Source organism: Cyprinodon tularosa, unplaced genomic scaffold, assembly GCF_016077235.1.
Source record: "Cyprinodon tularosa strain WSP-4 unplaced genomic scaffold, ASM1607723v1 ctg316, whole genome shotgun sequence".
Taxonomy (NCBI): domain Eukaryota; kingdom Metazoa; phylum Chordata; class Actinopteri; order Cyprinodontiformes; family Cyprinodontidae; genus Cyprinodon; species Cyprinodon tularosa.
The window spans coordinates 682,921-827,099 of NW_024039026.1; the positions used below are offsets into that span (position 1 = coordinate 682,921).

At 38.4% G+C, this 144,179-nt stretch overlaps 1 protein-coding gene across 10 annotated transcripts; it reads right to left on the reverse strand.

Moving 5' to 3' along the window:
• Window positions 1–8,882: 8,882 nt before the first annotated feature.
• Window positions 8,883–120,476, reverse strand: myt1lb (myelin transcription factor 1-like, b). Of its 10 annotated transcripts, none has more exons than XM_038292728.1 (21): window positions 120,370–120,476; window positions 115,381–115,414; window positions 70,456–70,895; window positions 59,241–60,398; window positions 48,767–48,901; window positions 43,794–43,884; window positions 40,018–40,125; window positions 39,036–39,262; window positions 36,079–36,359; window positions 28,582–28,812; window positions 25,664–25,746; window positions 23,706–23,768; window positions 23,013–23,081; window positions 20,165–20,227; window positions 20,009–20,092; window positions 17,285–17,506; window positions 15,835–15,929; window positions 13,651–13,754; window positions 13,421–13,564; window positions 12,520–12,582; window positions 8,883–11,524 (listed from the first exon to the last, which is right to left on the reverse strand). In XM_038292728.1, exons 1-21 carry the CDS (start codon window positions 120,413–120,415, stop codon window positions 11,384–11,386), a joined length of 3,882 nt encoding a protein of 1,293 aa, XP_038148656.1. In that variant the 5' UTR covers window positions 120,416–120,476; the 3' UTR covers window positions 8,883–11,383. The 10 variants fall into 10 exon arrangements, with proteins under 10 accessions (XP_038148656.1, XP_038148659.1, XP_038148655.1 ...); XM_038292731.1 differs by having other exon boundaries at window positions 13,517–13,564; window positions 25,625–25,746; XM_038292727.1 differs by having other exon boundaries at window positions 25,625–25,746.
• Window positions 120,477–144,179: the final 23,703 nt, after the last annotated feature.

Sequence of the window (144,179 nt, forward strand, 5' to 3'; positions counted from 1 at the left end):
CCTGGTCAGGCAGGCCAACAATGCTAATGACCCCCCTTTCAGAGACATAGACCAGTTGCAGGCTATCAAATAACCCAAACGACTCACCATTGCTAAGGGGCCTGTTCTTTGTTCCATTTGCAAGTTTTCTAAGCCAAAACGAGGCTTTGTTTTCTGACCATACTATAAATCTTCGAACTCAACGCTAATTCTGACATTTTGAATAGAAAAGGCTTCCTGAATGGGAAGCGAAACGTCTTAAATGTCAGGTTTCTGTTATGTTTTTCTTTTCTTTTCATTATTCAGTCTTGCTTTACTCCTTGTTTTATAGTCCTAGTAAATTAACATTTTGGTATTTCCAGTCTTCCAGGTTTCTCTTTTGTTGCTCTCTGCTGCCCTCTTATGTTCTCCTTCTTCCCTAGCTCTTTCCCTCTTTTTCTGTGCACACCTGCTCCCAGTTTCCTCATTAGCCCCCTCTTTGTCTCAGTCTCCTTTAAAAGCCCTCTCTCTTTAGTTCCCCTTTGCTGGGTCCTCGTCAAACACAGTCAAACTTGCTCCAACTCCTTCTCTCTGTACCTACCTCCTTATGATTGTGATTCCCCTGATGTCTCCATGGTTTCTGGTACGTTTAGACTTGTTTTCATGTTTTTGATTTTTGGACTCCTGGTTTCATGTTTGTTTGGACTTTGTTTTCTTTTGGATTTTTTGATAACCTGCCTTTGTTTTCAGTATCCCTTTTTAATTAAATCAATGAAATTCACCTCTGCCTTCCTGCCTCTGCTTTGGGTCAACACTCAATAACCAAATCCTGACATTAAATCTTGAAAACAAAGCCCAATCAATGTTTTTTTTATTTTATTTTTTTTACATTTTTGAAATCGGTGATTAGACCGATGTCATGTTAATGCCTTAAAAACCTGTTTGTTAGATCTCTAATTTAAATAGTCAGCGACTTCGAAAGGCATTTTTATTATGCTGGACTTTATTAAGAGGCATCAGAGTAAACGGGGCTGCATAAAGATGCTCTTCACACTATTTAGGTTTTCATTTTTTAAGCGGCATGCTTCTTTATTTTGTTTGTTCTCATTGTATTGAGGTGTGATAAGATTTATTCATATTTCAAGATTCATGAATACTTTACAAAGCAACTAAATAAATTGCGAGGATCATTTCAACTATTTGATATTTGAGCTTTTGGTTTTATATTATACTTCTGTTTAAATACATTTAAATATCTTTTTTAGAATCCTTAAGGGCAGTTAAAAGTAAATTAACAATTATATTTGATTTATCCTATAAATCAAAACTGATCATGGTTTGATACAAAAAAAAAAAGCATTTAACTTCCTCTTTATCATTTTACTAAAGGGTTTTATGATTTCAACCTTTGGGTTTGCTGCCATCTGCTGGATGACAGGAAAATGACACCAATAAGGGAAAAGAAAATTAGGTTTGACTTCAAATAAAACATCTAGGTTTTGAAATATTTCAAAAACACTCATATAATCACAAAAGACAATAAATAACTTGGTGCTCAGGATAAATAAGAATGAGACGTCTGCACTGCTCTTCATTCTGAAAAACATTTAGTTACCAAACTAGATTTGCTGTAAGTTGTGGCTTTTTTTTGCCAAGTTTTTAAATCATCTCGTTAAATAAAAACTTGGATCTTGTACTCTTTCTTCTGCTGTTTCTGCTTCTTACTGTGCGATTTTGTACGTTAAAGGCAGTTGTTGGCAAGCCCTTCTATGATTGTCAGTTTTTCCCATAGCCAGCAGCACTTTTCCATTTGCTATTGTTAGTTTCTCTTTAACGACTGACTACTGGCACTGCACTGATTAGCAAAGGTTTTGTTATAGCTCTTTAGGACCGCAGCATAAACTCTGAAACAAGCTGTATGACTTATTTGATGCCAATTAAATAATAATAAAAAGCAAAGTGCTATTTAAGCAGCAGGAGGTCAACTTTCAAGCCTAATATTCGACAGAGCAGCCAAAGCAAAGTCACTTATTCCCTACATCTGTGTTTCGTCTCTATTTGCTATTAGAGGCGACATTTATTATTTTAGCTAATTGGATATATAACACCAATTACATCACTACAGTAGTTCAAACCATTCTGCTACCTCCTCAAAGGGGCTAGCACCTCTGGGGCTTATTTAAGGAAAAAAAGAAAAACAAAAAGTAAGACAACAATAAAAATGTAATTCAACCAACTCCAAATGTTGCCTTTGATGGACTGGAGACCTGTTCACTGCACACTGCTTCCCACTCAATGAGAGCTGAAGATTGGCAAGATTAGCTGGCTGGATTGCATTGAGCATAATGTTTTTCCTTTGCCTGAAAGAACTCATTCTCAGTCTCATTCACTGGAAAAACGATCTAGAAATAAGTAAAAATTTCTCAAATAAAGTGTATTTACCCTTAATTTGAGTAGGTAAATGAGAAGATTTGGCAATGGAATTAGTATTTTTATTCTTAAAATAAGATAATTAGATAATATGCATTTTAAATAAGACAATGTGATTATGTTTTCTTATTTTAACTGTAAATTGTCTTGTTCCATTGGCAAAATGTCTCCTTTACCTCCTCAATCCAAGAACAAATGCACTTATTTTAAGAAAAAATTACTTATCTAGATTTTGTTTTTTTTTTCAGTATTCAACTTACCTGTTGATAATCCAATGTAAGACGAGATTTTTTATTCGATTTCTAGCAGAGGCTTCCAAACTTTATGGCTTCAGATCTTACAAAATAGCCCCAGAATGGTCTCATCACCCAATCTATTGGTAATATTACTAAAATTTCTAAAAACAACTCCTAACCATAGGTTTAGTAGTAATAAAGGCATAGTCAACAATCAATGTATTTAGTTTGTCTGTTTGTTATAAGGTTTAATGTCTTAATTTTTTATTTTATTATAGAATTATACAACCCCATTCTAGTTTATCCATGACTCCAGTAGGGTGAGAAGCCCAGCTTTGAGTTTTAATCATTTATAGTATGAATTTAGCATTTAACATCAGACATTCTTTTGTTTATAATATCATATTTAAGGGAGTGGGTGGAAGTGTAAGCGAGTAGATATTCCTGCTTCTTATCCTTAAATTTCAATAAATCTCTTTCTGTTGGCAAACATTTTCTTAAAGGATACCTTAGTGTGATTTTTTTAAAGATGTGAAAATGACCCCAAATAGTGCTACAGCTCGGTAGCCACAGCATCATTCTGCCACCACCATGTTAAATCCCACCACCAAAGACTATGACTGCAGTCTAAAAAATATTCTAACTTTGACCTGCAAGAGAAAAAAAAATATAATCCTATTAGTTTATGCTTTCTAGATTCTAACAGCTTTTATTAAAAAAAAAAAAAAAATGTGAAAAGGAAGCAACGTTAGCGTAGCTGCCTTCAGTAATGATTAAAAGTACAGGTTGTGCAATGGTGCCATCTAGAGGTAAATACACAGATTGCAGCCAAACTGTATTTCTTTGACTGAAGCATTAGATTTATCTAAGAAAAATTACACAGATTGAAGTGATTTAATATTAATAAATTTGTAAAAAGGATGATCTGTCTATAAAGGGACAAAAACAATATAATGACTGTTTGATCCTCATACTAGTTGCTGCTGTCTTTTTTTTATTTTTATATATAAACAGGTATCGCTGCGATCTGATGAAAGCAGTCAGTTACATATAGTACTTTATTTTTTGGTTTAATGTCACTTAGCATCCTCTAGCCTAACTTGCTACTATTTGTCCACTTTGATTCATAAAAGTTCTTCAACTTTATTAGATAGTTAAGGTATTTTTTTTCTCCATGACCCTCCTTATGTGATTCTTTCAGTGATTTGAAGTATGCTTAGACTTTTCTGAGATCTGAGAATTTAAATCCCTCAAAAACAAAGAGAAAATAAGAATTGATTTGATTTGCTGTTTAATTTTAGTAACTGGACAATAGGCATGTCCATCTGAGGAACTTTATTCCAGATCATCTAGCAACCACCAGCACTGTGGGTATGATGGTATGGTATGTTGTCCTTTAGGGTGCCAGTGAAAGCTTTTAGGTGCCCTCAATTGGATTTGGAGAAATTTTCAGTTCATATACAGGTAAAAGCCAGTAAATTAGAATATTTTGAAAAACTTGATTTATTTCAATAGTTGCATTCAAAAGGTGTAACTTGTACATTATATTTTTTCATTGCACACAGACTGATGCATTCAAATGTTTATGTCATTTAATTTTGATGATTTGAAGTGGCAACAAATGAAAATCCAAAATTCTGTGTGTCACAAAATTAGAATATTGTGTAAGGGTTAAATTTTGAAGACACCTGGTGCCACAAACTAATCAGCTGATTAACTCAAAACACCTGCAAAGGGCTTTAAATGGTCTCTCAGTCCAGTTCTGAAGCCTACACAAACATGGGGAAGACTTCAGATTTGACAGCTGTCCAAAAGGCGACCATCGACACATTGCACAAGGAGGGAAAGACACAAAAGGTTATTGCTGAAGAGGCTGGCTGTTCTCAGGGTTCTGTGTCCAAACACATTAATAGAGAGGCAAAGGGAAGGAAAAACTGGTCAGAAAAAGTGTACAAGCAATAGGGATCACCGCGCCCTAGTCAAGATTGTGAAAAAAAACCCATTCAAAAATGTGGGGGAGATTCACAAGGAGTGGACAGCTGCTGGATTCAGTGCTTCAAGATCCACCACCAAGAGATGCTTGAAAGACATGGGTTTCAACTTCCGCATACCTCGTGTCAAGCCGCTGTTGACCAAGAAACAGCGCGAAAAGCGTCTCACCTGGGCTAAGGAAAAAAAGAGCTGGACTGCTGCTGAGTGGTCCAAAGTCATGTTTTCTGACGAAAGCAAATTTTGCATTTCCTTTGGAAATCGAGGTCCCAGAGTCTGGAGGAAGACAGGAGAGGCACAGGATCCACGTTGCCTGAAGTCTAGTGTAAAGTTTCCACCATCAGTGATGGTTTGGGGTGCCATGTCATCTGCTGGTGTCGGTCCACTCTGTTTCCTGAGATCCAGGGTCAACGCAGCCGTCTACCAGCAAGTTTTAGAGCACTTCATGCTTCCTGCTGCTGACCTGCTCTATGGAGATGGAGATTTCAGGTTCCAACAGGACTTGGCGCCTGCACACAGCGCAAAATCTAACCGTGCCTGGTTTACGGACCATGGTATTTCTGTTCTAAATTGGCCATGCCAAGACTCCATGCCACACCGCATTAATGCAGTAATTGAGGCAAAAGGAGCTCCAACCAAGTATTGAGTATTGTACATGCTCATATTTTTCATTTTCATACTTTTCAGTTGGCCAACATTTCTAAAAAAATCCCTTTTTTGTATTAGCCTTAAGTAATATTCTAATTTTGTGACACACGGAATTTTGGATTTTCATTTGTTGCCACTTCAAATCATCAAAATTAAATGAAATGGACATTTAAATGCAGCAGTCTGTGTGCAATGAATAAATATAATGTACAAGTTACACCTTTTGAAAGCAATTACTGAAATAAATCAAGTTTTTCAAAATATTCTAATTTACTGGCTTTTACCTGTATGTCCATGGAATATATTTTCTCTAATAAAATCATTTCAGTTAATTTAGAAATGGCCAATTCACAAGACATGTCATATCAAGGCACTTTACAATTCAACCAGATCATACCATCAGATTGATTCAAAGTTAAACCAGCCAATTGAATCGACTCATTGACTTAAAGGCAATACCTCACACCAAGCATGCTTTTTTAGCGACAGTGGAGAGGAAAAGTTCCTTTTAACAGAAAGTAACCTTCAGCAGAACCAGGCTCGGTGTGAGCCGCCATCTGCTGAGGCCAACTGGGGTTCAAGGAGACAGAAGCAGAGAAACAAACAGCAACTGTAAAAGGCGGCCCCGTCCAGGAAACACACAGCCAGGCAGACGAGCTCCGAGCCAGCTCCCATGTCTGAGGATGAAGAGAGCACATCCAGTTAGTCACAGTCAGAGAAACAGAACTACACTGGAAAAACAAGCCAAGGTCCAACATCTATAAACAAAGGTGTTGATGGGAGCAGCCCAGCTAATATACGGAGAGATAGAGCATCAGGGTGCATACACATAGCCTATTTTTAACACTCCCAAGGATGGAGATCCAGCCACTAAGGAAAAGATCAGATGAAGCTGCTATGAGAAAAAGCAGAGAGAGCATACAGGTGCTGGTCATAAAATTAGAATATCATGAAAAAGTAGATTGATTTCAGTAATTCCATTTAAAAAGTGAAACTTGTATATTATATTCATACATTACATACAAACTCATATATTTCAGATGTTTATTTTGTTTAATTTTGATGATTACAAATGACAACAAATGAAAATCTCAAATTCATCATATCAGAAAATTAGAATATTACTGAAGACCAATAAAAACAAAGGATTTATAGAAATGTTGGCCAACTGAAAAGTATGAACATGAAAAGTATGAGCATGTACAGCACTCAGTATTTAGTTGGGCCTCCTTTGGCCTGTATTACTGCAGCAATGCGGCGTGGCATGGAGTCGATCAGTCTGTGGCACTGCTCAGGTGTTATGATAGCCCAGGTTGCTCTAATAGTGGCTTTTAGCTCTTCTGAATTGTTGGGTCTGGTGTATTGCATCTTCTTCTTCACAATACCCCATAGATTTTCTATGGGGTTAAGGTCAGGAGAGTTTGCTGGCCAATTAAGAACAGGGATACCATGGTCCTTCAACCAGGTACTGGTAGCTTTGGCACTGTGTGCAGGTGCCAAGTCCTGTTGGAAAAGGAAATCTGCATCTCCAAAAAGTTGGTCAGCTGCAGGAAGCATGAAGTGCTCTAAAACTTCCTGGTATGTGGCTGCGTTGACCCTGGACCTCAGAAAACACAATGGACCAACACCAGCAGATGACATGGCACCCCAAACCATCACTGACTGGGGAAACTTTACACTGGACTTCAAGCAACGTGGATGAAGTGCCTCTCTTCTTTTCCTCCAGACTCTGGGACCTTGATTTCCAAAGGAAATGCAAAATTTACTTTCATCAGAGAACATGACTTTGGACCACTCACCAGCAGTCCAGTCCTGTTTCTCTTTAGACGCTTCTGACGCTGTCTGTGGTTCAAGAGTGGCTTGACACAAGGAATGCGACAGCAGAAACCCATGTCTTTCATACGTCTGTGTGTGGTGGTTCTTGAAGCACTCACTCCAGCTGCAGTCCACTCTTTGTGAATCTCCCCCACATTTTTGAGGGGGTTTTGTTTCACAATCCTCTCCAGGGTGCGGTTATCTCTCTTGCTTGTACACTTTTTTCGACCACATCTTTTCCTTCCCTTCGCCTCTCTATTAATGTGCTTGGACACTGAGCTCTGTGAACAGCCAGCCTCTTTAGCGATGACCTTTTGTGTCTTGCCCTCCTTGTGCAAGGTGTCGATGGTCGTCTTTTGGACAACTGTCCAGTCAGCAGTCTTCCCCATGATTGTGTAGCCTATAGAACTAGACTGAAAGACCATTTAAAGGCTTTTGCAGGTGGTTTGAGTTAATTAGCTGATTAGAGTGTGGCACCAGGGGCCATCAATTTTGAACCTTTTCACAATATTCTAATTTTCTGATATGATGAAATTGAGATTTTCATTTGTTGTCATTTGTAATCATCAAAATTAAACAAAATAAACATCTGAAATATATGAGTTTGTATGTAATGTATGAATATAATATACAAGTTTCACTTTTTAAATGGAATTACTGAAATCAATCTACTTTTTCATGATATTCTAATTTTATGACCAGCACCTGTAACGTTAGAGATTGAACTAATGGATTCTGCAGAGTGGGAGAATAGAGATAGAGTGATGAAAAGGGGATCCCTATGTCCTCCAGCAGTCTAAGCCTATAGCAGCATAACTATAGAGATAGCTCAGAATAACCTGAGCCACTCTAACTATAAGCTTAATCAAAAAGGAAAGTTTTAAGCCTAGCCTTAAAAGTAGACAGGGTGTCTGCCTCACAGACTAAAACCGATAGTTGGTTCCACAGGAGAGGAGCCTGATAACTAAAAGATCTGCCTCCCATTCTATTTTTAGAAATTCTAGGAACCACTAGTAAACCTGCAGATTGAGAGCGAAGTGCTCTGTTAGGAACATAAGGAACAATCAGATCTCTGATATAAGATGGAGCTTGGCCATTTAAGGCTTTATATGTGAGGAGGATTTTAAATTCTATTCATGATTTAATAGGAAGCATTGTTTTCACTGTTCCATTGTATATATGTAAAGCACAGATATTTTTTATTCACCTCTCCTGACTGATACTCTCATATAAAAAATAATACTGATCGTAAGTAACCTGTTGGCCGCTGGCCTCAGCTAAAAGTTAGCAAACCTCTACCAGAACAGCTGAGTTTTAGGTCCGGTTCAATCATTGCTCTGTAACGTAAGCAACTGTAATCATGCTGGGGATAATGCAGTAAGGCACAAGAACAAAGGAATAAAACTGTTTTTTTTCTGTTTAAACCCACGAAGAAACATTACACTTTAGCAAATTACCAGAACTATCATATAGCCTACTACAAAAAAAATAAAATAAATAAAAAACATGTTAAACCCAGAGCAAAAAAATTACTTCACTGCAACACATTTCAAAACCTTTGAATTTTGAAATCTTTGCCAGTTTCTCCAGCGCAACGTTCCCTGCTTCCATCAGCCTGATGGATTCATTCCCTTTGGGTTTTACACCATAAACCTTCCTCTCCCCCAGATAGGGCTTCAAATGTTAGCAAATAAAGGCAGTTAATGATCTAAATATAGATATAAGCTGTTGACCAAAGATATAATTAACTTAAAATGATATATTCTTTAAATTTTATTTACATAATAACAGGACAAAAGAAGCCAGTTTTCGGGCCTCCGGCAACACATTTTTTTATTCTGAGTAAGATGTGTCAACATCCAGCATGACAAAAATTGTACAAAGTTCACAATTTATAAATGAAATATCACAGCAACTTGTGATCTCACACATTTATAGCAAAATTAAAATGTCAACAAATCCATGCTGTGTAGTACAAAAATAAATCAAACTTCAGTTCCACAGAGAGAGCACAATAGTTTATACAAAATCCTGTCTTTGTTAATGGCAGCTGAAATCAACCTCGAAATGATTCGGCTCGTAATGAACTCTAAAGAATTCACAATAACTGATATGAAAATTCAGCATTCTAAATATGTGACAAACCTCTTGTGTACCAACATCGGATGAGCAGCTGGTTTGTGCTTTAGTCCCTTTGTCCATTTTTCACTGTTAATGAGAATTAATTTAAAAACTGGTACTAGCTATAGCTCTACTGAAGCGTTACTATATTGGCAAAAAGCTGCAGACAAGATGCTGTGTAGAAAAAGGCATATGCAGTCATGGATGATGGGTAGAAGAGTCCTGAACGAGGACTCGTAAAGTACAATAAATGAGATTCAGTCAGGTGAACCACGAGCACCTTTTTGCATTAGCTCTCGAAAAGGCAAATTCTGAACATGATCTCTAACAACTACGGTGACAAAATGAAGGGCTGCGTACTCTTACTCTGTGAAGGTCTCCAAGCTTTTACCTCCTCTGTTTATTTTTTTTTTTGTGTTTCTTTTACAAACCTTGAACTGATTGACTATTTAATCCTCTGTACAGTGATTAGACATAAAGTGCTGCTGGGGGGGGGATAACTTCATCTTCCTAGAATGTAGTAAAAAAAAAAAATGAAAGAACTGTAATGTTTTTACACTTGATAACAGCCTAAAATATAACTGCTAAGGTTATAATCATCCTTTCAATTGATTTCAGAGTTCCTGTTCCTCCTCTTTTTTTTTGCTCTCAGTGGGATGAAATCCACATCTGCAGTGGCTCCAAGCGCTTGGTTGCTCCCATCGTGTGCCGAAGAGGTCACCTGGGAAAAAAAATTGCACGCCGCCATACGTAAGGATAATATCTTCAAGGAGAAGTGCAAATAGTCTACTGGCACATAAGTGGGGACAGCGACCCTGTAAGTCCCGCTCTCTATAAATACTCTCTACAAAACCTTTTCTCTTCCAGGCTCTCGAATAACTGCGTTTAGTTTCTGTAAGAACATCAAAACATGGAAACGAAGGTGTCCCTGTGCAAAGTCGTACAGAAAAAAAAAAAAAAGTCCAACTCATATATTTTTTGCTCCTAAAACTCAATGTCCAGGTTTCCTCCTCTTTTAAAAAAAGTAATTTTGTATTAAAAGATTTGTATAAAAATCAATATTTTACATAGGCTATATTAAAAAGATTCATGTTACCCGGCTATGCTTATAAACAAGATTGCATATACCCAACCTTTTTTTTTTTTTTCCTTTTGCAGATTGCATCGTGTATACCTCTCTTTAAACAAATGATTTTGTTTTTATATTGCTGAGATATTCCATGATCCTAGCAACATATCACTGATCCGATTTGATTCTTAAAAAAGGCTAAAATCTTGCCTCTAAAGGTCATTGTCTTTACACATATTTCTATCTCAAATTTAGAAATGAGCATGAGAACATGCAAACTGGCTCTGCTAGATACAGTGATGAGGGGGAGGGGATTTCCACCATCCGGTTTCCGTGTAATGATGTTTACAATAGAACTTCATACATTCATACAGACATCAGGTAATTCTCTTCCCCAGAATTCATTTACAGCACTGATTAAAAATGGCCCCACCTACAGCGACACATCTTTACTCTTCGTCATAACAAAGCACAAATGATTCTCAAGCATTTTTCCTTTTTTTTCCTCTTTTTTTTTTTTTTTTAGAAAATAAAGCAATTCGCAAACCAGTTCTTGCTTTTTGACAATCTACACACAGGAAGAAGAAGATAAAGAAGGGAAAATCTCAGTTCATCAAGTCCAGAATCATCCATCAGGAAACAAAAAGACTTCTTCCTTGATTGTAGTTTTTTTCCCCCTTGTTTTTTCACCGTCTGCTCTTTTATTCATCTGAAACTCTTTGCTTTGTCGATCGATAAAAAGAACCTCTGTTTTAGCTTACTGTTCAGAAATATACACTAAAATGTGCATACATGAGCAGCTAGAAACATTGCATGACACTATGTCAGCTCATATGAAAACGTACAAAATGTAAATGTCTTCAAAAACTATTTTGCAATTTACTCCTTTATGTTCTTCCTCAAAAACAAGCCCCCAAAAACAAAAAAAAGAGAGAAAGAAAGCATCTTGAGGTCTTTTTAAGCATAATACCTCTTTTTTTCTCCAAAGAACAGAATTCAGAATATATATAACACTATATCAAATTACTGCACTGAACCGAGGAGGTCAAACCGTCACTGCCTATGTCTCTTCCTGTCGGGTGGGCGGGGGGACAACGTCTCCCTTTTTACTGAGATGCTACACTTGAATCCCTTGAACTGCTTGCTTGATGTTTTCCAGCAGAGCTTTGTTTTCCGCGCTCTGGTACTGCTCTTGGTTTGTGTAGATATCGGTCAGAGTCGTGACGTAGGCGTCAAAGTTCTGGTCACTCAATGACTCCTGCAGGAGCAAACCAAACACCTGTTAGTGATTCATCTGCTCAGTCCTAAAGGTCTATATCAAACACATGGTCATGGTTAGAAATCAACCATACCTCCTTAAGTCCTAAGGATTTATAAATCTAAACCTGCAATAAATAACATAACTCTACAACTGTTTAAATCTAAATAACTAATCTTTCACTGTGTGGGCTACAATAATTGAATAATAATAATTGAAATGCTTTAAAGTCGTAGGAGAACAGTCATTCTAACCGTTGCAGTTCGGAGTTCTCCCGAGTGGTGCCCGACTTTACACGAGTGAATAAAGTGAATGTGAAGTCACAGACGTCGTGAACTCTGGGACGAAACTCAGTGGTAAAGGAAATGATTCTTATTCCTTATTTCAACTGTTGCGTATATTAGCTGCGACATATGAATCAAAATGCAATAACCGAAAAAATTTGATTGACAGGTGACCGTTGATATATGACTGGTCGAATTTAGGTGTTCAAGCTGACGTATAACTAACTGGCCTGCATAAGATAACGAAAAAACCCCCCCACAGATTTTAAGACGGGATTTTTTTTTTTTGCAGTGCTTATTTTTGAAAAAAATTGACGGGGCTAAATATTTTTCATTTAGCTTTTCAAAGCTTCCTGGATGGGAAGCAAAACATCTTCAAACTTGGAAACAAAGTCCAGTGGATTATTTTTATTTGCTTTGTTTTTGGAATAACTATGATGGGTGACTGGGAACCTTCACCAGCATACTTTTCATAGTTGTCCTACAAATGAGAATCTGAGAAGTGTGGACCACAATTTTATTCTGTAGGGAGTTAAGCTCTAATTCATCACTTAAAATCCCAAGAAAAAACAATCTGTGGTTTTCATCTCTACATTGTGACAATGTTTAAGGATTACCTCCGTTTTCTAAGCAGTCTATGCTTGGTTACCACATTCAGATTAGAGGCATACAAGAAAAATGTGTCTAAAATATCCTAAGTGAGAGACATACCTGCTGGTGCATCTGTAAGCAGCTGTTAGTCCTTAGAGGAAGCTCTTTTTCTGCCAGGGGTTTCTGCAGACGGTCAGGAAAAACAGATTCTTTAAGCAGGACAGGTTTAAGCAAGATGCTATATATAAAATCAGACACTAGATGGCAGTATCTATTAAACACCCAAAAGATATAGATAAAAAAAAATGTAACTTGAACACATATAAAGTTGCACAGCATCAAGAAAAATCCCTATGGTGATGTAACAGGGATTATAGATTGTATTTTCCTTTACATCTTTCATTTGCACAACTCATGGGATCTAAAAGCAACATATGATAAGAAAAACGGTCCTTATATTTCAAAAGATGTTTGATTCTTTGCTTTGTCAGAGATAGATCTATTACGCAAGAGATGATGAGAAAAAGAATGGCAGTGTAAGGGACAAAGCGGGACGAAATTGTCTGTGATTACTTTAAAAACTCGACAACAAAACGAGCAACATGAAAATGATGGGAAGAGAACAGAGTGAGGTGTCTAAAGCACAAAGTAATGTTGGGTTTTTATCCATAAAAAAAAGAAAAAAAAAACAAAAAAAACAACAACCTTCTGTCAGATAAAATGACGGCAGATGTAGGTTTAGAGAATCCAATCATTTGAACAACACTCCTTTAATCATAGCTCCCCTTTAAAGGTAAACAAAACCTCAACATATTGTTGTTTTTTTATGTTGAATTTCAGCTCTCACAGTTGCTGCAAATCCACCCTCATTTCACAACTCCCCCTCAGCCTTTGGAAAGACAAGCGATGCTCCACATTTTACAGTAAGCATGCACAGAAAGCCGTATCTAATTATACACAGATAAAAGCTGTTTAACTGTTTTGTGACCTTCTGGCTCGCCCGTTTCCTGGTGGCCCTTACCATATGAGGGAGCTGGACATTAGCTAAACTGTTAATCAGTGAGTGGCTGAGGTTGGCCAGCTCATGCAGCAGAGATTCATTTTGCTGTTCAATCACCTTGTTTTCCTCCTCTATGGACTTCAAGTTGGTCTCCATTGTGGTGATCTACAGACAGGAAGGGAGGGGGTTCAAAGAGCGTTACAGGTCTCCTCATGCTAATTCAGAATTAAAGGAAAACGTAAAGGATTTACCTGTGTTCTGAGTTTGATCATATCTGCCTCCACTTGTGAATTCGATTCACTTAAATCTTTGATTTCATCATCCAGCTGCTTGATCTCCTCGTCATGCTCCAGCCCTGTAAATAGTCGGCGGCGTTAACAACTCTGCTAACTCACCAATGTGAAGTTAGGAAGATGAGACAGAGGCATTTCTTGGAAGAAAAAAGTTTCAAATTTATTTAACATCCTCAGACGGAGAGATAGGGCTCTGACTGAGGCCTCCTCAGCACATACATTTATACCTACAATTTCCCAACACACACTCAATTCAATTCAATTCAGTTTATTTATATAGCGCCAAAATTCACAACACATGTCATCTCAAGGCACTTTACAGTTCAACCAGATCATACAGTCAAATTGATACAAAGTTTTCTATCTAAGGAAAACCAGTTGATTGCATTGACTCAAATACAATCCCTCACACTAAGCATGCTTGTAGCGACAGTGGAGAGGAAAAACTCCCTTTTAACAGGAAGAAACCTCCAGCAGAACCAGGCTCAGTGTGAGCGGCCATCTGCCACTCCCCCCAGGGGAACCAACCCACCTGTTAGGTTTATTCAACGATGATTATAAAATTTATGTATGTGTGCTTATGAAACATTTGAGCAAGGGGATGCTTCACTCTGTCTTGTGATTTAGTCAGGAGACCACCCTGCCTTGTGATTCAGCCGTGGAGCATCCTGTCTTATGACCTGATCAACTGTCCTGTCAGAACAATACTCTGTTTGTAACCATGTGTCATGTTCTGTTAATAAAGCGCTCTGCAGAGGAGGTCCGGTAGAGACAGAGTGTTTGAGTCTTGGGTGCAACTGTCTCTCCTCCTGCAGGAAGCTGTTTGAAAATCCCTTACTGTGTATTTCAGTTCTTCTTTTACAAACCTACATTTTTTAACCCAACACCACCCCCTGCATAAAGAACTTTCTCACAGCTAAACATTGAGGCCCCGTCCACACGAAGTCAAAACGAACACGAAACGCTAATATTTTCCAGAACGTTTGTCGTAAAGACGGAGACGTAAAATAAATGTGATCGACCACACGAATGCATGAAAACGCTGCAAAATGTATGCCAGGCCTGTAAGTGGCGCTGTGGTGCCAAAGCAAAAATAGGCGAAAACAGGCAACGAAATGTTGGGCATGCGCAGTAATATTTATACAACAACCAAACCGGAAAACCGGAAAATGGCCCTGCGGGTCCATTTTCGTGGTTCAGTCAAATTGAAGTGATGAATTATGTCGTCTATATTGCTCTGTTCTTCCTGGAGACATTCCAGAAGAAGAAGAATCTGTTGTAAGCCCGACAGCAGGGTGAGTAGTATGAGCAGCAACCATTCAACACAGTACGGCGCCATTGTTGTTGTGATACTGTGTCGCGCATGCGTGTTTAGAGGCGACGCTATGACGCATGCGTGTAAAAAAAAAAAAGCGGTTAGAGCTTAAAGATGGAAACGCGAAAACGCCGTTTCAAAATCTTCCCACTCTGAAGGCTTAATAAAAAAAAGATCGTTTACAGACCCCGAGACGCCGGTTTCGTATGGATTAGAGGCTGGTTTGGTGAAAAATTTGTGGGTTTAGGCCAGGGTTTGACTTCGTGTGGACGGGGCCTAAATCAAAACAACTTGAGTTCATCAGGGCTATTCTCCGTTAGGTTAATATATATTTCACTGGCCAGATGTATCTTCTCAAAACAGCAGCCCTCCCCTTCATGCCATGAACGAGGCCGTATAACTTAGTCTTATCTCTCATGACCTTCATTTGGAGCCTGTGGGGCTAAGAAAAAACATACCTCAACATTTTTTACTCCACACCAATCAGATCAACAGACTTGTTGTCAGACTTTAAATGTCTAAAAAAATGGAATACATGTTCATTTGCAAGAAGAAAAGCCTGCAAAAGCCCTTTGGAGAGGATCACAACTCAACAAATCAGATGATAACCTTTAAGCATCTCTAAAATAGCTCAATTTCTTCCAGATTGTGTCCCTATAGATTGGAGTAATTCATATCATTATTACCCATGAATGGCAGCTCAATTCCTGCCACACTCACACATTAATATTCTGATTGGTGGTTTATTATCTGTAACTGGAACTCTGCTCGGCAAACCATCCCACATTCCTTGTCCCTGATTGGCTGCATTGTGTCGCTGAGCTTACCGTTGCTGGCACGCTGGTGCTTTATTGTTAGCATTTCCACTCCCGAGAGCCTGGCTTTCCTCATGGCGGAGGTGGCACGCGGACAACCCGACAGACTGCAGGCAGCAACCACAAGCAAGCTTTCCGTCAGTATATTGGTTTAGGGCTTCCATATTGCTGTTACAGACTGCCTGTGGTTTATTTGGCATGAGCTTAAACAGACATTCTTTACTGGTGTCAGACTAGGAAAACCAGTAGGTTGTTAAACAGAAGAGTTTTGTTCATAGGTTAAAAAAACAAAAAACAAAAAAAAAACATCAGACATCAATATTTTTTTTTTAAAATAATGCTAGCTGTTTTATTCCTCTGGACAAGTATTTGTTAGTGATTGTCTTACAGTAGGTCTCACCAGATTCTGTAGATTTTACTTCTGTGCAAAGTTGCATTTTTTATTAAGTTATTGATATTTGAGCCAATATATATGTACTTTTTTGTGAAAAGCTTGTTAGTTGAAAGTAGCATGATTTTCTCTAAAGTTTCTTGTTATTTGGATTGTGGACATTGGAAAACTCTTTGGACCAGCAGTCGTGGACTCTTCACCCTGGACTTAAGGCAACTGGAATTCTGTGTCTTTCTGAGACCTTGGTATCAGAATCAAATAAAAATATTACTTTTATCTGAAATGAGGACCAGTGAGCAATAGGCCAGGTTCTGGATAAAGAGTTGCTTGATATGAGGAGCATAACATATTTCGTCCATGTGTTGGATTTGTCTGTGCATAACATTGACATTGCAAAAAAATTTTGTTTATACCGTATTTATCAATATGAAGATTTTTGCACTGATTTGGCTCCTCAAATTTCCATCTGATGCAAACTCAAGTACTTCTACTTCCTTTTTTAAATGCAACATTTTCTAAGGAAGACTTCAAATGAATCAGGTAAACTTTTGTCATTTTAAAACACAATTTAAATCTTATTTATACAGAGAAAAAGCATCTTAAAACTATGCACCTGAGATGATTACAGGAAGCTATGGTTCAGAAGTCCAGGGAAACAAAAAATCATAACGTTTCACATGTCTGTTAAATTACTAGGATGTTATTTGCATACAAACAACAAATTCAAATTTTCCCATTCTCCAGCCTTTTCTTGTTTCCTTGAGCTCCTTTTCCGAACATACGGCTTTACGATCAACCGGAAGCATTTCCGTGCAGATATATCACGATATATTATAGCTGGCTATATAATGTAACTGCCGCAGTTTTTCTAACTATAAAACTAAAAACAAAAAAATTAAGCATTTTAAATGCCACGATACTCACATTTAATGAATTTGAATGCCAATAAAGGCCTTAATTAAAAAAACAATAATTTTATGACTTTTAATTATTTTTAATGACCTGTGGAAACCCTGATATTAATTACATGTAATAGACAGCAGGAAGTGCTCTTTCCATCCCTGGACTCACCTTCTGTGTGTCAGGAAGCTGCCGCTAACATGCCCCGAACCGTCGCAGCCTGGGGTTGGACAGGACATGCCCTCTGTCTTTCCAGACTTCCATGTAAACTGAATTCCATTCAGGTAGCCATCTTTTTGCCTCTTGGCTGCTATGGGGCATCCTGAAGCACTTCTGTGGGATGCGTATTTTCCCGTCACATGTCCCTGACCGTCACAGCCTGGGACCGGACACCTGGGAGGGGATGGAGGCAGACTGAGTAATCACCAATTTTATCGTGTAATAAAAAAAAGACCTTCTGTTCCAAACCACTGGCTCCTTAAAACTGCAGATATATGATCTGAAGTAAAAGGGCAAAACTTAAGTTTAGATGTTTTTAACTGGCAGGCTTATGCAGAATGATAGAAGCATCTAGTTTGTTCTAGACAGATAAAATAAAGCTTTGTCGACAAGTGTAAACTTCCTGGTCTGAATTTACCTTTGAGTTGATATAGTTTTAAGATTTACTGAAAAGGTGGAACATTTAACTTTACTTAAAGAGAAGTTTGTTAATATTAGCATGTTTGTTTTCATAAAGCCTCCAGACTTTAAGAATTTACCCAATTATACATGACTTTCTACAGGGAAAGATTAACAGGCCTCTTTAGGTGAATCTTTACCGTAAGCAGGGATTATATCTCTACTATTAGCTCTTCTCAATCAATTTTTGGATCAATTAGTAATTTTAAATGTTTAAATAAATAAATACCAAGCTTTTCAATCCCCTTCCCATCTTTAATTATCATCTTCCCAATCAAAGACAATACTTTCAAGTTTGTTCAGATCTTTAGATTCAGGATTTAAAGACTTGTGGTCAGAAGATTTATCCTGATTTAATCAGTTTATAGCTGTTACAGGTGTAACACCGAGGCTATTCAGACAACACACAGTTACAGAACACCATACAGGTCTAATTGGTTATGAATCAAAAGTTTAAGCAAATCATCAAACCAACAACGTCATCTTGTTACCTAAAAGTTAAACACAGGATTTTACGGAAGCCGAGAGCGGTCGTTACCCTTCAATACTTTTTCCCGGCGGTTTTCCCGAGAAAACCAGTAATTTTCTCATTATGTTAAGATAACGAAAGCCGTTTTATTGTGATAACGAGATGATTGGTGTTTGTTAAAACTGGTTACATCCTTCAATACCACAACAACGGGCGAGGATTTATAAATATAAGTCATGTCAGCCTATGTGTAATTCTATAAATAATCACGTGTTTAACTTATAGGTAATGAGACAACGTTGTTGGTTTGATGATTTGCTTTCATTTCTGATTTATAAGCAATTAGACCATAGCGCCGGGTGTTGTCTGTACAGCCTGTAGCTGTTACACTTGTAACAGGCATAAGATTCATTAACCCCCAAAATGAGTCCAGATCAAGAATTTTCATTAAAAAGCAGATTTGTTTCTACCGTATTCCATGCAATCCAATCTTCCACCACAACCTAACAATGTGTGAAAAGAAAAAGGAAACAAAATAATTGATTATTTGTGCACACGTGGTATCGTGACTGCACAACTACAGGCACCGCAGGCATGGATGGACTGGGAATCCAGGAGTGTTGGCCAGCCTCATTGATTACTCATACAGGTTAATCATCTCGTTATCTCGAGAAATCAATAACTGTTTTCTCGAGATAACAATTAACGGTTTAACCGTGATAACGTGATATTTATGTCATTATCTCCAGAAGGCAAAGGGGAAAATAAAAGTCAAGTACGACCGCTCTCAGCTTCTGTACGTATTGTCTGTCCAGTTAGCACATTCATGGTTTAAAAGTTGTCACACTTATCTAGACTAAAGTTGGGTTGAACTTGGTCTTAAAATACACATTTCTTGCCTAAATTTTCAGCTTAATGCGGCCTATACTGAATTCAGGCCAGAGATTGATAGATTTTGTATGAATTTCATATTTTAGTAAGTACCCTGATTGATGGTTTTAACTACAGAATGTAGTCTACTCCCCATTTGCTTTTATTGCAATTGATTTTTCAGCTTTTTATCTCAGAAAACCTTTATAGTATTAGAAAATATATTTGCAGGAGTTGTTTGTTTCAGATTGCATTTGTTTTATTTCCAAATACTTATCTTTATATGAAAACTGTGCCATAAGAGGGGCTGGTATGACAGGCCTGAATTCAACAGAATGACAAGCTGGAGAATGAATAAAGTGTGTTGTTTGTGCTCTGCGCCACCTGAGAAATCAATGCAGCTGCAGGGCTGAGGCCACAGAAACCCATTGTGGGATTTAGGCAGAGTCAATCAATCTCTCTCTGCTTCTATCGCTACTTCTCCGCTCGCTCGTCTCTTTACCTACGTGAGAGGTCTTCAGGAGTTCACCTGAGACCGCAGAACAACCTCCATCTAAACTCTTCGCACTTCTGAAGTTCCTCCTACACCTTGATAGTAGAGCCAAAACTTTACACTCTTGGCACATTTGTCTTGTCTGAACTAATACTGATTTATTCCTGCTTACAGGGATGTGTGCGGTCGAACAGGAGGGTAAGCAGCGGCTGCACAAGATGTGGTGGAACTGATTAGGAAACACATAAAATCAGTTTTGAAGCAGGAAATGAAAAGTCATATGTCACAGGCAGTGACCAGTGAGCAGAGTTGGTGGCAGGAGGAAGTTCTAGCCTCAGGGTTTTACGATCAGACAAAAGACTGATGATCTGTGCCTGTGCTCTACCTGATGGGCTCCTGGTCCTCCTTATTCTCTTTACTGTGGATGATCTTTATCCCACTTTTCCTGGCCCGCGGACACCCTGAAAGACTGCAGACAAATAACAGAGTTACATGGCTGAAATAGGTTTGCTGAGATGTATGTTGTGTCTCTGAGATGTACCTTCTGTGGGAAGCGTAGTTACCAGTGATATGTCCCGAACCATCACACCCTGGTGTCGGACACCTGGGGCACAAAACATATAAAGGGCTCAGGGCCTAACACACATATACAGGTGCTGGTCATAAAATTAGAATATCATGAAAAAGTAGATTGATTTCAGTAATTCCATTTAAAAAGTGAAACTTGTATATTATATTCATACATTACATACAAACTCATATATTTCAGATGTTTATTTTGTTTAATTTTGATGATTACAAATGACAACAAATGAAAATCTCAAATTCATCATATCAGAAAATTAGAATATTGTGAAAAGGTTCAAAATTGATGGCCCCTGGTGCCACACTCTAATCAGCTAATTAACTCAAACCACCTGCAAAAGCCTTTAAATGGTCTTTCAGTCTAGTTCTATAGGCTACACAATCATGGGGAAGACTGCTGACTTGACAGTTGTCCAAAAGACGACCATCGACACCTTGCACAAGGAGGGCAAGACACAAAAGGTCATCGCTAAAGAGGCTGGCTGTTCACAGAGCTCAGTGTCCAAGCACATTAATAGAGAGGCGAAGGGAAGGAAAAGATGTGGTCGAAAAAAGTGTACAAGCAAGAGAGATAACCGCACCCTGGAGAGGATTGTGAAACAAAACCCATTCAAAAATGTGGGGGAGATTCACAAAGAGTGGACTGCAGCTGGAGTGAGTGCTTCAAGAACCACCACACACAGACGTATGAAAGACATGGGTTTCTGCTGTCGCATTCCTTGTGTCAAGCCACTCTTGAACCACAGACAGCGTCAGAAGCGTCTTGCCTGGGCTAAAGAGAAACAGGACCAAAGTCATGTTCTCTGATGAAAGTAAATTTTGCATTTCCTTTGGAAATCAAGGTCCCAGAGTCTGGAGGAAAAGAAGAGAGGCACTTCATCCACGTTGCTTGAAGTCCAGTGTAAAGTTTCCACAGTCAGTGATGGTTTGGGGTGCCATGTCATCTGCTGGTGTTGGTCCATTGTGTTTTCTGAGGTCCAGGGTCAACGCAGCCACATACCAGGAAGTTTTAGAGCACTTCATGCTTCCTGCAGCTGACCAACTTTTTGGAGATGCAGATTTCATTTTCCAACAGGACTTGGCACCTGCACACAGTGCCAAAGCTACCAGTACCTGGTTGAAGGACCATGGTATCCCTGTTCTTAATTGGCCAGCAAACTCTCCTGACCTTAACCCCATAGAAAATCTATGGGGTATTGTGAAGAAGAAGATGCAATACACCAGACCCAACAATTCAGAAGAGCTAAAAGCCACTATTAGAGCAACCTGGGCTATCATAACACCTGAGCAGTGCCACAGACTGATCGACTCCATGCCACGCCGCATTGCTGCAGTAATACAGGCCAAAGGAGGCCCAACTAAATACTGAGTGCTGTACATGCTCATACTTTTCATGTTCATACTTTTCAGTTGGCCAACATTTCTATAAATCCTTTGTTTTTATTGGTCTTCAGTAATATTCTAATTTTCTGATATGATGAATTTGAGATTTTCATTTGTTGTCATTTGTAATCATCAAAATTAAACAAAATAAACATCTGAAATATATGAGTTTGTATGTAATGTATGAATATAATATACAAGTTTCACTTTTTAAATGGAATTACTGAAATCAATCTACTTTTTCATGATATTCTAATTTTATGACCAGCACCTGTATGTGCTGACTTTTGTGTAAAACAAATCTTGTATAAATCCCTTGCAGATTTATGTTTAGATTTATTTTTAAATCTAGAACCTGTTTTGGAGTAGCCTGACCAGAACCAAGACTTGAAGATCGATAAGAAGAATCCAAGAGGGAGATAAAGATTAGGACAACGGCCCTGTGGCCCGAGCATCACAGATCTTCTGTCAACAATGAGCATGAGGTTTATTTACCAAATATTTTGTGTTTTTTTTTTTTTTCCCATGCAAACCTAAAAATCCAAAATCTTAAATTTCAGTCTGTCTTTATACTGGGGATGGTAGGAAAAATTTTGTATATTGGCATGGATAACAGATACAGTTATACATATGCCTGTTCATATATTTATGGAAGCAGTTTTATTGCAGATTTTTTAAATGTAAGCAAAGGAAACTTTTTTTAAAAATCTGCTTTATAATATAATATTACTCAAGTTGTGTCGTAACAATTTAAATAACATGCAGTTTACCAAACCTTTCTAGCTATTAAGTTACTCTGATTTTGGCAAGTTAAGAGCAGTAAAAGTTTTTTTTGTTGGTGAGTATTTTTATGTAACATTATATCTTTATCACAGAAAAAAGATTAAACATTACAAACAGAGAATAATAAAAAAAATATACATATATGTATTTATTTTTTATCATTCTCTCTATATTTTTTCTTTATTCTCTCTCTCTCTTTATATATATATATATTTTTAATTATTATTCTCTCTATATATTTTTTGAATCTCTATCTATCTATCTATCTATCTATCTATCTATCTATCTATCTATCTATCTATCTATCTATCTATCTATCTATCTATCTATCTATCTATCTATCTATCTATCTATCTATCTATCTATCTATCTATCTATCTATCTATCTATCTATCTATCTATCTATCTATCTATCTAGTCTATCTATCTATCTAGTCTATTTCTATAATTATCCAGACCTGGAAAATACTTCATATATATCATATTATAGTGAGAGATTTTGCATTACAAACAGAGAATACTGTTAAAAAAAAGATAATCTAATTCTGAAGTACCATTTTGTTGAATTAGAACAGGGATACAGTCTTGGAAAGTCAAACAGCACACATCTCTACAGAGTTAGTCATCTAAAACCTTACTTGAGTTCTTGTGCATTGTTTGCCAGCATGCTTCGAATGCTTTTATCAGCCAAAGGACAACCTGAGAGACTGAAAACATACACAAGCACAATGTCAGATTACTTTGAATGAACAATAACAGTTAACATCTCAAACCAGAACACATGCATGAGTCAAATATCAACCAGGAAGTGTAAAAAAAAAAGGCATGATGCAAGTGCAAGGAGTTGATTAAAGAAAAAAGACAAACTTTTAGCCTCTGAAGGTAAAGAAATTGAAGCTTTTTTCAAATGGGACAGAATGTTAAACTCATAAGAACTTTGCTGGAATTGAGCGGTTGGGCAAGTCGGAAGATCCATGCAGACTCATCTGCTCTGCAGCACTCAGCACTTCTGCTCGAAGCTTTTGAATGGTAAATTGCACAGTCTGCACTGGACTGTGAGAAGGTGCCTGGATGACTAAATTACATCAGCTTAGAAGGCTTTAAAGGTGGCCCACTGAGATTTTTTTATTACCCAGAGCCTTTCCCCAAAATAAGTATCTGTCGATATTTAATTATATTTTTTTATGTCTTGCTTCTGCATGTCATTATTCAACGAGCTAACAGAGGCAAGGGAAACCCTGCCTACATGTGGTTGACAGCATAGTCCAGGTAAGCTGAAAACAATAAGGAAACATAGACTTAGACTCCACCAGGAGAAAAGGAAGTCACACCTTCGATGTGAGGCGAAATTGCTCGTCAAGTGACCACTTCCATCACACCCCGGTGTGGGACATCTGCCACCGGAAAAATAGACAGATTTATAAGCCCAGAGGGAAGGAAAGGAAAATGTGATCATCACAGGAAGAAAGGGGGATTTAAAAAAAAATAGTTTTCATTGTTTCCAGTTTAGCTTCACTGTCTGTGAATAACCTGGTGGTGCCTGAGAAAGGCTTCTGTTCATGTGGAACGATACTGACAGCTTGAAATGTTTCATGGAGATAGCCACTGAATGAAAGTCATATAGAAACCCGGCAGCACAATGTGGGGAGGAGGAAAGCAGAAGAGTTGGATAACCGAACAGAAAGATGCAAGGGTGCATGTCAATAACTTGCATTATTTCACAAGACCTAATCTATTTCTCTAATTTATTAAAACATTAAACTTGTGTAGAAATATTACAAATAAATTCAGCTATTTCTATAATTTACTTTTGCTAATACTTATATATATTAAGTAGTGTTGCATCGATACCGCTGGTATTGGGTGGGGCCCCCATCCAGAACTAAAATGGTGGAATCGTATCGGCGAGTACCAACAAACAGGGCACCAATACCATTTTGAGAGCCAAAAGTTTATTCAACTATTGTCACCCATTCCAGGTAGGCAATAAACGTTGTACTGGATTCACTTTGTATTAGTCTTTTTCCTGCTTCACAAAGGTAGGCAGCAGCTTGACAAAGCCATGATGGCAATAATTTTACATCCAAGCAGTATGCAGTTTTTCATATAAACACACACATCAATTTCAAACAGATGCCATCGGTATGGTATCGGTATCGGCCAATACTGCACAGCCAGGATCGGGTATCGTATCGGGGCCAAAAAATGGCAGCGGCTCAACACTAATAATAAGACAAATTAATAAAGTATTTTCTTACTAAAATGGCAGCCTGTTGAAAAATCCTAGATTAAAAACTAGATTATTGGCACACTATATTTGGTCAGAACTTCATTTGTAGGACTTATGACATAAATGTGGGGAGAGAATCACCCTAAGGTGTTCAAGAAGACAGGTTTGCGATCTAGCAGCATTTAGATCTCGTTGAAACGAGTTTCTCACATTCCTATCATTCCCTATCTCCAGTGTGCCCCAGGTTATCTGTGGCGCTCTATAATCTGGAAAACTTTTGGTGATTATGGGTAGGTGTCAAGTCCTGTTGGAAAACAAAATCTGCTACCCTATAAAGCTTGTAACCAGAGACATGCTTAAAGAAAGATTTCATGCTAGACAGCTTTGGATGTCAGAGATGTCATGTCTTCCACCCTACCATTGAACGCAGAGGCTTCACACTGAACCACAACCTAGATTCTGTGCCTCTCTGTTCTTCCAACAGACTCTGGAAGTTTGGTTTAGCTTGATTAAAATCATTCAAAATGCATTTTTCAACTCATAACAGGACTTTGGGTCCAGTGATCTTTTCTTCTCTTCAGCCCATTCAAGTCACATTGTCTAGGAGAGGATTAGGAGTGGATTTACAGAAAAAAATGGTATAAGTTCAGGTACTTTTCTACCTTTTTTCACACTTTATCTTTTCACTTAGTGCCATTTATCATACATAGATACCACACAGTGTAAATGGCCTTCTAATTAGGCGTTCACCTTTTATGACTTCTTTTGGCTGTGATGATTTGTAGGCCATAACATTTACCTTGGCTTTAAGCCATTAACAGATATAAAAAAGCATTATGTTGAAGGCCTATATAATGAATCTGTGGAAGTTTTTCACTTTACACTAAATGAATGAAAGATACACTCTTCTTAATGATGTTTTGAGTTATTGAAATGCACCTGGAAAATGAAGGGTATAAAACAGAACATGACTGGGACAAAGCAAGTGGGTTCAGGAGGAAAGAGAAGGAGGCTCCTTACGTTATCAGGTCCTTCTTACTCTCTTTGCACTGCGCATACTTGGGCTTGGGGCTTGGCATGTTTACATCAGTGGTGTAGGAGCGATCCTCCAGCAGGTCATGGAAGGGGTCCAGATCATCGGGCTGAGGAGAAGATGGAGACACAAATTATTTTCACTCATAATCATCTCAGGACCTTTGCCTTTATGCTTCCATGTGCCCCATCTAAAAGTGAAAGCTCATATTCTGGAGTGAATCTATTACTGTCAGCTTCCTTCTTCTTTGTCTACTTTGCACACATATATGATGTGCATATCCAGGCTAGCTCGTCTTCTCAATTTGAATGCAAATTGGTGAACCAGTGTGAATATTGAGCCAGTCATTCAACAGCCAAGAGGAAATAATGCCAAACAAATGGTGTGAGTGGCCTCGCTTGCAGTCATTCCTAGGTGTGCAGCACTTGTCTGTAGGTATGGAGTATTCTGGGAGTTGCCTCCTGTAAGGAATAAATCTATCACTAGATGGCACTGTGGTGTGGTACCAGACCGGTGCTGAATATGCAGTGTGAGGCTAAGCTTTTGTCTGCAGTGCATGCAACTAAGGCACAATGCACGTTGATGCAAATACCATTTTCCTTTCTTCTATATTTTACAGTGTGTATACAGTAATGGCCATTAAAAGAGAAGTCCAGATAAAGACCAGATTGGCTAACTGTCAAACCAGTTTCTCCAATTAACGGTGCAGTAGAAAGGAGACTGACACATACATGCAGGAACAGGATGCAGCAAGGAAAAAGTAGGGTACATGGATGGGACTCACAAACTGACTCTGACACCCTCCCAAAGAGACGAGGGTGCAGCAGACACGCTCTTATGAATATTCACACACAGCAAAGCAGGCCTGTGCACCCACACAAGCACACGCATCGGCGCTCCGACAGGCGCACCCAGCAGTGGTGCATTGATTTCCAGCAGTTCTTTGATGAGATGAGCTATTCCGACTCCCTCCCAAGGTGCTACTTTGCATAATTCATTTTGGAGAGGAAAGAAATGTAAAAACAGAAAGCCAGCATGCGGGGAGAGCGGAACAAACAGGGCAAGTGACTCCTTTGCAAGGCAAGGCTAATATTAGTTAACAGGCAGATTCATTAGGTTCATCTAAAAATTTCTAATAAAAAAACCTTTCTCTAACTTTCTACTGAGCTGTGAGGAAAAGTAAGGTCGACCCAAATGTAAGAATCCAAGAGCACACTGCAAATGTTTGACTTGGAGACTGTGTTTAATCAATGGCTGCAGGGAGATTCTTCCAGTCTGTGAAAAGGCAACTGCTGCTATATAATTATCATCAGGGACAAAACTGTGTGCTGTTTGTGCTCTCTTCTATTCTTCCCTCCACTGCTTGTTTTTGTTTGTGTCTCCCCACTCTGTCGCTAAGATTTCTGAGAAGACAGTTTGTCTGTGATGGAGACTCATAAGACAAACAGGAGGGCGGCCTATTAAACCCAACCTCATACAGCACGCAGAGCAAAAAAGTTAACTTTTCAGCCCTTATTTTACTTCCAATGAGCCAAACTTTCTACCTAACCTTTAAAAAACATTTTCTAAGAACATGATCCATTTATGTACACGTCTCCATTTCTATGAGACACACCTGTTAGTTACTCTGACACGGACTGTGTGAAAACAACCTAATCCATTTATGCATGCAGATGTGCTACCGATGTTCATCAGCATCACAGGCAGGACAGAATATGTGACACTGAGACTGTGACATGGTATTTGGTGCTAAACTGACTGATCTAAGCAGATATCCGTCGGTTTTTTATAAACAATTTCTTAAGTCTGGGGAAAGTGGTCTAAGAAAAATATTCCACTAAGTTGAAACTATGTGGATGAAAATACAGGAAAGGACAAACTAGGTGTAACTAATGTCAAATAAGAATAGGAAACTGAGTCTACTGTTCATACAAACAACACAGATTCAACATCAAGGAGTTAAAAAAGTTGTTTGTTCTCAATTTGAACATTTGAGATAAGGTCAGAATCCTGGTTCATCATCCAGAATCAGGTTTCTGATGGAGGAAGTGTGATGATTTGGGGGATATTTTTGTGGTCAGCTTTGGGCCATTTAGTACCAACTGAGCATTGGTAAAGTCCCAATGTCTACCTGTGATAGTTGCTGAATATGACCAACCATTTTACATTGTTTGACAGCTACTTCATTCACAAAGCTCAAATCAGCCCAAACTGGTTACTTTACTAGTCTGTTCTTATGTGGTCTCCACAGAAACTAAATCTCTGACCAATAACGGAGGAGGGTTCAAATCTTGTCCTTGAAACATGCTTCCATACAGTTAAAAAGCTCTGGAGGACTTGGATTAGGAACCCTTGCAACAGAGCTTATTTTGGATGGGATTAAATGAGAGACTGACATCATGGAGATGTAGGTGAGCGATGCTATCATGCAAATATAGACAACAATCTCTATCAAGGGAGTTCAGCTGGAAAAAGAGGGTTCAACATGGTTTTAGCTAATGTGGCTGGTTTATTCTGGTAAATAATAATTCTTACGATCTGATGCATTGGTTAATGCATATCCAAATTTATATATTTTATCTTTGGACATAGGTCTATATTTTTATAGATTCACAAAAATAAGAAAGATGCGGTCTTTGTACAAGGGTATAAAAAGTTAAACCTTTCCTTAATTGGCTCTTGTCTAGACTGTTGTAGACTGTTGTTGTGTACGAAAGTCTCTTTGTGTCTTAATGGTCAGAGTTACGGCAAAACATTCCTCTGAAAACAACAAGCATCAACCTGAAGAGAGAGAACATATCTTTTTTGAAAGCATGTAATTTAAAATTTAAGGTATTATCAAGGCTATTTAAAAATACTCCATGAAGTTTGCAATGACGGGCTCACAAACCTACAATGTTGCCTTAAGGTTCCACATCCACCCTTTCAAATTCTCCCTGTTTACCTCTTTCTCGTCCTCGTCTATGTGTTTGATCTTGGTGTAGTCTACAGGAAGGTCCCAGCAGTCTGCAGCATCCCCCATGCCGTAGCAGCGGGAGCCCAGCAGGGCAGCTTGCCTCTGGGGGGACATGGGCTCTAGCGGGGTGAGTACCGAGTCCCCCGCGCCACCGCCGCACAGACTCTTGCCCATACTCAGGTCCAACGTACCATTCTCATCAACATCTAGACCGGGGCTCTGCAAGGCGTTTATGGGGGTGAGATTTTTTTTTTTTTCAATGTGTTTGTGTGTGCAGGTAAAGGGAGAAGATGTAGAGGTGGGTTAAATGGTTAGGGGAAATGATAGGGAGATACATATAACAAAAGAAAGCAGGGATGAAGAGAAGAGGATAAAAGACAGAGAGAGGTTCTGATTAATTAGCAATCAAACATGTTAATCTTTGATGGGCTAAGCAGTGGATTATATTTACCCTATAAATATAGATCTTATCATTACTAAGTTATTAAGGAATATAAACCGGTATAAGAACAAGTGCAGTTTAAAAAACAATTTTTTATTACCCCAAGAAAGAAAAAAATATTCTTGCAGAGAGGAGTAGCAATGTTTACCCCTCAGAAGGTCAAAAGAGGAGGAGGTTCATCAGCTCTCAAGGACAAATGCATCCGTGTGAAGCCCTCCTCCATGCCTCTCTCTGTCTTTTTCTTTCCTTCCATGCCTCAGTGCTATGCACTTTGCAGTCTGAACCGTGTGCGTGTGTTGGCCATGTGTGAACCTAATGTGACTGGACATCACAGGGGGCGCAGGGGACGAAGGTTACGGGTTGCAAGCAGCAGCATCACTCCGCAGCAAACCCAGAAATAGAGGCAGAACTCTGAGGTGTTCTAAATAAAGTTAGGTTGTCACTTTTCTTTTACATATTAGGTTTCCTTGCTAAACTGCTTATTTTTATCTGCTTAAAAAACACTTAAGTTCCGGTTTTCCCCTTTAAAATTATGATTTTTATTTTTTCAAAGTTTTACTGGTTACAGTAGTTATGAGCCACTGGTATCTTATCTGCAGCAGGTAAAAATCAGAAGAAGGAGGCTTATTTCACGGATTATGTTTTATTTGACGTCAAGCGGCTCACTGACCTGAGGAACGCATGGCACAAGGGTGCATTATGGGGAAAAGGCAAGTAGAAAGAGGCAGTGTTATGCTTTTAGAATATAGATATTACTCTGATATCTTTAGATATTACTATCTGGTAGACTGTGTGCAACCAGTCATTGTATCAAGAACGACCAATACATTATTGTCCACCAATGATTGGTGATTATTTACATAAATGAAATAATAAGTACATATGTGTGTGAAAAAATAAACAAAAAGAATATTTAATGCACGGAAATATTAAGTAAACATTTTAAAATTCCAAAGAAAGCAGACAATAATTTGGAATTGATGAAATATTACTCTCAATAATAAATGGGGCCTTTTGTTGCCTTGATGCAAAACTAACGTTTACATCATCGCCAGAAATCCACTCAATAAATGGAGAATTGATTAAAACAATAAAGAAACGAATAAATAAATAAAGCCGATAAAGCTAAGGTAAATCAATTCATTCATTTATTCCATAGGTTTAATTTCACAAAGGTAAAAAAAAATAGTTATTTTCTTTTTTATGAGTGGATAGAGTCATAACTGCTGACTAAAACGATGGTACAAGTCTGGTGGACTTCTGCTGTCCTGCCAGAATATTTTGGCAGCAAAAATGCATAAAGGTAATGGAAGCAACATAAAAAAATGTTGAACAACTAGCCACAACTTTTTGTTGGGTTAATCAATAGCCACGCTGTCAATATTTCCCTCAGCTCTGACAAACTATTAATTTAACAATGCAGTAAACTGCCAAAAAGATACTGACTGCTCAGAACTACCTCATACAATCCTACTTTATTAAACAAACTGTCGGAATAGGCTTCGATGGGATTTTTGTTTATGCATTGTTGGATGCTTCTGTGCCTTCTTTGCCTTTAACCCTTTTTGCTTATCTTCTGTCTCCTCCTTGTTTTCTTCACTCCAATTTTTCCAGTCTTATGAGGAGGAAAGCCCGTTTTAATACTGACTCCAGTTGACAGAGTCCCTAAGGGTGGATTCTCCTCATGTCTGAAGCCAAACTCTGTGTGATACACTCTGACTCAAACACACGGGGTGATAGATTTGCATCTGGACATGAATACTGCAACAACTGTAGCAGCATAAATAGGGGAACACAGACAATTTTTATTTCTCACTGCTAAATAAGATCACTAAAAGGTGAATAATTTAAATTGGGATGCAAAACACAAAATACTGATCATCAAAGATAAAAAAAAAAGTACTAGATTGCTTGTGAAAAAAAAAAATAGAATTAGTGATTTAGTTGCAAGATGTCTACAAAGACTAAGTATGTAATAGACAACGGGTGCAAAAGTGGCCAAATTTAAATGAGGAACTTTGGGTGCCTGCTACTGGCAGTTTTTGGGGAGGAGAGTGGCTATAAGAAAAGAAGCAATTCTAAACAATAAAATTGGAGTTAATAATGATCAGAATTATTAGAAAAAATAAACAATACTTACATTATTAACAAAAAACAAACATTTAGGGTGCACTTTATATCTCAAAGCTCTAAAAACAAATTCAAAACACTCTTCACCAATTTTGTATTGCAAACAAAGGTATCCTGTAATCATTTAATGTAATATAACTGGCCTTTGTTCTGATAGGGAGGCGACTTATGTAATTTTTTTTTGGGATAAATTCCTTTGCAGGAAGGAGGTTTTGCAGGAAGGTGCATTTTAGTAATCAGAATATGATCTGCATATTTATAAAAATACATGCTAAATAGCTTGGGCCTGCTGCTCAACCTATTTTAGAAATTCATGCAAGTCATTTGATTTGCACCTGTGAAGTAGATCAACTTTTTGCAGCTCATCGCGTTTGGCTATTTTGTATACATTCAAACCCTTAAAAGATGAAGCCCAAAGATTGCCTTATACCAAATCTGTGCTCCTGTTTGTAAAACCTGTTCGGTAATGACACCCAAGTAATAATATTAAAGAGGAGGAAGCAGAGGAGAAGCAGAAAATGAAGATAAAAAAATAGGAAGAAATTTAGTTGAATAAAGGTCACGTTGCTGCAGAGATCCTCGCTGGTTGAGGCTTGTTCTTATGGATGTCTGCAGCAGATCAGCCTCCTCTTGTTAGCTGTTTTACTGTATATCACTGTCAGATTAACACGACCCACCCTTTCATATCCAATTACCAAAGATGATGTGTAAGGACACCCTCCATCCCCCACTCTCATTAAAGGCTGCTTTTCTCTAATCTTGCCCTGTGGTAACCCATGACCTTTGCTGCTGCTGGTAAAACCTGGGCTGAATGGAGTCTGCAGGAGGTTTCCCACTCTGACAAATCTAGCTCAACTCAATCACTCAGAAGTGATCATTGTTGCAGTTTCCCAGCATGATCAAACACTAGGATTCTTACACTTCATGGCCACTTTGAGGATGTGATGCATGAGTTTATGTACATAAGTCAAAAAACATAACTTTTTTTAAACCAAAAAGGTCAATAAAAATTGTCAGCTAATTGAGGTCTTGTGCCAAGCGTTTGATTGCAAGCATAGATGGGTCCATCCATACAAATAAAAAAAATATGGCAGATTCTGCAAAGAACTGATTTACCAAACAGAAAAATTATTTTAAATGCATGCCCATTTTAGCCCGCTGACGAAGAGAAACAATCAAATATCCATCTTTCTGTATGCTCAACATTATCAAATCTAGAAAAGACAAAATGTTGTTGTATTTAACAGCTTTTTGCACATCTTTTCAAGATGTAAACCATGAATATAAAAACTAGAGGCAATTTGTCTGTTTGATATCGGATTCAGAGACCTTGAGTGATATGGACTATAAATAGGCTGGCAATGAAGAAGAGTATATGTTTGCTTTGTCAGAAAAGTCAAATTTTTTTGCTAAATAAATGAAATGAGGTGTGTCTGGATTCATATGGTGCCAAATTCTGCCACATTGTTTGTTGAAAATAGCCAAAAGACAACTTCTTACTTCAACTACCCCCACCTTTTCTCAGGACCTGTTGCCCTGCATCTTTCAGATGTTTCTTTTTCTCAGCTCACCTGATTCAACCAATGCTTCATTAACAAGCATTTGCTGAACCCGATGGCCTGCTGAAGGCGTAATTCAGTCAGGTATGTTGGAGCGGCGAAACTTCTAGAATAAGCAGGTCAATAAGAAGACCCAGGATTGCTCATAGGAGTCGTGAACGTCAAAGGTTTTGGTTGAAACAAAAATCCTGTGTAAAATACTACATTTTATTCCTTCAGCAACAAAACCAATGAAGTGATTGTGAGAGAAATAGGTGGATGGACTGTGTGTAAAAAAATAAAAAGGCACGAGGTGGGAAATCGTGTGTGCATGTGAGGCTTCGTTCGACTCAGCAAAAAAGCAGCGTGGGCCAAGAGGTGAAGTGTTGAGATGAAAGGGGAGGAAGGAAAACAGAATCCTCTTAAGTCCCTTATTCTGTCCTGAGAGTTTCCTGCTCATCTTTTTCCCAGAGCGAGGGGAGGTGGTGGGGGTGGGTGAGGGCTCAAAATGAAATGAGTTAAAACTAAAAAAAGGTCCTTACTGCTGTGGGGGCTGGTCCCACAAAGTTTATTTTGTCCCAATTTCCCCTGAAAATAAGCTGCTTTTGCCCCATTTCCCCTTTACTCCTCTCCTAGTTGATTTTACTCAGTCTTCTTCTCCTTTGCGTTGACATTTAAAAATCTCCACCTCAAACCCTCTTTCTTTTTTTTTTTCTTAACTCCCTCACTCTGATTTTCCAGCAGTCCTCTCTGTCAACATAAGCCAATGTGCACCTCTGCTGTGCGCTCCCTCTCTGGCCTCCATTTTCCAGCTTAGCATCTGGGCACAGATAATACAGGAGCACTGTCACCTTATCTCCTCAGAAGTGACACGCCGGACTCACGCTGTGTCAAACGGCGCTTCGTCCCGGCTCCTATCTGATTCCCAGACGGAAAATAAAAAAGTGGCTTGCTGAGCTCTGAGTGTCAGACACAGCTCCGGGTCGTTCACAAGTCTTGTGCACGTTGGTGTACTTATATGCAGCTCAAATCTCCTTATCTTTGTCAGCTTTCTCTGCCAGCATTAGTATAATGAAGGAAGGAAAGGGATAATCTGGGCATATATTGTTCTGCGCCTGCAGCACAATGCCAACGAATAACAGAGGGACTATTCACTGCATCTTTTTAAGACTCTTAGAAGTCATGTGAAGTTGCGGAGATAAATCAGGAAATGCTCAAATCCAGAAAAACATCTCCTGCTTTAGCCAAATGTTTAGCTGTAGAAGTCAGTCAAATGATTAAGCTTATTATTAAAGTTCAATAAACAAACCTTTCTATATTTCCAAAAGCATGATGGATTTATCTGACTTAAGTTGAAACTGAAATCATGATGTCTTTATAGGCTCATGTCAAGTAAGTTTCATGGTGATCACAAACAATTATGATTGCACTAAGAAATTGTATGATGGTAGACCACCCTACTGTATTAAATGATTGCACTGTATTAAATGTCATGAAAACCCTGGCGCTGAGACTACAAGAGAGAGCAAGACTTTCAGAGATAACAGGAAGACTGAATGGCGTAAAGTTAAGTTGTTTTTTATTCTTTTATGCTTTGAAGCTTTATTACTCTTGTATTATGCAGGATTTGAAATGCTTGTAGCCTATTGAAAATCCTAGAAGGAAGGTCTATACTGCCTGTGATAAGCCATGGGCTCATTAGCGGATACGCCTGTTGGGATTTGGGAACACATTTAGTTTGCCTTTTTAGCATTTTTTGTTTTTTCAGTCTTCCACCAGATGATGTTTGTCAGATCATGGGCTGGCTAAACAATAAGTCCCATCAGCAGCGGGATATAAGTGGAGCTGGCTGCCAGCACCCTAACACCTAAGTACTGACCCCAGTTATAACGCAAGCCTTCCAAGCTTTGGCCCACTTCATCTATTTCTTGGTGTGAAGGAATCTTGCTTCTTTGTTTGCTCCCAAGAAAACTGATGTGCTCTTTGGTTCATCTTTAACTCAAAACTCTTGGAATGCAAGAAATCCTCTGCAGATAGAAACTCTGTTATTAAGACTCTGGCTGGCAGCTCAACTCCTTCTTGTTTCTCTCTAGACCAACTTGCATGATCAAACTCCTTCTAGCTCTACAGATTTTATGATGGCTGAAGAGGGGAGAACCCATTTCTTTGGCCCTTTCAAACAGGGTGCACCACTCTGCTCTGAAATGTATTGAAGTCAACCATCTGCGAATACTTTGGCTACTGTAACAATAAGGCTGGCAACAGTTTAGAGGATGAAGGTTTCCCTATATGTGTTCGGACAGTAGCAGCTAGGTGAGGCCAATATGATACGACCCAGCGCTATTTGCTAAATTAAAGGTAAAGTTTATGCCCTTTTGAAATGAACAAGCTACCTTAAGCATCCATCCTGTTACTGAGGCTGAAAGCTTCGTGATTTGTGCTTGCAACATTTTAGTCAGTCTGACAGTCTGTCTATCCATCCATCTCCCTGCTTGTTCTGGTTTCAATCAAGCAAAAAAAAAATAACAAAGAAAAACCAAAAAAAAATGGAGATTATTGACATGGCTAAAACTGGGTTAAGAACTGTCCAACTTATTGTAAAAATTCTAGAAAGGTTGTGGGAAACCATCCGCTTAGTGAAAGAAATGTGATTTTTTATGATCATGATTGCAGATCATTCAAATTAGGAAAAACAATTTATAAAAAGGGGTACTTAGAACTTAGAGTAATATTCAATAGTAGAAGTAAGATCATCATACACAGAAAAGAGCTGTGTAGCCTTAAATATACCACTAATTGGTCAGGCTAATTGGAAAGAGAAGCTTTAATTTGCTGGGGAGCATAAAATTAGACTCTGGAGAATTCAAAGACAGTCATAAGGTCTTCTGAGTTTAGATTTCCCCCCATTTCAGAGCACATTAGGGTGCAAAGAGAAATGAATGAAGTGATGCAATCATTTGGCCTAATGCCTACAGTAAGAGCTTGCAGGAGCAGTGCTCTTATTTGGAGTCACTTCAATTTTTCAGGTCTAGGTTGATGTTATATGCCTATATAATGAGACCTAAATATACTGAATAAAGAAGTTATTTCATCTGTAAATATCCTATTTCCTGATTACTCTGGCAGGGAAAAAGATCACAAATTTGTATTCGTATGGCTCAGATCTAGCAGGAGGGCTTTACATTGATTTTTCACTGCAGTCAAAACCACAACCCTGGTGAGAATCTTTGTAATGTGAGGTGAAGACGTTGGGGTGCAACCTTAATCTCATAGTCCTTTCTACATGGCTGTGACATTATCATTTCAAAACATTGCCACAGCAAATGCATTTTTTTCAGTGTGATTGATCAGATTTAATCCCCCATCCGCTCCCACCTGTGAGCACAAGTCCTGCGGTTTTCCACCCAGTCCATGAGGCATCTCCCGGCAACGTGTGGAAAGATTGAGGATAGCAGTCGCTGCCATGTGGGCGGCCTCCATGTCATGGCTGTAGTCAAAGCTGCTTTTGCTGCATGTGCTGCTGGCGCTACTGCCCCCACCTCCTCCTCCTGTGCCCCCTCCTCCACCACCACAGCTCAGGCTGCTGTTGCTGCTGCTGGGGGCATAGGTGCTGGTGGTGCTGCTGGCTGAGCTGGAGTTCTTGCAGTATCGTTTGGCTGCAAGGACAAAATTAAACAACAGCTTGTTTTTTTTTGTGTTAATTCTATAATATTTGACTGATTAGAAATATGTAAAACACTTATAAACACAACTTGTAGACTCCACAAAAGACACAAACAATATGAATAAAGCTTTACATTAGAAGACATTGAAAAATTAAAAAGTTAACGATAATGAATCATCTTTGGGTTGCATTAGCCAGTCCTCCTAGCCAACATTTAGGTGTGAGTTGGAAATAAGACTCTGCAGGAATGGATCAAATTGACCATAGTATATGATAGGATTAAAATAGGGCTTGGTAATTTATTGCATCCATCCATCCACTTTCTATCACTCTTGTTTCAAGTGGGGTCGCGAAGGGTGCTGGTGCCTATCTTCAGCTATCTACGGGCGAGAGGCTTGGCACACCCTGGACAGGTTGCCAGTCCATCGCAGGGCAACACAAAGACAAACAGGACAGACAACCATTCACCCACACAGTAACACCTAACCAGAATTAAGAGAAGCCAATTAACCTAACAATTATGTTTTTGGACTGTGGGAGGAAGCCGGAGTACCCGGAGAGAACGCCACATGCTCAGGGAATACATGCAGACCTTATGCAGAAAGACCCTGGGCCAAGAACCGAACCCGGAAAACTTCTTGCTACAAGGCCGGAGTGTTACCCACTGAGCCACTGAACAGACGTGCATTTGCAATATAATCACAATTCAACAAAATGATATTTTTAAATTGCAGAATCACTAGATTTTGGTCACGTGACATTTAACAAGAGTACGAAATTGACTATCTCAATAAAACACAAGCCTGTTTTGCATTGCACAGTTTCTCAAAACGGGGTTGCAGGCTTGATACTGCCACTCTCAAGTCATGCTCAATGTTCAGCTGAGATGGGAGTGGGAGAAATAACGTTGTTAGAGAGAGACAAAAAGTGAGTAAAAACACCCAAATAATATAGAGCTACTTTTTTCTGTCCATTAATGTTTATTATTATTATTATTATTATTGTTTTATTAATGTTTAATTTATTACAATACTAACCCTCCTCCTTTACCCGGTTTGTGACCGGCAAAATGAACCATAAAGAGACACTATGGCGGAGTTACAATTTTTTTTTAACTTTTTTAAACGTTTTCTTTTTTTCCCTTGTGGTCCACCAAGGAGCCTACAAATCACGGTACAACATTAACATGCTGCTGTGTGAATCAAACGCTGTTATTTATTTAAGATAAAATATTTCAAATTCAGTTATTTATGATCAACCTGCGCCGTCAATCCCGGCGCATGTGCGCTTTATTTGCAGTCTGGACGCTGAGGGTAAACATGCTGTGTCTCTGACTGCAGCGCTGAGAGGGACTCCTGCGATAGCGGGGGAGAACGGGGTGGGGATGGGGGAGGCGCCCCACGGCCGCACCTGCCGCTGGAGGACAAGAAAAGGAATGATACGTGCTTTCACGTAAGAGTCTCCAAAAGTCGCTAGATTTGTCGCTAGTCGCTTTTTTGAAAAAGAGTCGCTGGAGGGGTCTGAAATATAGCGACAAAGTCACTGAGTTGGCAACACACAACATTATTACAAATAATATGCCGACGTCACGTCAATCATTATTTTGGCACTTCAGTTCCAGGTGAAATGTTTCTCATATCTAATGTTCTTTTAATTAGACTGCATGTAGGCTAGTAATGATTACTTTGTGGGTTTGATTGGTCTAAAAAGCAGCAACATACAGCTATAAGGACAGTTTGCTCTCACACGTTCTACATTTCACACAACACACACACACCGGAACTTGGCGCGCCCCACCTGTCACGTCTCAATTCCCCACCAGTGGGTCGCGCCACACACTTTGAGAACCGCAGGTTTAGAGGAACAATAAATTCCAATCATGATATTGGTTGAAATAATCAAAATAATAATTTTGGCTAAATTATTCAGCCCTAGTTAAAACAAGGATGCCCAAGGCTAAGGTCAGTTTAGCTTCCATCTAGCGTTTAGCAGAATCCATATTATGCCCACAAACACATGTTGGCTATAATGCATGTCACATTTTAAGGGGCCTTTTTGTCCAATCCTGGATTATTCTCATAGAAATGTTACATAGACTAAAAATGTATAAATTTTTACATAACTCAACTTTGTTCATGTTACCCACGATACTATGTTATGAGAAGAAACATAATGTAATCTGTCATATTTGAGAATAGAGCTCAATGTCATCTGCATAGGGATGAAAGTGAAATGATATTAATCAAATAAAGCATGTATAGGGAAAGTAGAATCAGACATAGTCAATAAAGGCTAAATATAAGGCTGCACTTAAAAAAATGAAATTGTCTAGAGAGCTGTTCTAAACAAAATTTAGTTTTGTTTACACTTTTATATACAAAATGAAAAAATGCCGACTGTGGTTGACAGCTCTAACAGTTCAAACCAAATTCTGTGAGCTAGATATGAATAGAACTATTTCTCAATCACTAATAAAGTATTAAAATAAGTATTTGTTGTAATCCTGCATCTTTCAGTTTAAGTGATCTTTAAGTTTAAAGATTGTGGGAGCTATTCTTCTGCACAGCAGTAGAAACGAGGAACTGATCTTAAAAACAGTCTCAAACTAAATTGCAATGACATGTCATAAGAATGTCTTTAAAAGTCTTATGTTGCTTTAAAATAGTACCATCATATCCTTCGGGGGATGTATCCCTGTGCCCGTGAACTTTGGGTGCAATGGCCCGCTTCCCATACACTTGGTGGTTGTTGCTGCCATCAAAAGCGCTGTAGTCGAAGCTGGTCTTGGAGTACTTCTCCAGTTCCTTGGCCAGGTTGGAGCGGGGCGTGCTGGTGGAGACATTGTTCTTGTAACCATACTGTGGATAGTCCAGTTGTTTGACAAAGCACATAGGCCTGGAAAATAAATGACGAGGGGGTGGAAGTTGGACCGAGGCACTGAACATTGCCCAGGGGGGAGGAGAAGAAACCTGGTTTTTGGTCAAAAAAAATGTGTGGAATGGAGGGTAGAAGGGAACGAGCAGATTCTTGTGGGGGGGGGGGAGTCCATGGAGGGTGAATGAAAATGACTGAAGATGTGGGGCTGTTCTGCTTTTTTTTAAGAAAAAGAAACAGCTTGGAGTTCCTTTTTTGATTAAATGGAATAAAACAGGAAAAATTTGAATATCCTCTGTTTTTCTTTTTATATGAGTCATCATTTGATGTGCATTTAGAGCTTCAATTTAAGCTTTGCGAGAAAACTGTGCCTGATATTCTGTTTGATATGAATGCAAAAATTCAGAATTACACATGACTTTTCATCAAAGCCATTTCATGTCTATCAAAGACACTCATTCAAAAACGCAAGGCCTCAAAAATGATAAATGACACCTATTTTGTTCAAATCTAAAGCGATTTGCCTTGAAGAAGCAGAGGAATGAATGTGCAATCTCTTGGATGAATTCTCAGGGGACGGCAGAACTTAAACATAAAACAAAAAAGGGGAGACATCAGGTCTCAATTACAGAATGTAGAAGAAAAAAAAGAAGTAAATCCCACATGAAATGACTGTTTCACTGGGTTTACATCAGTGCATCCCGTCACAACAAATTTCACAGCTTCATGAAATTTTTAAATTGGAAAAGAGGAGGAAAGAGCTGAGTGAATACTACCTTAAGACTCTGTCAGAGGCTTGGTTGGACTTGGGACCATTGCAGCTCTGATGCTTCTCTTGAGCTTTTGCGAGCTTCTCAGCTGCAGCAATCGGACATCCAGACAGACTGAAATTTAAAAATAAAAAGAATGCTTGAATTTTGGTCGAAAACAATCAAGTTTTACATTAATTGAAAATAATGTAAAATGTTCAGCTTGTTAGCAGTGCTTGTCATCCAGTCTGTCGAGCTGAAAACAGCGGCTGACTGGACATCTGCCTGTCAGCCGCTTTGAATCCCGACTGAAAGCACCTGACTACAGTTCAGAAAGTCTGTGCTTAAAATATGCAGAAATAAAAAATGCAAACTCATTAATTTTCATCACTTTTAACACTTTGGATAACGACACAGTTGGAAACAGCTTGCATGTTTCTGGTTGAACAGCTTAAAATAATTCTCCAAAAGCGTATTCCCATATGGACAAATCTTGCATTTTTTATGTATATTCTACAGCTTGGTGCCTTCAAACAACAGCTAGCTGACATGACACCCACATGTATGAAATATACTGTAAAAACTACACAAAAAAAGAAAAAGATAAATATTCTCCTAATAAAATTAAGCATTTAAACTATTGTGAACATTTATGCTGGCAAGAAAAATTATAAAAATACCGTCTGCAAGTAAGTATATCAAAAAATAAATAACACTTCTCCTATTTGCAGCTTTAGTAACAGGTGGGTAGACATCCAAAGTTTCATCATTCATAACAAATACATTTATGGACATATTACAGTCAAAATTACAAAAAATAACTTAAAACACAGACAAAATTTATAAGAAAAGTTTAAATGATAAATATGCAGTTTTCCAGGTTTGAATATGTTCATGCAATTATACTTCAGATTTTCTGCTGTTTTTAAATCAGTATGTGTTTGTCTGGTCAGTAAAGGTGCTAAATGTAATTCTAAATAATTGAGAGAGGCACTTTCACAAGGCAGGACTCTACTAACAGCTGCGCCGCAGGAGAACACAGGACTTTGAACAGCTTTTTTCTTTTCACTTTTAAAAAAAGTATAGTTTTTTTGTTTTGTTTTTTACTTGTACAAGAGTTGAATAATTATAATTATAATTTTTTTTATCAAAACCTTCCTTCGTAAATCTTGAACACTGAAAGGAAACTGAAAATAATATTTTTATACTGTATCATTATAATTAATACCTTTAATTTTTTATTGTTCAGTATTATTAAAAAATGTTTTTTTTTATCAGGTTTGATGTGATGAATGTATTTATCCCTGTGTATAGAGCTAAGGTTTATAATTTTACACATACTCATTTCTAAAGCATGAATCCTAACCTTTGACTGACATATAGCAAAATAAACCCAAATCGTTTTTTCCTTTTTTTTTTAAATTGAATAAAGATAAAGCAATACATCATCTGTTTTTTGTTTTTTTGGTCTGGTTTGGATAAGAACGTCAAGTTGCAGTTTCTTAATCATATCAATACAGTACTGTAGTCAAAAGACGCCAGATTTAAGATGATCTTAAACTGTACTGCCTAAGTATTTATTCCACAGGTACTCAATTACAATGTGTTACATAAGACAGAATCTTATGTAAAAGATCAACAGGAATAACCACAAATGTGCCTAGAGGAACTTAGATAATATATTGCTTTGATTTTTTTTTTAATACAAAGAAAAGTCTAAAAGATTTGCAGTGCACTCATGTTTACCCCCCCCCCCCCCCCCCCCCCCCCCACACACACACACACACAAAAAGAAGTTTACAGAATCCCCTTTCCCTGCAATTATGGCTGCAAGTCTTTTGGAATATATTAGTGTCAGCTTTAGGCTCTGATTTCTTAATTGGATATAGGTCTGAACTCTGACTCTGCCTTTGTTTTGCTGTTAGGCTGCTAGAAAGTGAACTTACCTACCCTGGCCTTTTGAGGCATCATTTCCCTGTTTTTATTTGTATCATTTTCACATCAACTCTGACAAGCTTCCACATTAAGAAAATCACTCCTATGACTAGCCTGGCCAGCCCGTCCGATAAGGCTCACTACTCTACGGTCTAAAACAGACCAGTGTTCTGTCAGATCACCATACCCGTCAGACCAGCATACCCATAGTCAATACGCATGTGCAAGATGTCAGACTTGCATACGTGTATCCTAGTCTGACAATATAAGTGTCAGATCAGCATACCCCGTTTATCCCTTTAGTTTATCCTTTTAGTTTTGTACGAAAAATAAACTTTAAACTACCTCAAGGGGCATGTATCCCTTTAGTCATGTACAAAAAAAAACAAAACTATTAAATTACTTACTTTTTGGTGTTTTTTGAAGCTGACCTTAAACTGTTTTTTTGTACATGACTAAAAGGATACACAGCCATTGAGGTAGTTTAAAGTGTATTTTTTCGTACAAAACTAAAGGAATAAATGGGGTATGCTGATCTGACACTTATACAGTAGTGTCAGACTAGCATACGGGTAGGCAAATCCGACGTCTTGCACATACGTATTGACTATGGGTATACTGGTCTGACAGAAAACCGGACCAATCACAACATGGGAGTCATTCCTATAATGCAACAGTGCCTTTCTGTAACCTTAACAGCTACAACGGAGCTATTTTTTTTTTATTGATGCCCTTTATTATGTCCCAAAGCAGCTGTTTAATACCCAAACATTTCAAGCTGTGAGAGCTTTTCTTTTTTTTTTTTTAAATAGATGTTTTTGCATCATATTAGTAGTTATTAGATTGGCTCTAAAATGTTTCCACTGACCGTCCTATGTTTAATATGACGTATGCATGCCGTAAATGAGTCTGGCTGCCCAGGCTGCCCTATAACATAATAATTCTGCCACCCCCAGGTTAAAAAGTTTGGCCAAAAATCTAGATGGTTTGCGCCAATTGCGCAATTGCGATTTAAAATTAAGGATACAAAATCCCCTGCTAACCAACTGCAAGAAACCTTTATTTTGCTGGCTTTAAGTTATATTATTCTCCAACAAGTCTGTCAGCTGTATCGTGTGAAAAAAACTATTTCTGACAATGGCCCAGAGCCACTTGTCTTTGCGAGCACCTGCCATAATGAGCATGAGCCCTGATGAGATTGTGGAAAAAGTGTGAAGTAGTGCGTGGAGGTTTATAACAGCTCTTCCAAGCAGAAGTGAAAGTTTATTGCGCCTGGCGGTTCGGTGCTTCAGTTTGTCACTGAGCTCAGCATGGATTCACTGGTTCTTGGTCCTCCCAGGTCTGCACCGCTACTGTCACCCCGGCTGAGTGGCAGCAAGGTGCTAATGGCTGCCGCTATAACCGAATCCCCGAGCATCTGCTGCGGGTGACACTTTTTTTCCCCTTTCTTTTTTTTACTGTCACCTCAACCCGGTCTGACAGCAGCTATTTCAGCTCCTATCTCTGAACCTGCACCTGATAGATGCCATTTTTTTTCTGCCTTGAGCTGATGAATGATTTATGCTGTGGGAAGTGTGACTCGCTGCATTCAAATCAGCCTCAGCTAAATTATATGATTGTGAAGCTGCTGAAGTGTTTTGATAATCTGTAATGTGCGCATACAAAAGAAAAATATTGAAAAAGGAAAGGGTTTACTCACAATCAACCCTGCAAAAAAAAAAAAAAAAGACGAGGAAAAAACATAAATAACTGAAGATGAAGAAAGAAACCCCAGAATGGACAAAAATGGAAAGATCAAAAATAATCCCACAGTAAAAAAAAAAATGAAAAGGGGACAAACATGAGCTTCACACGGGTTGAGCTCTTACCTTCTGTGAGAGTTTCTGTTGCTATTGACATGGCCGCGTCCCGTGCAGCCGGGCGTAGGACACTTAAGAACATTCTCATACATTGCCACAACTTCGCACAGACAGGAGACAGGAGTGAAAGACAGGGAAGGTTAGGAGCCCTTTACAGTCACCCATGAGCGCTATTAGTGTGTGAGGAACCTGGCATTATAAACATCATTAAGAAATGAACCCAAATGACCTCTTTTTCATTTTAATGAACACAAGTTTGAAAGGGCAGATGAGGTTTCACACCATATTGCTTCCACTTATCCGGCTCTTTCAAATTAGTATTCATGAAATGAGGGACGTTTATGAATAAAAAGATGTCATTTAGGTTGGACAGGACAAAGCCAGCGACAGACAGGAGTGGAGGGACATTTTTAGGCATGCAAACAACTTACAGTCATGCAAGACAGCAGCCTTTAAATCGATGTTGGACACTGGCAGATCAAGTACTTCTTCTTGTCAGTGTGCTTTCTTATCATTTGTGCATTGTTAGGGCAGAGGGTGCAGTCTTCAATACCGTTTACCATTGAGACAGCCCCTCAGCAACCGGCCAATTAGATTAATGATGTATGGATGTCTGCGAGGAGCCATCAGAGCGCAGCAGGCTTGGGGGAGAAGGAGGAGCCTGGTGGCATGTGGGGCCAAACCCATCGGCATCAGCTTCATCATTATCACCCCCTTAAACTTTAACCCCTCATCATCCTTCTTTCCCTACATACTAATTGGTGTTGGGCGCAGGTAATTGGTCAATGCATCCCACTCTCAGCACAGCACAAGATTATATATTATGCATATTCCCCGCTTGTGTTGGCCTTTTGTTCGGGGACAGTCAGGGTAGCAAAAGAAATAAAAACTCTGCTCTGCAGAGATGTTTTAATTTAATAGGCAAGGGATCTAAAGCTATCTTCACATTGTTCCTTATAAAATTGTTGGGCTCTGTTTGATGCATATTCAAAGGTTTCATCTGTAAAAAAAAAGCTGATTTTTATTAACGGTTTATCTATTCATTATTTTTTAGCTCTAGTAGTGTCTGCAACAAGATATCCTCTTTAGGAATGGCACATATTTCTCTCAAAGTGCAAAACAGGTTCTATAAGCTTATCATAAGCTGTTTAAGCTGATATTGAAAGGACTATTTAGATGTTTTTGTTAAGGCTGGACTTTGTTATGTAACCTAAATTTGAATCAAACCTGAAAAGGATACTGTAACTCTACAAAGAAAACAGAATATTCGATTCAAAGTTTGAGATTTCTGACATTATTATCCCTAATAAAAAAAAAACAACAGCAGTTTGTTTAATTTTGATGATTACAAATGACAACAAATGAAAATCTCAAATTCATCATATCAGAAAATTAGAATATTGTGAAAAGGTTCAAAATTGATGGCCCCTGGTGCCACACTCTAATCAGCTAATTAACTCAAACCACCTGCAAAAGCCTTTAAATGGTCTTTCAGTCTAGTTCTATAGGCTACACAATCATGGGGAAGACTGCTGACTTGACAGTTGTCCAAAAGACGACCATCGACACCTTGCACAAGGAGGGCAAGACACAAAAGGTCATCGCTAAAGAGGCTGGCTGTTCACAGAGCTCAGTGTCCAAGCACATTAATAGAGAGGCGAAGGGAAGGAAAAGATGTGGTCGAAAAAAGTGTACAAGCAAGAGAGATAACCGCACCCTGGAGAGGATTGTGAAACAAAACCCCTTCAAAAATGTGGGGGAGATTCACAAAGAGTGGACTGCAGCTGGAGTGAGTGCTTCAAGAACCACCACACACAGACGTATGAAAGACATGGGTTTCTGCTGTCGCATTCCTTGTGTCAAGCCACTCTTGAACCACAGACAGCGTCAGAAGCGTCTAAAGAGAAACAGGACTGGACTGCTGGTGAGTGGTCCAAAGTCATGTTCTCTGATGAAAGTAAATTTTGCATTTCCTTTGGAAATCAAGGTCCCAGAGTCTGGAGGAAAAGAAGAGAGGCACTTCATCCACGTTGCTTGAAGTCCAGTGTAAAGTTTCCACAGTCAGTGATGGTTTGGGGTGCCATGTCATCTGCTGGTGTTGGTCCATTGTGTTTTCTGAGGTCCAGGGTCAACGCAGCCACATACCAGGAAGTTTTAGAGCACTTCATGCTTCCTGCAGCTGACCAACTTTTTGGAGATGCAGATTTCATTTTCCAACAGGACTTGGCACCTGCACACAGTGCCAAAGCTACCAGTACCTGGTTGAAGGACCATGGTATCCCTGTTCTTAATTGGCCAGCAAACTCTCCTGACCTTAACCCCATAGAAAATCTATGGGGTATTGTGAAGAAGAAGATGCAATACACCAGACCCAACAATTCAGAAGAGCTAAAAGCCACTATTAGAGCAACCTGGGCTATCATAACACCTGAGCAGTGCCACAGACTGATCGACTCCATGCCACGCCGCATTGCTGCAGTAATACAGGCCAAAGGAGGCCCAACTAAATACTGAGTGCTGTACATGCTCATACTTTTCATGTTCATACTTTTCAGTTGGCCAACATTTCTATAAATCCTTTGTTTTTATTGGTCTTCAGTAATATTCTAATTTTCTGATATGATGAATTTGAGATTTTCATTTGTTGTCATTTGTAATCATCAAAATTAAACAAAATAAACATCTGAAATATATGAGTTTGTATGTAATGTATGAATATAATATACAAGTTTCACTTTTTAAATGGAATTACTGAAATCAATCTACTTTTTCATGATATTCTAATTTTATGACCAGTACCTGTAATTGCAAAATTTTAGAAACCCAGTATGATGTACTGTCACGTTTTTGGGAGCTAGATTCTTAACAAATTCACCTCCAACCCTCATTATCAGTTTTCGCCCGGTTATAATTTGCTCTATGTTTAATTTCAGGTAAACTTTAGTATCTGATGTTAAAAAAATAAAACAAATTGATGATATTTGTTTTTTATCTTCAGGTAATACAGAGTACATGTCAGATTAAATAATACTACTTCAGCGATAGTTTCAAGGTGTTACTTTATTGTATGTCTCGTACCATGTCTTTTGGTTGTGTTCTTTTTACATCTCATTGCAGGTGATGAAGCACAGTGAAAATGTCTTATCATTATCTCCTTTCTATCTCCTCTTTCTTTCATCTTTTTTTCTTCTTCTTCTGTTTCTCCTCTTCTGTTCTACCTACATTTCAGTGTCCATATAATCAGTAAAACTCCCTGCATAATTATAATAAAGCCATTTATATGCATGAAACAAGCGGAACACTATGGCAATAGCCCTACTGCTCCACTTGTGAAAGTAAAATCTGTTGGGCTCTTTTTGGCATCAAGACTATTACTCTTATTGCCACATTGCCAGACAGGACACTTTTAACGTTTAAAAAAAAAGAGAGGAAAATAAAACGAATTTATCAGTACATAATGGTATCAGAGCACAATAACATAACAAAAAATATATATAAATAATATATATATATATATATATATATATATATATATATATATATATATATATATATATATATATACTGTATATATATATATATATAGAGAGAGAGAGAGAGGGGGAAAAAGCAGAATAATGGATGAGGAAAAAAAAAATACAGTAGGATCTCATTTAAACACAATTTTTCAAAAGAACAGCCAAATTGAGCTACGTGGTTCTTCAATTACATAAAGTCACTGAATTAATAATACATAGTCCGTTCAGTGCAGCTAATGTGTTAATGTGAAAGAGTAAGAAAGATTAGACCCTGCAGGCGATCAGATGTGTGATGCATACTCCTGTTTACCTTTTACTGTCCTCTTGACGAGTGAAAATGCTAAGAAGTCTTGAATTATTTACTTGGAAGTATATTTTGCATTTGGTTGGAGGACGGACAGATAAAGACGCCGCTGTGTTGATAATCCTCTTTAGAGTGTTTTAGTAGAAGTCAGAATGACAGTAGTGGGAAGCAGTAAAATGAAGGGAATCACATTCTATCCATCTCCAGTTCTGTTAATTTATGACCTTCCCAATTTCATTTTGGGAGTTCCTGTTCCGGGACGCCTCCTCCAAGGGATTTACCACACTTCTTTGTGGCCCAGCTCTTTAATAGTATCTGCTTTTTTTAAGCTATTTTATTATTTTTGACTGAAGTCTGGGTCACAGAACATTCTAACTGCATTTTCCTTCTATCATTAATGAAAAATACACACGAGATGAGTTTGCGGAGGGTGAAAGAGACTGAATCAGCAGGCTGAATGCTCCAAAGGGAAAACTCATTTTTCATTCAAGGCTAATGTTTATTGCCACTTCTCTTGATCTGCGGCTTACAGATATGAGACGGCCGTCCTGTTCAACAGATTTGAATTGAGCAAGGAATACAAATAAATGAACAGGGATTCATGCCACGGATGACTGAAGCAAGCTCAGTGTTATCAAGGTCTGTGAGCATTTTCAAGTTTCCAGAAATTGAAAAATCACGACTCTATTAACAGTAAAAACAAAAAACAAAAAAAAAAGCTCTAGAATTAACGAAGACCAAGCAGTTTAACCTTTCTTTCCCCTTGGACATGCTTTGACATGGAGTGTGAAAACATGCAACCCAGCCGGGACAATGAAGGAAGAGGGAGTATCTTATTCTCTCCGTCGCTGTCAGTCAGTGTAGCCAAGTCAAGCAGGCCTTTGAATCTATGACTGACAGCTCGCAACCGTCCTGCCAATTACCAAGACCTCATTTCCCACCTCATCAACAACGTGCCGCCAGCAGACAATCAAAGAGAAAAACCACGGCCCCATGCAGAATGTCAGATGGTGGGTTCAACTGTAACCCAACTGACCTCTCAATATCAAACGGATACACAATACATAGCATCAGACAGAGAGACGAAACACGGGAAACATGCCGAACCAGGACAGAACTGTGAGGATGAGCACTGACTGCTGTGTGGCTGATTCACTCACTTTCCGGCGGCACCCTGTCTTTGTGCGGACAGCCTGACAGGCTGCGGTGGTGGGGGTACAGGCCTGTTACGTGACCCGTGCCGTCACAGCCCGGCGTCGGACACCGGCTCTCCTTCTTGTCTGCGCGGGAAACATCTGAGGACAGAAGGAAACGTTACAGTTACGGAAAATGGTGGAATGCTTCTTTCTTACCATCTAAGGGAAAGTTCGTGGGTTGAAAAATTATATTTGACAGAAACCAAAGCACTGGTACAAATCAGTTTATATCTGATCAAAAAACAACATTTTAGTGTTGGTCATTATGTCAACTGTATCGTAGTCAACTACGCCATCTATAATCTGATAGAAAAGAGGCCTACAGAGGAGAGAGAGGAGCTTTTAGAGTTTCTCTGAGACTCTGACCCACAGATCTCGATCTAAAAAAATGTTCTAAACTGCTGCAATTAGGAAAACAGTAAGACATTAAAAGCAAACCACCAGTCCGCCCCAATACTCTCTGCTTCCAAAGTTCCCCCCTGCTTTCAGGAATTGAGAGAATTTATTCTATTGTATTTATTTTACATTCTATCAATCATTTTTCTATGCCTTTGTGTTTTACCCATTTGTAATTTTTTTGTCTAATTTGTTGAAGGATCCAAGAGGGAAAATCTCTCTTCTTGATTTGTATCTTATTTGCTTTGCAAAACGACAATACATTGATTTGATTTCGATGGCTGGTGCAGAAAGTTTTAGGCACTGAGGTCAAAATTCAAAATACATTTGCATTCTTGTTGATTTTTCTTTCACTAATTCAGCATGATTTGAAAAAAAAAAAATTTGCTGTTTCTAATTCAGTAAATGATACTTATGGTTAATAAAATCTACAACCAGACCTAACACTGAAAATACACACAATACTGGGTTATTTGTCAGATTTGTAGCACATTTAGGCACAACCAGGGATGACGCCTTAAGAGTTAAATGCAATGGTGTAGCCAACTTGTGCTTCTAGTGCATTTAAGTTTATTTCTTAGGACTTTAAAAAAGTATTTTTTCTTTTGGTTCTGAAGATGTATTTTTTCCAAAGATGTAATTTCTGTTTGAGCATGAAGCTGCACACCCATTTTCACCCATTATTAGGGAAGATAAGTAAACTTTTCAAATCAATATCCTCTCTTTGTCCGCATTCAACAAATATCTGCTCATGCCTTATGTAGAGTCTTAAGAAAATAGACTATCTTAAGAGCTCTCTATTCAAGTTTGCCTCCCCATTAACTGGTGTCTTTTCTGAAATTTGTACTCCGCTTGGTACAATGCTAAGCAAAAAAAAACAATGCATTAATGAGATGTCTAGAGGTAACATTATGTTTTTTGCTGTTGCAATAAGTCTGTAAAATCTACAGAAATTTTAAAATAGCAAATACAATTAAATTAATCAGTGAAATCTGCATTCTGTTTAAGTTCTTGATGCAACAGATGGATTAATTAAGTTTTAACCACATATCTTTAAGAGCATTAATAAATGTTAACATGTGCTGCTGTTTTATTGTGACATTAACATATGGAAGGAGGCAGGGGCAGCGAGCAGAGAAGTGAAGCTAGCTGAACCCTATTTAAAATACTCTTTGTTAGAAAATAAACTCTACATTGATGACCCTAAAGTGAGGAGAATGGGAGGCAACAGGAAGAAACACTGTGCCAATTTTTTCTGTGAAGTTCTAACTAGTCGATGCCATTTTTTGCCCCAGATACCAATACCTGATACCTGGCTGAGTAGTATTGGCCAATACCGATACCATCTGTTTCAAATTGATGGGTGTGCGTATGTATAAAGAACTGCATACTACTTGGATGTAAAATAATTGCCATCATGGCTTTATCAAGCTGCTGATTACCTTTGTGAAGCAGGAAAAAGATTAATACAAGGGAATCCAGTAGAACTTTTTATTGCCTACCTGCAATGGGTGATAATAGCTGAATAAATGTTTGGCTCTCAAAATGGTATTGGTGCCCTATTTGTTGGTACTCGCCGATACCGATACCTCCATTTTAGTGCTGGATCGGGTCCCCACCCGATACTGGTATCGATGCAACGGTCATAGTCATTCCAAAACAATTTTGGAATGATCATACAAAAGCTTCCCGGATGGGAAGCGAAACATCTTCAAACTTGGAAACCAAGTCCAGTGGATTGTTTTTAGTTGTTTGGAAAAGTTCTAACATCTTTTTATTATGTGTAGCAAAAGAGGAGACGGACATGATGCAGGAGAGGAGGATAGAAGGTACAGAACTGGGTTTATTAAAGAAAACCTCCAAATTTTGGGAAAGAAAAGAGTAGAATGGTTGAATAAATAAGATTCAAATTCCAAATAAATCTACATCTTTTAGAACAAGTCTCTGACATCATTCTATATAAGATTAAAGAGAGACAGGTTTTTGTTTTTTTAATTTCAACTTTTTTATATATTCTTTGACCTGATTCCTTATTTTTATTTCTTTATGTTTACAAACTTTGATCTCTGTGTGGGAGTGGGGTAGAAATGGGCTAACACAAATGGTTTATTAATTGTTTTCCTGACAGGTTGTTTACATCAAATTAAGCTGTAAGGTTAAACTCAGCTGAAGCCATTTTTAAAATCTCGTCTCCACTCTTTCACCGAATTAGTGGCTTTCAGAACAAAGTTATTAATCAGTGCGTTTAGACTCAATGATTTGGTTTTTTTTTTGCTTTACTGCATTAAAGGACTAACAACATGGAAAACAAATCTCGAGACACTCTCAGCCACACAACAGATCAGATTGTCTTTCTCTCCCTGAGACCCGGATCTCATGTTTCCTTGAAACCAGAACATATATGGTTTCCACCAAAATGCAGTAAACTCTGCCGACAGACATTGTTTCCACCTCTAACATAAGTTGACTGTGAAACAAGGTCAAATATTTGTAATGAAATCCAGGGTTTGGATGAGTTGATAATCAGTTTGTAGTACAGCAACTTTAAGGGTAAATAACTTCATTTAAAATCTAACAGAACCAAAAAAAAAAAACAGTGTTGTTTTTGAACATAATCAGTTAAATTAAAAGCAAACTGTGTGACTCTTGGCCACTAAGGGCGCTAGACCTGTAACTGCCAATATTTTGCAACTACTGTACTATACATTGAAAATAATAGTCTAATATTAAAGCTGGAAAAATATAATCCGTTTTACAAACGCTTTCTTCTTTCAGCCTGCACAAACGAACAAACTCCTTTCTAATATCAGCTCTTGTTATTCTCGCTTTCCTGATTTCTCTTTTTAACCTCCTCAGAAAGTTTAAACTTTTACCTTGCCTCAGCCATGACCAGTAGTCGAGCAGGCGGAAAAAATAGTAGAGCAAAAGACTTAAAAGCATACTATGCAACATTTTTCAGTTAATTAATGTGTTCCATAACGTTTTGGATGATTAAATGAGTCATTTCAGGTCGAACAAAGGTTTTCTCTGCCACCCTGGTGTTCTGTAGGGGAAATACCGTACTTGCAATTGCAGGAGCCCTAGGCACGCACCCACAGGCTCAGAAGTCTCGTGCATCACGTGAGACGGTCTTGCTTTTCGGCGAGAACTGCTACACGCCCCAAGTGAAAGGCATGCTCGTTGCTAGCACAGTGGCGATATTTGTGCAGTTATCATGGTGGAACCAGCGAGAAAACAGCGAAAGTCCATGTCGGAGCTGGCAAGAAAGAGGAAAAGGGCTCTGGACAGCGAGAGGAGTCGTACACGGGTGAACATCGGGCAAGCTTTTTCTGCATGGCGAGAGCTAAAAGAAAAAGAAGGCTGCAAGGCAGACGCGGACCTCGCGTTTCTGCTGATGCGATTGTATGTAACATTGGAATGGTTTCTCTCTCTGTGTGTGCATGTTCATACTGTCTGCTAAGCTCAAAACAACCGTGCCTGGCTTGACGGAGAAACCAGGAGAACAGCTGAGCATATTTACGACAGTGCACTTTTACTTTCGCCCTCTGGGGGGAGCCTCGCTGGAAAATCAACACCGGTTGCATAGTATACCTTTAACTCCATGAAGATATAAGAGCCTAAAACTGTAAAGTGATACGTTCTTCCAGGTCACCTATTCACAATGTAAGTTCTCCCAACTTACATTGTGGGTATTTCAAGAGGGGAGTCCCGCTTGTAGCATTGATAGTGTCAATCACTGAATATTTGCCTGAGGATTCATTTAAAACAGCTGTTATGCGTCAACTCTTTAGGTCACAAAGTCCATAATTTGCCTTTAATATAACATTCAATGATAATTAGTATCCTTAGATGCAACCTTAGAAGATTTGACGTAGGAGGGAAAGGAAAAATACACAGTTAGACAATGTCTTGAACCTCTATCTCATATACAGTAGCAGCCATTTAAAATGGCCCTTCCAATTAAAAGCCAGCAAAATCCCCTCAAACTTCCAGGTGCTGGCCTTTTCCTGGGCGTGCATATTTTTTTACTCTGACTCCACCCTTTCACTGAATGACAGGGTCTGACCAGGACACTTCTCTTTAGATCTTAATGTCCACAAATAATGACAGAAAGAATATTTTAGTACAAAGATTGATGTTTAAAAAAAGGAATTTTAGGGGACCAGCCAGGGACCCATCAAGAAAAGTGGGCATATTTTGAATGACTACTACTGTACTTGTCCATGAACAGATATAAGCCCCTCTGTTTGGTTATAACTGTATTGTTACAATGAACTGAGTTAAGCAGTGAGGAGAGTTTGGAAACTCCAAAGCTGAGAGGTGGCATAGGGCACACGTAATCATACATTTACAAATGAGTCACCGAACGAAATTCCATGTCTCATTCATCAGAAAAGAAGCACCTCATTATCCTTTGGGGCCATCATCCATCTATGCCAAATTAGGCCCATGTGAAATTGGAATAAAAGTGCTATGTCATGTCTGGCTCTTTTGTCTGGCACCAGAACTATCAGGATGGGAAGTTTCCTGGTGAGAGGGAACTTGAGCTGCAAGTAAAAGGCAGCTTCTTTAGGTAATGGCTTCATTGTAAAATGTTCGCTGTTAATGTTTCACCGGCACGTTGGAAATAATTCCCCATTTCCATAGATATGAGTGCAAACAGACGCGATGCTCATGCATCCCGCCTGCATCCCTTCTATTGTGGAGAGCGGAGGCAGCCAAGTGGAAGGCATATTAGAAAGCATGGGATATTGATTGTGGCTGGGGACGGGCTACGCTTTGCATAGCAAATGGCTCCCATTACCATACCATCTCTAGATAATTAATGTGCAGTCAGTGGGCCTGTCGTTCGTTATCGGTCATTCTGATACTGTTCAATTTTCATTTCAACCTCACACTTCTTTTAGGGTGCCTCTTGTCTCCATAAGCCGAGCTCGGTCTTTATAAATCACGTACAGAACCCTGGTCAACGAGTGTCTGGTGCTATCTCGCCCGAGGAAAGATGCTATCAGTGTGCAACCATCTTGCATCCTCTCATTATTCCAACATCATCCAGACACAAAGGCCAGGGAAGGCTCTTGAAATTAGCATTTGTGTGGCATTTAAGTAGCAATATAAACCTGCTGTGAGTTGTGTGGCATTTGAGACATAATATCATCCCACTATGAACTGCATTGCTCTTTTTTGTTGCTTTCATCCGATATCATCCTTACAAGTGACAATAACTCATCCTACTAAGATCTATGCTTTGCTGCTGCAAATGAGAACATGAATAAAGAAATAATGAGCTGTATTTACAATACTTTTGTGCTTTAAAACTGTGGTGTTGGATTGCAGCGTCTAACAATAGCAGACACTTGTTTCATGGTTCTTTCTCCAAACTAGCTGCCTTAAATAGGGAGCAATCCCGGGCTGCATCACAAGGATGAAAATCATGGTCCTAACAGGCCGTGCAGATTCCCATTACTTACGCCTGACAAGCCTACCCTCTGATGTTTCGATACTAGGCTATTTTAACAACATAAGCTGCTGCTGCTCGTGCCACTCTGAGATCCAAATCTCTAAATTGGCAAGAAAAAAAAAAGAAAAAAGAACTTTTCCTGAGGTTGAACTAAGCTTCTCTAGAGGTTCCAGAATTTGTCTGGTCTATTGTGCAGAGGTGGTGGAATACAGGATGAAAGGCTGAAAAACATAAATTCTTATGGAGCCTGTGAGATGAGGTAAGCTCATGCACAGTTGTTTGGAAATGTGGTTTCAGTTTCACGGAAGAATAGATTGCAAACTTTGACCATTTAAAAACAAATTTAAAGAAAATCCTTCAAATCAGAGGTCACTGTCAGGTTTGGTTGAGGTTTTGAGGATCCAAATGCAGAGGCAGGGAGGTAGAGGTGAGTTCTTGCAGTTTTAATGGAGTGTTCACAGGTAACAGAGGCAGGAATCCAAAATTTCTACTTAAAAATGCAAGACAAACCAGAACCATGGACACATCAGGGAAGACAAGCATGAGGAGCCAGGGAACAATGGGGAAAGACAGGGGACCAGCACTGAGGAGCTTCACAGGGAGAGTATTTTATGGCTGACTGAACAAGGCAGGACTAACGAGCTGATTGGGACCAGGTGTGAACAATGGCTTCTAGAAAGGAGCTGGGGAAAACGGGAACACAAGAGGGCAACAAAGAAAAATCTAAGAGTTCAAATACATCCAGAAAAACTACAAAATAGGAACTAAATCAATAAAACTAGAAAACCAAGGAAAACATGAATCAACGTGAAACTGAAAACTCAAAGAAAACTTAACAGGACCGAGACAGTGACAGTCATGGATTAGAAGAACAGGGTCAAGATCCGGACCCACCTGCTGGCTAATCCGGACCCAACCTGATTCAAACATTTTATAAATTACTGCATGTTGTCAGACGACAGTGTCTAACTTCACTTGCGCCGATTTTCCTGTTAACATGGTAAAGCCGGAGCGCCTGGGAACAGGATATACTGATCCAGGCTCATGAATGAGCACCTTGATATGAGAGAATGGCTTTGTCACCAATGGAACCCAGGTTTAAACCTTGAAGGTCAGCCTAAAGCCAACTTCTCTCATTAAGCCATAAAAAATCCAAAAACAAATGGTCAGTTAAACTGTTTTATAAAATATGTGAATCACGAAATTGTCTATATACCAAACGGATTGTTCTTCTCCACTACAAAAAAAACACTTTAGGTTTTAAAATAGAAAAATGTAGTATTTTTTTTATATAATTTTTTTGTATTTAAAAAATCCACGTATATCACGGATGCATAAAAACATAATTTTTTTGTGTGTTAAATTTTGTCTAACGTAGCAATTTATAAATAAAAATATCTGGTTGTTGATTTTCTTTATTTGGACCCTGCTGATTCTTAATTGGTTGCCCCTGCTTGAGTATCTCCAGTACTGTATGCAAAAGGCAGGGTACAGCCTGGACAGGTTATCGGCCCATCAAAGGGTAACACATGCAAATATATACAAATGCACACCTAAGGGTAATTTGAGAGGCCAATTGACCTACTGGTCATGTTTAAGACTGTAGCAGGAAGCAGGAGTACCCAGGGGGAATTTATCGATGCATGGGGATAACATGTCAACACTGTGCAGAAAGACCCGAGGCAGGAACTCTAACTCTGAACCCTGTTGCCATGAAGCAACAATGCTATAAATGGCCGAATAGATGCAGTCCTGATGATGACATCAGAGCATACTGTATATTTAATCATTATTAGCTTTAGTAAAATTATACTCAAGTTCTGTGTGTGAAAACTTTTGAATAGTTTTTCCATGTTTAAAATATTATACATGTTAAAAGCATTGCTTATTAGACATGTTTTTTGTTTAGATATGCTGTAAGTTAGTTTCGGACATTAATTTGTTCGCCATCTCTAAGGAAAAACTTCTTGCAAATGGCTACGTTAGACTCTTACTAGACCAAAAGTCAGAACAAAGCTTCCATCCAAGCAAAAAAATGAACCTGAAGGATTTAACAGGACCAAGACCCTTTCTGAAGTTGCAGTTGTGATGAACTTTTGTATTACATGAAAAAATTAAGTCATGTAAACGTAGCATTGCAATTTGAAGTTCAGCAAATTTTTGAGTGAATTTCCTGAAAAGCTTTCTCTTATTTAATTTGAAAATTTCAATCCATAAAGCAACTTCGTGCAGATGACCAGATGTTTAAACCCGGGGCAAAGAAGACCTCCGTCCCTGTCCTATCTACATGGCATGTCAGAAAGCCGCCCAAAGCAGTTCTGACCTTTGTAGTACCGTATTTTCACGACCATAAGGCGCACCGTACTAAAAGGCACACTCTCAGTTATGTGTGCCATTTCTGTATTTAACACACACATAAGGCGCACCGGACTATAGGGCGCGTTTTTTATATACAGGTACATGTCCTCTACTACCTTTAAATACCTCTACTGCGTATTTAAAAATACAGCGGGGGCAAAACTGAGTATGACTGTGCTTTATTCATGTATTTATTACAAAGTATTAATCAAACCTGGCAGCTGGCCGTGAGACAGACACATCGCAGATGAAACAGCGCTGTGATCACTCCTAAATTAACTTAAAATCCTGAAACCTGCCGACGGAATATGTTCACTTTTATTACCGGTATCCTAGTGCCTGCCGTTTAAATTATTTAGATGAAAAACACCTGCCAGCCACCGCGTGAACCCGGAGGCTGCCCAGCCTAGAGGCTGCTGATGAAAGGATTTCTACTGTCGGTGCACCGCTGGTATGTGGGGGTCTGAGCGCCTCCGACAGAAATAGATAATCTGGATGAACTGACTGCAATTATTAAGTTTTCAGGTGGACTTTCTCACTTAAAAACATATTAAAACTACTTTATTCCCACTGATCACAGCAAATATAGCTGCAAGATTTAGATTATTTAGATGAAAAAACACCTGCCAGCCACCGCGGTGAAACCGGAGGAGACCCGCCCAGATGCTGCTGTTGAATTAAGTTTTCAGGTAGAAAAATACAGCGGGAGCAAAACTGAGTATGATTGTGCTTTATTCATGTATTTATTACAAAGTATTAATCAAACCCATCAAAGTCATCATCCTCTGTTTCTGAATAAAACAGCTGCGCTAAATCAGACATGCCAATTTCCCCTTCTTCGCTGTCAGAGTCACTTTCCGTGCAGCGCAGCTCCTCAGAAATAATGCCGGCTTTTGCAAAAGCTTGAACAACAGAGCCAGCAGACACGTTAGCCCAAGCATCTACAATCCATCCGCAAACGGTGGCGTAACTTGCCCGGCGCTGCCTTCCACTTATCCATAAACTGTGGTCTCCGTCGGTCATCCATCGCTCCCACGCCGCTCGCAGCCTTACTTTGAACGGCCGCTTCACACCGATGTCGAGCGGTTGAAGTTCCTTTGTCAGACCCCCGGGATAACGGCGAGCACAGCGTTCATTTGATTCACCTTTTTTTTCACATCGGCTGTGAGATGGGCACAGCCACGCTTTCATCATCTCCTCATCCATCCAGCCTTTTTCATTTGCGTTAATATCATATGTCATCAGAGCGCTGTGTCTGTCTCGCTGTCAGCTCCCAGATCAGCTTCTCTGATTGGTTGATGCGGCGCGTCCAGCAGCAAAACTTCAATTTTTCCATCTCGAGCAGCAGCAGCGCGTTGGCGGTGCGTCAGATGCTTAAACGCATCCCGACGTGCTGCACCTGCTGCTCAAAACGCGCTGCGGGACCTTTTGCTGCACCTATACGCGCGTCAACCATTGACTTTGCATCTAAACTCGCTGCTTCTGCTGCACCTGCTGGGTGCGGTTCACACCGATGTCGAGCGGTTGAACAGCGAGCACAGGGTTAATTTGTTTCCTCATGTTTTTCACATCAGCTGTGAGATGGGCACGCATGGAGCTACATATTAACAGCGATGGTGATGAGTGGAAAAAAAACACCTGGTCTCCTTACATTCAGCCACTCTTTCATCATCTCCTCAATGAGGTGGTCTCAAAAGTCGCAGTTACAACACACATAGGGCGCACCGCACCATAGGGCGCATAGGGCGCACATTTTGAGGGGAAAAAAAGACGTTTAAGTGCGCCTTATAGTCGTGAAAATACGGTAATTATTTTGCATAGCTAAATCTCAATTTCTTGAGATCAAAACTGATGGTTTGGATACAAATGATTAGTAAAATTAACACTTTTAGCAGATTTCAGTAAAAACTTGCTCTTTTTCCATAACTGGATTCTGATGTAAATGCTGGTAGAGAATTTTGGGAGTTCTTGGAAATACAATTTTACTTTGCAAATTCATTCATCACCTGGAACATCTTTATTTTTTATTGGCAACAAGTTAACAATTCCAGAATTTGATCATCCAAAACTTAAATATATCCAAAAGAGTAAGTGTTCAATATAACTGTTAAGAACTCTAAAGAGCGGTGCAGCTATGCTTTTGAATAAATCAACCTTTTTCATAAATCATAAGTGATCTGAATATGTCATGCAACTGCTTAAAATATGAACATTTCCACTTACCTTTATGGAAGAATGGCTTCTTCATGCCGTCAGGAAGCCGGGCTTTGCGCTCCACACTGTAACCGTGCCGTGGGCCGTGCTCTTCATGGGTGTACCTGACCCCGTCTCTTCTGGCTGCCTCAGCTGCCATTTTATCCCGCATCGCCTTGGCACGCTCCGACTCTAGTGCAATTGCTTTCTCCAGCAGGGACAGATTCCCCTTTGTCATGTCAAACACTTCCTCGGATCGGTCCGAGGTCACCGAGGCTGTGTCCTCATCAAAGTCCCGATGGTTGTTGGTGTGATATCGCTCGTCGTGTGCGCAGCTAGAGAAGGCCTTGGAGCGTGGGCTTAGCTGCTCCTCAAGCTTCATGAGATTGTCCATATCAGAATAGTTCCTATCAAGACTATGTCTGTCATTTTGGCTGCTGTGATAATCTCCATAGCTGTGATGCTGGGGCTGCTGATTGGGGTCCCCGCATGAATAATGATTTTGCTGTGATGGACCACTTCGTTCGTTAGGCTTTGTTTCACTTAGTTTCCGAGCCAAGTCAAAGCACTGGTTCCTTAGGCACTCCAGACTGCTTAAACACACTTCCTCATCACTGTTTTCCATTTGTCCATTACTGGAGGTCCTTAGGTGACCACCATTATGTGCATTTCCACCACTATGAGAACAGTTGTTTTCATCCCCATTACCAGATGTTCCGTTCTCAAACTCCTGTCCATCTAAGCTGTCAGACAGAACTGCGCCATGACCCTGTGCCAGCAGTTTCAGAGAGTCCACTGTTTCTCTAACCACATCACTGTCAACATCCAAACTCATATCTTCTCGTTGTGTATCATCCCCTTCCTCCTCTTCTTCTTCCTCCTCCTCCTCTTCCTCCTCCTCCTCATCTTCCTCTTCGTCATCCTCCTCCTCTTCTTCCTCTTCCTCCTCCTCCTCCTCCTCATCTTCGACACTGTGTGATGAGTTGCTGTTCATCTCGGACTCCGTCATGGCCCGATTGGCGGCATCTTCTGCGATCTTTCCCAAGTTAAGGAGGGACTTGGCCACAAGCTCATCATAGTTCTCGTACTCGTCGTTGTTGTTGTCATCCTTCTCTGCTGCATGACCAGATTTTCCAGCGCCGCCGCCATTGTCCTCGCCCCCCTCGCCAGTGCTCATCTGATCGTCTTCTGTTGGAAAGATAGAAGAAACGTCTTGTAATTCCATTTCCGTCATTCTATTTTACAGCTAAATCAGATTTCTGGGCTTGGACCATCTAAATTGGATAAGGAACTCTTTGCTTCCCCTTAATAATTTACTTTGAGAGCCTTAACAGCAGCTTGTGTTCTGAATTGTGAATCACCACAGGAAGTTAAATGCAGTGGCTCAGGAAAGTTCCAGACAAAGACGCTCTATGAATCATGTTTTCACAGCAAGCCCTCGATTCTTGCTGCAACATAGAGCTTTGCACTAATTTATCTAAATGTTAATTTTCAATGTGGCACTAGCTCTTTCAATCCTTTAGTTTGATCAATATTTTTCTACAGTTTTTAACGTTTTTAGAAAGCTACTTTGTAAACTACGGAAACTCATTCACTTATTTTAAATCCAGAACCTGTTTGAATTTTTTGTTTCTTAAAAACATAACACTGACCTATTAATAAAAAAAAGAAGAAGACTATGTGTCTATTGATTATATGGTATATATAAAGAGAGAATAATTACAAGAGGCTATAAAATAAAAATATGGAAGCTATTTACCTATTTACAGATTATACAGGAAAGTTAGGATATGGATTATATATACATATATACACATACATACATATATATATATATATATATATACATATATATATATATATATACACATACATACATATATATATATATACATATATACATACATATATATATACATATATATATATATGTATATATATATACATATATATATATATACACATACATACATATATATACATACATATATACATACATATATATATACATACATATATATATATACACATATATATATGTATATATATAGATATATATATATATATATATATATATGTGTATATATATATATGTATATATATATATGTATATATATATATATATATATATATATGTGTATATATATATGTATGTATATATATATGTATGTATATATGTATGTATATATATATGTATGTATGTGTATATATATATATATATGTATATATATATATATATATATATATATATATATATATATATATATATGTGTATATATATATGTATGTATATATATATATATATATATATATATATATATATATATATATATATATATACATATATATAGTGGAGGTATAATACAGGATAAATAATGATAGATCATAGCAGATAAAAGATTAACAGATTATATACAGCTAGAGTTGAGAAGAATGTGTAAGGGGTGTTGGATTCTGTGTGTTTTAAGGGTCTTAATGTATATTATTTTGTATATGTTTGTATATTATACTTCTTTTTTTCTCTGCTTGCCTTGTCTTCCTCATTTTGAAACACATGCGGCACATTGGGAAATGCCCAACTACACGCGTTAGTAGAAACAAAGCCTCAAAGAGTAAAAAAAAGAAAAAATCTAGAAAATTATGAATAAAATGTTCTTTAAATTGCTACATAAGAATAAATTGATGGATAAGAAAAAATGAATTCAGAGGTTTGAAGAATTATAGAAGTCTTTACTTGATGTCAAGATTGTCCTTAATATGAGCCAAGGACACGAGTCAGATAATTTAAAGTGTGTATGTTTTTAAAGATTTTAGTAGCATCATCTTTCTAACTGTAAAAAAAATTACTTAATGAGTGAATGTGGTTTTCCTATATTGGCTAATGCAGTGCCCTGATGTCCACAGACAGCTCTTGGTGTGTGAGAGGGCAGCGCAGACAACAGCTGAAATAGCATTCATCTGTTTAAAGTAAAAACAAAAGGGTAGCATCTCCTGTAAGTTTTGCGTGCAGAGGAATCACATTTACTTATGTTAGGAGCCAAATTATCAACAAGCCGTATGCAAAGAAAATGTCAATAGGCTACTTTGGTTTGGTTTTTGAGGCTGAGGAGAACTGAAAGTGGCTACATAGCTGACTTCACATATTAAAATGCCAATGTTCATGTCCATGTATTATCCCATTAGTAAAATTTACCTGAACTAAACTGAAGCTATTAAGTTCAGTAAAAAAAAAAAAAATGCTCTCACCAACCCCTTGTACTCCTGATGGAAAACCAGGATTCTTCAAAGTATGTTATTTTTTTAAACCAAGTTTACATTGTAATTCTGTAACAACCTACACCCACATGTCATTATTAAAGAAAATAATTGGTAAAAAATAACTTAAGCCAAATACACACTGTGTGTTTCAGCTTGATCGTGCATCGTGTGTTGTGTAGTGTACCGGGGGTAACGAGGGGCGATCAGCCTCTCGCCACCACTTCCTGATCAGGAATCGGGAGGTCAAGAGAAAAATCAAACATGTATGAAATGCAGTCGGCCGTCGTGGGAAAATGGCTCAGTCCAAAGTAGCGCCATCTCACTGCGGAGCTGAGTCCGACGTGGTTTTTAGACGTACAATGCGAGCAGGTAGATCCCATCAGTGCCACCCCCTTCTGCTAAATCAAGCATGGACGCCCTGGCAAAGTTAGAAACACTCCCAAAGGATGTGAAAATCAAAAATACTTTCAAACTACCAAGGAAAAAAGCATTTGCATAAATAATGGACATTTGTATATGGGAGCTAAGGGAGCTCCAAACCAGTAAATATATAGATTCTTTCTGACCTGCACTTTAGTCCAGACAGCTTTGAAAAACCATGTCTAATAACAAAGCGGCTTCACAAAGTCTTTAGTCTTTAAACATTGCAACTCCATCAGTGAAAGCAGCTAATGGACAGGCAATACTGATAAGTTACTGTTCAACCACAATAATAATGTGATATTGTGCTAGCTATATGCTTGTAACAGAAAAATACTGTATTATATTTAATTTTTCTGACTGCATGAAAAGTTTAAGCTACTTATATATGCTTGTTTATACTTCCAACAAGGTATGTGTTGGTGGAAGTTATCCCATGGTTTGCTACTGTAGCAGCCCAACATAGCTTATCTCATTGATTTCAAAGGCTGGGAGGTGTCACGGCAGCAGAAAATTAAGCATTTCTTTCTCCAATTTGAAAAAAAAACAAAACCAAGAAATAATTATATAATTATTTTCTTCGTCATCTTTACTGTAGAGAGGCTGCAGCCATGTCTCCAATTCCTAATTTTCCAGCCACTGTTGTTGAAATTTGCATTCGCCCAATCCCAAAATTTTTTCCGCCTAAAGCTTTTTTGCTGAACATACGGCTTTACGGTCAACCAGAAGCAGTTCCGCTCAAACACACGGAATCAGTTACCGTCTGATATAATATATCTGACGAAATTGTTTTTACTTTTATTTACCTTTTTTTTTATTTTAATAAAGCGTTTTAAATGCCACCGATAATCACATTTAATGAATTTTAACGCCAATTAAAGCCTTATTTTAAAAATAATAATTTAATGACTTTTCTTTAATGACTTTTAATGATTTTTATTGACCCGCAGACACCCTGCAAAAAAATTACAGCTAAATTCAAAATTTTACGCTGCATATGCAATGGTGTAGATGAATCTGGCTCATCTCATCAATATATCTCGCCCTCAAGAATCAAAACATTTGTTATAAAGCAGAGGCATTTGTGCTTTTAAACTCCAAAGTACAAAATCAAATGGGTGTAAATTTGTAAAAACCTGAGAAGGGTGCTCTTTGTAAATAAAATTATAAAATCAAGGTTTTCCCTTATTCAAATCTAACCGCCCCTTTCAAAGACTTGATGATCACAAGAGGCCTGATTTAAAAACGAGTTTGACATCACTGGTGCTGATGATCAAAAGCGTTACGTTATACTGTCAACATCTATATTTTTAAAAGATGATGGTTATTCATAAACTATTAGGGACTGGTTTTAAAGCATACAAAGCTTTGAAAGACTCTTTACAGTTAATAGTCATTCTAACATGTTTCCTGGCCGTTTCTCGTGTCATCGAGTTTTCAGAGTTCCATATTTAAGGTAATTTAAAAAAAATATGGATGAATGAAAATCCCCAAACTCTTATTCCCTTTTTCGATAACTATATAAAATCAATTCCAATCTTTTCCAGACTGTATACTGTAGGAGCCCTATTTAATGCGATATCCTATTGAACCTATATTAAACCTATATTTGGCTCAAAACATACATTTCAACTAATAATCTGACATTCAAGCACTAACATAACGGCCTCTTGTCCGCAGGTATTTATCTTTGTTTATAAAATTCTTCTTTTCATAAAATCATTGGTGTCTTTTGAATTCTTTTTATTGCCTAATTGATTCTGACAGGCTGCAAAGGTTACTGAACCTCTTCTGTCAGTAATTCCAAGCATTCACTCCTGGAGCACTTCCAGTGTCTGCCAGTGCCATCGAGAGCACATTGCTCATACTGGCGTCACATTCGCCTCTTACATTCTTGTGGAGAAATTGCACCCGGAGGCCCCTGCTAACATGCCGAGGCATAAGGAACAAAAGTTTGCTTCACCTTTGATGAGAAAAAACTCTTAAAAAACAACAAGAAACAATAAAGAGTAGATAGCAGTCAAGTAATGTAGTTTTTGACACAAAAATTACAATTTAACTACACTGACAAAATACAAAGATGGTGTAAATTTGTTTTTGTGGAAATGTTCCTTTTTCTACTTATGCTCTGCAGCTCGTTATACACATTTCCACACTCTAAAGTTTAATGAGTGTAACACAACGTTGCTGTCTGGCAGGTGAGGGCTTTAGAGCAGGAAGATGGAACGGTCACGAATGACCAAGCACATATTTTGACAGAAAAAGTCTTCTTACAGCAACCTCCAGCGCTAGAAGTTTAATTTTTGATGGTATGAAACATGGCACAGGAAAGCAATTTGAGGAGCAATCAAGGTCCCTAAAAGGGATACAGAAGCGAGACAGATTAGGGAAGAAACAGAGGGGCTGCACTACCCTGAACTGACTTCGGATTAGAGACAATGGATGGGCATGAAACTAAAAACAGAGAGAAGCTCCCGAATTTCACCTGGAGATTGGAATTTGCCTCCCAGCAATATAATGATGATGTATCCTTGAAGAGTCTTCATGCAGTATGTCCAAATGCTCCCATTTCAATGTGAAATGATTATAGAGGGGGAAAAAATCACTCCTACAGCAGCAATCTTGTATAGCACTTATAAAGGGTAGATGCAGACAACTTGCCTCAGATAAAAACAGAGACGGGTCAGAGATAGTGGCACAATCTCAGTGTTCTGAAAAAGAAAAATAATAAAAACCTCGGCCATGGGCTCTAATGATCAGGAGTCTGAAAAGCTGTTTTCACATGTCTGCAAGAAAATAGGAGCACAGTGGCGGCGGCAATGCCACATCAACACTTTGGGCGGATGGAGCTGCGCGCCAAACAGGGTTAACACACTTCTCTGTCTGAGCTTCACTCTTAATTGGACTTGAAGGCACTGTCAGGTCCAATCGTGATGCGTGGGTGCAAAGCCAAATCTGCTGGAGAGAAACCTGCCAGAACTGCTGTTTGGTGCATCACAAAGGGAAGGGAAGAAAACAAACAGATTGGGTAGGAGCTTTTAAAACCCTACTTCCGAAACTAGGTGGACTTTACAGGAGAAACCTAAACTTGGCTGAGCACAGCTATTATACATGCTATTATATAAGGAGACCTAAAGATTTCAATCTTTTTCTTTTAAAATTTGGTAACTTTACTTCGAATAGGTTAAAAAGCATCCATTGTTGCTGTTGGGATATTCAATCAGATTTAGTCATGAGCTCTGGTCTTCACTTTAAACTCAGAGATTCCTATTTTCACAAGTAAATATAAACAGTGTAATTGTATTTGCAATGTGAAGCTATTCAGTTCAGGTTGACTAATTCATGCATGCATTATTCAACACATCCCTAAATCTATGGTTGTCTTAATGTCAAACAGAGATGGGAAGTAACGAAGTACAAATACTTCGTTACTATACTCAAGCAGATTTTTCTGATATTTTTACTTTACTTTACTACTTATTTTTATGACGAATTTTTACTTCTACTCCTTACATTTTTACACAAATATCTGTACTTTCTACTCCTTACATTTAAAAAAAATTGTATTGTTACTTTAGTTTTGAATCATTTCAATGGAGTTACAGTTATTATTTTTCATGTCATCAATACCAAATTCAATCTAATTGGATGGGAGTCTACGTTGCATTTGACGCACCACTACAAGATGAATCGACAGATTCGGCGGTATTCATTCGCGGCAAATCATTGCAGCTTGGTGGCGGTGGTGTTAGCATAGTAGTATGGACGACGAGATGATTGAAAATGAACACAACGGAGATCTAGTCCTATTGGCAGACATCCATTTAAAATGTAGGCAACGGCATGAAAAAAGTGGTTTCTACTTTTACTTTTATACTTTAAGTAAATTTACAAGCCTGTACTTTGTTACTTTTACTTGAGTAAAGAAGTTTAATCAGTACTTCCACTTTTACCAGAGTATTTTTAACACAAGTATCTGTACTTTTTCTGTATGGAAAGTGAGTACTTTTGCCATCTCTGATGTCAAATAACTGAGATGAGATTTAACTTTTAGCTAAAGCACCAGGGCCCCATGGAAGGCCATATATGATGCCCTTAAGCCCCTTCAAAAAACAGCATAATTCACAAGTGAGCGTCTTCTAAACCCTTTAAAGTCTGGACCATGAAATAATTGACAGAAAATTATATTTTTCTATATAGAGTTGTCATTGAACTCTGAAAAATGAAAGCAAAAAAATATAGATTTTCTATAAATTAAATTAGATCATTTATTTGCATCAATTTTGATACATTAGGCATTTCTGTAGAATAGTACGTCATATACACATTCTGTTCACTAAATGTGTCTCATTGTGTGAGTCAGTGTTTTTAAGATCAGAAAGATCACACTGATGATGCAGATATCTCATGTATCAAATATGATACAATTGGTTTTAAAGGGTGAAATTTGTTGAGGGTTTTTGCTCTTCATTTAGATCACACTTTCATTTAGAGATTTGAAAATGGCCAAATCTAAAAGAAGCATCAAAAATATTGTTTATTTATTACATTTAAGTGAATGCAGACTCGTAAGGTTCATAGGTCAGTATTGCCAACCCTCTGTATGGGTATGTATCATAAAGTACTTTTTAAACTATTGCCTTTAGATTCATTTCTTATTTAAGGTTCCGATCAGATTAAAATGTCAACGTCTTCAGCAAGCTGCACTGTACAGCCATATTTTTTTAAAGGGCTTATACTGGGCACAAGAAAGGTGGGTACCCATTCACCATTGACTGGATGGGCTATAAAGCTATTTAAGAATCATTAAAGGCATAGCTAAGACAAATGTTTGGAGGCAGTTAGCGTTCAGGACAGAAAAACAAACAGATTAAGGCCAATAATCTGCAGAAGACACTTCTCTGATATGCCAGGCAGGAATTAGTGACAAGAATGAACTGATCTGCTGTTTTATTTGTATTCTTTAGATAAATGTAGTGTTTTATTTACCTAATACTGTGTAGGCCAGTTATCAGAAATTTAATTTAATTTTTAAACCTTAACAGCTCTTTCAGAGAATATGTAAAAAAGAAAGCTATGCTTAAATTCTACCCAACTATGAACTCATATAGCCATAACATTTACAATCAAGTTGCACAAGGGGTGTGACTTTATGATGGCTTATATTTCCATAAAATAGATTGATCTGAAGGGAACTTGCACTGATTAGGTTCTGCAAACAGCACAGGGGGATTGACCCGTTTCATCTGCTGAAATCTGGCACTATATAAACAAACTGAACTGAACTGATTCTAAATTCAATTACTTGGTTCCAGAGTAATGAGATCTAAGCCTTTCGTGAACATGGTGGCATCTCAGGCTATCTCCACTGCTGATCAGAGCTCGTAATTCAGATGAAAAGGAAACAGCTTATTTGAAGAAACCAGAAAAGGTGGTTACTTAATGCATTAATTATAGGATTTTTCTTTTTTACTGGACTTGCTAGATTAGATGTATTTTTTCTTACCCTTCTAGTTAGTGTGATGCAGGAGCATATGACCAAATATAATGCTACAACTTCTTGCTGCTGTTCCAACTGCCATTTTATCATTGGTACAGTCCACTGCCTTTAATTATCAAGACTCACTTATCTGTTAAATGTATTCAGCTTTGTTTAAAAGTTAGTAAAACACATGGTGTCAATGTGAAGTCATTTAAAACCACCCTGCAGAAGTTAGCTATCATCAACTGTATGGAAAATATAGATTTTCTGATAATCTCTATAAAAGGTTAAATCAGATAAAACACACACACAAAAAAAATGTGTTTTTCTTTTCTGGGAGATTACAGGTGCTGGTCATAAAATTAGAATATCATGAAAAAGTAGATTGATTTCAGTAATTCCATTTAAAAAGTGAAACTTGTATATTATATTCATACATTACATACAAACTCATATATTTCAGATGTTTATTTTGTTTAATTTTGATGATTACAAATGACAACAAATGAAAATCTCAAATTCATCATATCAGAAAATTAGAATATTGTGAAAAGGTTCAAAATTGATGGCCCCTGGTGCCACACTCTAATCAGCTAATTAACTCAAACCACCTGCAAAAGCCTTTAAATGGTCTTTCAGTCTAGTTCTATAGGCTACACAATCATGGGGAAGACTGCTGACTTGACAGTTGTCCAAAAGACGACCATCGACACCTTGCACAAGGAGGGCAAGACACAAAAGGTCATCGCTAAAGAGGCTGGCTGTTCACAGAGCTCAGTGTCCAAGCACATTAATAGAGAGGCGAAGGGAAGGAAAAGATGTGGTCGAAAAAAGTGTACAAGCAAGAGAGATAACCGCACCCTGGAGAGGATTGTGAAACAAAACCCCCTCAAAAATGTGGGGGAGATTCACAAAGAGTGGACTGCAGCTGGAGTGAGTGCTTCAAGAACCACCACACACAGACGTATGAAAGACATGGGTTTCTGCTGTCGCATTCCTTGTGTCAAGCCACTCTTGAACCACAGACAGCGTCAGAAGCGTCTTGCCTGGGCTAAAGAGAAACAGGACTGGACTGCTGGTGAGTGGTCCAAAGTCATGTTCTCTGATGAAAGTAAATTTTGCATTTCCTTTGGAAATCAAGGTCCCAGAGTCTGGAGGAAAAGAAGAGAGGCACTTCATCCACGTTGCTTGAAGTCCAGTGTAAAGTTTCCACAGTCAGTGATGGTTTGGGGGGCCATGTCATCTGCTGGTGTTGGTCCATTGTGTTTTCTGAGGTCCAGGGTCAACGCAGCCACATACCAGGAAGTTTTAGAGCACTTCATGCTTCCTGCAGCTGACCAACTTTTTGGAGATGCAGATTTCATTTTCCAACAGGACTTGGCACCTGCACACAGTGCCAAAGCTACCAGTACCTGGTTGAAGGACCATGGTATCCCTGTTCTTAATTGGCCAGCAAACTCTCCTGACCTTAACCCCATAGAAAATCTATGGGGTATTGTGAAGAAGAAGATGCAATACACCAGACCCAACAATTCAGAAGAGCTAAAAGCCACTATTAGAGCAACCTGGGCTATCATAACACCTGAGCAGTGCCACAGACTGATCGACTCCATGCCACGCCGCATTGCTGCAGTAATACAGGCCAAAGGAGGCCCAACTAAATACTGAGTGCTGTACATGCTCATACTTTTCATGTTCATACTTTTCAGTTGGCCAACATTTCTATAAATCCTTTGTTTTTATTGGTCTTCAGTAATATTCTAATTTTCTGATATGATGAATTTGAGATTTTCATTTGTTGTCATTTGTAATCATCAAAATTAAACAAAATAAACATCTGAAATATATGAGTTTGTATGTAATGTATGAATATAATATACAAGTTTCACTTTTTAAATGGAATTACTGAAATCAATCTACTTTTTCATGATATTCTAATTTTATGACCAGCACCTGTATATTCTCCTCTTTAAAAAAAAAAACTTATCTTAGTGTTTTTTTGAAACTATGCTGCAACAATGTCAGAAAATTTACCAAATCTGCTAAATGTATGAAATTAAAACAATGTGTCTTCACTGATCTCACCTTGGTGTTGATTCTGCTCTCCGTCGTCCTCTTCTCCTTCTTCATAGTCTACCTCCTCTATTGCTTCATCCTCCTCCTCTGCCTCCTCTACCCTCACTTCCTCGCTTTCCTCTTCTTCATCTTGCTCTACCTCTACCTCCTCTTCCTCCTCTCCCTCCCCTCTATCCTCATTCTCCCTGTCTTCATGCTCCATTTGTTCAACATTATAGTCCATGTAGCCCTCCACATCTTCCTCTTCCTCCTCCACTTCTCCCTCCTCCTCAACGGCCCCCTCCTCGTCTTCTTCCCTGTCATCCATCTCTTCTGTCCCGTCTGTCTCGTAGCATTCCTCCATGGTGGAGTTGTCCATGTCATCCAGGTAGGTGCTCCTCTTCGGAGAGGTTTCCAAAGTTTGTCTATCTAGACCCTTCCGCTTCTTGGCCAAAGGGCAGCCGTACACACTGGAGAGGAGAAACCAAAATACCTGTTAGTCAAGTTTTTATGAATTAAACCAACTCAAAATAGCGCAGAACTGTGAATTCAAACAAAAATTATACAATGTTTAGATAAAAAAAAAAAATCACATTTTGGCCCCTTTTTCGATACCCCTGAAAGAAATCAATTGAAGCATTGTTTATATTTTATGGGTGCAAATTACCAGCATTTTGCCTTCAGCTGTGGCAGGAAGAAAGCAACTGTTGTGCTGAAATAAATGTAAGGAAAAGAGTAACCGTCACCATGACCCTCTCCATTTAATATGACTGAGCTGCAGCTATTTTTGAATGAAATATGCAAGAAAAGAAAGGGCATACTGAAGAGCATTATCTCATTCAAATCAATTCACAAACACTTTATTATTCCCAAAGGGAAATGAAACATTGCAGTAAGTCAAACGTAATTTTTTAACCAGGTGTTGTTGATGCTGATAGCTGTAGGCAGGAAGGATCTGGAGAAAACTCTTACAGAAGACACTCTGTTTCTGATTCTTCTTTGTGAAATTATCTCCAATCCCCAGAGCCTGCTTTCTTTAATATCTTGTTAATCTTCTTTAAGTCATTAGATCTAATACTATTACCACAGCAGAGGACGGCAAAAGAGATCACACTCTCCACAACAGATTTATAGAAGATATGCAACATAATAGTGCCAATACTGAAGGACCTAAGCTTCGTTAGGAAGTAAAATCTGCTCTGTCCCTTCTTGCAGACAGCTTCTTAGTTGTGTCTCCAGTCCAGTTTGTTTTCCAGTTGAACACCAAGATATGTTTAATTCTCAACCCCCTCCACTTCTTTACTCAGCCTCTTGTCCATTTTAATGCAAACAATGCAGTAATCTGAGTATTTCTGAAGATGACACGACTCTGTCTAGTACTGGAAGCCAGAGGTGTACAGAGCAGGGGCTAAAAAGGAAAATATAAATTCTTCTTTCCAAATTCTCTAATGAAAAAAAAAACGTTTCCTTTCCAGTAATATTTATAAAATGCCAATAAATAGAAAAGAAAACCTTTTGTTTGTGTAGCTTCACAAAAATGTCAAAGGAGTTAAATGCATGCAGAACCACAGAAGGGAAGCAGAGCATGAAGTTGTTCTGAAGTTGTTCTGCCAAGATGGATATAAAGCATTAATTAGATGTGCTCATTAATAGGAATGCCTAAATGCAACAAAGCAAAAAAAAATAAAAAACAAAAAATTAGTTGGTCCGTCAGGCAAAACAAAATCAGGGTCCTTTTTCTGCTAACACCTGAAAACTAAACTTAAAACAGTAAAACACAACGGTTTGTAATTTACTGTAATTGAGAACAAACCTGTAGCCTAAATCATTAAGGCAGCTCAGGTTTTAATATATTATCCGGTTCTCTTCAGCACCTGGGGAAAGATCCTAATCTGGTAATCTGATAATCTGTCCATTTGCTCAGGCTATTGATCACAACAAGGATCTTATTTCATTAGATTCATCGAATCTAAGGGAGTCCTGCAGCATCCACGTGACTTAAGAAATCATCCACACAATCAGTATTTGTAGTGTTTTTTTTTTGTCTGTCATTTGAACCAAAAGGACTCTGTTCATCCAATATCGTCATCTTCTTTTCTCTGTTCAACATCTGGATTTCCTTTTTTTAATTTGGTACAATTGAAAGAAACTTTTTGAGAATGAAAGGCTCAAATATGTTGTTAAAAGATAAATATTTTGGATACATCTACAATGCCTACTTTACTCATATTCCAATCCAGTTCCATCCAGTAGCCGATCTATACTCAGTCAGTCAAGGCTAAATCTCTGCCAGTCTGGGGATTCCTTAATGGTCTTGACCTCCTGCACCACCCGCGACCAGGGGCCTCATTTCATTAATCTAAGCCTACATGGAAACTCATTCCCTGCCTGACAAGCTCTCCCCCCAGGGCAGTGAGAGGGTCTGTGGGACAGTGAGGGAGGGGGCTGAGGCTGTGCTGCGCCACAGTGATCAATAGTGCTTGTGACCAAACATCTCGAAAGCACATTAAAATGCCACTCATCCTGGCTCCTCTGTTCCAAGGCCCTCTCCAAATAAATCAAGGGCCAGTTCCAGCAGGCAGGCGGGCAGGCAGGAGAGGAGGGGTAGAAAGGGAGAGAAGTGGTGTGAAAGGGAGATAGACATGGGTTCTCTCCCCCTCCTTTTCTGCTTCATCACCTGGCCTTGCTTTTCTACCTGTTTTTTTTTTGGTTTTTTTGAACAATAAAACAGTCCAAAGGAAATGTTTCTTGTCAAGCTTTGAGCTGCAGTGTGGCCCGGTGCCTGACAGGTCTTAATGCAACTACATCTAAAAAAAAAAAACAGAAAAAAAGGACACGTTGCTGAGCTGAATAATTGCAGCGACATCAGCTAATGGACAGCAAATAATACAAGGAGGCATGCGTATTTTGAAAGGAGTCAAGTACGCCTTATTATTTTGGGTAAAAAGACCGGCCAATCACAGAAAGCGGACCACCTGAATGTGCGCAAAGAATTTTAATGACGCTCTGACAGCACAGTGTAGTGCAGAATATCTTCCTTAGATTAACTTTCTGAAAAGGTTGACATTGAAAGCAGTAACATTCCTTAGATGGTTATTAGATATTGTTTGCTTTATTTTTAGGGGATTGACTACAAAAAGAAATGCCCTTTATGCTTGAAGAAAATGTTTGAAGTTTGAAATTTGAAGTCCTTTTAGAATGTCATATAGCTTCTGTCTTAGCCAAGTGTTTCTCTGATCGGTTGACTTTTTTGTGATGTCTCCTCTCCTGGAAATAGATGTTGAGCTGAGTTTGGAAACTTGGATAAAAACTTTCACATCTGGAAAGCTTTCAGTTGGTTAAGTCAGAGAAAGTACAGATATGCTTCAAGATGTTTGCCAGTATTTTATATTTCCTGTTTGCATCGTATGCTACGTTTGATTCAACATTCACCTGGGCACTGTTTGGAAATATGCTGAGTCATTCTTTAAAGAGCTACCTACCCCAAAATCACAGTTTTTGTTAATAAACTGTATAAACTTATGTTTTATAATGGTATATATATACGCCAGGCATTACTTAGACAGTTTACTGCATTGGGGAGTGGCGCCGTAGTGGTTAGGGCATAGAGCTTGGAATCCTGAAGTTGTGAGTTTGAGGTATGACGCAGATATTTTTTGATTTACGGCCAATATTGAAGCGTGGCCTGCGCTATGTCATTCCACGCCACAACGCAAGAGGGACAATCTAAGGGTCCCAGCATTCTCGTGCACCTCGCTCTTCTAGCTGCTCCATCTTCACGAGTTGTTTTCCACAAGGGTGGTCATACAAACAAAACAAGATGTTAAGGTACGAAGCTGGAAATATGCATAGTGTAGATCAGATGTAGATTTCACCAATCAGAGGCCTCCTGTCTGCAGTCACCTACAATTCTGGAGACGTCCAGCAGAGTGTCTGCGGAAGGGGCAGAGGCACATTTGCATTCACTGCGACACACATGCAGACGACCCGGTTTCTGAGTATAAATCAGCCTTCACTCCTCACAGTGGTTTACATAGGAACTGTCAACACATTAAATGAGTTTCTTATAAGAATAGTAAATGTATTAGAATTGGCCTTAAATTAGAGTGCATGATTTGGCATTCATTTTGTGTCAATGGGTAACAAGACATGAAAGCTTGTAATCTTTGATTATTAAAATTGTTTGTTTCAGATATTTATTCATGATCCCCACACGAGCATGTGGGAGGAAGGAGCGGCAAGGCAGAGTCTCTGCCAGCACCTCCAACTAGTATGGCTCAGTCAGCGCTGCTGGCTTCCTCCACAGAATCATCCTCTCTTTCCCCCTTTTCCTCTGTCTCTGGTGAAGTTCGGTGGGAGAGATCCAACAGCTCTGCGCAAAACTATCATCGCTGGGATTTCTCTGCTCTCCATATTTGTTTCGCCGTGCCAGTGTGCGGCCGTCAATCAAAGCCCAGATCGCACCCAATCCATCTGCACGTTCAGCATTAGCTTGGGTTATGTCTTTTATAGAGAATTTTTCAAATAATATATGTTGGAAAAAATAAGGCTTTGGAGGGACGAAAGTTGTAACATCTAAGCTCTATAGGTGACTGTAAAGGTTTTGTAAAATGCCGTCATGATTGAGCTGATAATATAACACCAGGCTAAGAAAGAAATTCTGACTAACGAAAGTTCCAATTTGATTTTTAGAGCCATGAGACAACATTTTAGCAAACATTTATCGACAGATCATAGTCAGTTCCTCCAAAGCCTGTTTCCAACTTTGTTTGCAAAGGTTCTAGCACTAAGCTCACATGAAGGTGGTCCAGAAGTTAGGTACCATTTCTTGTATCACTTTTCAAGGTTAGATTACAGTCTGCATTATAACTCTAAAGAAAAGTAATCACTCTAATGTGTATTTGCTTTAAGTATTTTGCTGCTTTGCTGATACAGGATCACTCTTTTTCAAATCTATACCAAAAACATTTACAGAGACCACTTAAACAGAACTAGTGCAGAATCTTCGCATCTGTGGCACCAAAGCTATTTCAATTAAGCAGCTATAATTAATATAGTATATTGCAGCTATGACTCAAAAATTACAATACACAGTCTAATATAATACTTTAAAAACTCTATCTAATTGAAGTTTCACTATCCTTGCATATTGCTTAAGCCTAAACTAATGGAATGGTAAAACATATGTACTTATATAGCACTTTTTCAAGTCAGGAGACTTGACCAAATCGCTTTACACTACATCCAGTCATTCACCCATTTATGCACACACTGATGGTGGTAAGCTAAATTGTAGCCAGAGTTTCCGTGGGGCTTACTGACAGAAGCAAAGCTGCCATACACTGGCACCACCACACCGCCTAGCTGCAGGGCAAACTCCTGCATCCGATGCCACTCTTGTCCCATTGGGTATTTTATGGTGAACGATCTGGAGCACTAAGAGCATTGAAGTACACAGATTATCCTTATCCCTATAATGCCGAATGTATCATATTTGATACATACGGTTTCTGAAATGTTTTGCATCTGACACCTTTTGCATAATTTAATGGTAAAAACTTTGCACAAAATCCAATTGTACACAATCAGATATACCTGATAACAGCCAGGAGAAGACTACACAAAAAATAATCTTGACTTATCGCATAGTAATAAATTATTAATATCAAAAATTTATTTCTGTTTTTTCTTTTTACATGTTTTTCTAAAAGGCCAAATAAGGAATTCATACCAAAAAAAAAGTAATTTTCAGTTTATTTTATTCTTGGATCGGGCTTTAAAGGGTTATATACATATATATATATATATATATATATATATATATATATATATATATATATATATATATATATATATTTTGTTGACACTGGTAACAGTAACATAAACTGTCTTGAATGAGCTTCACTGGTTATCACTGGTTTAACATCCATGATTTCAGGTATTTATTAAAGTTAGAGTTATTTAAATCCACACAGGTTATACATGTTTGACGGGACATGATGTTTCACATAATTTACTAAGTTTAATATCAGGATTTCCTAACACTTTTTTCCTACGACAACATATAGAGCATGATATGAAACAATATGAAAGCATCTTTTCATCTATAAGTTTATGTGAAACCCACCATTGTTTAAACATATTTCCTTAAGACTTGAGATAATCTATCATGTTAAATCTATGATTTTGATCAGTCATTTTTGAGGAAAGTTGATTTAAAAATCACAACGTCAGTGCCCTATAAAAAAATGCTTCCAATGTAATGTAGATTGCTGCCTGGTTGGGAATAATGTATTAGATCTTTTTCATAGTTATACCATTATTTGGTTTGTATGCATCCATATATCTACCATGTCTTATACAGGCTATAACATTTTAAATCCTAATTGTCCTTTAGCTTTTCTATATGATAAAAAGGCGTTTGTCCTGCTTCTAGAGAGACCCATGATGACTAAACCTGCAGGAAGCCTCCGCAACTTCCCACGTTCTTCCAATTCTGCCACCGGGTGACCTTGTCGGCAACGTTCCTCATCACAGGCCTTGCATCCCACTCACTGCACTTAGCAATTAAAATTCTTTAGGTAATTAAGTTGCATTTTATTTGAAAAGAGGACTAATTCTGCAGTAAACTCGGAAGAAAAAGGACAGTGATGAGAAAATGTGGTACCATTCTAGGTTGCTTGCTTTGTCCCCCTCCTTGGCAGAATGACAGAAATCCTCTTAGAGGCGTATGCAGGATGGGAGGCAGCAATCAAGAGGAGAAAAGAGCTTCAGATCACAAAAAGACCACTTGATTTTTCTATAAAGAGGGCATCCTTAGCATTACAAGATGGAACAAATTCTATTACAGTGTGAACAAGAGGCCCCCTTAATGCAGAATAGCCCCTTCAGGAGGCATTGCACTGAACAGGCTCCTGTTCCTGGAGCATTAATGTGAGTCAGGGGAGAGGAGTGGCAGGAGACAGAGAGCTCCTGTTTGGCTAAGTTTGGTCGACAGTTGAGCGACTGCTGGAATGCGACAGCGTTCCACGGCGCCTTTATTAGCAGTCATATTAGCGGCTGTTCGCAGCGGGGGCAAAGGCTTTAGCCGGTCATTAGCATCACACAGTATTTGTCTCCCTGACGCTTGGATGAAGGTGCTGTTGCTGCTCCCCCCCCCCCCCCCCAGCCTCCTTTTACATTCATCTTCTCTTTCTGACATCTTCATATTCTCGCTCCTTTTCTTCCATGAATTTATGTCATGATTTTGGACATTTTTTGCATAAATTATTCTCTGCTTTACTAGCACAGCCTTCTCCCAGTTTTCTCCGACAGTGCTGCTGTCTTCGCTGCACTTATGCCTCCACAGAGCAGAATCAAGACGGAGGGAATGCACCACCTCCGACTATGCCTCCTATCCAGCAGGAGGATCTATAGACACGTGTGGCAGAGCCCCGTCTCCATGGTGATACCCTCCAGAAACCCACGAGGGATTCGCTATCCTCATAGCCAGCCAGCCAGCGAGGAAAAATGAGGGAGAACGGCAGGCGGGGAGAGAAAATATAGGGTAGGGGGGGAAATTGGAGGCTATAGGAGGCGAGACAGATGGGCGAATGTATGCTTTTTTGTGCATTTCCGCATGCAGACCTCTTTTATGTTGCGCAGAAACCCGAGAAATATAGGGCAGAGGAGGTATAAAGAACAGGAAGGTTTTGCATGTGAAAGAGCGGTGAGAATCATTTCTGAGCTGCCAGGCTTCTCCTGCTAGCAGAGGAGAACAAAAGGCGGTGTTTTGGTGCAGCAACCTCAGCAAGCACATGGCAGACGTCGCAATCTTGGGTTTTTTGCTGGCAACCCAGGTTCCAGTTTGCATACTGTACTTTCTGCTGTGGCCCATTCACAAGGAGGGGGGTGACTGATAGACTTTCCCCTACCTCATGAAGCATCATTTCAAAACAGCTACAATCTTGAACTAATGGCTCTCTGTATAATCCATAGGATGCTTATTTTTCTATCATATTAAAACAAATTGCATACCTCTACATCTTCACTATGAAATTAAGAAATTGCAACAGATCTTTCTCCATTTCATCTTTTTTTTCCGGGAAATGTATTGGGGAGGCTGGGATTGAACTTCCCATCTGCAGGGGATGACTTTTCCTTAATCCAGGATGCTGAAGCAGTTCTAAAATGTAAACAGATTTTCCATTGGTATTTTAAAAAAGCAGAAAAACTGCAATGCTATTTGATAAATGAAATGGGTAATAGTTGGCCTTATTCTTTATAATGCTTGATGGTTTACATGCACCTGTAAATGTACTGCAAGACATGAAATGGAAAATCTGATGGTAATTTTTTCCTGAGTGAATGTAATGTACCAAAACACTATCAGATTGTGCAAACAAAAATACAGTAAAAGTTAATACTAAGTGAAATGTAAGTCATTTTTTTGATTCATTAAGGTGCTTTAAAGTCAAAATAGGAACGAAAAAGCCTTGAGAAACATAAAAGCCACAGTAGAAAGCATAATGACAGTCATGTTTTTGGACGCTGGAGTACCTGGAGAGAACCCATGCATGCACAGGGAGAACATAAAAACTCCATAAAGAAAGACCCCAGGCTGGGAATCGAAGCCAGAATCTTCTTGCTGCAAGGCAACAGTGCGATCCAGTGCACCACTGAGCAGGCTCAACTGTTTAAGTAAGCCATTATTCAAGTAAAACCAGGAAAGAGGTGTCACTTTATGGGATTTTAGGTATATATTCAAGCAAATTTGCTCTTTTTTACTTTATTTTTCTAAGTTTTAGCATGGTGGATTTTGATCTTTTGGCAATGGTTAAGAAATTCAAATGGCCTAAAACTGGTACTGAAAGTTGAGCACTTCCCTTGAAGCCCGTTTTTTTCTACGAGGTTTTAATTATCACAAAGAGCTCCAACCTCTTACCCAAACATGGCCAATTCTGGCTCCAAAAATAGGATGATGGACAAATCCAAAATGGCATTCTCTGGAAAAACTATTTTATTCCTCATCTCAATCCATTTCTTTACATGATGTCTCTCTACATCTTCCTCTCAAAACTCCACGCAATGAAGAGCAACCTTAACAGTTGGCTCATGCATGTGTTTAGGAAATTATTCCATCATTTATCCTTAAACCCACACAAAGTGTTGGCTGTTCATTTCTGCCTTTTCCTAATTGCCAAACCAAGGGTTTTTTGTTGTGCTTTTTCTCTACGTGTGAGAGCAAACTAGATTCACTACTAATAGAAGAGATGAATCAGGGTTGGGCTAAAATTAATGTTGGACCAGTTGAGATTCAAAATGCTCCAGAGATTCTGATGTGTGAATTGCAGAGGGAAAGTCTGGCATTTGAAAGTTCTTTTTATTTAACATTAAGCTACACTTAATTATTTTGTAGATATTTATTCTTCTCTCTTTATTTCTTACATATCATCATAAACCATAATTTGCTTAAATATGTAAAGTTTAGTAGATATTCTTACAAGGGGGTTCTCCATAGAAACTTTTAGGGGCTGTCTGTCTTATACATGTGGCTATTTAAAACTCAAAGACTGCAGTCTGAATGATAAATTTCCTGTGTGATTACCATAATTAAAATCCAATATCAAACATGGTGATAATTGATTATTTGGAGTATTTTTGAAAATTGTATTTATTTCAGTCAATTATTGAAATGCAGTATAAATTATAAAACACAGATTTATATTTTCCAACGTCTAGTATTATAATATTTTCTACTTAATACTAATAAACAAAAATAATAACATTTAAGATTAAAAAACATTATATAAGGCCAATGAACTATAGTTTTCTACGGAGCAATGTGGGCTATTTTTTATTTCTGATTGAAGGTTGTTGTTTTTAATATTTGTTTTGCAGTCAGAAACTGTTTTAACCCTGCATATTCTAAATTAATTATGTTTTTGTATGAAATCCATACTCATTTATGTTTATTATATGCTCAACTTTTCCTTTTTTCCAGGGGATTTATGGCTGGCACAGGGCAAACCAGTAAAAAGAACTATGTTGTTTCTGTTTCTGACAATAGATGGGCTGCCCAGCCCCAGACCTAATTGAAAATTGGATTCAAAAACAAAAACTCTTTTCAGCAAACTTAATTTTCAGCAAAAAAAAAAAAAAATATTATTTTGTTTAAAATTTTAATACATGATGAACTAGTGAGTTGGTGACAATAAAGTTTAAAATATCCCTAAATGAATGTATAAACTATCAGTCTCTAAAATGTAAAAGTGCTGAAAAACGTGTTGTTTTGTGTCAAAGATGCACATAGTTTTCAGACAGTTGCATTATCATCTGTGAAAATATTAGAATTTATATCACACAAGCTATTTTGCATAAATCCCTTGAGGGAGTCCTGAGAAGGACAGCTCATCGAGCAGCTGATTCTAGACTGTAATGTGGCTATCTGTCATCCAGCAGCTAAAATCACTCCCGGATTAGCCAGGTAAGGAGTCTTTCCACCAGTGTAATGACTTCAATCAATCACTTCTACTCTGAGATGCATAAGGAGCGAGCTGCTAGGTAGCTGCTAGCCAATCAGCCATTTTCTGTAGAGGACTTCCCTCTCTTTTTTTTTTTTATCCGTCTGCTGAAACCAATGAGGAGGCTGTCACAGTAGTTGTTAGTTTGGATGAACTGATGGAGTGGTTTCTGTCTGTGATTAACCACCTAATTGAGGACATGTTAGCTGTGTATCTGTTTTGTTTATTGCTTACCTGCTGGGGACCACTAACACCCCCAGATTAATATTAAAAATAGATAAAAATTCTCATCATTAAGTACATCATTACTCAGAGCTATGCATTTTCCAGCTGCAAAAATAATTCCTGAAAAGGTAGTTTTACGTGATTTTAAGGGAAACTTGTGAGGCTTACTGTCACAAGTGAAGATGATCAAATACTATCTATACTATCTGCCACGTATACTATAAATCCTTAAAGGTATAGTGGAGGATGTTCTTTTCTGGATGGTTCATCATAATAAGTGGAGGTCCTAACTGTCAATCATCATCATTCTGGTGATATTTTTCACTTATCGGTAGTGAGACTGACATAGAGGGGAAAAATGCAAATCTTTTTTTGGAAAGTGAGCTTGTATGCGTGCATGACTAAAATTAGCTTGTGCACGCTCTCGCACGTGTTTAAAGGCATTCCCTCTCGGAGACGGATACAGAGTTGTGCACGTGCATTTTTTATTTTATTTTTTTAAGTAGAGAGAGCAGGTTTTTTTCAAAAATTTGCGAACATCTTCCACTATACCTTTCAGTAAATCTGTGTCTTTAGAACCAATAGTTCCAGCTACATCTAGAGATTTCTTCCTGGCCAAAACATCCAATATATTGTTCTCAATAAATAATCTATTAATGGTACATTATATCTTAATTAAACACATGCTAATTAATATTTTAATAGGGATTACTTTTATTTATATAGATTATATATTAATTTGTGTTATCCCTATTTCTAAAGCAGGTTTCTAAATGGATCTCTGATATAGTGACGTTCTATTCTCCATATACAAGGGTATACAGAGATGTACCAAAATGAAAATATAGAAAAGTAAAAGTGAAATATATTTATGTTACTTGCATTTGGAATTAGGATAAAAAAGTATATATTTTCTGGTTTACATGAAAACTTTTTGTTTATTTAAGATTATCATGCCTTTCACTGATTCTTGGGAATTTGGATAAAACAGGTTTTAATTTTGAAAATAAAAAGTTAGTTGGATTACAAAATCTGAAGGTATATTTTTATAGACCAAGGTCTTGGCTGTTCAGCAGTGTACAGGTGCAACCTCCTCATTTTGTATTTCTTTCATAAAATAGGCATTTTTCCAGTTATTACTTTGTTTTTGTCAACACCATCAGACACAATAAAAAGCTAATTATTTTTTATTTATTTGGTCTAATAAGTATTTAGAGTTTTTAAATCTTTATCTGGCATTGTTAGCACACATTTATGCTGTTAAATGTTGAATATTCATTTTTGTTAATTTTTTTTAACTGTTTTACTTGTAGTCCTTTAAAAGATCTAACATCAGGTAACGTTTACTTTAAGCCTTAATAGAAAAAGGCATGTTTTTTTATTTAACAAACATATTTTTGTATTAAAAAAGACTATTACTTTAATGAGAGAACAGCACTGAAGAAACATATTGCAAGCATATTCATTAAAAACAAATAAAAAGCCCTCTGACGGTGGTTACTTTAGAACTGACGGTGGTGACAGTGGCCTCATTTCAAGATACAATTCCAAACTGTATACAATTCAAGTCAATGGTTTCTTGCTTAATAACTTTATTTAACTATTTGGTCCAAAAAAATAACAATCATGAGCACTGTGACAAATATTTTTCAAGGAATTTAAGGTACAATTAAGAAATATCAATATTATTAAAAGTACCCCATCCCCATATCAAGAACAGATAACAACAACTGTGAGCAATATGGCAAACATTCAATAAGAAACATGTTCAATTAGCAACAGGCTATCATTAATAAAAGTACCCCTTAATAATATGTGAAAAATAAATCATTACCTGTAGCAATAAAATCATTAATCATCACTGACCTCCTATTAAACTGTCATGTAGTGCCCCCCACTCATAAAATAATATCATATTCTTCTGTAAACTATACTATACATTTTATATAGGATGTGAAGAACAGATAAATGAATAACTATGTTTTACAGTCCCTTTTCCATAAAATGAAATGTTTAAAAATACAGAAAGCATTCTGTGTAAATACCACAAAACACATCTGGCACAAAAATAATAATAATAATTTGTGAACTCCTGTGAGTATTCCCTGGCTGTTTTACATCACTTCACCCTCATGTATCTTTATCAGGAAGTATATGCTGTATATGTTTCTCCTCTATGAAGTCCATGACTTCAGCAGACAGGTTGTATATCTCCCTCGTCCTGCTTACACGACCTGGTGATGATGGTTCCATAAGTTTGACCAGAACATGGTCAAATGGAATGAAGCACATATCCTTTCCCCCTCTTTTTGGATAGAATTGTGTGTTGGGCCCATGAGGGTGGAAAAACTCTACTTTCACATCTTGATGATGGGCGTCCACAGTGACAGCCTTTGCTAACCACCAGTTCTGGTCATAAATGACAGCAAGCCAATCACCGCAATGAACTACATCATCAGATAGATCTGTCACAGTCCCATCAGGTCCCGGCTTGGTCAGTTGTTCTAGCTCCATTGGCTCTTGCTCACTTTCCTCCTGTTCCATTTCCTCCATCAACATTGCCAAAGGACCTTTCCTCTTTTGCGTTGGTATAGGACCATCATCTTCAACCTGTACCCCGGGTGTGTTGGCAGTCAACTGGAATATTGTTGGGCTGAAACACTTACACATCTGTGGCTCACTGCAGAAACAGGACAGTGATCTGCAATAGATCTCAGAGTCGTTTTGGTATGTCGGTGTGACCTGATGGAGTTTTCTTGTTGCAGGTACAGGTTTTAGTGGTTGAGAAAGGAGTGCATCATATGGATGCATATCAGCTTCAGTAATGACATAGAGCTTAGTGCTACAGAGGCTTTTGCCAACCATCTCATGGAAGATATTCCCATTCACAATGTCATTCCCGCGCAGTATAAGGTTGTCTGCTGTCCTTTTAACAGTTCCTCCAATGCCGTCAGGGGCTCCCTTCCCATGTGAGGTGGGGAAGAAGTTCCAGGTTGTTTTCTTGAAACCTAGAGTTGGAGGGACACTGCAGAGGAGAGAAAAGTTATTCTTGTTCTTGTATTGCTTGCTGGGGCCATCTGACCAAAAGTGAATAGTATCAACTTTTGGAAACTTTAAACGAATGTCAGTCAGGACTGGTTCCATGTGAGTCCAAATGGCAGACGCATCTTGTCGCTTGGATTCTGATACTGTGCAAAAGCCTGTCTTCTGTTCTTTTGTATAGTATATGCCAGTGTGCAGGTTGAGCTGTGGGAGGTTCTGACCAAAATGGCATGACTATACCTCAGAACTATACTTGCATTTCCACACTTCAGAAAAGTCCACATGCACAATTACTGTGCTAACATTGCACTTCTCAATCATGCTCCTGTACTCTCTGGTCTGGTTCTGAACTAAGCACACGTGTGTTGTTGTTTCTTTCTTCAGTTTGTCTTCATATTGTTGAAGAAGCTCTCCCAGCGTGCCACTGTGTGTTACAAGTCTTGTGTTGAAGTGGAGCCTATCTGCTGTTTGATCCTGAACTCGTTCCCATTGCTGCCATTCAACATTGGTCTGGTCTTGCTGTGGTGTGGGAAGTGTATGTTTGTGGAGACACCGGGTGCAGGAGCGCAGAAGACATGCCTCGCTTGTCTGTGAACAGCAGACAAGTTCAAAACTATCCTCCAGTTTGCCAGATTTGATGACGCCATTTTCTGTTAGGACTTCAAGCATCAGCTTAGCATTCTCATGGTACTGACATTGGCATGTCTTACGATCTGATGGTCTTGGTGCTGTGACATAGAATGGACGTAAGGTACAGAAGGTTGAATAACTGAGCTTCACTCTTGGTTCTTTCTTGGTGAACTCCTTGTGGAGGTTCAAAAGTGTATCAGTCAGAATCATTCTCTGATGCTTTATTTTCTTGCGTGTGATTGTGTCCTGTTTGTCAGTTGTCATTCGTGCTGCATTATGGTAGAAATTTTGAACCTTCTGAGTAATTGCTTGAATATATGTAGGTTTTTTGTCAGTAGGCCTCCTCTTCCGCAGTGTGTTATATGTTATGCCAAATTGCCTTGTCTGGTGAATTAGCCGATATTTTTTCAGAACCTTGCCTGACAGAGTCAGGTTCTTGTTCTTGTGAGCAGAATTGTTTTGTTTCAATTCATGAATAAGTGCGTTGTGGAATAGCAGAGTTTTCTTGATGGAGGGGTTTTTGAGTTGGCTTCCCCGCAGCAGCTGCTCTGTTTTATTTCTTGGTGAGTCTTGTGTTTTTTTATTCCAAGCTTGTTCTCGTAGCCAACGCTTTTTCATTTTGTTCCTCTCCTTTGTTACCTCTTTAAGTTTATTCCTCATAGCTTTCATCTCTCTCGAGTATCTTGCTCTTGTTTTCTTTCTTTCCCTTTCTCCTGCTACAGCCTGTCTACTCCGAGCTGGCTCGTGTATGGCCTGATCCACTGGACTGTCTGGGGAAGTTTCTGGGCGATCTGAGCCATTTCTCTTACGTTCTCTTGATACTTTTTGTTTACGTTTCCAAGCCTTTCTCTGACTTCTCTTTTCCCTTTCATTCAAATCATTGATATTTTTTATCTTCCCTTCCTTCACCCTCTTCTTCCATCTTTGCCTTTCTGTTCTGAGGTATTCCTCCTTTAACTCTTCATCACTATGTTTTTTCTCTCTACACTTCTTTTGATATTCCCTGTTTCTTTTCCTTCTTTCCTCCACAGATAGCTGCTTCCTAGCCATAACTTCCTAAAATACATAAAGTCAAAGTTGAGTGTAATGACTATGAAATTGGGGGGAATTACAGTAAATGTTAGATTTGGTTAAATGTTGCCCTGCCATAGGTTACAAGGAATATTGTATACTATGTGCTATGTAGGTAGGTAGTAGGTGCACTATGTACATCCCAAATGATGTAAACCAAATGAACATGGCATAATAGTGAATTGAGAGACAGGGAAGGCACACCCCATCCCCTAGGGTTATACAATATGGAAGAAATCTAGGCGGAATTACATAAATAAAAATATAAAAGAGGTTAATGAAATATTACAGATCAACAATTATTTTCTAGCCTCCGTTGAGAACCATTTTTTTATGGAAGAAATCTAGGCGGAATTACATAAATAAAAATATAAAAGAGGTTAATGAAACATTACAGATCAACAATTATTTTCTAGCCTCCGTTGAGAACCATTTTTAGTTTTTGTCACCACCGTCAGACTGTGCGTCACCACCGTCAGACAGAAAATCTGACGGTGGTGACGTCTGACGGTGGTGACAAAATCCTACTCTTTCACATGATATGCATGAGTTGTTCACATTAGCCATCTTGTTTCCCCTCTGTTGCTAGCTACTTTAGACCTCTTCTTAAAAAGTAAACATTTATGTCATAATCTAATCTAATATTTTTTATACAAAAGAGACGGTGTTGACATGTTATGGTTGTGACATTAGCAGTGTCCAAAAACATGAACAAGTTTAAGAGAAAATAGCAAACTTACAGGAGCTTGAGTGACCTTAAGGAATCCAGTAGAGCTGAAGATTTGAAAATGGGGTCCTCAGGAATGTAGTTGACCTTTTAGTTGCCTGATTTTATTGCTTTTTATAAATATCTGACGGTGGTGACAAATATGTGGGACACATTTTGAGCAATCACAAAATAATGGTTAATATGGTTCAAAACTCACTGTTTGTAGTTTTAAATACATATTAAAACGTACTCTTTCATTTGGTAAAGATATTATTCAATTCAATTATTACTTTTTGTTTTTTTAATCAAGTTGAAATGATTATCTCCTATCCAAGGACAACTGATTTTATAGGCAATGGGCTAGCATATAATCATTAAATTAACAATCAAATAAAAAAAACTTTAAAAGAACCTTACATTTGTGCAAAGGACCCCCTGATTATAACCTTGATTGTTTTTATTCATGAAAATGTTATTTCTTTCCAACAGAATTAGCACTTTTCTTAGTGGGACATGTTTTTGCCAAAGTTTCAAGAATTAGTGCTTTACATCCAACTGACATTTCTTTTTTTATTTCATCTACAACCTGAAAAAGGAAAGAATTGGGGAACACACAGCATATACTTAAAGCATGGTGGATTTGATCTCTCTTGTGATCTGTTCATAAAAACCATCATCACCAGTCTTGGTGTTTATGGTACTCTTCCGTTAAATAGAGAGCATTAAGATTCTGCCCTTTGTGAGCTGCATTGAGTCCCACTCTGTTTCATGTTTGCTAAGCCTCCTCTCTCCACCAGAAGAGGAGGGCTTTATGACACTGATGTAATTCTGTTGGCAGCTGCTGCAGAGAGGAAGGCATGTCGGGAGGAGGAGAAGGAAGAAGAAGCATACAGAAACTGGGTTGAAATTGGCTCAGAGGTTAAGGGTCAGGATGAGCCTGAGCCTGGGGTTGGCCCCTTAGCAGCTAACCCATCCAGAAAGCACCACCTCCCCTCTCTATTGCCAGAGTCCCCAAACCCCCCAGCACCCCGCGGCACGCTCCGCACTAACCACACATCATCTGCCATTCCCTTTGATGTCGCTCGGCTGGGAGGCAGTCATAAAAACAAAAAAGATGAAAAAATGAGCTTATTTGAGAGAAAAAAAACAAGGATAAACACCACCTGTTTATCTGATGTCAGGTAATGCCAGAAAGGCAGTTTGCAGCCTCGTCATAAGCACAGAAGGCAAATCAGGGGGAGAAATTACAAAGGAAAAAAAAAAAACAGAAATACCTGCACGCCACTGTAAATTTGGCAGCCGTTGTGCTGAAGGGCTTTCAAAGCCTGCTTTAAACCGTGTTAGAATATGTAGCAGAACAAATAAATAAATAAAGTTCTAGCAGGTGAAGAAAGAGACTCTGTGATGTAGAGTAGACAATATAATAGTGTTTTGGTGAACTGTTATTACAGCAGTGATTGTATTGGAGCAGACCAATCTTTGTCCAGCTCTGCCGTGCAGCTGAAGTGATAACAGCTGAATCAGAGCTAAACTGAAATGATCCCCAAGGCGCCACGCACAGTCTGAAGTGTATAAACTAATGACAGCGCTGACGGATCCAACCAGCTCAGTTCGTTTCACCCCCAGCCCACACACTCTCCGCTTTTTTTTTTTGGTGATATAAAGCTTTTCCATTAAATATGGAAATTTCTGTTTTAGTGACAGATATTTCACGGAGGGGGGCTGATGGCATGCACTGTGTTTTTTTGGAAAGTGGCAGATTTTGATTAATGCGACCTTATCTGGTGCTGCACATGGAGACGGAGGGCTTCCTGAGCTTGGTGGGGGTGGATGGCTGCCTGTTCTTTCTTTCAGCCGCCAAATTTTTCTCCTCGATTTGATATCAATCTTTCCTGCTTGTTTTTTTTCACTTTACTTTTGTTTTTCTTTTGTCATATCATCAGTCACATTTGTACAGCCATCAGGTGATACTACAGGACTAGTTTTTTCATATTATGTAATTCTTTTATCAGCCTGACCTTTCATTTTCTAGTTGCATCTCAGTTAATTAGAATATCATTACAAATGAATTTTGATCGCTAAAATATAATGTTACAGTCTTGAGGACTTGACATCTGTCCATTAAACAGTCACTGACACTGATCAAAAATAGGACAGGTCGTTAAAGATCACTGGTAAAGCAACCAAGCATTTTAACACCTCATTACCTTTAAGAAAACTGTGACTTAAACCTGTGACTTAATCTTAATAAGTTCTGCAAACTAGTGTTGCATCGATACCAGTATCGGGCGGGGCCCCGATCCAGCACTAAAATGGTGGTATCGGTATCGTCGAGTACCAACAAATAGAGCACTGATTCCATTTTGAGAGCCAAAAGTATATTTAATTATTATGACCCATTTCAGGTAGGCAATATAATGTTCTACTGGATTCACTTTGTATTAGTTTTTTTCCGGCTTCGCAAAGGTAGGCAGCAGCTTGACAAAGCTATCATGGCAATTATTGTACATCCAAGCAGTAGGCCTATGCAGTTCTTCATATATACACACACACATCAATTTCAAACAGATGGTATAGGTATCGACCAACACTGCACAGCCAGGTATCAGTTATTAGTATCAGGGACAAAAAAAAGGCAGTGGCACAACACTAGTGCAAACATCGACTGACTGATTGATAGGGATGGGAATTCGGAAACCGGTTCTTGTTCAGAACCGGTTCCGTGTGTTCCAAATCCATGGCACCGTTTGGCAGCTCACTTAACGATTCTCTTATCGCTTCCACGCAGCACCAGAGCCAAGCGCTGGTCAAGACGACTTATGTCGCGTTTTTTACTCAAGTTAAGCACACAGCATTTAGTAAGCAAGTCATACGTGACCAGGCGTAAGTCTAGAAAAGCAAACCAAAAAAAATTGTGTCCCATGGGGTTAAACGATTGAAAGTTTGGCTTCATTTTAACGAAGAGAAAGATGGCAACAAGGCGCATTGCAATCATTGCAGTTGCAATTACATCCGTAGGAGGAAATATATACAACATGCAGAAACACCTGCCCACACAACGTGGCATGCATTTAAACGAACGCCGCATTTTTTGATGCTTCCGAACAGAAGCTAAAGTTACGACAAGCATGGAAGGCAACTCTGCTGGTAAGTAGCTAGTTTAATATCACAGGCTGTAATTAATGTAAATCATATGCTATTTCTGGAAATAAACCAACCCTCTCTTTGAGGTTATTAAACGTGCTACGAAGTTGCTCCACAGTTCAGGGAGCGAGAGAAAAGTGGCACTCGTTTATTGAAATCAGTGGGAGATAAGTTTATTTCTCTAAATTGTACATTAATGCTTTTTCAATGAACGGATGCCTTCTCCATTAGATTTAGATGACTGTGACAAGACGGGTAGCCTGGCTGCCTCAGAGGTTGGCAGCTCCTGTTTACTGAATTCTGTTTTCGCCAAAGCAGGCAGAAATAGAATGTCCCAGGCGAAGGTAGATGAATGTATCCGTGTACTAACCAAGTTCATTGTTTCACAGAATCGATAAGAGAATCGATAAGGAATCAAATCGTTTCACAGAATCGATAAGTGAATCGGAATCGTAAAAATCGCATCAATTCCCAACCCTACTGATTGAATGACTTTATTGATCTCACAGTGGAGAAATTAACTTGTTACATCAGCTCAAATAGTCAAAGAGGAAGAAGAAGGCATCAAAGTAAGAAAAAGGTGTGTGGGATATAAACAGTATATACAGTGTGTCCACATATGACTATTTCTATAGTAGGATCATTATACAGGGTTGCACAGGATTATTGCATGGGGTGTTTACATGGGTAAGTCAGGGATAGTCAAAAGATCAGAGATTAATGAAGCACGTTTTATTCAAAAGTTAGGGGTAGATACTGTATACAAGCTGCAGACTGCAATTGCAGTTATTTTTCATATAAAACGGCACAAGCACAAACTCACCACCGCATGGAAAACGTCTTAATTCCTTGTGTTGAGCCACTCTTGAACTTGTGACAATGTCAGAATTTTCTTACCGGTGCAAACGAGAAAAATAACAAACTCTTCTTAGAAAAAGATGCATTTACATTTATTCTCTGAAGGTCTCAGAGTCTCCAAGAAGAGTAGAGAGTCAATGAATCCAAACTGCTTGAGGTCCAGTGTAAAGTTTCTAGTCAGGGGTTATTAAGGGAGATATAACAGCTGCTGGTACAAACCCGCATTCTGTATTTAAACACTTTATGCTTTCCTCTGCTGTATGGAGATAAAGATTTAATCTCCAGCTGTGCTTGGCACATAGTATCAGTGCTTGATTAGCTAGAAAACACACATGACCTTAACCTAAAGAGAACCTACAGAGGACTGTGAATCGGAAGAAGAGAGACACCAGACACAAACATGCAGATGGACTGAAGGTGATACTGAAAGCAACCTGGGCTTTAGTTAACACCTCTGCAGAGCCATACACTGAATGGCTCAGTTCCACTCTGCACTGAAGCAGTAAGTAATGCAAAAGAAGCACTGACAACATGATGACATTTCTGTTTCAAATATATCCTCCATCCTATATAATATAATAATTTCACCAGAAACTGACCATAAACCAATAAGATAAAAGCCATGCAGTACAGACCTAAAGTTTGGACACACATTCTCATTTAGTGTTTTCTTTATTTTCATGACTATGAACATTGAAGATTCACACTGAAGGCGTCAAAACTATGAATTAACACATGTGGAATCATATACTTAACAAAAAAAAGTGTGAAACAACTGAAATATGTCTTATAATCTAGGTTCTTCAAAGTAGCCACCTTTTGCTTTGATTACTGCCTCGCACACTTTTGGCATTCTCTCGATCAGCTGAAACTAAAATTAAAAGGTTCTCATATCACAGGTGTCCCCTGTCAGGTTTAATAAGTGGGATTTCTTGCCTTATAAATGGGGTTGGGACCATCAGTTGTGTTGTGCAGAAGTCAGGTGGATACACAGCTGATAGTCCTACTGAATAGACTGTTAGAATTTGGATTATGGCAAGAAAAAAGCAGCTAACTAAAGAAAAATGAGTGGCCATCATTACTTTAAGAAACAAAGGTCAGGTATAATTCTTCTATGTGACAAAAAATTTATTTTAAGTGGCATTTGAATTTGCACCTGTATGGGAGACTGCTTTGTTTCATCTATAGTTTCCAAACCCTCCTCCTCGTTTCCATCGCCTCTCCCTGCCAGAGACTGAGGTGCAGCAGTGCCGCTTCCCTCTGTCGCTCCATCACTTCCCTGGCCCACTTCCAATGCTTTTAGTGAGAGCTATCTGTCAAGTCATGAATAATACAGGCCCAAGGCTGGCGTTAGCTTGCTAGCTAGCAATGTGGAATCCAAATGAGGTCTACAGCAGGAAGAGAGCACTTGACTTTAGTTCGCTACCACGCTCTCCCTACCAAGACAGGCAATTACTCAGCCCACAGCCCCAGCTGCAGCCATGGCAATCATAAACGTAACCCCTCACATCCTCATCTGTACACATGCTCTAAAGCCGGGCATGCACATTTTGCATCTGTAAGCCCGCACTTCAATCTCTAGGTTCAAATAGTGGCACAATTGTATATGCAGAGGCACAAAACACAGTTCGCTCACTTTACATGACAGTAAATCTATATCTATTTTAAGGGTAAAGAAAAAAACGAGAACATATAGAAATTTTCCATAAAGTGCAGGGTGATAAACAAGCGGAGTGGCTTTGACATTGTTTTCATGGAGGACGGCGCGGAAACTGAAGGAACTGTGTGAATCTGTCACTCTGCTGTCGGAGCTTGAGCCACTGAGCTTCAAAAATCTATTAATCAACAGCAGAGTTCCTTCATCATGTCTTATCTGCTAATTAACAGAAGACACAGCGTCCACCTTTATCGTGCTCACTCTGCAGGGCTATCGCATGTATCAGGTATATGACACATGCATGGCCGCATAATTAGCTCTGCACCGAGGCATCTTTAGGTGACGGTGTTAACCCATCCATCACTGCTTCTAATCATCCACTGGAGAAGAAGTGTGGGATGTAATTACAGAGTGCTAGGCAACGACAGGCTTCACAGGTAAAAATAGTCATGCAGGATGAGAGACGTCGGTATGTGTTTGGCATGTGGGATGGGTGTGCGTGTGTGCATGTGTGGTATGCATGCTTGCGAGTATTGAGGTAATGAGATCTAGTTAGTGATGCTCCAGAGTGTCTTATTAACAAATAATAACAGCACTCCTTTGTTTTTTTATTTATTTCTCCTCCCATCTATTATTCACACCTCACAGATTTACTCATGATTCATTTATAAGAGCATCTTGTGCAACCTAGAAACTAAATGTCACCCGAAACATTCCCTGTTAGGTGTGTCTGAGAGCATGTACACTGTGTTACTCCATTCAAGATGTGGATAAAGACACAATTCTCCACTTGGTTGAAGGATGTGGGCTTACTCTTGCTGTCGCAATCGACAAGATTGTGGGGAAAGAAAAAACAATGGGATCCAGCTTCGCCTGCCTGTGCACCGACACAGACAGATACACACACAAGAGCGAGTGACAGAGTGCTATTGAACAGAATAAGTTGGATCTCGCCGGATCAGAAACGAGGGCTGTAGTGAGGCCATTCTGCCATTCAAGCCTCCTGTTGTGAAATCAGCATGAGACCCTGTGTACTTTAGTTGGATTTTCTTTCCGCTGAAATTGCCAGGTTGGAGAGCGGCACTCAGCTGGGAATGCTGCTCTACATGTGAAGTAGGTTGTGTGTCCGTGAACGACTTGCATGTCTACATTTGTGCCATCGTGTTAAGAGGCCTAAGCGTGGATGTGCTGCATGTGTAAGTGTGGATCTCTATCGGCTCTCTTTCTCCAGGTGAAGAGTCTATTCTGAGGGTGCCGCTCCAGTGGAGAGCTCTCCATGTCAGCCTGGTAGCACTTTACTCAGGAAGAGGTAGACCTAAAGTTCACCATCTGGCTTTGCTGTGAACACTCAGTGGACCATAACAGTACAGCCACAGGTGGTTTCACTGCGACATACTTTATGAATGTTTGACTGACTTTATATATTTGGATCTTAAATTAGAACAAAAATTCCCAAAAGAAGACATGGTGAGCACAAAATGCTGATAATATAGAAGCGGGGGTAACCAATTAAAAATCTTAATCGATTTAAAAAGAAGCGGCGCAAGTGAAGTCAGACACTATCGTTGGACAACATGCAGTAATTTATAAATGTTTTAAATCAGAAAAAAAAGAAAAACTCGTTCACTCTGTAAAATTTCAGATAAATCATAATACAGATGATAAAAATGAGAGATGCTCTAGTGCAGGATTTTCACTATCAGCTAGTAGAGCTGGTAGAGCTGGTAACTTTAGCACAGCAGCCACCACAGTGTTATTACTAGATTGTGATTATTTTATTATGTAAATAAGATGTTACTCTCAAAGTAAGATGGTCATGTCTAAAAACAAATCTGCTTTTATCGATATTCCTTACTGTAAAATATGTAAAAGAATATGTAGATTTTATTGTAAGCTTTCAAAAGCTCAAAATTTAAATACTAAATGCCACACATGTCAGGGTTTGGTTGAGGTTTTGAGGATCCAAATGCAGATGCGAGGAGGCAGAGGTGAGTTTTTGTAGTTAAATGGAGGAATCACAGGTAACAGAGGCAGGAATCCAAAGATCCAACTTAAAAATGCAAAAAAAAAAAACAGAACCATGGCTACATCATGGAAAACATGCATGAAGAGCCAGGGAAAGACGGGGAACCAGCACTGAGGAACTGCACAGGGAGAGTTTATATGGGACACTGAACAAAGACAGGACTAATGAGCTGATTAGGAGCAGGTGTGAACAGAGGATTCTGAAAAGGAGTTAGGGAAAAGGAGTCCAACGCATGAAGGCAACAGTGGGAAAGCAAGAAAAACCTGTGAACTCAAATATATCCAGAAACACAACAAAATAGGAATTAAGCCAATAAAACTAGAAAACATCAAGCAAAGTAAAACTGAATACTCAAAAGAGAACTTAACAGAACCAAGACCATGACAACACATTGATGCCATTTCTATATATACATATATATGCATCAGTCTTCATATTGATATGGAGTGTAAACCAAGCTGGTTAACAGTGATTCCAAAACTGTCTCTTTTTTGTGGCATTGGTACTGAATGATAATCTAGTATAGATCTGAGGACGTTTTGGACAGTTAAACATTTTAGCTATTATATATTCACGACGCTACGGAAGCCGGCAGACCAAACCAGCGCATTCAGCTCGGCAAAGAACTCATGCTCTTCCTTAACACTGAATTCCTCAGACATTTTTCTTTCGTTGTTTCTTTCTTTGCACAGGTAAACAGCACATTTCTTCTTCTACGCTTGCATTATTGGCAGAGCAGACGCTGAATGCGCACTTTCATCTGGTTTGGTCTGCCGGCTTCCGTAGCGTCGTGAACGCGCATGTGCGCGCTTTCAGGAAATCCTATACACTACTGTTTATGCTCTAAAAACATTCTAAATGACGTCGTTTAGAGTAAATTCTGGATGCTACCCACTCAGGACACTTGGAATACATTGGACGAGCAGTATGGAGGAATATTGACACCTTTTTTGTGGACTTTTATGGACCTTTCTGTCTCGGGCGCTATGGACCTCCATTATTTGAATGTCAGCAGACAGCAAGAAGCCTCCCAGATCTCCAGATGCATTTGAGATATCAAAAAAGTACTCCAGAGTGTTGTTCAGCATGGGGGTGAGTAGAAAATGAAGGCTAATCATGTTTTGGGTGTACTATTCCTTTAATAAAGTGGCCAATGAGTGTACAGTATTTTTTTATTTGAAGTTATCTCCTGCAGTTGATGTATGATTGAAGTCTTTTTAACAGCTTTTGGATCAAAAACAGATGGTGCTATAGGCTTAGACTGCTGGAGGACATAGGGACTCCTATTTCATCCTTCTGCTTCATTCTATCTCTATTCTCCCACTCTGCAGAATCTGTTAGTTCAATCTCAACATTATGCTCTCTCTGCTTTTTCTCATGGTACCTTCATCTGGTCTGTTCCTGTTTGGCTGTGACACCATCCAGGAGGGAAATATCAGCTGTGCTGCTTCCATCAACACCTTTGTTTATAGATGGTGGAGATCAGCCTGTTTTACCAGTGTAGTCCTGTTTCTCTGACTGTGGCTGGCTGGATGTGCTCTCTTCATCCTCTGACATGGGAGCTGGCTCTGAGTTTGTCTCCCTGGCTGTGTGTTTCCTGGACCGGGTCGCCTTTTACAGTTGCTTTTTGTAACTCTGCTTCTGTCTCCTTGAACCCCAGTCGGCCTCGGCAGATGGCCGCTCACACTGAGCCTGGTTCTGCTGGAGGTTTCTTCCTGTTAAAAGGAAGAAACCTCCTGTTTTTCCTCTCCACTGTCACTACAAGCATGCTTAGTGGGAGGGATTGCTGTTTTCCTTAGATAGAAAACTTTGAATCAATTTGACTTTATGATCTGGTTGGATTGCAAAGTGCCTTGAGATGACATGTGTTATAAATAAACTGAATTGAATTGAAAACTCACACAATGCCTATCAGTGTAGCCATTTCATTTATAGTTTTGATGTTTTTATTACCTTTTTTATGACAGAAACGAAAGTACCACCCTTTTTTTAAAGGTAAACTTTTTGACTAAAAGCAGACTGATGTGAGAGCAGTTTCTTTTCAGATGATGCCCACCGGTTATGTTTATCCCTACAATGATCTGTCACTCTTCTTGTCCATTTCCTGCTGCTGAACTCTTTGAGTCATTGTGCCACTCTGCTGGTTTCTAGCTGCTCGCATATCAGTCTGAGTGCTTTCAGAGCATGACAAAGTGGAGGGAGCAGAGAAGACGGTGTGTGTGCGTGGGGGCGTGTGTGTGCATGTGTGTGTGCAAAGGACTAAACAGCATCCCAGCTGCAGAAATGGCATTTAAGTGTCTCTCCCTTTGCACTCCAATACTACTGCAGACCCATTACCTCAGTGCATGGATCTATGTGCTTGTGCACAGCTACAAATATCTTCCAAAGCTATTCCTCCAATCATCTGGGTGCTCCTGCACGACTCACCAGTCTACCCTTCTGTTCTGATCTTTTTCTCATTCATCATGCTTCTTTTCCTGTCCTCCTGCCAGAGGTCTTTGCTAAGGTGTAATTTAGCCCCCGCTGTTCTCTAATTTCAGCCATAGTCAGGAGGGGCGTGGCTGGCCACCTGACACCAGGGATACAATCTGTCAATCATTACTAACAGCCAGGAAATTGCGTTCAAAGTGAGAGTAATTATCAAGCGTGCCCCCATGTGGGCCGAATTCAACACCTTCTCAGTTTGGCACACAGAGAGAAATACATTTTCAGTGGCAAGGCTAGGTGGAGGGTTTTATTGTTGCTAAGAACAAGGTGAGCTGCATCTTATCCTCAGCTTCTATCCTCATTCTTCGTTTATCATGATCAAATCCTTCTCTATTCTCTAATGCCTTTTTATCTTGGGTATTTCTGATGTTGTTACTCTCAAACAAAGGATAAACACATCTCTGTAGTCCAGTGAAAAAGTCTCTAATCATAAAGTAGACAGAGGTGCAAGAACACAGTTAAGAGAAATTGACAATAAAGGAAAGTTGTGTGAACAAATGAGGACGCTTTTTGAATTTCCATTGGTTAGGCCTGGAAAGGCAATATGGAGCAAATACTCCATAACTGCATTCCAGAATAATCTACTGTACTTCAAGTGGCTGTAAACTGCCTCTTCACCTCCTGCAGGCTTTAGAAAATGTACCAAGAGAAGATAAACTCTGACCAATTACAGGTCTGTCTTGTTTGATATACAGTTTTGGCTAACTGTTTGTTTGGCAAACAACTTTTATTCTTTCATAAATAACAGAACTGAAGTCATGGCAACAAGCTTTTCATACTCTCAACCAACAACTTTACAGCTGCAACAATAAAAGAGGCATCAAAAGTAATGTGTACAATTCCCCCCGTATCCATTCTACCACAGAATTCCCACATCTTAAGAAATTAAAAGGACTTTTCATTTCTATTTTTGCAGAGAAAACAAAAAAGAATTTGAAACTTATGAGCATCTCTGACACTGAGTTCAAATAATCGATTTATAATAAATATAATAATACATTTAATTATAATAAACAGAGAAAAGTGGAAAAGCAGGTTACAACAAGTTTGTCTTTTGCAAATTAAAATACTTGTAATTCATGTAATAAATTGCAGAACCCACCGATATAAAAGTGCTTATCTCCATGTTGCATTTTTTTAAATAAATACCTTCTCTATGTAAACGGTGGATTAAGTTATAAATAATAATAATTTATTACTATACTACCCCTCCACAGCTTCTCTCCCAATGAAGCCTGCTTTGAACGGGCAGCAGTAGGAAGGGCTGCTGAAGGGCACACCCCTGAAGGGCAACAACAGTTAAGCCAGACATACACTGTGCGATTTTTTCAATCGTTGCACATAGCTACAGCTCACTAGCCTCGTGAGACCATCCTGATCTCGCGAGCTTTCAAGGTTTCACTCGCAGATCAGTCTGAAGTCTTTCCGTTAAAGAAAATTTGGAGCTGTTCACCAAACGAACGTCCAATCAGCGTTGGCTTTGAGGCGGGTTGAGGTGTGACGCAACGAGAAGCGCGACAGTTCAGTCTAAAGAACATGGCGGCTTCAGCCGATTAAACTAGCGTTAGCGTGGCTATCGAGCAAGTTTTATCGGACTTACAGAGTATTTCTTCACTGAAAGAAGAGCAAAACACTGCTCTGGAGGCTTTTCTCCGAGGAAAAGATATTTTAGCTCTTCTCCCGACTGGTTTCGGCAGGGTTTGATCTATCAATTGGCTCCTCTTCGTCGTCGCTCTGTTAGTACGTCATATGCTTCGTTGATCTGATTTATTTGGCCCGTCTATCACCAACATAGGCCAATCAGTTAACCAGTATTTTCGCCCCTTCCCAAAATTACTTCAATGGAAGGTTTCCAGATGGATATGCGGAGCAAATCCATCTGGCGGAGTCAGGTTAACAGCTCACACTCTACGACAAAACCCTGCGGTTTCGTCGTACAGTGTGAGTTCACAGCTCACGATGTATGTTCTCACACTGTGCGACCCAGCGCTCTGATGCGATCTACCTGCTTGCTTTTTACGTCTAAAAACCACGTGGGACTCAGCTCCGCAGTGAGCTGGCACTACTCGGACTCGTCTATCCGGAAGCCAAACGAGTAGAAGAGGAATATGAAGCTCACTAGAGTGAAACGTGCTGCCTTGGCAATTTGAGCAATTTTGTGTTGAAAACCCTAAAAAGAAAAGGCAACGATGTATTTGGATAAAGACAACGCTGAGCAAACGTTGCTACTGCAGTCTGTCAGTTTTACAGAAAGAACTCCATTTCACTCGCAGCCCTGCCATGCTTCTGTGTTTTCATCTGAGAGGAAGAAGAAGAAGACCAATCCTTGTGTGCGCACGCCCACTGAGCGATTTGCCGACTAAATTTCAAACATGTTTGATTTTCTCCGACCACCTCCAGATCAGGAATCGTGAGGTTGGGAGAAAATAGCCCCTTAAAGCCAAGCATACACTGTGCGATATTTTGCTCTTTTCGGGCAGATTTTCCAGTTGTGTGAGAATTTTTCGATCGGGCCGACTTTCAGCCTGATTGGGCATTGTGCGTCATGTTGTGTACAGAGGGTAACGAGGGGCGATCAGCCTCTCACAACCACCTCCCGATCAAGAATCGTGAGGTTGGAAGAAAATCAAACATGTTTGAAATTCAGTCGGCCGTTGTAAGGTAGTTGTGGGCAAGTTGTTCACTGCGCAAACAGGGATTCCGCTTCCTCTTATATGAAAACACAGAAGCATGACAGGGGTGCGAGTGAAATGCAGTTCTTTCTGTAAAACTGACAGACTGTAGTAGCCATGTTTGCCCAGTTTGCTTTGTCCAAATTCGTCGTCACCTTTTCTTTTTAGGGCTTTCAGCCCAAAATTGTACAAATTGCCAAGGCAGCACGTTTCTCTCTAGTGAGCTTCATATTCTTCTTCTGCTGGTTTGGGGGAGGGATGTAACATGTGTAATTTGGACTGACACTGCTAAGACATCCCCCTGGCTCTGATTGGTTGTTTCTGACCAGGACCGCAGTACTTTTACAAATGTCAGTAGGACCCCAGGGGGAACGCAGAGGAACTTCATTAAATCAAAGATTTTTCTCATATGCTACCATAAGAAAATAAAGAAAAAATGGAGAAATGTGTTATTGTTTCATTATAACAAAAGTTACTTACTTTGCCTGTAAATATTGCAAGAAACAATTTATTTGTAATTATTGCAGTTTTTTTTCTCAATCCCCTTTTCTAATCAACACAATGTCTTTTTCTCACTGCTTTTAAAGGAGGAAAACTACCCATATTATAAAGAAGTACTTTGAATGTGCGGCACCTTTGTTGTTATATCTAAAGAACTACTGCATCCAAACATTTTTTTTTTTGGCTCTAATATCACACACAAAATTAGATATGGAAATTGTAATTCCCTAGATTGATAATCTCTGGTATAGATTTAACAGGAATTTCTTACTATAGAACAGCAATTATGAGTCATCAGTTCCAAAAAGTGCAGGAACAGACTTAACCTTGGAGGAATTTTCTGGCTGCTGCACTGTTTCTGGTATAAAAATGTGAATTAAGGTATAAAAATGTAATGGTAAAATCAAAGACAAATTTAGAAAAGAAAAACGCTCAAGTAATGGAGCAATATCTGAGAAGGCAAAAAGAAAAATAATTACACCAGCACCATCTTTACTTTTACTTTTTTCTCAGATTTGGTTTCCTGAAGCTTTTATTCTTTGTATATAACTTGATCCCTATTATTTTTTTTTGGGGGGGGGGCAAACATTTTGTGAGTTTAACTTATTTTGCTAAAGGTTCCAAAATACAAATTTAAATCATGTTCGGGACATGCATTTCCAAGGCAGCATACTCAAGCATTTGCTTTACCTTCTTAATTAATGTCAGCCACAGATGCTTGTCATAAGCATCTTAAGTCAATCACCCGCATCAGTGTTGACTGCTCCGCAGTGCACTGTCAACCCAGCCTTGTTAGAACAAGAAATGCATGGATGACCTATCAACCTCATATTTAACAAGGTGTCTCTTCTGTAGCAGAGTGACTGTCTAATCTTGGATGGCTGTTTTAAGCACAATAAAAAAGTAAGTTTTGGGATAATGCATCTGGCAAAATAACAAACATCTATTGTCTTGCAAAATCGCTATTTCTAAACCATATCATTTTGGCTTTTTAAAAGCCTCATTGTTTATTACTGTTTAGGTAAGCAAACACTTTGACTTTATAAAAAAAAGTGAGAGATTTAACCTTGTTGTAGATTTATGCTTATAAAATCCATCCAGACCATTAAAACATTATGAATAAAATTTTTCATGATCAAACTTTCTGTGAAAACAGTGTCTTTAAGAAATACATTTTTTCAAGAATATTAATTTGATCTGACCTTTGCTCATTTACTTTTCTATTATTGTTTTCCTTATTCTTTGATAACATGAAGGCTCTTGTTCCAGAATGTTATTTGTTAAGTTGTAAGGAAGCGGTAAATTGATTGATTGTTTGACTTTACTTATCTCAAAGTGGAGAGATTTACTTGTTACATCAGCTAAAATAGTCAAAAAAGAAGTACAAGATGCCAAAGAAAGAAAAAGGTGCATGGGATATACATGTTCACATATGACAGCTAGTCATAAAGTTTTTTTTTTTTTTTTTTTCTATAGCAGGATTATTATACAGGGTGATAAAATCCCAGATATTCCTACTAAACAGCAGCCATAAAGAGCATTTTTAAAAGTAAAACTGTTTTTCCTCCTTGAGGAAATAATTATTTAATTTAAGGTGTTATATTTAAGGCTTTGTCTTTCCCAAATAAGATAGCAAGGAATTTTTTATTTTATTTTATTAGCTTGGGTGACCCCGATGACAGTTAATGTGAAAACAGCTGGACTAAAACTAATTGCACTGCCTGTTTCTGCTGTACCTGCAAGCATAGAATGGATCTCCCTCCCTGCATGCATGACAATTACACAGAATAACAACAGAACCAGATGACAGGTGACTAAACTCAGTCAAAAATATTGGTTTATAGGGTTAGAATATGACACTTTTATTTATATTGATATATCTTACTGTATGTTGAGAAGCGAAACATATTTATTAAAAGATTCCCCACTGAACTAGTTCTGTGTTGCGGCCTAATCCACATCAAACAGCTGTGAAATGGGACTAGCAATGTGCAAATGTGACTTTTTCTTTCTTTCTGTATAAAGTAGTAAAAGGTTTTCCTTAAAAGTTTTAAGATTTACAGCGTTCAGTCGTTTCTGACTGGAGCACCATTTATCTTTCCGAGTAAGAGTAGAGTCAGAAAGAATGGCATCATTAAGTTAGAAGTTATCTAAAGAAGTTAACATCGCTCATGAACACACTCCTTTGCGGTCTTGTATATCATTGTCTGTGGCTCAGTGACATCACTCACATTATTTTATGATGCTTTTCTTGGTCTTTTTATATGGTTTCTTTCACTTTTGTTTAGAAGGATTTGTTCCTTCGATCTCATTAATGTCCCATGCGGGTCTTTTCACCTTGTCATAAAAATTACTCCTTGGCAACTTTGGCAATTCAAATTTAAAAACTTGTTTTAATAAGTTTAACTCATAATTTTTTTTTCAGTGGTTTCCAGCAGATTTCTAACATCTCTCCATAAACATATTCAGAAATTGAAAGGAGGAACTGAAAAGCGCATTTTCTTTTAACAGACACCAAGTTCCTCTTCTTTAATTTAAATTTTTTTTGGTCCCTTTTTTATCCATAACGTTATCTCTGACAATTGGTTTTAAATATATTAAAGTAAATGTTGGACATCTTTTAACTAATGTGTTTGAAGCTATTCTAAATATGCTGCTAGAAAATGTTTCACACTTCTGTTGTACCATGCAGGGATGAGGTTTATGAAAAAGCATATAAAGACAGCTGTTTTGTTTTTTTTCTCCTTGGCCTCTATACTACACTACGACGGAGTATAAGGGCCAGGCTTGAGATTTTTTTTCTTCTATTTCAGAAATAAAGTCGTAAAATTACAGGATGAAGTCGTAACATTACAAGAATAAAGTTGTAATATTACGAAAAGTTGTAAAATTGCAAGAATAAAGTTGAAATATACGAGAATTAAGTCTTCATACCACAACCCATTTCAGAAAGAAAGCTTCAAGCTCTGACCAGCATGTGACGGCTAACCAGCTCCACCAAACAGTAACCTGAATCCACTTTGACCTACTGCCCAATTTGATGCTGGTTTGCTAAAAGATTTCCTTATTTGTCAAAAAGATGCCAAAGTACAGTATAACTTCACATAATGCTCGACATGTAACGATTTTGGTTCTGTTGCTTTTCTCTAAGTTTTCAGTTTCAAGTTTAGCCAGGTTCTTCCTTGTTTTCTAGTTTTATTGGTGTGTCTGGATTCATTTAAGTTGCTTAGGTTTTTCTGTCTGTCCTCTGTTGCCCCCTTGTGTTCTTTTCCCTTGGCTTCCTCATCAGCTCTAGTCACACCTGCTCCTTATCAGCTCATTAGTCCTCAGTCAGCCATAAAAACACTCCTTCTGCAGCCCCTCTTTGCTGGTTCCTCGTCTTACTTTTTCTCACCCTGGCTCCTTGATGGTTTCCCCCCTGATGTCTCCATGGCTCTGGTTTGTGTTTGATTTTTAAGTTGGATTTTTGGATTCCTGTTTTTGTTTAACAAGTTTTTGCTGCCTGATCTTTCATTAAACCTTTTAAGAACTCACCCCTGCCTGTCAGACTCTGCATTTGGGTCCTCATTAAAACCTCCAAACAAACCGTGACATGACATTCCTCATTTGAGGGAAGAAAGGGCTTCTTGTAGTTATAAAATACAACTTGTTTCTTGTAATTTTAGGACTTTACTGTCTTAATATTACAAACTTTACTCTTGTAATTTTATGACTATTCTCGTTGTGACTTTTTTTTCCTCGTAATATTATGACTTTATTGTCATAATTTTTTCAACTTTATTCTCATAATTTTACGACTTTAATCTCGTAATTTTACGACTTTTGTAATTTTACGACTTTATTCTCGTAATGTTACGACTTTTTTCCTCGAAATAGAAGGAAAAAAAAATCTCTAGCCTGGCCCTAATACTCTATAGTAGTATACACAACATAGCTGAAGTCTGAAAGTCACATTTATTTCTACATGGATCTAAAGGTTTTTTGAAGGAAAATAAATCCATAGTTTCTTATTCTTAGCCTTAACTGTTTGATTAGGGGATGTACAATACGACCTTTGTAGCAATATAGATAATCAGAAACTGGTGCATGCTTTTTTGGTGCAAAATGTACTGTAGCATGCGTAGCTCACATATATATGACTCAGAGTGCGCCATTAAAGCGCATTAAGATCTGCAGAATCTTCCGGCATATTCCAGGCCTTAAAGTCTAAACCTGAAGCACAGAGAGTAGTGCAGGATATGGATGATGCACACATGTTAAAGCCTCGGGGGGGTGGGGGGGTATATGAATGGAGGAGCTAATTAACATATTAATGACCCCACCTTCCTACAGCTTCTGTCGGATAGTCCAAATACTTTGATAAGTATGCAAATGAGAGTTGAACCATCTGAAGAGGGAATTAGCTCTGCCTGAGACAGCCGAGGGAGGAGTAGGAGGGGGTTAGCGGAGAAAGGAAGGAAGGAAATAAAAAGAAAGGAAGGGAGGAATAGAGCATTAGGAGGGAAAGGGGAACCAAAACAGGGGGCAGGAAGGAGAAGAGAGGAAGAACAAGAGACCAAATCCTGAGAGAGAGAGAGAGAGAGAGAGAGAGAGAGATGGGAGGGCATCTCAGGCGAAGTGATGAACTGATATCTTCATGTTTGTTTTAGCTCTCTTTAATTATCTGATAGAGCTCGGTATGTGCATGTGTGCCGGTGGAGAGGCAGTGATGGAAAAAGGAAGAAAGAGCTTTCTTTCCCCAGCTCTCAAATCAACAGTATTTGTCAGAGCTGCAGGGATGGGTTCAAGCTCCACCATCAAGACTGAAGCTGGTGAGGGTAAGAATTGTCAATGAACATGAAAAACAGTTAATATAAAACACAAAGGATGACATTCTCTAAAAGGTAATTCCAGGAAAGCTTAGACTCTTCACATGAGGCAGTTTAACTATAATGGTGCATATGAAGGCTGTGCAAACAACAATAGTAGGTCCAATTTAGTTACTTTAAAATGTCTTTATTACACTAGGCAGTGACAACAGATTGCATCATGTATGGCAATGAAAATCTTTAGCAGCCTTTAGCCTTATATAACTAAAATATTTAAAGCCAAAGAACATCAGGCTGATGATGCAATGTTGATATTCCCAAAGAAAATTTACAAATGTGTCAGTGAGGGATTTGAACTGTTTACTTCTTAGAACCAGTAAGGGATTTTCAAAAAAAAAAAAAAAAAAAGTTATTAAAGAAATGCAAACAAATAAAAAAATATATATAAACCTGTAAAATTAGAAGTCAGATCTATTTTGGTCTAAATGTTGCAGCTCTTTGTTTGGGAGAAGCAAAAAAAGAAGGGAATTCTTCACTGAGGATTAGCACCATAATTAGCAAACCCTACTCTGTCCTAGTTATGTAAGATGGTTGTTTTTGTCTTTTGAAATTGGATTCATGCAGGAGACGCTATTTATTTCCAGAAACGGAGACTAGTTTTCTTTTTTTTTTTTCATCCTAGAGACTTCACCAAAAAGTCTTCAGCACAAAGGTCTCCTTCTCTATTCAACTCATGCGGCATACTTACACACACCAATAAACATGATTAGCATGGCAGACTGTAAATATGCAAATGACAGGAGAGATGTGGAGAGAATGTTTATGATGGGAGCTTTGCTTGTTGCACAAACTCTCCACCCTGCCATTGTCTGAAAGTGAAGATGAGGTTCACTAAAACACGCTCTCTATAAAAATTAGATTTTTATTCTTCCATAAAAGTAAATAATCCATTTAATTGTGATTTTGAATGTAAAGTAATGCATTTGCTTCAACCACGTTGCTGCTGTAACAGCAATGATCAAAGCGGATACAATAACCGCTGTCTGCACGGAACCTTTAGCGTCTCCACTGCCTACAAGCTACATGATAACAATAGAGGGTTGATGTGTGAAAAGTCAGACATTGAGCCAAGAGCCAGGAGAGTTATAACTGGTGCATTACTGACTTATACATAATGTAGGAAACTGAATTAAAAAGCTAATCAGAGTCTATAATATGGGCTATGGGGCCCAAATGGCATACTTTTTTGTATACTTCAGTAAATTTAGTGAATTTTGAAAACCTAATAAATTCTTTGGTTGACTTGTAGAAGTTTTTGCTGCAAAATAGCAAAGCAGATTCTAAATACAATCTATATGAGCGAAATCCATAGTCTCACAAAGTGACTTTTATTCACTTCAAGCTTTAGGGAGTTTAAATGGAAATGAAAACATCAAAATTTAGAAATGAAATTAAAAAACTTGAAAACAGAAAGAAGACTTCATCTTTCCACGAGTTCATCTATTCCACATTAGCCTAATAAAGCCGGGCATACACTGTACGATATTTTCAATCACAGGGTTTGAAAGTTCACAGCTCACGATGCATGTTCTCAGGCTGTACACTATGATGCAATGTACCTGCCCCAAATGGTCGGACTGGTGGGAACGAGCGCCTAGAGATGGTGCTGGTTGGACTCGTCAAACTGGAAGAAGAAGAACTCCCTTGTTTGCACATGTGCAGTGCTCAAGGTTCTGGTAAATCAGTTCGTAGACACTTTTAACTCTGCTTCAACAGCAGGATTTGCCCATGAACATCTTACGACGGTCGACTGAATTTCAAACATGTTTGATCCTCTCAGGACCTTACGATTCCTGATCGGGAGGTGGTCGCGAGAGGCTAATTGCCCCTCTTTACCCCCTGTTTACTACAGGACGCAGGATGAGGCTGAAACTCGGCCCAATCGAAAAATTCACGCATGACTGGAGAATCGGCCCAAAAAGGGCAAGAAATCATACAAACCTCCAGCCGTCCCCCAACACATGCTGTGCTTAAAACACAAAATACAGTGGGGCAATGAAAGAAAATTGGGTTTAGGAAAAATTATAATTATACTAGCAAATCATAATAATGACATATTTACTCGTTTTTATTTAAAATAAAAACAAGTAAAGTATTTTATATACTATGAGCAATATTTGCTCTACAAAAGGATGGACCACTTACCAGCCATTGGCGCTGCCCTCTAAGAACCCAGTATGTAAATAATTAATTACAAAAACGTACACTACATTTGATACTTTAATAAAGTAATGAGTTGATAAATAGCTTAGGAACGAGAACGTTGAAAAAAACTTGTAATTAGGGCTAATAAAGTATTAATGCAACTACTTTTTTTACAGAAATACACTATATTGCCAAAAGTATTTGCTCACCCATCCAAATTATTGGAATCAGGTGTTCCAATCACTTCCATGGCCACAGGTGTATAAATTCAAGCACCTAGGCATGCAGACTGTTTTTACAAACATTTGTGAAAGAATGGGTCGCTCTCAGGAGCTCAGTGAATTCCAGCGTGGAACTGTGATAGGATGCCACCTGTGCAACAAATCCAGTCGTGAAATTTCCTCGCTCCTAAATATTCCACAGTCAACTGTCAGCTGTATTATAAGAAAATGGAAGTGTTTGGGAACGACAGCAACTCAGCCACGAAGTGGTAGGCCACGTAAACTGACGGAGCGGGGTCAGCGGATGCTGACGCGCATAGTGCGAAGAGGTCGCCAACTTTCTGCAGAGTCAATCACTACAGACCTCCAAACTTCATGTGGCCTTCAGATTAGCTATAGAACAGTGCGCAGAGAGCTTCATGGAATGGGTTTCCATGGTCGAGCAGCTGCATCCAAGCCATACATCACCAAGTGCAATGCAAAGCGTCGGATGCGGTGGTGTAAAGCACGCCGCCACTGGACTCTAGAGCAGTGGAGACGCGTTCTCTGGAGTGACGAATCGCGCTTCTCCATCTGGCAATCTGATGGACGGGTCTGGGTTTGGCGGTTGCCAGGAGAACGGTACTTGTCTGACTGCATTGTGCCAAGTGTAAAGTTTGGTGGAGGGGGGATTATGGTGTGGGGTTGTTTTTCAGGAGCTGGGCTTGGCCCCTTAGTTCCAGTGAAAGGAACTCTGAATGCTTCAGCATACCAAGACATTTTGGACAATTCCATGCTCCCAACTTTGTGGGAACAGTTTGGAGCTGGCCCCTTCCTCTTCCAACATGACTGTGCACCAGTGCACAAAGCAAGGTCCATAAAGACATGGATGACAGAGTCTGGTGTGGATGAACTTGACTGGCCTGCACAGAGTCCTGACCTCAACCCGATAGAACACCTTTGGGATGAATTAGAGCGGAGACTGAGAGCCAGGCCTTCTCGTCCAACATCAGTGTGCGACCTCACAAATGCGCTTCTGGAAGAATGGTCAAAAATTCCCATAAACACACTCCTAAACCTTGTGGACAGCCTTCCCAGAAGAGTTGAAGCTGTTCTAGCTGCAAAGGGTGGACCGACGTCATATTGAACCCTATGGATTAGGAACGGGATGTCACTTAAGCTCATATGTGAGTCAAGGCAGGTGAGCAAATACTTTTGGCAATATAGTGTATGTCATTAAAGCACATTTAATACACATGCAAGTGTATGTTTTAGTTAAGCTGTTTCTATTGTTTCTTAAGAGGTAATGTTTTCTATTTTTTATTTAAGGCAAAAAAAAAAAAAACCCAACAGCAACCAAAAAAATCTAGCAAAGGCATGATTTCACATGCAGGTATCCACTACTGAAGCAATACTGTTGTTGCCATTTATGCTAAATTGCTGTAATTTGTTATTTCTACCAATTTAGTTTTTGTCTAAAATATATTTAAGTAAATTTAGTACCAAAATTTGTTATTCATTTTTTATATTTGAAATTGTTTGGAGTAAGTTGTTCACTGTTAGACCCTCCTATTAATTTGAGTGATAAAGAGCACACCAGGGAGGTTTTGAGAAATTATTTTTTGAACACTTTTTTGGGAGCTTAAAACATTAAAATTCATTTCTACTAAGTTCCAAGACATTTTTAGTAATTTTTTTTTTTGTTTTGTTTTTGTTTTTTTGCTTTTACAATAAGTCAAGCTGGAAGTGCGTGCAAAAACAAAAATCACCTGTTACCAACCACGAACTTTATTGGAAATTTTGGTATTTAATTTTTGTTGGAACAGATGGCTGCGAAAAACACTTAAATATGAATAGATCATAAACTTGAATACTTATAATGCAACCAAGACATGAAATGGTCCAATGTTAAGCCTTCTAAAAGAAAACGCTGTAAGATTAAAGAAACAGGTAAGATTAAAGGTACAAATGGTACTGATGCAAATATAATGAATCACATCATGCATTGAACCACGTGGTAAGTATCAATATGCAGTGTTGATAGAATCTCTAAGATGTCCATAAACTTCACTAAAGCCACAGGCCTTTATTATCCCTTCCAAATGTGCCACATAACAAGCAGATATAGAGAGATTTATTTATCCATCTAATATTAATAACTGTTCCTCCTAATTGTAAATGGTTTTGGTGATATGTTGACGTAAGTCAGTCCTACGTGCTCGTCCAGCTAGCTATCTTTCTCTGCAAATGCGCCCTTTTAGGCGTATATCTGTGGTAGTTATGGTTTCTGACAGTCATGGGATCTCAACTTTCTCACTGCAGTTTTTTGAAAATGGCCGCAAGAAAAAAAGGTATGTATGAGAAGAAAAGAAAGGCCTCAGAAGAGGCAGATATATCCTGGACTGATTTGCATGGAAAGCTCTACTCGCAAAGCATTATGGAATTTCTCTGTCACAGCGGCACGCTTTCACCATAGGCTGTCGCTACCTGACAGCGTCGACTAATAACAAAGATGGCGGATGAGGAGGAGTTACGTGACCAACGGGGCAAAAATCAGCGATTATCTGTCTGAACGGTCAGTTAACTGAGTTCACTATAAAGTCTATATAGTCTTTATAGTGTATAGTCGCCGCTCTATCTATTGATTGAGAGATTTATGGGTGAGGGCGGACGTTCGGACACAGTGAGCTTTTATGAGCTATGAGAACAGCAATTTTTAAACAGAGCATGCAGGTGGAGAAATGTTTTAATTTGGAAGCAAAATAATAAGGTTAAGTTGTGCGAGTGTGTTTGTGTGTGCACAGAAAAGTTAGGTGAAGCAGATCAGTATTAGGTTTTGTAGGAATTTTTGTGCTCTACAAAACAAAATGTGGGTCAAATTAGGTAGATAATATATGTTTAGATGGCAGATGTATAAAATGGGGCTAAGAAATATTCCGCTAAACACAGAGAGCTCCATAGCAAGACTAAATAATTAAAGGTGAACTTAAAAGGTTTACACAATAAACACTTTAAATGAATCAAAATAAAAAGCAATGAAGTAGATCAAAGATTTAATTAAAAGTAATTCAAAATAACTGATATGGCATATATGGCATATGTGAACACTGGGACGGAACTCAATACGAAAGTAAATGATTCTTATTTCAATCGTTGCATATATTAGCTGCGACATATGAATCAAGATGCTATGACCGAAAAAATTTGATTGACAGATGACCAATTAAATATGATTGGCCGAACTTATGAGTACAAGCTCACGTATAACTAACTGGTCTGCATAAAATAAAGAAAAAACAAACAGAGATTTTAAGAGGATTTTTTTTTTAATACAAATTTTCTAACTTTTGGGGCAATATTGTCCGATAAAGACTACATTTATATACATGCTTAACCCAGAATGATTTGACATTTAAATATGGCTTCCCTACGACTTTAAAGCTTCGGAGGTGACAAAAAATCTGACTGATGCCATTGGTGGAGCAACAACAACCAATCTCTTGGCACTGAAGTGCCAAATATTTAAAAACAAAAATGAAATTTATGCAAAGAAACAGTGAGGAAAGTCTTCTATACGCTATACTGTAGATCAGCTGAGATAAAGGAACAAAACAGAACCTGTCAACAGAGGTCAAAGTTAAAAAAGATTCCCCCATCTTGTATTTTTGAGTTGATTGAACTTTTTTTTTTTTTTTTAATAGTAAAACAACATCAACAATTACATGTCACTTGTTTCAAATTTCCCTTTCCTGCAATAATTTCTTACAAAAATCTAAATATGTTTTTTTCTGATTCCACAGAAAAAGCCATATTAAAACACATTAAGACACTTAGAGCACCAAGCAAGATGCAAAGTCGGACATGTTTGCCCTGAAGACTATCAGCTCTTTGGGGAGAGGGGCCATCGAGCAGTGTTATCGACATTATAGACGCCTCAGCCTGGAGATAGGCTTCACATCGATCCCCTGATTAATTACTATCTGCAGGCAGCAGCACTGTGAGGAAGGGGAGGGTGAGACAGGCAGGAGGACAGGAGGAAAAGTGAGAGAATGATAGGAAATGAGGGTAGGGTAAGAAAGGAGGGTGGATGAAGGATTGGAAGAGTCCAGCTTGTATTATCTATGAATATCAGCTAAAGGCTACACAGTAATCTTCGAGGTGGAATATTATTTATTGATACATGGGTAGGCTGGAAAGCTTATCTGAGCTGCAACCACCTCCTAACACTGCCAAGGACAAAATGAAATTTACACATTACTGGGGTGGAAACAACTTGCAAAGACGAAGTAGAGGACACTGAAGAATCCACCCCTGAATTCCCAGTTGGGTTAAACAGCCCTCTGGAAATAACAGTGAAAATAACAACATATGGAATACCGACATTTATCCAACCTCTGTTATGAGGCAGAACAGAGCTAACAAATATTGAACTCTAGACAAGGAGCCTAAGCTAAACGCTTCAGTGAATGTCTGTTTGTAAGAGAATAGAGCCCCAGTGTTAGTATTCCACTATGCTCTATGCTGAAGACTAAGATGCATGTTTGAATAACATGCAGGGAATCTTACTTTGTTGACACTGAAAGGATGCATTCATTTATAGGTCCTCCTATGTGTCAGTTAATGAGATAATATTCTACAAAATATAAAGATGAGTATCTCTGAGTAAAAGAAAATATTGGCTTTAATTTTATGCTAATATGAGGATAATATTGCAATATTTTTATATATATATATATATATATATATATATATATATATATATATATATATATATATATATATATATATATATATATATATATATATATATATATATATATATATACACTATATTGCCAAAAGTATTTGCTCACCTGCCTTGACTCACATATGAGCTTAAGTGACATCCCGTTCCTAATCCATAGGGTTCAATATGACGTCGGTCCACCCTTTGCAGCTAGAACAGCTTCAACTCTTCTGGGAAGGCTGTCCACAAGGTTTAGGAGTGTGTTTATGGGAATTTTTGACCATTCTTCCAGAAGCGCATTTGTGAGGTCGCACACTGATGTTGGACGAGAAGGCCTGGCTCTCAGTCTCCGCTCTAATTCATCCCAAAGGTGTTCTATCGGGTTGAGGTCAGGACTCTGTGCAGGCCAGTCAAGTTCATCCACACCAGACTCTGTCATCCATGTCTTTATGGACCTTGCTTTGTGCACTGGTGCACAGTCATGTTGGAAGAGGAAGGGGCCAGCTCCAAACTGTTCCCACAAAGTTGGGAGCATGGAATTGTCCAAAATGTCTTGGTATGCTGAAGCATTCAGAGTTCCTTTCACTGGAACTAAGGGGCCAAGCCCAGCTCCTGAAAAACAACCTCACACCATAATCCCCCCTCCACCAAACTTTACACTTGGCACAATGCAGTCAGACAAGTACCGTTCTCCTGGCAACCGCCAAACCCAGACCCGTCCATCAGATTGCCAGATGGAGAAGCGCGATTCGTCACTCCAGAGAACGCGTCTCCACTGCTCTAGAGTCCAGTGGCGGCGTGCTTTACACCACCGCATCCGACGCTTTGCATTGCACTTGGTGATGTATGGCTTGGATGCAGCTGCTCGACCATGGAAACCCATTCCATGAAGCTCTCTGCGCACTGTTCTTGAGCTAATCTGAAGGCCACATGAAGTTTGGAGGTCTGTAGTGATTGACTCTGCAGAAAGTTGGCGACCTCTTCGCACTATGCGCGTCAGCATCCGCTGACCCCGCTCCGTCAGTTTACGTGGCCTACCACTTCGTGGCTGAGTTGCTGTCGTTCCCAAACACTTCCATTTTCTTATAATACAGCTGACAGTTGACTGTGGAATATTTAGGAGCGAGGAAATTTCACGACTGGATTTGTTGCACAGGTGGCATCCTATCACAGTTCCACGCTGGAATTCACTGAGCTCCTGAGAGCGACCCATTCTTTCACAAATGTTTGTAAAAACAGTCTGCATGCCTAGGTGCTTGAATTTATACACCTGTGGCCATGGAAGTGATTGGAACACCTGATTCCAATAATTTGGATGGGTGAGCAAATACTTTTGGCAATATAGTGTATATATATATATAGAGGTTCTTAAAAAAGAAAATTTTTGTAAACCTATCAACATTCTGGACCACTTTGCTCTGAAGGGCATCATGAAAACAGCAGCTCGCCTCTGTAGAGATTCATTTAACGTCATCCAACTTTTTCAGGGTCTTAGCAGTTCAAAAGAAATCATTTAGAAATATTATCAGAATGCTTCTGTAACAGCGAATGTTTGTGGTAAATACTGAAAAATTTCTGTCAAAATACAGACATGCAATTTGCAGCAGTAATGCCCATCCCTGGTAGCACTATAAAATCATGAAATATTGTCTGACAAGATGATTCCCAACCTGCAACAGTTCGACAGACGGTAAACTTGCTGGCCTTTAAATGACTCCAACTATATTACCTAAATCATAGCGTTTATTTGGAAGAATATAACTGTGATCTGACAGAGCGTTTCACCAAACTAGAATCTAAAAGAACTTTCTTAGAATGATTTAAAAAGAAAGAGACACATACCTTTTATCAGACTAAACAAACAATGACAAGTGATCTCCTCTTGCAAACCAGATGCAGGGCCAGGGCGTTATGGCTTAAAAATCTAATCTAAAATCTAATCCCAAATCCAGTTATTCAGAAATCATAATAAATAGTACAAATTACATACATTTGTTTCAAATACTAGCTTTTGTTTCAGTGAAACTCTCCTTGAGGTGACCTTTGCTTAAAGGGAAGCGAAAATAAAGCTGATAATTTTTTTGTAAAGCAATGTTTCACAAAACTCAATGAAAATAAAACAAACATGTTTGCAGCTAGGCTAGGCTTAAGGCTGATCTATACTCAGAAACCATGTCGTCTGTGTGTGTGTCGCAGTTAAAGCAGATATGCCAAAATTGCAGGTGACCGCAGACAGTGCTGCAGACAGGAGGCCTCTGATTGGTCAAATCTACATCTGCTTTACTCTATGCGTACGGTATTTCCTGTTTGGTACCTTACCATCACGACTCGTGAAGATGGACCAGCTAGAAGTGCGAGGTGTGCGAGAACACTGGGACCCTTTTTCCACCTGGATCCCAGCTCTTTTTCGCCCTCATGTCCCTCCGTTGTCGCACAAACTTGCCCCCACTTCCTCACACCCACAGCTAGTTGCTAGCGTGGAATAACAAGCGCAGACCACGCTTCAATATTGGGCAAAAATCAAAAATATCTGCGACAAGCTCACTGCGACACACTACTGCAGGAGGATAACCAGCCCTTTAATCAGAAACGTATTTTCTGAACTAACCCTAACTATATGTGAATGCTTTACAGATATTTCACAGTTTACTACTAAGTCAAGTTGACTATAATTAGCTGCAGACAACATATGTGAGCCCAAAGATGCAGCTACAAACATATTCTTTGTAATTTTCTACAACTGAACCATGGCTACAAGTTATTGTGGTTATTCAGGACTGAACAATGGAAAAGAACTTCCCCAAAGTTAATATCTATTAATATTTTTTAAGTAATCCTATTTTGCATTGGAGTTAAAAAGCGGTTGTAGATTGAGTTCAAGATTCCACAGCTGGATATGCAGCAGAGCACTGATCCAATAAGTCCAAAATTAAACATTATCAAGACAAAAAGTTAAACAACTGAAGGTTTGGGAGTCATTTAGTCCATATTTAAACCCAGGTGGGATCCTATGAGATGATGTTCAGCTGTCTTTTTCTTTTCCAAACCTCCTTCCATGTGGCTGAATCAAAATAAATCTTAAAGGGAAAGAAGTTATCGCTAATGTCATTAGGGCAAGTGGGTAGCAGGTTTAATATAAAAAGGTGATTTTAAATGTCTTCTTAAAATCTATGATCAATAAAACTTGCAACAAATTGTGGCTTGTTCTGTTGCTTTCATCCATCCTCTTCTTTTATTGGACTCGCTCCAAGTGATAAAGTGAGACTTATACTCCAGAAACTTGGAGTAAAGAAAAAAATAAAGAGGGAACAAAAGGAGAAGAAAGTAGGAAAGAGCTCAGAGTTCTGTCACAGATGTGAGGAGAAACAGAAGAGAACAAGAGGAAACATCTCTGCTTGTTAATAAGGTGACCGGCTCTTTCTATCGTGCTGCACTACAATAGGTAAATTGTCTGTTTGTGTGAGAGCTGCGCACTTTTCCATTCTCACTGACCTGAAAAGTTCTGTCAATGCTGGATCCACAGGCACTGAGGAGAAAGCAGAGAGACGGAGAGAATCATTATGAAACGGCACCGACTCGCAAGCCGTAACACATGAAAAAGGTAAACCGGCTGAAATGTTGAACTCTGTGACTTCTTGTCTGCGTGGGTTTGCCATAAAATAAATTAGCGGTGAAACACTTAAAGCTGAAAAATATTTGGGAATTAGTTAGTCAACATCTGATAAACAATACCTTATTTTAATATCAAAAAATTATGTTTTCATTTTTATCCTCTCTTCAGACAGATATATCCATAGTCTTTGACTTTCTTTGCATCGCTTGAATTAATTTTACATGTATTAGCAAGTATTACTGATTAAAAAACTAAATAATTAAAATGATATATAATTAAAATATCATTAGAAGAAGAAGCTAATTATACTATGTGAATTATTGCTTAAAAAAGAAAACAGGTTTAAGCTTAACCTGGTGGGTTACATAAAAGCACAAGATCCTGGATTATAAACAAGTAATTTGATTTAATGCAACTCATCCAGCAACAGATTTAATACCAGGTTGAGGCTGCACAAATACCTAATTTGAACATTAGTCACTCCAAAATCTCTGCAAACCTTTGACTGAGACCTGTAAAGACAAAGTTTAGGCAGTTTTTTTTTTTTTTAGCACATTTATATATCTTACACATTAAAAAAGTGTTATTGAAAACTGTTGCTGTGCAATGAATACCAGATGCCTCCAGAATATCCTGGGGGGGTAGAGATCAGTCTGCATTCATAATCAGGGATATTTATTTTAGCATGAATCATAATTTCTAAGAACTGCCAGACATTTTTGTCCTGGCAGCAGTACAGGGGCGGATCTAGAAAAATATTTATGGGGTGGCGAGAGGGGGGCAGGAAGTTTTGAGGGGTGGCAACATATGGCATTTGTTTACACTGAATTTAATCACAGTTATCACAGTTTGGTGAGAATAGTATGTACAGTATGTGTTTCATGTGAAACAGTTCATATTAGAAATACATCGTACAATGTGATCTCACCTAATAGGAGATAGAAGAATGATAACACTACTTCTAGAGGGGCATTATCACAGGAAAGGTATTAAGGTAAGACACAGGTGCTGAGTCGCAGATGTATGAGATTGACTGTCAGAGAGGCAGCTTTGCAGCATTTGCACAAGAAGAAACTATAGAAAGAAAAAGTTTCCCATCAGAGATCTATGGACTGAGCTGGACTAAAGTGAGCAGAACTACACAGTAGAAATAAAAGGGTCAAGGCACCCAAACAAGGTACTGGACATCTATGTATTGTTTACTCTGAACACAGATTTACCCCATTTGTTCCTCAGTAACTTGACATACAGTAGTTAAGGCAACATGAAATAGACATTTTATGTGTGTAAATATGCTGTAGATAGAGCTCTTGTATCAATAAATCAACAAAAAGGCAGGTACTGGATGTTACATCAAAATCTCCACAAATCTGAAAAGAAGCAACATAAAAATAAATTTTGCTTCCAATCTGTAAAAGTACAAAACATTTAGTGAGTAGGTTCATACCGGTAATTTCTGGATAGTTTCATACTATATATACAAAAAAAAAGAAACAACAACACTGCTTCGTATTAAGCAGGATTTACACCAGTATCACATTTTTAAATTTACTTTTAACACTTTTGGTTTTCATTAAAGGAAATATCAGATTTTTTCAGGTGCCAAAACAAAATGTAGCAGCTCTGTAAAGGCTCACCAGAGAGCATAACATAAAGATGACATGACTATAACAGCTGAATGCGGTGATTTCCACATTGCTTAGCAAAACACTTCACAAATTTATTTAGATCCAATGCCTTTTTGCGTTTTGATTTGAGTAAAACCAAACTTGATCGTCTCTTTTCTGTCATTGTTGACCGCAAATATGTCTTTATGAGCCTGAAACGTCAGGCCTAACTAACATCATAGTTAGAGAAATAACGTTCTGCAACTTGATTTTTATCATCTCAAAATCAGCCTTGCAGCTGTGCTAGCATCATTGTGCTTTCATTATGATTTACTTTCTCGATAGATAGTTAATCAGTTTTTACCTGTTTCATCCCGTGTCTCCTCTCCCCATCACCCCTGGCTCCCTCGCTTTTGCCCCATTCGGTTTTCAAAACTAATCAGTCTCAGTCGCTCTCGCGTCATCTCGTGCTGCATTCACTGCAGTCCGACATTGGAAATTAGCGGTCGCAATTCTCAAATTATCCATAATTTATAAGCCTCGCCACCCCTACCGCCAACTGGGGTGGCAGCAGGGGTGGCAAGGCTGTCATTTAGGGTGGCAGTTGCCACCCTATGCCACCCCAGTAGATCCGCCTATGCAGCAGTATTATCTCTTTATGTTATTTTTAAAATAAATATGAGTCTGCCTTGTAAAGATAGACATAATGCTGTTCTTAGCGTGTGTCTGGAACATTTACGGGAAATACAACATGGCTTTTAAAGTGATAGGGTTGTAATCATGAAATCAATCCCTGCCTGTTACAGTTTTTATAATTATTGACACATAAGGCTAATTAAATCTATAATTAAATATTTAAAAATGAGTAGAATATAAAGTTTAATTTGACTTCTGGATAACAAGGGGTGCAATTTGAGCTTAATTGTACATTCAAAGTTTTGATTATGTTTAGTCAACATTCTTACTAAAAGTAAATTTCAGGGGATATCAGTATAATTTCAGATTGAGACGTTTAACAAATGACAAGATTTAACATTTTAAGATGAAGAAACTATCAAACCTGTCACCTGAGCGTCGCCGTACCGCTAATCTGGGCCGGGATTGCTTCAAATTCATCAACGCTGATGTGTTCAAAGGCAGAGGTGTCAAAGGTATTAATGTTTATTACCGTATTTTCCAGACTATAAGCCGCTACTTTTTTCCCCACTCCTTGAACCATGCGGCTTGATAGTGCTAGCAGCAGACATGACGAAGAATAAATTTCCCAAATTCACACATTTTGACATTTATTTGTTGCATTAAAGCTAGCAAACCAATCAAGAGATAAATCCTGCAGAGCTGAAATAAAGAGCTGATAAAGCCCCATCTTTCAGTAGAAGCTCTGGTCACTACCCGATCCGTCCCAGAAGCACGATCCATTCTACAAGATATACGTCCCTTATTTTGTTAAAAAGATCTAAATTACGTTTTCCCTCCCCCAAAAATAGTAAACGTACTAAACTCTAATGTGTTAAAGGTTAATAATTTATTTCCTGAGAAAATAAATGCCTTAAAATCCTTTCTGTTTCCAATCTGCACCGGAAATGGGATCCTATGCTACTTCCGGGAGCAAACTTTTTTGGCTTTGCATTTAAAGATGAATCTAGTCTTTTTGAGTTTTATATTTTCCTTTCATGTTAACCTTATGGTATATAGTGTGTAATCTAAAGAAAGAAACAACTAAAATGCGGATAAACATGGTTTAATCATTTTGCTGGACTGCTCTAAGCATGTCCCATGATGACGTCAGAGAAGCAGTTTAACGTAGGAAATGTAAAAGGCATCAAAAGTGTATCAGAAAAGTCAGAAAGCTTTTTCAAAAGATGTGTTTTAGCATTCTTTAGTGAGTTAAGGATAGAAATAAATTATTTCAGATTTTAGTACCATAATTACAATATAGAAACCCGGAGTTAAGGATAGAAATAAATTATTTTAGATTTTAGTACCATAATTACAATATAGAAACCCGGATATATATCTGTTCTCTGATGCACAGAATGGATAATACTTCTGGGATGGATATATATGTACATTTCCTGGTTTTTCAAAAATTGTGTGGAAAAATCTAGAAAATACAGTAGTCAAGTAGAAGTAGAAATCTTACTGTTTAAAAACACTTTTGTAGAAATTAGAGTATCAACTTAAAGATATTACTCGAGTAAGGGTACAATTTTTAAAACTATTTAGAGTATAAAAGTAAAAGTAAAGCAGGAAAAAAATTACAGATATTTTACAGCACAAGTCTATTAAAGAAATATTTTCCTACAATTCTGGATGATAATTTTCTTAAAGTTAGTTTTATAACTAATGGGAATTTTGTCAAATTTTCCTTTGCATCATCTTGAAAAACTATTTATTTTGGTATGTATTGCACAACAAGTTGGTGCAGCACCGAGTCCAACCAGAAATAAATTGTCTGGATATAGCAAATTATTTTAATGTTATTTATTATTTTCTTTAGTACCAACAAGCTATAACCAAAATGAGCTTAAATGAAACAAAACTAGCGACTCTATTTTCAAAATGTAGAAAGTAGAGATAATTGCAAAAACTATATAACAACATTGTATAAAAAATAATTACTCCAGTAAAGGATAGATAGCCCAAATTTCTATTTAAGTAAGGTAATGATATATTTGTAATTTTGAATTTATTCTCAATTATTCCAATATTACAACACTTTTTTATAATACGAGATACCTTTGCAGTAAGAGCAGAACTTTAACACTGATGTTTTTTTTTTATATAATAGTAGTTTTTAGGAAAAACATCTGTTCTGCTTTTAGGATTTACGCTTATCCATTTTTTTCTCGCTAAGGATACTTTAAACTTCAATAAATAAGTCATAAAACATAAAAAAAGGCTTTTTCACATTTCATTTAATGCAGTTAAGAAACACAAACATACATAACTTAAGAGGGCCATGAATTTCTGCGCTGATTTGAGAGTTACTTCATAAATAAAAGCTCTGTTTTTTTGATTTGCAGTCCATGTCACTATGATTGCCACCAATGTTTTATTCTGAACAAGGCTTTTAGAAGGTGGATTTCTGTTGCTGCTGGTAAAGGCGAAGGTGGAGTGAGCAGGTAGAGAAAGCAACTGGAGTGTAACTGCTCAGGATGGGTGTGTATGCTTGTGTCTGCATATGTATGTGTTTGTGTTGGGGGAGTGAAGGTCACCCTGAATGGAGGTGTGCGTTTCTGTGTGTATCTGTGCAGATACCTTTGGAGCGTGTGCGATGGCGCTTATCGTCTGCATCCACCTCCATCTGCAGGAAAGGCACAAACAAGCTGTTCAACACAACAGACAGCGTGGTGAAATTATCTTTAATTTGGATACATGTTCTCTCAGGTTCAGAGCGCTACTTCCACCCTGTCAGACGTTTTAGTTGCCACCTGATGTGCCAGGTGTCATGTAGATGACTGATGGGCAGCATTAGTGTGAATGATTAAAGTGATTTGGAGACTGCACACTCAATTCCTCTTTTATTTTCTTACAGGACAGATGTAACCACAAATTGTTTTTGTGAACCAGTTTATAATATATAACATCCAGGCTACAGTTTACCAATTCAGCTACGTTTATATGAAATAAAAAGGTAAAAAACCTGTTTTAAATATGAAAATTTTCCAGAATAAGACAATTAATTTAACCCCTTTTTAACTTTCTTTAACAGGAATTCTGACTGTATGCTCATTCATCTCTTTTTTTAATCAAAACGAGGGCTGAAACAATTAATCAGTTTAATTGCAATTAATCAATTATTGAAATAATCATCAACTAGTAATAATAATCAATTAATCATTAACTGGAGTATAGAGACTGTAAAACATGCCTTTAGCTGACAGAGTGATCCACTTAGAGCAGAGGTCTTCAACAGGGGGTCCGCGACCCCTAGGGGGTCCGCAGAGGTACTGCATGGGGGTCGTGAAAGTTTTTTCCACAAATTGAAATGTCTTTAAATACATATTAACATGAATTCAAGACACTGATGTAAACATATAAATGGAGGCAGAAGATGTCTTTCAGTTATCAATGCCCACATTCAGCGACACACAGGAGCTCTTTCAAGCTGGGCACCGTTTCATTCACAACACCTGTCCCATCAACCAGGAATCAGAATCAGAAATACTTTAATAATCCCAGGGAGAAATTACTTTTGTTACATTACTCCATCTGTAATAGAGTGACTATAGGAGCAGTTTGATATAAAACAATTTCATACATGTATGATTAGGGGTCCCCGCTCCATCTCGCCCTTGGTTTGGGGGTCCTTGGCCTGGAAAACCTTGAAGACCCCTGACTTAGAGCAATAATTATACCAAAAAATGGTAAAAATGTATGAACATCTTGCATTTAAGATAAAAAAATATATATATTTTACATTTGTCAATCAGCTCTATGTATAATTTTTAGTTTTATCTTGTTTTAATTCGTAAAAATTCTTCTTTAAGGAACCTTTTGCTATCCAATTATTAGTCGATCAATCGAAAAAAATAATCAACATATTAATTATTTAGCAAAATAATCATTAATTGCATCCGTAATCAAAACTTTGTTTGATTATCTACAAATCACAGATTTTTAAAAAGAAATTGAATCTCCTATTATATTAAAAAGGGGTTCAGAGGTTGTGTATGAGTCAGTGTAAAAATGCTCCCTTGGAATCACCAATTGCACTAAGTGCAGAACATCTCTCTTCCACTCAAAAAGTGTCTTCTCTCCTAAAAGTCAATAAATTATTCCCCAAGTATCTGTGGTGTCATTAGGAAGATTCACTCTTCCTGATCGACAAGCCAGCCTTCTTTTAAATATACTTCTCCAATTAAGTAGATCGACCTCCTGCATCCCAGTGGAGAACTTTTGGATATAACTGGTCAAAAACGAGCAAAACAAGCGATTGATTTTCTCTCTCGGCGGGTGGGTGGCAGAAGGGTGATCTGGGGATCTTTTGCCGCTAACAAATAAATCATGGATGTATTCTGAAGAGTGCTTCAACACAAACTCACTTTTAGCACATTTATTTTTATTATGAATCCTTTTGGGTTATCGACATCTGTCCGTGATGAAAAATTATGATTGTTTTAAATGTCCCAATCAGAAAAACACTCTTAACAGGGGGTGTTGTTGGCCCCTTCTTATTGGGGTGCGGTTACTAGATGTCACTACATCCACGACACGAAAACGATGAACTTGTTTTTCTTAGCTTTTACTTCAAAATAGCTTGTTTAATTTTAACTGAAAGCTCTAAAGCGATTTTGGTAAACATGTACAGGGTTTATACAGGAATGGGTTAATGAGTAACTAAAATTTTATGCTTTATAATGCTCTTTTATTTTGTCTTAGAAATAATTTTAATGCCATCATATATATATATATATATATATATATATATATATATATATATATATATATATATATATATATATATATATATATATATATATATATATATATATACACATTGTGTTGAAATGAGCATTTTCCCATTATCTAGGTTTGAAATTGCTTAGAAATAGTTTTTATAAATTTATATATAAATAAAGCATTTTAAATGCCACAATAATCACATTTAATTAATGGTAATGCCAATTAAGGCCTTCAAAAAAGAAAAAATGATTTAATGAGTTTTAAAGATTTAATGACCCCCGGAAACCCTGATGTATTTTTACTGATAATTTGATAAATTCTGTTTTCCTTAAAATCTTATGAGAGATATTGAAATGATTAAAATACCAGGGGGTGGATTATTTTTCTTGGAAATGACTCAAAATCATTATAAATTACACCGACTATTTTTGCCAGAACCAATAAACTGACTAACATAGGCTTTCTCACAAATTTACACTCTTAACCCTTTTCCCAAAAGGCTCCTTCATAAGTTTAATGAATATTTAAATTTTTCCTGAAATAGTGCAGGAAATTAATATTCAGATTCATATTATGCATGTTTATTCTTGTGTGCAAATAATCATGATCACAATAATTAAAATATTTAGAGATTTTAGGGATTTTACAAAAAAAAGACAGAATTATGCCAAACAATATTTTCTTTTTCAAGCGTTTTACATGCCAGTCATCATTTTCATGAATTTTTGTATGGTTGCCAGACCAACACATCTTTAAGTATGAGCCTATCACATCAGTAACAGATCATAAATTGTGGAGAAACCTGAGCGCCTCTGAACATTCTTCTGTTATTCCCAGATGCCTCTAAATATTCATGCTTGTAAGGGATGGACGATGTCTTGTTTTATCAAACTTGATTTATTAACACAATTTTTGCTTTACAGTAGAGCTTCTCAGTCTTAATGGTGGGTGTCTTTATGCATCCCTGTAAATGTTTCGACATAAAAAAAATAGAAAGGGGAATCAGGAAGATAACAGGAAGAAAGACAGGATTTTTGTCGATTAGAAGTGACTTGTGAGAGAGGAGGTGAAAGACAAAAACTCTGCACTACGCAATGCTAAAAGTGCTAATAATTTAGATTGCAATCATTAAAAAATATCATTAAATAAATGAAACCTTGCATGGCTTTCAACACATCCATTGGTTAAAGTAAATACATAAAATAGTGATGTCTTTGTCTATGATAACTTGATTATTTCACAGGTCACTCAAATCATTCTTGAGGCTCTTTTTTAATAAAATTGTGTCAGGTTATTAAGGTTTTACGGTATTTGTTTTCTTCATAACATTTCAGTTAGTTTCAGTGATGGGACTAACGGCGTTGAAACTAACGGCGTTACTAACGCCGTTACCTTGTTTTAGTAATGAGTAATCTAACTAATTACTTTGACTGTAACTATAACGCAGTTACCATTGCAGACACCCCGTTACTGCGCGTTACTCAGGTCGCACAATGAACCTTTTTTCATGATGGGACTCGTGCGCAGCTGCGTGAAGCTGACACCCCACCCACGTCAAAAAACTCTGCAAATAGACTGAATGGTTAGTGCAACGTTAGTGCAGATTTGTGCAGAAAAAAATATTGTTTGTGCTACTTTTGTTTAAGAGATATTAAAGATATTTTTTTAGGTCATCCAGAGGTGCGCGCCTTGTCATGAGAGAGGGGAGGATGAGATTCCGTCTGTCAGTTGAATAGGTGGGTGTTTCTGCTGGTGGGTGTTAACGTACAGCACACACAGAGAGATGGAGAGTGAGGATGACTCCAGCAGCAAAACAGCGTTTTCCACATGGAAATACCGGTGTTACGTCGCGCTGCGTTTCCCCATCACATACGGTTTCCTCTGCATCTCCACACAGCGCAGGCGGCAAGAGTCACCGCGCAAGCGACAGGAAACGCGCATGCTCGCTAAAGGCGCGCAACAGTCGCCCTGTGCTCGCGCCACAGGAGAACTATGGAGAGCGTGAACGATCAAATGAAAGGGAGAAATCTGGATGGATGGATGGATGGATAGATGGATGGATGGATGGATGGATGGATGCTCTGCCTTCTCAACCTACTGTATTTTTTATTTTAAACATTATTTGATGGCCTTTGTGGCAGGGATGGAGATCCATATTTTATGTCACACACAGAGTATACATCTAGATAGATAGATGGATAGATAGATGTTGCAGTATCTATAACAACCCAAACACACAGGATTTCAGAATGAGACATCCCCAGTTATTAATTTCATATACTCACCAGATCTGAATGTCCTGTTAAAAACCTTCCCATGGCGTTCCCCCCTGATGTCATTTACGTTGAGTTGCAATAAATGCTAAACTCTCTGCAGGTTCTTGTCTTTGTCGTCCGCTCTATTCAGCTGGCTTTGGAAACACACGGCGAGAAGGTGGGGGCTGGGTGGGGAGGGTTACGGGGGCGAGAAACGCAAAAGTAACGCAATAGTTACTTTTACTAGTAACTAGTTACTTTTATTGTGGAGTAACTCAGTTAGTAACTCAGTTACTTTTTGGGAGAAGTAACTAGTAACTATAACTAATTACTTTTTCAAAGTAACGTGCCCAACACTGGTTAGTTTAAAGAAACATCATGTTATATCTTTACAATAGCCTTTTTATTAAACCTTTTATGATTAAAGCATTGTTTGATGAGCAGACTGACACCTCAGTAGTTCAGTGCCGATGCATCTATAAATCTGTAGCAGCCATTAAAAATGACCCTTCCCAGTCAAAAGCCAGCCGAATAGCAGCTCACTTCCCTGTGACTCCCTGGCAAATCCCCTCCAAGATCCAGCCACTGGAGTGACCCCCCTCTTGCAAATTTCTTTTTTTTTACTCTGGCTCCACTCTTTCACTGAATTACAGGGTCTGACCAGGAGAAGGTCCTTCTTTTTAGATCTTAATGTCCACAAATCATGACTGAAAGAATATATTAGTACAAAGATTGATGTTTAAATGGGAATTGTAGGGGACCAGACAAGGACCAGCCAAGGACCCATCAAGGAAAGTGGGGAAATTTTCAATGGCTACTGCTGTGTAGCCTATTTTCCTGAATTTACTTTGGGTCGGCAGTTCCTGCACCATTTTGCAGTTTAGACGTCAAGCTACACAGGAAATGGGTCCAACCTGGCTAACAAATTAAGCATTGTATTCAAGATGGATTTTATGGATACTCAGAAGCGACTGGCATCCAGCTCAACCCAGACACCAATGGCACCTCCATGTAAGGTGGAAAACATATTTAAAAAAATCCTTGTTAAGTAAGAGCCGATGTGCTGCAGTTCTTTGTTTTGGCCACAGGTGGCAGTATCATTAGAAAACTCCATAATGTCTGTTTAATGTCTGGCTTTTGACTGGACCAATAAACATGTTATTTTCTTTTTGTGGCTTTCTTGTACCCTAGTGTTTTATATTACAATAACAAAGAACTTTATGGTCAACTTAATAACACCAAGTTAGCAATACCATGTCACTGTAAAACCAGCCCAAATCCGTTAATACATTACTTTATTACAGATTTTTGTAAGGTTGTCATATATATCTTAGATAAAATAGTATTTCTCCTGCTAACAATTCCAAGCCAGCAACCTAAAAGTCTTCTTGTATTTGAAACTTAACATGTTGCATGCAAACTAGAAGATGTAGTGTCTAAGATGAAGCTTTTTGGCTTTTTACAATTCTCCTGTGTAGTCAACCCTGGAATTAAACTATCTTAGATTTGTTTTTCCTTCTTTAAAAAATATTTTTTTGCTATTAAATGATGGACTTTTGCAATGTTTGTTTGACTTCAGTCACATTTATCATAACCCTTTAAGGACAAAAATAAAAAATGTTTCATTGGGGAGGAGGGATTACTCCTCTTTACCATGTCTTTCCTACAGACAGCGCATCATTTTCTTGTTGTAATTTGATGCATGTCTTTGTTGTATCTATAACTAAGATCACTTGTGGAAAACATTTGCATGATTTTGCAAGAAAACATCATAAAAATTATTTAGGTGTTATCTTTAATTAATTATATTTTAGTGATCAAGAGGCTCTATGAAATAAGAAAATTATTAGATAGTGTAATGATCTTGGTTCTGTTGGGTTTTCTCTAAGTTTACAGTTTCATGTTTATCCATGTTTTATTTTCTAGCTTTATTGATGCGTTCTGGATTTATTTTAGTTTCTTAGGTTTTTCATCACTTGTCCTCTGTTTCCCCCTTGTGTTTTCTTTTCCCTTGGCTTCCTCGTCAGCCCGACTCACACCTGCTCCTTATCAGCTCGTTAGTCCTGCCCTTTGTTCTGTCAGCCATAAATACACTCCCTGTTCAGTCCCTCAGTGCTGGTTCCTCGTCTTACTTCATCCTACCCTGGCTCCTCATGACTGTTTTTCCTGATGTCTCCATGGTCCTGGTTTGTGTTTAATTCTTATGATGGTTTTTTGCGTTCCTGTTTTGATTTACATTTTTAAGTTGGATTTTTGGATTACTGTTTGGCTGCCTGTCACCCTTAATTAAACCTTCAAGGATCTCACCCCTGCCTCTCAGCTTCTGCATTTGGGTCCTCACAAAAACCTTAAAACCAAATCCTGACAGAAGGAACCAGCACTGAGGGACTGAACAGGGAGTGTATTTAAGGCTGACTGAGCAAAGGGCAGGACTAACGAGCTGATAAGGTGCAGGTGTGAGTTGGGCTGATGAGGAAGCCAAGGGAAAAGAAAACACAAGGGGGAAACAGAGGACAAGCGATGAATAACCTAAGAAACTAAAATAAATCCAGAACACATGAAACTGTAAACTTAGAGAAAACTCAACAGAACCAAGATCATTACAGATAGTCAAAGCAATGTTTAAAATTTTTGCATCTGATGTGAAACATTATCAACGCTTTGTTCTGCCCTGTTTTTTTTTTAGAATTGAGCAGAATATGCTGAAGGGGAGCGTCAGGATATGCTTGATAAGTCCGACTCTAAATATATCTGTCCCTGGTCAGATCCAGTGTTTGACAGCTACCAGCTAGCTTTACTTTATTCCTAAGTGTGTCTTTTCCTTACATCCCTGCCTCACATTACAGTGGATATATATATACCCAGTAATAACAGCTTTGCATCAAATACATTGATGTTTTTGCTGCTTGACACTTGGAAGGGCTTAACATTCATGTTGGAGAACAAGAGAAGGTCCTGGTTAAGATAGCTGCAAGATTTTAAGATATGGAAATGAAAAACAAAAGAACAACTAACAACTAAAAGTTTCATTTAGAAGTTCACAGAAACGTACCCGCCCGGAAATTGTAACCAGGTCAGTACTAGTAAGCCAAGCTTAATGGTAAAAACAACATCCTGACCAGAAATGGAAAATAACAGCAACAAATTACTCGTCTCTACTCTCTTGTCAGAGCTGGGCTCAGGAATCCTGCAGGGCTCTAACGTACCTCACGGCTTTGGGGCTCAAAGCATGTTGCAGCCCTTCATACCCAGTGTTGGGAAAGTTCTCTTTCTACGTGAACTAGTTCAAAGTTCAGTTCACACATTTTAAAATGAACTAGTTCAGTTCATAGTTCACAATTCCAAAAAACGAACTAGTTCATAGTTCTTTTTTTTCATTTTTTTTTTTTCATATATTGCTCAATTACACCATAGCCTATTGTAGAACCACAGACAGCAATTATTTTATCAGTTGTAACACTGAAACTGTGCGTCAGATTTCATCTTCATATCCAGCTTTGAATCCTTATCCAACCAGGGTTTACATTAGCATTGAGGGGACAGCATTTCCCCATTGTTGCTTTAATGCTTTGTTGCTGTCCATTCACTTCACACTAGTAGCAGCTGCAGCTTTCACCCCTACAGTATATTCTCAAAAACATCAGGAAAAATGTGCTGCTTGAATGGTCTTTTTTATGAGTAATTATTAAAAGAAAAATAGGAAAGTAGTCTTTAAGGTGCAAATGTTTTTTTTTTTTTTTTTTATAATTTTTTCCATTTGAAATTCCATTTCAATACATACTAAAAAGGAATACTGGAATCCTGGAAAATTATACCAGGCAGGTTTAACAAACAAGTTACATGGATAGTAAAACCCTCAAGAACAGGGGTCTTCTATGTTTTCCAGACCAAGGACCCCCAAACTGATGGCGAGATGGAGCGGGGACCCCCTAACTATATATATTGTATGAAATTGTGTCCTATAGTCACTCTATTACAGATGGAGTAATGTAAAGAAATTAATTTCTCCCTGGGATTATTAAAGTTTTTCTGATTCTGATTCCTGGTTGTTGTGAAGGAAACTGTGCCCAGCTTGAAAGAGCTCCTGTGTGTCTCTGAATGTGAGCATTGATGACTGAAAGACATCTTCTGCCTCCATTTATCTGTTTACTACAGTGTGTTGATTTCATGTTAATGAGTATTTAAAGACATTTCAATTAATGGGGAAAAAAAATGCAGGGGGGAATATAAAAATATCAACTAACCATGCAGACCCTCATGCAGTACCTCCGTAGACCCCCTAGGGGTCGCGGATCCCCTGTTGAAGACCTCCGCTCAAGAAGATTTTACTAACACAAACTGAGGGACCAGGCTGAGGTAGGAATTTAAGGTTACTGAAGTGCGGATTTTTTTACTGAAAGCCGGCGGGCAAACTTGTTGCCATCATCCTCACCGACCACCTGGTCATAAAACTGTTTTAAGTCGCCTCCATGCTGCTGTGGCTTCCACGCTGCATTTTGTTTTGATGACGCACGCGGCTGTAGGCTACGACGCTGGTAGCTGGTGTTGCCAGATTGGGTGTTTTTCCCGCTACATATTAAGGCCTGTTTACGGTGTGATTTAGCCGGGGTTTCGCCTGGATGGCTTTATAGAAATCTGGCAACCTATTGAACGGAGTTGAACTGAGAGAGCGTGCCGTTCACAGACGCCAGAATGAACGAGTTCACAATAACGTTCATCAGGCAATAATGCAGTACGTTCAGTTCACGTTCGCCCAAAATATGAACGAGTTCATGAACTTTCGTTCAATGAACGCGTTCAGGCACAACACTGTTCATACCCTGTCTGGCTCTTGCGGTCTCTTAGGACCCCATAAAAAAATGTCACAGCTGTAATGAAGGTTAGTCTGCTTATTGAGGATTAGTGAAGCCCACTTCTTCCCCCATCTGTGTCTCAATTAAACCTCTGGATCAATGGCTCTATATGTCGAAATGAATAAACACACAGCTCACAGCTCCAGAGGTTAGACAGATCATATCCACCAAATTCCTTATTTTTTAAAAGCATTCTTCATTATTCTTTTAATAAATACATTCATGTAAGAATGTATAAGGACAACGAATTATCATATTTTTGGGACTATTAACTGCTACTTTGACCTATGCAGCTTATACAAAGGTGCAGCTGGAAATCAAAGAAGGGGCCCCAGAAAAACCGCCCTTAATTCACACATTTTGATATTTATTGACTGCATTAAAGCGATCGTATCAATGAAGAGACTGTTTGCCACTCCTGCGGAGCTGAAGTAAAGAGCTGAAGAGCCCCAATTTTTCAGTCTACTCTAGGGGCTGATATGTAGAGCTCCCCCTACAGGTTTGGTGGTGAGCCACAGCTTATATAATATGTACATTTCCAGTAAAAGAAAAAAAAAACAAAAAAAAACAACCTGTGGCTTATTGTGAGGTGTGCTCTAGAGTCCGGAAAATACGGTAATAGCAAACGGTATCTACTTTTTCACTGGAACAATATACTCAGGTTTTTCAAAATCAACATTAGCTTCACAATTGCAATATTGTGAATTTTATTCACGGTATACAGATACAGACCTAACTTTTAAAGCTACTTGTAGAAAAATTGGAAAAAATATATAGTATTTAAGTTCTTCTATTTTGTGTTGGTCTATCACATAAAACCTCTCTAATTTCTCACATAGACTGCACTGACAAAGCCATTGTCTCTCATTGTCTAATATCAGTGTCAGAGGACGTGGATGAGTCTCCTCCGTCATACATTATTATTTAGAGGAGAAAAGTGGGGACGAAGATGTTGTGGAAGAGGACGGCAGAAGCTTGGTTTGGTGTAGAAGGCTTACAGCCGTACATGTTTGAGCCCTTGCCTCGCAACGCTGCCAGTTCTGTTAGCATCTGATTGACTGAATTTAGGTGTTCAGGCTGACGTATAACTAACTGGCCTGCATTAGATAACGAAAAAAAAAAAAAAAGATTTTAAGACAGCACTTATTTAAAAATAGACATTTTCTTACTTTTGGGACAATATCATCTGATAAAGAGTACATTTATATACATGTTTAAGCCAGAATGACTTGACATTTAAATATGATTTCCCTACAACTTTAAGTTCAGCTTATTTTGATAGAATATTATTTTTCTACATTTATTCTGAAGGCTTAAAAAAGTTTTTTTTGGGTATATTGCAATATTCATATTTGATTAATACAAGCATTAATTTATAATTGAATACTCTTTTGCTATTTCCTTCTCAGTTGTTTGGAACTCCAGTAGACGCCTGTAGTAAACAAAAAAAAACAAAACACTTTCATATTTTATTTGCGTTTTGTGATGCATGCAGTCAATAAATCTTTACAATTTTCTCATTTGCAAGTATACATTTACTAACCATAATGCTAATATTCTACACAGACCACAAATAATAATCCAGGACTCATTTACTTTTAATATACCTCTAAATCTATAACTAATTGGGTTTTTTAATTCTAAGTCAATTTCTGCCATTCTTGAGCATTTCAAATTTGTGGGATAACTTTTCAGATCTCTTAAATCCCCCAAAATTTAGTAAATGCTTAGCATTATAATCATTAATTGATTCAGATATCCTATGTATATTTTATTCAATGGGGGATCTTGAAGCAGAGTCTGGTGTTGTCGGGACGGCATCCCTCCAATGAATGACTGGACCAATTACTGTTACCTTATCAGAGAGGGGGGGTATTCTCATATGGTTGACAAAGGCTTTCTCCTCTTTAGCCCTCAGCTTAGGCATCAGTTTTTTTTTTGTTTTTTTTTGTAATGGCATTATTATAGCCTTCTAGCTGGTATCAGCTGCAGTCAATCCAACCACCAGGGGGATTTTCTCTTTCTTCTTCAAACCAGTGTTGTTCACATCACCATCTGGTACCAATACTCCAGTGCCAGGTCAGCACCAGCTGCTCCATGTTGAACATCCATGTTGGAACTGATGCCCAAGCAGTGGTAAGGGACCTTTTTTTATTAGATTCTAATGGGAAAACCCATGAATTGTCAAGAATACTAACTACTTCAGATATAATCATACCAGATTCATTTGGCATATCTTATAGTGGTTCCAAACGTTTAGTATTTAAACAAGAAGTACTCATTGTAATTACTAAACAATATTTGCGTCATACAAAATCTCAAAACGTATCTTCATCTATCCTACCTGAGTCATTACTTAAATATTAGGGGTCACGATCAAAGATCCGAAAATGTTCCAATTCGTGGTACATCATATCATGCCCGATTTGTATAAAACATTAAAGCTATACAACCTTTGATGTTTCGCTTGTACCTTAAATCTCAGGGATTGTCATAATAAGTGCTATCCAAATAGTGCAAGTAACATGGAAGGAGCTAGGATGAGGAAGCGGAATGCTTCCTATTGAGAGTTATTTAGCATAAGAACCTCCTGATGTTCCTAATGGCTGCTAGGTTCTATATAATCCTTTGCACAACAGGACCAATTGGCATGAAGTTTAATAAAACAGCAATACTTTAGCCCTTTCTACTCTGAAAAGTGCTCTAGCTGTTGACTCAATAAGAAGTGGAAGGATGAGAGCTAGAAACAGGTGCTAGGGTTTACAATTAGAGCTACTGCTTCTGTCTATCCCTGTTTCCTGTTGGTTTTGTTTGTGTAGTTGCTATTACTTTACTTTCTCCTGTGCGTTCAGATCCTGTCCTACCATTCATCCTCTTTCGTTATTTCTGTCTCTGTTTACTGATTGGTCTCTCAGCTGCTTTCTCTCTGATAATTAGTCTCACCTGTTTGTTGTGCTATTTATCAGTTCTACTTAGATTATCTTCCTCTTTGGTTATTTGGTCACTGGTTCACTGGCTCTTTCCTGCTTTAGTCTGTCTTGTGTCATTTTTCCCTAATTGCCTCCCTACATTGATATATTTTTGGGGGATTATATTTTCTCCATCCCTGCCTTTCCTTTTCCTTAATCTGGGTATTCCAGAGCCACCAACCCTTTTCTTACAGTTTATGCCTATTTCTAAGGACTTATATGTGCATTTAGAACATTATAAAGGGCAGAATATACTTTTGCAACCGCACACATCATGTGTCGCTTGGGTCTGGTCGTGAACCAGTTTTGCTGGTATGCTTCTGCACAGTCAGTCTGGAATTTCTAGGGACGCACAGCAGTTTCCCACCAAAGCGCAAGAGGGAGCCTATTCGAGAACTCGCAAGAACTTCGGCAGCAACAGATGTGGCAAATCTGTCGCGCACACAGACAGATTTGATGCATACCCTCTGACGCATGCAGAGGCTATGTGTCAGAATCATAAATTGGCCTTTAGACTTAAACGTTGACAACATTTACTGTCATTTTGTATACACAGATCACAATAAAAGTCGTGTAAGTCTAAATATGTTTATAACAAAGTAGGACAAACTTTTCATTTTGCTGGGACATTGCAAACACTATGAACTGCATCAGCAGAAATTAAAACTGGCACACACAAAATATATTTTGATGAAAAAGTGTGGAACTATGAAACAAACCCTCATTAATACAATACTCATTGAGGGATGGTAGAAGTATTTTTAATGGGTAATGAAGGGACTGGGGTACTCAGATATCTGTCACACCAAGTTGCATTACTTTGGTTCCCTTTTTTTTCTTATGTGGCTCCCAGCTCCACCCTAAGTCACAGACTGCACACCTTTACATGATGGTGCTCTGCACAGAGCTGTAGTGCAAAACTGCTCAGGCATGATCACATTTCCCTGCAAAACACATATTTACACCATGCATTGTGTGGTGACAGCAAACACACGTGCTGAGCAATGGTAAGTGCATCTGAATTGGTGTGAAGGGCTTTGGCGATAGCATCTGAGTGGCTGCTGAGCAAGAAAGAGGGTAAAAAATGATAGGGGCAAATTGGGTAAAATTTGGCTCTGATTCCTAAATACTGTGGAAAATGGTTGTGTTTGGTTAGGAGAGGGCAGCTGTGACACAAACTGAGCGAGGAAAGCTGTGATTTGAGGACAATGAAACTATTTATCAGCTGGTCTGATGATGACAAATAACAGCTGTGTTTATAAAGCTTTTTTATTTTTTTTTTCCAATGTTCCAACCAAAAACTGGAGAGTTTAGGGATTCGACATGATTGACCAACAAAGGCAGCAGTTGTGAAGTGTTAGAAAAAGAAAAAAAAAAAAAAACTCAGTTTGAATAGATGGAGACTATCTGTGAGATTTTTAGATTCACAGGTTTCCCCAAAGGTTTGGAAAAGTCTGTAATTAATTAATTAATTTCCTTCCTTCCTTCCTTCCTTCCTTCCTTCCTTCCTTCCTTCCTTCCTTCCTTCCTTCCTTCCTTCCTTCCTTCCTTCCTTCCTTCCTTCCTTCCTTCCTTCCTTCCTTCCTTCCTTCCTTCCTTCCTTCCTTCCTTCCTTCCTTCCTTCCTTCAGCTATAATTAGCTAATTTGGGTTTACAAGAAAAGAAAACATTTTTTATATTAACTGTTAGGTAAGTAAGGATTTATGTCCTTGCAGGTCAGAGCTTTACAAGGAATATAGATTTTTGTTAACAATCCTGTTCCTCTACTTAAATGCATGTTGATGTTTAAAGGCTTAGGAAATTGAAAGGATCTAGATATTTTTGACTTGAGTCACATCAATAGGAAGCAACAAGTGCTTGGCAAGATGACATATTTAATCTGAATTTGAATTAACTTTCTGAAGATTATGAATTAAATATTGCAGAACTTTGGCTGAAAATAGACATTTCTGAATATATCTGTACAACAAATAACTTTCTTGCAGATTTTAGTGGGATGTTACGGTTAAATAAAATAGGAATGTTACCATAGGATGAAGTAAGGCTGAAGGATTTTGGCATAAATCTAAACTCTGATTATTTTCAACGAGCATTGTGGTTGTAGTTTTATTTCGATTTTCCATTGCATTAAGCACAAGTCTGTAAATGTTTCACTCCAGGGGTTTGTTTGAAAAAGGAGGCAGGAAAGCAGAATTAAGCATTAGCCTTGCTGCATGCAGTTATCCAAGCCTTGTAGCTACACCAGGTCCTGGAAAAAGACAGAGTATACCTTCTCCATCTGTCTTTTGGATTGCTGATTATTTTGATGTTCTGTGACGACAGTTCCTGCCACCTCAGTGCGCAGGAGAGCGCCCGAGCTCTCCTATACCTTTGTACTGCAGAGGAGCTACTGCGCATGTACAACTTTTAATGAGAGTCAATGGGCAAAGATCTTGTGTCTCATAGTTTTATCAAATGTAACGTGACCAAAACCCAGTGCCTCTGAGATTTGAAAATTACACTTTCTTAAATTGCCTTTATATTGCAAATACATTCAATTGCCCAGCCCGAATTTAAAACAAAATTGTGATTTTTTTTTTTTTTTGTAGAATGCAAAATCAGTTGTAATCCAGGATGTAGCAAAAAAAGCACTGAGAGTAAAGGTGTCTTTAAGAATAGTTGAAACATACCCATTAATCTCAATAATTTAATCTGCAATAAACTATCATTTTCAGAGCCGATAAAATCTGTTCCTCCTTATCACTCCACTCAAAATATAAAAACGACTTAGTCTGGTTTTGGTAAACAACCAGTAATGTAAAAAACATCTTTAGAAAACATCTCAGAACTTCAACCCATATGGTTTCTGAAACCAAATTCATGTAAGTTATAACTGGATTTGGTGTAACGCATTGTGTTGTCCCCTGACCTCAGAATTAGCTATTTAAGTAGGATAAAAGAGGATAAAAAAAATCAGGTTACATCCAGAGGTAACATCACCCTGTGCAAGAAAGTGACAGCTGTAAAGTGGAACTTAGCATTTGTTAATTGAATTCTGAATTATCTTTATATTACAAAATCTAAAAGGTTACCCTACATCTGAGATTTAAAAAAGATTGGCAATATTATTAAAATCAACATTTTCCATGACATACATGAAGAAAATTAAAAGGAGAGTAGTTTTGTTGTACTCTGTTCAGCCTTCCTGTTATTTGCCTTAAATCATGCGCTCTCTCAGTTTAATATATTTATTAGAACTATTAGCTTTAAATATTTTTTTCTGATTCAGCCTACTTTTTCAGTGATCAGATTTCTTCGAGCAAAGTTTTTATGTTAAGAGGACTTTTTTAAAATTAAAATGTCTTTTGCATTAATGTGCAAGTAAAAAGATATCAGGATGGGATGTAATTATTGCAAGAAGTATAAAGCAGTTTAAAAAACATATTATCAAAAAATAAGTATTTTCCATCAATGCATATTTTATATGAAAGTTGTTGGGTTGGAAGTTACATCATTTAAATTCCATCACTATTGTTCCTATTGTTCCTACTTCTTTTTGATTGAAATGAATCTGAACTGAACTTCTCTGAGAACAAGTTTCATATAGAGGTTTATTATTGAACACACTCTAAAGCAGAAAAACATGTTCTATGAGTAAAATGAGGAAGCCGAAGCAGGTCAGGTGTGCAGACAGGAACATGTACCTGAAATGACAGCTCTTTGGTCCTTTCTCCTTCTGCCACCGTGATGTACTGACGTTCAGCTTTAGATGAACGGCTCACCACGTCTCCTCCAAACTCATTTTCTACACAGGGGGGGAGGAAGGAGACGGAGAGCATGCATCATTAAAATCATTCCCAGAACAATCACATTCACGCACAGCCATGACAGGATTTGAAATTTCCTCCTCTCCTTTGACTCCAGGCTCATGAATAGTCATATAGCATCAGCTATGCGGCACACAGCAGAGCGAACACTGATTTCCGCCATAACGACGGCCGTGTGTCGTGTGCGATAGGCTTGGCAACATGGGGTAATTAGCTAGATCTATCATCTGCAGCAGGAAGTGGGGACAAATATAGCTAATGATCCATGCCTGCCTCCATGATTTCTCTCTTCAGCTCTCCATCCTTGGCTGAGCTGGAGGAGAAAACAGGAGGTGGAAAAAAAAAGGAGATGGGGGTCTATTGCTGTAAAGATGAAATAACCTAAGACTCCGACAGATATAGAGATTGAAAAGATGAAGGCATTAGCAATGAACATGTCGGAGCACCATCCCTCTGTCTTTCTTACTAGTGCTGCTAATTGAGAAGATGTACAGCAGGGAACAGATGAGGTGTTGATGGTAAACGGGGAGAACCACAAAGAAAGAGGAGGGCCCCCACTGGGAGCCCGCCAGACGGACGATAACGCGCACACATTCACACAGTCATTCCCCACCTATCCTCAAAGCAGCTTAAATCAAAACAAAAGCTTGTCCCTCAGGACAAACGCAAGCTCAGGCTGAGCTCAAGTCAGGCGTTATGTAAAAGGCAGTGCTTACGCGCACACGGACTTTACTTTCAACCTGCAGGGGTTCCTCCTCTACTCTTCATCATACCACACACCTCTGCTTGCCTCTCTCTTTGTAGTGTGCATAATAGGCATGGAAATAGAGAGAGCGGCTTGTAAGGGGACAGCGCAAACAACTTTCAAAATGGCTATTAACAGGAAGCCCTAATGGGAAACAATGGGACACTCGAGCTATATTTTCATTTACTACTGTAGCCCTGCTGTCTTTTGTTTCATGAAAAATGCATCAAAGGCTGGTTTGTATTTGATTACAGCCTCTGGTGTGCCCCAAAAGCATTTTCGTGAGGAAAAAATGCAATAAAACAAGCTTAAAGTGGATTTGGTTACTGGTATGTGCTACCTCGTGAATATAAAATATGTATAACTTCAGATAAAAAGAGTGTCTCGAGTGGTAAAACACACCTAGCGCCTAAACTGCATTTGACAAAATCTAACCCAGCTTAGATAAGTTCTGGCAAAAATAAATCCCATTTCTGTCAAACTTTAAAAGAACTAGTTCAGAGTTCATTTCACAAAGATTAAAAATTGATTTATTCAAGTTTATAGTTTATTATTTAAAATTCACAACTTAGTTTACTCTGTCATAGTTCAGGTGTATTAATCTTTCATGAGATAAAGTCATGGAATAAAAAGATTTGAAAGTTTTGAACACCATGTGATTATTAACAAATTTGTTATATTTTGCCAGTAGGCTGCACCAGACTGCTTTTCTCTGGCAACTTCTGCATACATATATGGCATCATCACAGAAGTCAGTTTCATTATCAACATGTGAAAGAAACGAAACCATTAAAGGTATAGTGGATCATTAAAATAAATGGTCCTCCTAATTGTCTATCATTCTGGAGATATGTTTATGTAAGGCCGTCCTATGTGCTCGTCCCTCTTTCCACTTACCAGGGGTAATTCCGACATAGTGGAAAAATTGCAAATAATTTTTTGGAAAGTAAGATTGTACACGGTTTATAATAATGCTCTTTTTATTTAATGCTTTGTTAATGCCATTAACAAGTACCAATCTATGGAGGACCAGCTCTACCATATTTAAAAATAAATAAATGCTCGTTAAATAAATAAGCATACAATGAATTGCCCCCCAAAATACAATAAATAAATGTATATATCTCTTAAATTCCTTTTTTATTTATTCACCTTTGCAATAATTACCTGATTTATTTTTGTGCATGTTAAAATATTTTTGTTTGTTTTATTCTTCCTTTGTATTTTTTTACCCTATTTATTTCTTCCATGATATTTATTTCTGCCTGTCGTACATTTCTGTATGCATTTCTGCCTCATTATGCAAATGAGGAAGGGCTGTGTCTTAGAGGGCCAACTTCTGGCCATTGGTTGGTTAGCATTTTACCGCACATATATATATTTAAATCCTTGTCATCTTTACCGCCATGTCCTGAATTCCTTGTTTTCCAGCCACTTTTCTTGAAATTTGAATTTTCCCATTCTCTAGCCTTTATTTTCGCCTCAAGCTTCTTTTCAAAACATACATCTTTATGATCAATAGGAAGCAGTTATATCTGATATAATATATCTGAATAAATTGTTTTTATAAAAGTTTTTTTTTTTTTTAAACAAAGCATTTTAAATCTCACCGATAATCACATTGAATTATTCTAATGCCAATTAAGGCCTTAATTAAAATAATTATAATTTTATGACTTTGAATGATTTTTAATGACCCGGGGAAACTTTTGATTTCGATGCAAACAGCGATTTTCAAACAGAGCGCATGAGGAGAAATGGGCTTGTGCATGCTCTCACACGTGGTTAATAGGGAATAGCAGGTACAGGGATGTGCATGTGTGTTTTTTTTTTTAAGTGGAGAGGGCGGGTCTTTTTAAAAAATTCAAAAAAATCCTTCACTATACCTTTAAGACTACATGTTACAGTTAAGCTTTATCCAACCAAGCCCATAATTGCATATATCCAAGAATCTGTTTCTGGTATTAAGGTATAAAATAGTTATAAGTTTTAGCTATTTCCAAATTGGTAATATTTTGCCATTGTACTAAAGAATGTATTTCAATAGCAGCCTTCAGCATTAAGCACTGCTGGACTATCCCTCCCCCACTTGTTGCTGCGAATTGTTGATCAGCTAGCTAAAAGCTCTATACATTTATCTTTTAAACTGACCACATGCATATCGACACGTCCCTATAAACCTTGAACATGTTCTAACAGTCTACTTGTTCAGCCGTTGGCTAATTTACTTTTCACCTTAAGCTGAAAGTTAACCCGGCAGCTCTGTTGATGACACAGAAGGGTCAATTAATCATGACTTGGATTTGACTCTACTTGTTCTTTTGTGGATTCTCTGATCATTTCCAAACTGTAACATCCAAGAAGTTACATTTTTGGAAATGTAATATTTTGTAACTGTGCTTTTGATTTGTATGTTTTTAAACTGGACCCCAGGATCACTAGCTGTTTGCCACGGCAACAGCTAATGGGAATCCTTCATAAAATTACCAAATTACTTGGATAAAGATTTGTATAGTTGTCTGGGTGTGAGTTTCTCTTTGTTTTGCTTTCTTTCAGTATGTTAATTCCATTTTCTGCTGTAATTCCTGAAGCTCTTTCACCTGAGCAAAGCTTATGAACATCAGGGGAACAACTCCAGACATAAGTTTTTTTTAGGGCTAATAGCAATCCAGTGAAAAATGGAGATCAGTTGATGTGATACATAGCTGTAAAAAAAAAAAAAAAAAAGATGCAGAGATCATAGCCAAACCAAAATAAACATGGCAGTACAGGAGGATAAATGTGTAGCTTCTATTTTATTTTATTTCTTTTAGAATCCACAATTTTATTTGGTAATGAGGAAAATTGTTGTGGACTCTCATGGTGTCTGCTGCTATTTCCTTTATTAATGTGATTGACTGAAATCACACTTGGGTTGGTGGGTACTAGGCATTGCTTCACCCTAATTAGCTTGAAACATCCCTCTTTTTCTTCTCTATTTTCCTTTTAAATTTTAAAATTCGCTTTTTTTCCCATTTTCAACACACAGTATTTGCTCTGCAAGTGTCGTTTGTGTACATATAAACTAGGCTTGTCCAAATTCAGTCCTGGAGTCTGCTGTCCTGCAGGTTTTAGAGGTTTTCTTGCTTTAGCACAGTTGATATGCATTGATAGCTTATTAACAAGCCTTTGCTGAACTGCAGTCATGGGAATCTGTTGGACTGCAGCCGAGAAATATTACAGGTGCTGGTCATAAAATTAGAATATCATGAAAAAGTAGATTGATTTCAGTAATTCCATTTAAAAAGTGAAACTTGTATATTATATTCATACATTACATACAAACTCATATATTTAAGATGTTTATTTTGTTTCATTTTGATGATTACAAATGACAACAAATGAAAATCTCAAATTCATCATATCAGAAAATTAGAATATTACTGAAGACCAATAAAAACAAAGGATTTATAGAAATGTTGGCCAACTGAAAAGTATGAACATGAAAAGTATGAGCATGTACAGCACTCAGTATTTAGTTGGGCCTCCTTTGGCTTGTATTACTGCAGCAATGCGGCGTGGCATGGAGTCGATCAGTCTGTGGCACTGCTCAGGTGTTATGATAGCCCAGGGTGCTCTAATAGTGGCTTTTAGCTCTTCTGAATTGTTGGGTCTGGTGTATTGCATCTTCTTCTTCACAATACCCCATAGATTTTCTATGGGGTTAAGGTCAGGAGAGTTTGCTGGCCAATTAAGAACAGGGATACCATGGTCCTTCAACCAGGTACTGGTAGCTTTGGCACTGTGTGCAGGTGCCAAGTCCTGTTGGAAAATGAAATCTGCATCTCCAAAAAGTTGGTCAGCTGCAGGAAGCATGAAGTGCTCTAAAACTTCCTGGTATGTGGCTGCGTTGACCCTGGACCTCAGAAAACACAATGGACCAACACCAGCAGATGACATGGCACCCCAAACCATCACTGACTGTGGAAACTTTACACTGGACTTCAAGCAACGTGGATGAAGTGCCTCTCTTCTTTTCCTCCAGACTCTGGGACCTTGATTTCCAAAGGAAATGCAAAATTTACTTTCATCAGAGAACATGACTTTGGACCACTCACCAGCAGTCCAGTCCTGTTTCTCTTTAGCCCAGGCAAGACGCTTCTGACGCTGTCTGTGGTTCAAGAGTGGCTTGACACAAGGAATGCGACAGCAGAAACCCATGTCTTTCATACGTCTGTGTGTGGTGGTTCTTGAAGCACTCACTCCAGCTGCAGTCCACTCTTTGTGAATCTCCCCCACATTTTTGAATGGGTTTTGTTTCACAATCCTCTCCAGGGTGCGGTTATCTCTCTTGCTTGTACACTTTTTTCGACCACATCTTTTCCTTCCCTTCGCCTCTCTATTAATGTGCTTGGACACTGAGCTCTGTGAACAGCCAGCCTCTTTAGCGATGACCTTTTGTGTCTTGCCCTCCTTGTGCAAGGTGTCGATGGTCGTCTTTTGGACAACTGTCAAGTCAGCAGTCTTCCCCATGATTGTGTAGCCTATAGAACTAGACTGAAAGACCATTTAAAGGCTTTTGCAGGTGGTTTGAGTTAATTAGCTGATTAGAGTGTGGCACCAGGGGCCATCAATTTTGAACCTTTTCACAATATTCTAATTTTCTGATATGATGAATTTGAGATTTTCATTTGTTGTCATTTGTAATCATCAAAATTAAACAAAATAAACATCTGAAATATATGAGTTTGTATGTAATGTATGAATATAATATACAAGTTTCACTTTTTAAATGGAATTACTGAAATCAATCCACTTTTTCATGATATTCTAATTTTATGACCAGCACCTGTATACACCTGTAGGACAGTGACCCACGAGGGTCTGATGTAAACTATCATTCCAGCAATATTAAAGCAATGAATCACTTAATCTGTGATTCAAGTGGATCTAAAATCATAAAAGAGTTACAATTGCAGAGTCTGTCATAAAAATTCCAATAAATGGCTCAGTTGGGGGTCCAACCACAATAAAACAAGCTGAAGCAGCTCTAACTTGATAATTCCATTACTTCTTAAATCCAAGTTTTAAAGTGGGATTTGGAGATGCCAGTTTTATCGCAAACAAAAAAGTCTAAATGCAAGGCAGACATTCAAAAGGTTTATTTTATTAATTTTCTAAATAAAAATGCTCTCTTTTTCTAAATAAGTTAAGGAATATTGAAGCAGTTTCAGATACAGAGCCTCATAAAAACGAGCCACACTCAGTCCATATTCATTGGTAATGAAACAACAGCTTCTTTCAGTTCAAAGTTCATAGATAATAAGAACGCAGCTGATGTGCAGCACTGCCTGCAGCTCATAAAATAGAAAAACACACATGAGCACACACATCTCTGGCCTCTCTGTCTTTATAATCAGAGTGTAAGTGATGGGTCTGTCCTCTGATGAAGGTCTTCATGTGGAGGCTGATGACAAATCACAGCTCTCTGACGCTTCATCAGGGCACAGCCTACATTTCTCTTTTGTGTGTGTGGAGCAGGAATAAAGAGGTTAGAGCAGTAAAAAAAAAAGAGTTAGAGAGAGACTAAAAGAAAAGGAAAAAATTAAACCAGACTGTGTAGACAAGCATCAACACAAAGTGTGCTACTGTAAGTATTGGTGGTGCACGCAGGATTTGAGTTGTTCAGCTTGTTTCTAGTCTGCAGGTTTAAGCACCAAGGACAGCGACAGACAGGAAAAATTGGCCTTCAACTGTAATGGAACACATACACTCACACACAGACACACAAAGACACAGATATATTCTTCACATTTGTTAGAGAGCACTGCAGGAACTCTTCTCATACCCAGAATCCAACATGTGTGTGTTTAAAGTGTGATTTTTCTCATTGTCTACTCCTCTGATAAAACAGATCATGTCTGGGCTTTACTGAGCTTCTTTATCTATCAAAGCAAGACTCTAAGCACCCTAAAAAGCTGTTTTAAATCAAACTACAATGAAGCCTAGCGTGTGAAAACGTAGCAAGACACAAAAAAACACTAAAAGCAAGGCTTATTTACTGAAAAACATATGTATGCTACATGCAAGAGAATGGACCCATATAGGGACATTTTATAAGTGGAAGGCATGGTTTATTAATGCCGTGTATGTGTGCGTACACAGCAAGTTCCTTCTCTCAGGCTTCGAGACTGACTGGGGCTGCCTGACCTACATTCGAGAAGATGAAATCCTTCTTTCTGTTGCTCTCCGTCCTGTGTTCTTCGCAGATGCACGTTCACGCAGCAGAGATGAAGAAGCAGCTGTGATTTCTGGAGCTCCCGAAAAATGTACCCTCAGACTGGGGACGGTCAGAGCAGCAGCAATGTGATGGATTTCAGAAGGAGGTGACGGCAGACTTTCTGCTGCATATCAGAGATCCCTTCATCTATCCTCTGCTCTTTATCCATATGCATGAATTATTTACATCCCCAAGAGGTCACCAAATTCAGCTCAAAGGAGGGGATAGAGATTAAATATGTCACATTTAACATCAAATTTGTGGTCAGAGGGGGAGGAAACTGGCAAAAGAACAGTGGAATTTTTGAGGTCACAATGGAAAATGTTTTATCTTCCTACTTAAGAACATCCCCTAAAATGTAGTTTAATAATACATGTGGCTACAGGGAGAAGTAATAAAACAATGGCAATAATCCCAGTTTAAGAATTTTGATGTATAACAATAGAGTAATCAATCTTAAATCCTCATCTGGCTCGTTAGGTTTCATGGTGAAGTTGCATTAAACTTTGGATACTTAGATTTAAATCTGCAGTTCCTGAAAAGAAAAAGTCATACCCTTCTTAACTACTTCATATTTTGATGTTACAACCACAAGCTACGGTTTATTTCATTAAGATTTTTGTGCCATAAACCAGTAAAATGAAACACATAATTTTTAAACCAAAAAAAGATACATGGGTTTCAATTTAATTTATGAAGAGACAAAAAAGTATTTTGTGATGATGATAGTCTATAAATGTAGTGTAACTACATGTCACCTAATTAGTGAGTGCTG

What these genes read in the sequence shown, in the direction of transcription:
- myt1lb (XM_038292725.1), bottom strand. Translation starts at nt 120,415, where the DNA reads ATGGAGGTGGATGCAGACGATAAGCGCCATCGCACACGCTCCAAAG. An exon ending in AACAATGCACAAGAACTCAA is followed by an intron (nt 20,228 to 23,012) that starts GTAAGGTTTTAG and finishes TTTGTGCCCCAG; the next exon opens with GTGTCCGACACCAGGGTGTG. An exon ending in TGATCAAACTCAGAACACAG is followed by an intron (nt 13,565 to 13,650) that starts GTAAATCCTTTA and finishes TCCTGTCTGTAG; the next exon opens with ATCACCACAATGGAGACCAA.